The sequence below is a fragment of the Coffea eugenioides genome, chromosome 2 (assembly GCF_003713205.1).
Source record: "Coffea eugenioides isolate CCC68of chromosome 2, Ceug_1.0, whole genome shotgun sequence".
NCBI lineage: Eukaryota > Viridiplantae > Streptophyta > Magnoliopsida > Gentianales > Rubiaceae > Coffea > Coffea eugenioides.
Genome location: NC_040036.1, coordinates 18,172,771 through 18,309,177, shown reverse-complemented (window position 1 = coordinate 18,309,177; position 136,407 = coordinate 18,172,771). Strand labels below are relative to the sequence as shown.

General features: G+C 36.9%; 15 protein-coding genes across 21 annotated transcripts; 2 read left to right on the top strand and 13 right to left on the bottom strand.

The window, feature by feature from the left end:
* Window positions 1-15,735: 15,735 nt before the first annotated feature.
* LOC113754007 (thaumatin-like protein 1b) lies at window positions 15,736-19,128 on the bottom strand. Its single transcript, XM_027298319.1, has 4 exons — window positions 18,853-19,128; window positions 18,030-18,732; window positions 16,519-16,623; window positions 15,736-16,423 (listed from the first exon to the last, which is right to left on the bottom strand). Exons 1-3 carry the CDS (start codon window positions 18,932-18,934, stop codon window positions 16,536-16,538), a joined length of 873 nt encoding a protein of 290 aa, XP_027154120.1. The 5' UTR covers window positions 18,935-19,128; the 3' UTR covers window positions 15,736-16,423; window positions 16,519-16,535.
* Window positions 19,129-28,274: 9,146 nt separating this feature from the next.
* LOC113763252 (auxin transporter-like protein 2) lies at window positions 28,275-32,921 on the top strand. Its single transcript, XM_027307008.1, has 8 exons — window positions 28,275-28,654; window positions 28,929-29,114; window positions 29,235-29,347; window positions 29,465-29,648; window positions 29,964-30,061; window positions 31,437-31,644; window positions 31,831-32,088; window positions 32,375-32,921. Exons 1-8 carry the CDS (start codon window positions 28,499-28,501, stop codon window positions 32,654-32,656), a joined length of 1,485 nt encoding a protein of 494 aa, XP_027162809.1. The 5' UTR covers window positions 28,275-28,498; the 3' UTR covers window positions 32,657-32,921.
* A 4,422-nt stretch (window positions 32,922-37,343) lies between these two features.
* LOC113762712 (glycine-rich protein 2) lies at window positions 37,344-38,418 on the bottom strand. Its single transcript, XM_027306275.1, has one exon. It carries the CDS (start codon window positions 38,302-38,304, stop codon window positions 37,708-37,710), a length of 597 nt encoding a protein of 198 aa, XP_027162076.1. The 5' UTR covers window positions 38,305-38,418; the 3' UTR covers window positions 37,344-37,707.
* A 7,721-nt stretch (window positions 38,419-46,139) lies between these two features.
* Window positions 46,140-52,642, top strand: LOC113763997 (translocase of chloroplast 120, chloroplastic-like). Of its 3 annotated transcripts, none has more exons than XR_003467434.1 (3): window positions 46,140-46,336; window positions 46,626-50,439; window positions 52,275-52,642. XR_003467434.1 is itself a non-coding variant. In XM_027308017.1 (2 exons), exon 2 carries the CDS (start codon window positions 46,656-46,658, stop codon window positions 50,355-50,357), a length of 3,702 nt encoding a protein of 1,233 aa, XP_027163818.1. In that variant the 5' UTR covers window positions 46,140-46,336; window positions 46,626-46,655; the 3' UTR covers window positions 50,358-50,616. The 3 variants fall into 3 exon arrangements, 1 of the variants encoding a protein (XP_027163818.1); XR_003467435.1 differs by having other exon boundaries at window positions 52,266-52,642; XM_027308017.1 differs by lacking the exon at window positions 52,275-52,642 and having other exon boundaries at window positions 46,626-50,616.
* A 1,058-nt stretch (window positions 52,643-53,700) lies between these two features.
* Window positions 53,701-54,300, bottom strand: LOC113758555 (dirigent protein 23-like). The gene has a single exon (XM_027301361.1). The coding sequence runs from the start codon at window positions 54,298-54,300 to the stop codon at window positions 53,701-53,703; it is 600 nt and encodes a 199-aa protein (XP_027157162.1).
* A 2,257-nt stretch (window positions 54,301-56,557) lies between these two features.
* Window positions 56,558-57,157, bottom strand: LOC113758548 (dirigent protein 21-like). The gene has a single exon (XM_027301358.1). It carries the CDS (start codon window positions 57,155-57,157, stop codon window positions 56,558-56,560), a length of 600 nt encoding a protein of 199 aa, XP_027157159.1.
* Window positions 57,158-61,453: 4,296 nt separating this feature from the next.
* Window positions 61,454-64,393, bottom strand: LOC113763889 (probable amidase At4g34880). Its single transcript, XM_027307871.1, has 5 exons — window positions 63,875-64,393; window positions 62,950-63,164; window positions 62,529-62,771; window positions 62,015-62,213; window positions 61,454-61,887 (listed from the first exon to the last, which is right to left on the bottom strand). The coding sequence occupies exons 1-5, from the start codon at window positions 64,391-64,393 to the stop codon at window positions 61,510-61,512; spliced, it is 1,554 nt and encodes a 517-aa protein (XP_027163672.1). The 3' UTR covers window positions 61,454-61,509.
* A 291-nt stretch (window positions 64,394-64,684) lies between these two features.
* On the bottom strand, window positions 64,685-67,728 carry LOC113762304 (probable amidase At4g34880). The gene is made up of 5 exons (XM_027305691.1): window positions 67,125-67,728; window positions 66,339-66,553; window positions 65,774-66,016; window positions 65,491-65,689; window positions 64,685-65,388 (listed from the first exon to the last, which is right to left on the bottom strand). The coding sequence occupies exons 1-5, from the start codon at window positions 67,722-67,724 to the stop codon at window positions 65,017-65,019; spliced, it is 1,629 nt and encodes a 542-aa protein (XP_027161492.1). The 5' UTR covers window positions 67,725-67,728; the 3' UTR covers window positions 64,685-65,016.
* A 1,621-nt stretch (window positions 67,729-69,349) lies between these two features.
* On the bottom strand, window positions 69,350-71,445 carry LOC113760752. The gene is made up of 3 exons (XM_027303458.1): window positions 71,146-71,445; window positions 70,192-70,612; window positions 69,350-69,985 (listed from the first exon to the last, which is right to left on the bottom strand). The coding sequence occupies exons 1-3, from the start codon at window positions 71,294-71,296 to the stop codon at window positions 69,631-69,633; spliced, it is 927 nt and encodes a 308-aa protein (XP_027159259.1). The 5' UTR covers window positions 71,297-71,445; the 3' UTR covers window positions 69,350-69,630.
* A 2,643-nt stretch (window positions 71,446-74,088) lies between these two features.
* On the bottom strand, window positions 74,089-76,956 carry LOC113761432 (eukaryotic translation initiation factor 4B3). Of its 2 annotated transcripts, none has more exons than XM_027304417.1 (2): window positions 75,647-76,956; window positions 74,089-74,475 (listed from the first exon to the last, which is right to left on the bottom strand). In XM_027304417.1, the coding sequence occupies exons 1-2, from the start codon at window positions 76,837-76,839 to the stop codon at window positions 74,415-74,417; spliced, it is 1,254 nt and encodes a 417-aa protein (XP_027160218.1). In that variant the 5' UTR covers window positions 76,840-76,956; the 3' UTR covers window positions 74,089-74,414. The 2 variants fall into 2 exon arrangements, with proteins under 2 accessions (XP_027160218.1, XP_027160217.1); XM_027304416.1 differs by having other exon boundaries at window positions 74,089-74,481; window positions 75,647-76,954.
* A 994-nt stretch (window positions 76,957-77,950) lies between these two features.
* LOC113762134 (probable magnesium transporter NIPA6) lies at window positions 77,951-82,170 on the bottom strand. 3 transcript variants are annotated; one of them, XM_027305426.1, is made up of 10 exons: window positions 81,756-82,170; window positions 80,288-80,344; window positions 80,109-80,199; window positions 79,869-80,029; window positions 79,627-79,754; window positions 79,386-79,523; window positions 79,156-79,248; window positions 78,889-79,006; window positions 78,386-78,523; window positions 77,951-78,290 (listed from the first exon to the last, which is right to left on the bottom strand). In XM_027305426.1, exons 1-9 carry the CDS (start codon window positions 81,883-81,885, stop codon window positions 78,435-78,437), a joined length of 1,005 nt encoding a protein of 334 aa, XP_027161227.1. In that variant the 5' UTR covers window positions 81,886-82,170; the 3' UTR covers window positions 77,951-78,290; window positions 78,386-78,434. The 3 variants fall into 3 exon arrangements, with proteins under 3 accessions (XP_027161227.1, XP_027161226.1, XP_027161228.1); XM_027305425.1 differs by having other exon boundaries at window positions 77,951-78,523; XM_027305427.1 differs by having other exon boundaries at window positions 77,951-78,523; window positions 79,627-79,733.
* A 2,668-nt stretch (window positions 82,171-84,838) lies between these two features.
* LOC113761775 lies at window positions 84,839-105,721 on the bottom strand. 2 transcript variants are annotated; one of them, XM_027304904.1, is made up of 32 exons: window positions 105,523-105,721; window positions 105,256-105,435; window positions 104,736-104,831; window positions 104,477-104,546; window positions 102,753-102,886; window positions 102,462-102,602; window positions 102,237-102,394; window positions 101,751-101,919; window positions 101,565-101,663; window positions 101,351-101,428; window positions 101,211-101,270; window positions 100,949-101,106; window positions 99,862-100,063; window positions 98,733-98,852; window positions 97,609-97,691; window positions 97,388-97,498; window positions 96,692-96,790; window positions 95,441-95,523; window positions 94,661-94,809; window positions 93,882-94,025; window positions 93,672-93,779; window positions 92,068-92,175; window positions 90,923-91,030; window positions 90,716-90,826; window positions 89,982-90,154; window positions 89,400-89,874; window positions 88,743-88,850; window positions 88,530-88,588; window positions 87,835-88,222; window positions 85,822-87,372; window positions 85,343-85,550; window positions 84,839-85,243 (listed from the first exon to the last, which is right to left on the bottom strand). In XM_027304904.1, the coding sequence occupies exons 1-32, from the start codon at window positions 105,664-105,666 to the stop codon at window positions 85,146-85,148; spliced, it is 5,973 nt and encodes a 1,990-aa protein (XP_027160705.1). In that variant the 5' UTR covers window positions 105,667-105,721; the 3' UTR covers window positions 84,839-85,145. The 2 variants fall into 2 exon arrangements, with proteins under 2 accessions (XP_027160705.1, XP_027160706.1); XM_027304905.1 differs by lacking the exon at window positions 104,736-104,831.
* Window positions 105,722-110,981: 5,260 nt separating this feature from the next.
* On the bottom strand, window positions 110,982-112,348 carry LOC113758538 (ATP-dependent DNA helicase pif1-like). The gene is made up of 2 exons (XM_027301351.1): window positions 112,049-112,348; window positions 110,982-111,941 (listed from the first exon to the last, which is right to left on the bottom strand). The coding sequence occupies exons 1-2, from the start codon at window positions 112,346-112,348 to the stop codon at window positions 110,982-110,984; spliced, it is 1,260 nt and encodes a 419-aa protein (XP_027157152.1).
* Window positions 112,349-112,759: 411 nt separating this feature from the next.
* LOC113758531 lies at window positions 112,760-113,986 on the bottom strand. The gene has a single exon (XM_027301345.1). The coding sequence runs from the start codon at window positions 113,984-113,986 to the stop codon at window positions 112,760-112,762; it is 1,227 nt and encodes a 408-aa protein (XP_027157146.1).
* An 18,045-nt stretch (window positions 113,987-132,031) lies between these two features.
* LOC113763382 (proline-rich extensin-like protein EPR1) lies at window positions 132,032-133,929 on the bottom strand. The gene is made up of 2 exons (XM_027307163.1): window positions 133,681-133,929; window positions 132,032-133,250 (listed from the first exon to the last, which is right to left on the bottom strand). Exons 1-2 carry the CDS (start codon window positions 133,847-133,849, stop codon window positions 132,214-132,216), a joined length of 1,206 nt encoding a protein of 401 aa, XP_027162964.1. The 5' UTR covers window positions 133,850-133,929; the 3' UTR covers window positions 132,032-132,213.
* Between the last annotated feature and the right edge of the window lie 2,478 nt (window positions 133,930-136,407).

The following is a 136,407-nucleotide window of genomic DNA, read 5'->3' as shown; positions in this document are numbered from 1 at the left end:
TGCATGACTTGTGTACATAGGACTTAAATTGCTATAGTTAGGAATTGTAAGTATAAAATCTAGTAAGGACAAATACTATATCAAGTGCTTTTAATCATTATCAATTAATTATCAGTTAATTACTAATAGCATAAAACAATAATTATATATATATTGCCAAAATTGGGATGGATTATACAAAAAGGAAGAAATTTATGAGAAATTAGTGCCAAAAATAAAAAAAAAAGGTTTAATTAAAATTCCTAGTATCCATTTAACACAATTTCCTTTTAATTCGCATCTTATTTTATCCGAAAACCCATAATATCACTATTGAAATCTTAAGTGACTAAAATGATTAAAATTTCAAACATTATGGACCAAAAATATGAAGTTTAAAATTGTTGACTAATGGCAATTTGATTTTGACCATTAGTCATTGTTGAATTTCCATCAAATTTGCTTAATATTAGAAATTTTGGAGACCAAATTTGTTTTGGCTAGTATATTAGGGATTAATTTAACATATATTCTAAACATTGGGGACTCAAACTATAATTCTCCTTTATTATTATTGTAGATTGCCAGTAGATTAAGTTTGAACATACCATAACAAAGATAACCCTTTCTTACATATATACATTGTAGACACCAAATTTTTGGTTTCAAATTTTATTTTTTTTAATTAGTTCAATTTTAGATTTATTTGTTTCAATTTTAGGTTTATTTCGGTTGTTTCCTGTTTCGTGTCTCTTATTGTATTTTAATTAGTTTACGAGCATTTATTTTATCTACCAATTTGATTGAAAAAGAGAGAAAAAAGAAAAGAAAAAGATGAAAATGAAAAATGAAAATGAAAAAAAGATTGAAAAATGGCAACTTTGTTGTTTTTAGTTTGTATATTTTGATGTGATGTTACTTAAATTGTGGTTTTTTTATTACTTAGTTTTATTATTATTCTAAAAAAAAGGGGGGGAAAAAGCGAGAAAACCCGCATACGGGTTTTGGGCTGTTTAAGAAATTACAAACATTTTTTGATTGCATTTTATTTTTTATTTCTATTATTGTTATTATTATTATTAATATTTTATCCTGGAAAAAAAAAAAAAAACCACGACATGCAAGCTGCGTATTTTCGCAGCTTGCAAGGAAGGCCTCGGGCAGCCCTTTGGCTGCAATTTTAGAAGAGAAGGCTGTTGGTTCCAGGTGGCCAGACACCTGGCTAAATGGAGGAAGCTTCCATGCAAGGTGGAAGGCTAAAATGGAAAGAAGGAGAAGCAGCAAAGGAGGACCGTGGGATGAAGGGTTTGGCATGAAGGTGGGTTGCATTTGGCAGTAGCCGACAGAGAAAAAAAGAGAGATCTGGAGAGAGCTAGAAAACAGGAGGGAGGAGAGAGGACGGACGGCTAGGAAAAGAAACCAGAGAGGGGCGGCTAAGAAAATTGAGAGAAAAGAAAGGAAGAACAGGAAAGCAAGAACAGTCAAGGGTTGAGGAAGAAACCGGCAACTTAACAAGGAGAGAGGTGATCGAGAATCTGGAGGGCAATCGCAGCAGAAAGGTGGAACTTTTCCCAGCTTCGCTTGGCCTGCGTCAGTGATTCATTGCTCCTCTCTCCAGGCGTTGTTTGTCTACGATTCAAAGGAGTGAAGGTAACCTTTCATTCTCTTTCGGTCATGAATCATCAGGCTTTCATCTGATTGTTAAATCGTTTTGTTGCCAAATTTGCTGTGAGTTTTCTTCCTTCACGTTTTTATTTGTGCATCTGGGGAGATGGTGGATCCGTGTCATGGCTGTCATCTTGGATGTCTGCTGATGAAGCTGTAAACTTTAGTTGGTTTCGGATGATATCACCATAGATTTCATCCGAAACAGAGACCAATTGCTTTTTCCCCGTGCATCCTTCATGCTTTCCCCTTGCTTTGTTTGAAAATGGTCCGTGTATCATTTGTTTTGGCTGTTAGGACCCTTAAGAGTCAGATTTAGAGTCTGCTGCGACAAGCTTCAAGCTTTTGGCTTGTTGCAGCCATTTTTTTTTCTTGGTTGCTGAATTTGCAGCGGATCTGGCATGTTTGACGTGATGTGTTTATATTGCTCTGATGTTCTGGTTTTGTTTATTGGAAGTGTGGATTGAAGTCTTTAGAAGTTTGTTTCGGAGATTAGATTTGTTTGGGTGTTTTGGGTAATGCATACTTGTTTTGTAGTCTATTCCTTCATGACTGTTTTGACACTAAAGCTTCCGAGAAAGAATGGCATTTCTGGGTTTGAAATTTGCATGTTTGGGTGTCGAATGCTATGTTTCCTTGTTTATGATCGAAGCTTGATGTTTGATAGAATGTTAGCTGTGTTGGGATGGAAATTTCCATTGGATTAAACACAGCCATGGTAAAGAACCAAACCATGAAAAATGCAGCAGTCTTGCTTGTCCTGTTGCAGAAAGCCTTCTACGTGATTACATTGATTTTGCATGTAAAGCAACCTTTTGAAAATTACTTTGCTCCCTTTAGTCTCTAGTAATGCTACAAAGACCCAATTACATTCCAATCTCTTGCAATTAAGTCCTAAGTTGATTGCAACTTGAACCATTACTTGACCTTTTCTTGCTCTTGGACCTTCAAAGTTCCTAAAATGTTTCAATTGGCCTTGATTGATTGGTTAATGGTTGTTATTGGGTCCTTAGTCATTTTGCTATTTTAGAAATTTGATCAATGATTCACTTTTGCTTAGAAATTATGCATTATTTGATCATTTTTAAGTTGCAATTGAAGAAAGATTCGATGATTTGGTGAATTCAAATTGCCTTATTTGCATTTTACCATTAAATTGGTGCATTAATCCCTTGCTTTGATGGTTTTAGCCCAAGTTATCCCTTTCTTTGGTGACTCTAGCCCAAGTTAAGTCGTGTTTACTTTACTAACATCATGAATGAGGAGGTATAATTTCTTTTATCCTTTCTTTTGTCTCTCCTATGTGATCCAACGTGCTAAGTGAAGAATTGCATGTCTACTTTGCTTTCCTTGCCTCTCCTTAATTCCTTTCATTTATTCATTTTACTTTTGCTTTTTATTTAAGTTATCCTTTATGGGGTATGTGTACACCTCTTGGCTTGTAATAGATAGGGCTTGGAGAGCATTTTTGTCCATTTTTCCCCTTTCCCTTTTGTTTTAGTTAGCAAATGTAATAGGTTCATTAGATTGATTGCTTGCTTTTGTTGCTACGTGTTAATTTGCTTTATTAGGCTCTTGCATTTAGTCGAGCACGCTAAATGTTATGTGCTACGTGTTTATAGGTGATTGGCATGTCTACTTGCTTTCTATAGTCATAAATGAATGTGATGGACGAATGCACGTCACCACACTAGTCCAACGCTAGTTGTGGCTCATTGTCCCATTTTCCACTAGTCCAACGCTAGCAGGAATTCATAGATATGGGCTAGTCCAACGCTAGACCCTTAGGGATTTTCCCTCGCTAGTTCATACTTGCATGTTTCACTACATTTCATGCATTTTTCTTAGTTTTCTAACATTTGGCATGCTCCTCCAATTCTTTCCCCTTCATTTTAGGCTTTTGCATCCTCATGCTAGTTATAGGGTACATTTGCTTGAGAGTCCCCTTTAGGTAAGGGAAACGAGCGAGTGTGGCTACAAAATAGCCTTAGCACGCTAGTTCTTCCTTCTAATCAAAGGAAAAATTAAAAATCATGAAGCTAGAAGTCATTCCCGCACCCGACTTGATGCACTCCTCTAGGTTCATACACTCTCATTTTATCATATCACTTCCTCACTTTCTTTATCCACATTCTCTCACTACTTATATTTTTCTCAATCCACATGCCATGTTCACACACTTTTCATCTTTCCCTATCACTTATTTATTTTCTACCTCACAAATTGCACCCAATTGCACTTATATGTATTTACTACTATTTATACCATATTTTCATCCACTTGCACACAAACACCTTCATTTTCTCATTTGCACACATTGCATCTTTCTTACATTTGCACACATTGCGCTTTTCTTACATTTGCACACTTGCACTTATATTTGGGTCTTCATTTGCATTATTCGTGACCTTTATGAGGGCTTTCCTTATTGGCCATCACAACTCATGTGATTGGGACCAAAAGACCTCATGCGAGACATTTTAGATTTAGGATTGCATTTTTTTCATATCCATTAGTCATTTCCAACATGCAACACATACTTTGGGTAGAAAAATTGGGAAAAGAAGGGCTAAGTCACGCAACTAATTTTGGCTAGGGTAAGGGAGTGCCTTAGGCTTTGCCTTTGCCTTCTCCCTTATCAAATGTGACCCCCGATCCCTTTCTTTGGTTACGTAGAGCTAAAAGTTCTTTAAAAAGGGTTTGTTTGCTTTTCTTTCCAAAAATCATTTTTGGGTGACTTGGTACACCCTAACTCTATACCAAGTGGCGACTCCATTTTTCATTCAAAAACCCTTTTTGAATTTTGTTTGGTCAAACCGTCGCATTTCACAATCCCACGGCCTTTTATTTTCATTTTCACACACGTTCACATACATATCTCACACACTACTCTCACAACTCAAAAAGTGGGGCGCGACATACATGTCTGAGGAAGTATAAACTTATCAATATTCAATTAGAAATTTGAAATGAAACTTGTTTAACAGACCATAAGAAACAAGATTCTTCCTAACTCTTGGTACATCAAGAACATTAATAAGAGTTATAATATTTTGACAAGTAAAATCCAAATTCAACTTCACTTATTCCTACAATGGGAGCTATGGCTGAATATTTTATATAAAGCAACTATTCCATTTTGAGCTTGTTTCATAGATTTGAAGAATTCTTTATTTTTGCATATATGTTTTATAGCCCTAGTACTATAACCAAGTAAGCAAAGCCATCTTCCATAAGGTTCACCTTGAAGATCATTGCAACCAGCCCTTGCATTATTGAAAGGGGAAAAATCCACTTTTTGTCCAACTTTGAGTTAGGGACACATTTCGTTCTCAAACTTTTAGACTCACCACATTTACTGCATGAATTAACTATTTTGGGCCACATTTCATCCAAAACGGTAAAATGTTCAATTTGGATGGAGAAGATTAACTTGGCCATTAATTTTGACTGAGAAATTATTTTTACTTAACAGTCATGCGCCAAACACGTGACTTTTTCCATCCAAATCAACCAATTTACTGTTTTTGGACTAAATGTGGAAAAAAATAATTAATTCATGTATTAAATGTAATGCATCTAAAAGTTTAGGGACGAAATGTGTCTCTATCTTAAAGTTTATGGACGAAAAGTGGGTTTTTCCCTTATTGAAAGTCTCTTACTTCTCATTTTTAGCCTTCTTAAGAAGTTTATATTTGGACTTGCAGCGTGCAGGTTTGTTGCAATGGCAGCAGTTTCCTCTGTTATTCATTTTCTCGTTATTTTAGTGATTCTTGTATTGATGAAGTTTCTTGCCTCAAGACTTGCTCGAGTGTCCCTCTTCTTTTTTTTTTCAGAAACGATAGGTGATTGTATTGATAAAAAACTTATAGTATTTGAGCAACGGTCCAAAGAATTATACAACGTGTACCTCGACATTTAAGGAGTAGCAAAAGTTCTCTCCTCATCTCTTAAAATGCCTATAGCATAGAGGCTAAGACTTGTATTTTGGTAGAAGAATCTTGGTTCTCATCTTGTGTTTGAGAATCTTTCCTCCTTTGCATGCGAAATTTCCCCTCAACTCTTTATGGACTTTGCCACACTTTCAAGACAGATGTCTTCTCTCTTTATATCTCAAACTGCTCTTGAAATCTTTTCATGTTGGAAACTCACAGCAATGATTTCATCCATATGCATATTTTATTAAGTAAAACGGTTCAAAAATTTCTCAAATTTTCTGCAAATTGTACCATAAAAGGTCTTCTATCTACCATTTTATAATTGTTAAAAAGGAGAAACAAAGAACTGATCTTAATTATAGTATGGGGAAAAAAAGTCCCAGTGGCCCTCAAACTATTACCCGGATGAAGTTTTGGCCCCCAAACAATTAAAAGTAAAGTTTTGGCCCTCTATCTATCTAAAGTACAAATTGTTAAACCTTCTGTCAAATTCATCAGTTATTATCGATGGAATCTACGACCACGTGAGAAGCACGCCGAAATACGAAGGGCATTTTTGTCCATAAAGAGCTGTCATCCACTTGGTGAAATGGAGCGAAAAATGATTTTGACCAAACTGTTTACTTTCTCCACTATCTCTCCCTCTGTCTGCCATTAACGGTTCTTGCTGCAACTTTCCGACTACGAGCACTACTACCAGCACCGTGGAAGTAGACATTGAAGCGAAATGGAGTGGAAAATAAGGAAGCCAGACGTGTACTTTGATCCATTTCTTGTTTACGGTAAGTGGTCTGACCCTATTTTTGTTCCATTTTCGTCTGAGCAGTGATGGTTTGTATATAATAGAGGAACAAAGCGTGTCAATAACGTTTAAAAAGATGGTATTAGTCAAATTTTCAGTTTGTCGGGAAGATTGGTGGTCCTATATGTTGGTATCTTTTACTGTAGAAATTAATATTCGCTTCAGTGGTCCTACATTATTTTTTTATTTTACCCATTAACCATGTCCGACAAAAAGGGGCCACTGAAATAGTAGTTTATTGGCCTAATACAACTGTTTTGACTCATAATTTGTGAGATAATTTATTCTTCCTATTTTAAATATTGTATTGACCTGAGGCTAAAATTGTTGCAGAGGCTGATTCTGAATGGTTTACTATACGTTTGCATCATGGGGGGAGAATTAATTGGGGACAATATGTGGGGTATGTTGATGGAGATGTAGATGATGTAGATCTTTGCAGCGCCGAGAAAATGTCCATTCTTGAACTGAATAAGATGGTGGAAAAATTAGGACATCGTAGAGCTGCTATACTGTATTACTATGTTGAACCAAATAAAGATCTATCCAATGGTTTAAGAGAGTTATGCACTGATGAGGATGTTAACAAATTTTCAGAATGGGCTTACAAGTTTAAGGTGATGGAGGTATTTTGTAACCACCTGACACCTGAAGAAATTGAAAAATTTAGGTCTCCTTTGATTGTTAAACCAGTAGAAAAAAAACGTTGTGGTGTTGTGATTGAGGAGTTGGATGAGCAGGGAAGAATAATAGGGGAACCATGTTCTGAAAAAGGTTCATTTGAATGAATGGTCTGTTATTTGAGGAACATACTGGTACAAAAGACAATCGAGATGTGTTACAGAACTCAGGTTTACAGCAGAAACAAATTGGGTCATCAGAACAGCCTCATAGTGCTGGACATGGACAGAGCATCCAGCAGCTTGCTAGTGCACTAGATCTAGAAGGGAGAGCTACTACCTCTGCTTCAACAGACCAGCATCAAGGCACATTCGAACGAGGTGCTGCCTCTGCTTCTACTATCCAGCATGAGCAAGCTAGTGAACTAGATCCAGAAAGAGGTATTGCCTCTGCTTCAACAGACCAGCAAGAAGGCACATTCGAAACTTCTACTATCCAGCATCCTGTTGACCATCATAGCAGTGAACAACCTATTGCAGAGGAAGGAGTCATAGAAGATGTTGAAGAATCAGAATCAGAGCATGACTCTGACAGATTTAGCACTGGTGACTACTGTGGCGATGAGGCACTACTGGATGGTTTGATACCAGAGACAACAGGGGGTGGAACTTCAGAGCAGCAGTTTGATGAGCCACTAACACATGAGGTGCAGCCTGATTCACAGCAAAATAATGAAGCAACAGGCACATTCTCTTCACAACAGCATGATGCACAGCAGCCACAACAGAAAAAAAAATAGGTTAGGAGAAGGAAAAATGTACAAGCACAGCAGCAACAAGCTCGAAATGAACCAGAAGCTTCTGATACATTGGCTGAAGATGTAATCCCAGACCACCTTAGCAGTGATGGTGGCTCATCAGAAGAAGAAGAAGATGGTGACCAATTCCAAAGAAGGTACAAAGATTTTTGTATGGAGAAGTTCAAGATTGATACCAGATTTGAGTTGGGTATGAAATTTGGTTCAAGAGCCCAGTTTAAGGCAGCTGTTCAAGAATATGGTATCAAGATGGGGAGGCCAGTATACACCAAGAGGAATGAGAGTAAAAGGGTGAGAGCCAAGTGCAAGGCCCCATGCCAATGGTTTGTGTTTGCCTCAATTGAAAAAGCACTTGGGAGTACTGATTTGGTAGTTAAAAGCATGAATGACAAGCATGAAAATTGCAATCACGCCTGGAAAAATAAAAACCTGAAGTCTAAGTGGTTGTCTGACAGGTACATGGAGAGGATTAAGTCGAACTCTCGAATCCCAGTTAGGGAGATCCGACAAACTGTGAATGAGGAGTATCAAGCTCAAATTTCCAGATGGATAGCAGCCAAAGCAAGGAAACTGGCACTTGAAATGATAAAGGGATCAGCTGAACAACAGTATAAAAGAATTTGGGAATATTGTGCTGAGATAAAAAAGACACATGAGGGCAGCACAATGGAGGTGATGTTTACTCCATTTAGAGGGCCTGGGGGCAACCCAAAATTTATGAGACTCTACTGCTGTTTAGGGCCATTGAAAAAAGGATTTAAGGATGATTTGAGGCCATTGATAGCATTGGATGGGTGCCATTTGAAGGGGACTTATAGAGGGCAGTTATTGACTGCCATTGCAGCTGACCCTAATAATGGGTGGTGGCCCATTGCCTGGGCAGTTGTAGAGAGAGAAGCTACGGAGCAGTGGACGTGGTTCTTGAAATACCTCAGTGATGATTTGGAAATTGAAAATCAATTTCATTATACCTTTATTTCTGACCAACAAAAGGTATACACATATACACTTTGCAATAATGTGAACATGTGTATGTATGTGTATGTATATACATAGTAACCTTCCTTGATATTTTGTTTCTTCCTTTACAGGGGTTGGATAGAGCATTAGCTGAAGTTCTTCTAAATTGTGAGCATAGGTATTGTGTCCAACACATGTATCGAAATTTCAAGAAGAAACATCCAGGTTTGCCTCTTAAGGATAGGCTGTGGAATATTGCCAACAGCACAACAGAGGAACTCTACAATAAAGCAATGGCAGAACTCAAAGATTTTGATAACGAGGCATATCAGTGGGTAAAAAATGCTCCAACTCCTTGGCATTGGTGCAAGGCCTTCTTTCCGACTCACACAAAGAGTGACATGCTGGTCAACAACTTGTGTGAGTCTTTTAATGCACATATTCTTGAGGCTAGAGACCAGCCAATTATAACAATGCTGGAAATGATCAGGGAGTACCTTATGGATAGGATCCGGAAGAGAAAATCAGCAATGGAAAGATATGATAGCCCAACTGGACCTCTAATCAACGAAATTATTGAAAATAGGGTAAAAATTGCAAGTCAGTGGATGCCTATTTGGAATGCAATGCATGGCTACCAGGTGAAAGGACCAAGAGGGGCCCAATTTGCTGTAGATATGGAGAAAAAGAACTGCAGTTGCAGGTTATGGGAGGTTAGTGGCATTCCATGTTGTCACGCCATTGCTGCCATTCTTTTGAGGAATGAAGACCCACGACAGTACTTGAATGTTTGTTATAGTAGGGGGTATTCTTGAAGCTTTATGAAAATGTGTTACAACCAATTAGTGGTGAGGATCATTGGCCCCCATCAACAATGCCTGAATTGGAGCCCCCGGTATCAGTAACTCAACCTGGAAGGCCTAGAAAGGCTAGGAGAAGGGACACAACTGAAGGCAAGAATCACGGTAGAAGACTAAGAAGAAGGATCATTATTCATTGTCGAAAATGTGGGGAGGCTGGTCATAATGCAGCAACATGCAAGCAGCCAACCAATGAACAAGGGCAGCAAGATACTTCAACTGAACCTGTGACGCAGCAATCAAATGCAAGAACGAGGAGACAAACAGTAAGTACAACCAACAACATTCACTTTTAATTTTTCCTGTTTAGCAGCTAACATGGTTCATGAAACTTTGGAGGTTATGCAGTCAGAAATACCACAGCAACAGCAGGTTGATGAAGCTGCGCATGAGCAGCCACAACAGCAACCAGGCCAGCAACAACCACATGAAATCCATGATCATGAACCTGGGCACCACCAACCACAACAACAGCAACAAACATCTACCCCAGGCCCGAGTGAAAAGACTTGTCCACCAACCCGTAGCAGGAAAACTTCAACTCGGAAATCACTCACTGATGCAGAAAAAGGAGCCATAAATGCTAACTATGCATATTTGGGTAAGGAGCCACCGTACACAGTTGGTTCTTGGAGAGGAAAGTGGAGTGGAAGAGGTAGAGGGAGAGGAGGACAAACCACAAAAGATAAGGGACGGGGAAGAGCTAATTAAAGAGGAGCAACAGTCAAGAACTGATTGAAGAGGGACCTCTAATCACATTTTTTGCCAACTGTTTTTTGTCTTACAATCTTGAATCTCTTTGGATGTTAGTGGATGAATTCCAATCAACTTTTGTTAGTGCTGATTACGTTTTGTATTCTGGATATATTTTTGTAGACCATTGACATCAGCATTGGTTATGTAGGGTCAGTATAATATGATGGTCTTTATATTTGCTTACTCCACTTTTGCAAATGTTCATGTCTTTGTCTGGTTAGTATATCTAGTTAATGGAATTGTGCTGCGTCTTCACATTGAGGGCCACTGGGACTCAATTGATTTTCACTTTGTCATTCCTTTCAAGCAGAGCAGTTCTTTTACAATTGAAACAACATTACAGAGTATTTCAACAAACAAGTGAAACAATAAAGCCTTACAAATATAGTCTGATTTTTTCCCAGCAAAGCATGCCTGATTTTTCATTCAACAAATCAAAACTTAGATTTCATTGCACATCTACCGATACAGTCATTACAGAGTACAGAAACAATAATGCGCACCCACTTCATCTTCATACTGCTCCTTCTATTTGCCTAAAAACTGTGAGATTTCCATTTTTTTTGCCCCAACTAACTAAGATTATAGTTGTAAGCATCCATGTTAACAAAAACAATCTCACCAGACACTTGTTCACCCACTTTTTGCTACGGATTTCTTTTTCTAGTTCTTTCACTTTGACCTTCAACTTTGCGACTTTCCTTTCTTGTCTTCTTACTTCTTCTTCATACGCATCTCTTTGCTGTTCAGCTACATTAATTCTTTTCAGAAGCCCAGGTATGATCTCCGTTGACCGGCTGCACATCTCCTTGTCAATCCACTGCCAAAATCTGCAACCACCATCCGCGCACACCGCAAATCTCCGTCCAGGATTTCTTGAGGTCCACGAAGTTATGACTCTCGACATTTTCTCACACCTGCACAATGGGAAATCTGGATTGTTGGTTTCTCGCATGCTTCCAGTTCAGCAACTTCTTTGGCTGCAATTGAGTTTTTCTTTGTTCAAGTTTAGGAAGAAGTCTCATTTCACCAAGTGGATGACAGCTCTTTATGGACAAAAATGCCTTTCGTATTTCGGCGTGCTTCTCACGTGGTCGTAGATTCCGTCGGTAATAACTGATGAATTTGACAGAAGGTCTAACAATTTGTACTTTGGATAGATCGAGGGCCAAAACTTTACTTTTAATTATTTGGGGGCCAAAACTTCATCTGGGTAATAATTTGAGAGCCATTGGGACTTTTTGTCCTATTATTTAATAAGAAGTCTCACATGGAGATTGCCTCGGATTCCATGTCCCGTCTTTTTATGTTTCTGCGACACCGTGCTGTAAAATTTGACCTCCTGGCCTGCCCGCTGGCCAATGCCTTCCGGATCAAAGGACCATAAATTATTACTGTATTTACTACTAGTAAGATTCTGCTAAAACAATATAGTAATGTAGCTTACAGACTACTAAATATTTTACTCCTGGTCAGTAAAGGTAAAATAGTACCCTTTTTTTTTAAAAAAATGTTCATTTTGAAGCAAAAGGGAAGACTTTCACAGCTAGATAAGTAGGTTTTGTGCAAATAATAGCAATCCAGAATGGAAAGGAAGATAATTTTTTAGTCTAGAGTTTTAAGCCGAAGGAAAGGAAGACAAATGGAATGATGATAAATTAATGAAAACTTTCTTTCCAAATGTGAGAAGAAATGAAAAGAAAATATTGATAGTGGGCATTAAGGACCACATACGTTTAGTTCTTTTCTTTTTCAAATTATCTCACAGACATTCTATCCCAAAAAAAAAAAAAAAAACTCACAGACATTCCGCCGAAAAGAAAAAAAAAAAAGGGTATTCCGCAGGCATTGTATGAAACACCCGACACAACAAAATCCAAAATGCAAAGGCATAAAACAGCTATTTTGACGATTTATGAAGGCATCCTTATTAGGTCGGGTTGAAGATGAGAAACCACACTTTCACCCTCTCTTATCACCCAAAGGACTCAGTAAAAGACTTGTAAGAGCAGCAACAATTATGAATTATCACAAGTGGTACTTCAAATTTCACGATGGGATACCACTTCCATCATACTCGGCACATTTCGGTTGCATCAAAAGATGATCTTGGTCTTCCTGTCAACGTAAATATAAGGGTTGATTTCTATTCTGAGAATGTAATTATCAGAAGGCCCCATGTCACAAGACTCACAACTGGAGAGACCACCCAATGTTTACCTGTCTTTCCTAAGCTTGGGCATGGTTCAGAATCAGAATCAGAGTAGGAAGGGGAAAGCAGAGAACTAATTTGGACAACTATGTATATGCGTATGAATGTATGTATGTGTATATCTATATATATATGTGTGTGACTATATATACATATATATATATATGGTAAATTCTAGTAATTTGGATATATGCTCCTGCGCAATTCCCTTCCGGACGTTCCAAATATTACTCAGCTGCATTTTCCATAATTCATCCACAATAGTTAAGCAGTGAAATCAGAAATGAGGCTCCCTCACTGGTGTCCCCGAGACGGCTGAGTTCTTTTCCCTGTTTAAAGGAACTTTTCTAGTAAATCACAATTGCCAAAATTTCCAATTAGGGACAGAGTGCCAAAAATGCCGAAGCGGCAGAGTTCTTTACCGGTTAGCGGGCCCAAAAATGCCAATTTGGGAGAAGAGAGACGAAACAGATGAGCAAATTGCCTTGGAAGAATGATAGAGGATTCCGCTCTCGTGCTTCGTGACATCCGAGAGTGTAATGCATCTTTTCCTCCCCCCAAACAAAAAAAAAAAAACTCTTCTTCGTCGGATATGGTATTATTCGTAGGGAGAAATGCAACCATGGTGCCCAGTATTTGGTACTTGTGTAATTTTAGTTCCTAAAGTTTTGATAAAAACAACTTTAATTCTCAATCTTTGGTACCTGTATTGTTTGTCTCTAATATATTGGCGAAAACAAATCTGGTCCACCAAGTTTCCAATTTGAATCAAATTTAGAACAATTAATTAATTTTCTCAATTATTGATGGAATCTAGTCATGTTTAGTTACGTGTTTGTTAAATTAATTTTATGAAAAAAGAAGTAAAATAGGAACTAACTTTAAACAACAAAAATAATTCACCTGATGTCACGTGACTAACTAAATAATCAAAGATCAATGGGTGAAAAGAATGAGTTGGGTGGTTCCAAAGAAAAGAGGGTAAGTGAGAGATTTCACGTTTAAACTCTCCCGCTTACATTTGAAAAAAAAAAATCAAGATCATAGAAAAAAATTTATTAAAATATACTCAAAAACCAAGTATTAGGGTTTCTTTGCTTAGGTTCAGTTGGGATAAAAAGAGAAAATAAGTTCTGGATCAATAAACTAAAAGTGCTACAACTAGTTTCAATTTTGTTATTTAACAATTTTATTTATTTTTTTACTAATTAATTAGTTACTCACATGCTGGTACATGAGTTATTTGTCTGTAACTTTGTTGTTGTTTAAGGTTAGCCGTTATTTTCCTTATTTATTTCTAATTTAATTCAACAGAGCACGATTGCAGAATTCTGTTAATGATTGGGGAAAAATTTTTTCAATTGTCCTAAATCTACTTTAAATTGGATACGTTGAGGACAAGATTTGTTCTTGTCCAATTTTAGGGACTAGAACTGTAAATGTGCTAAGTATTAGGGACCACATTTACTACATTTATCAAAATGTTAGGGACTAAAACTGCACAAATACTAAACATTAAGGAATAAAACTATAATTTTCCCCTTATTTGTAATAAATGTTTTAGCTGCATCATAAATATGTTTTTAATTACGTTTTAAAATTTTAAAAAATAATCTCCAATCCAAACACGTGCGTAAGAGAGTTTTGTTTATTTGCCCGTTGCCTCACACTTTTTTCTTTTTTTTTTTTGGGTGGTGGATTGCAAAGGTGAGAGACAGGCAGACAGCCATTTTACATCGGACGTCCTTTTAGCAACTCATTTAATCAAAAGCCCACGCACTGTTGGGCAAGGCCTAACCATTCATTTAATCTCCTCAAAATTCAACTCAATTAATGGAAGCGGTCGGATGTTTTACGTCCCGCTCCCCCGGTCAATCACACTTGACGTGCCTACTTTACGAATTTGTTCATCAGTGTAGTGGACTTCTTTTTAATCCTACTTTATTGATATCGGGTAACGAACGAATGATTACGCCTCGTTCGAAGAATTATCCCTTTACAGTCCAATCGTGTGCGCCTCCTCCGTTCAATTGCCGAAACTTCTTTTGATTTCTTTTCTTTATGAGAATGTGTTGTTGCCTTCCTCTTTGTCTCTTCGCCAACGCGTTCAATAAAGCAAAATCACCAGGATTGAGGATCTCTATTGTCAAGTCCAGGATTCAAATCTTAAATTTGACAGTGAGAATGAAAAGCGTGTAGAAAGGATTGGGAGGATTAAAAAAAATATGAGAAAAAAAATTCAATAAAGCAAAGCCACATGTTTCCACTACTAATTTCGTTTTGCAATACTTAACAGTTTAGTAGTTCAGTGCAGTGATCTTCCCAAATTGCAATAGACATAAATCCCTGTACGGGAGCCGAAAAATGATAACGGTGTCTGCACATTCCCCGCCTAGGATGGTAGCCGGAAATGGAAATGTAGAAATTTGACATCAAAAGCGTTCATGCCGGTTCGGGACAGCCACGATTTAATTTAATACCCTTTTTGACGGTTTTCTACCCAAACACGCCCAATTCTGCGCCCCATTTAAACTCGTTGCTAAACTACTGCCATCAGCTCCTATAAAATCTACAAAATGCGTTGCTCGTAGGCTTTGCAATTTGGTAGCGCACCCCTAAACGATGCATTCCTTATAGACAGCGTACATTATTTCTTCGAACGTTTTCAGCGAACGTATGTTGTTTTCATAACATTTAGATCTAAACATCAGTGAGCCCTATTATAAGACATTGGTTGAATCAGGACAATATATAGTGCTGGCATCATGTTTCAGTGCTTGTTATCGATTTATCATGAAATCTTGGTCGGATTTTAAGCAAACTACAGCTAAAGGAGAAAACGTAAAATGTTTTTAGACAGGTTATTCTACATACTCAAGTCGTGCTTCGATCGTCTAACTCATCAAACCTTAAATTTGATATATCGACTCAGCTAAAACTGCAGAATCCAAACATTAGCAACCTAGAAAAATGACAGCAATTCAAGTCCACGAAAGGTGCCAAAATACAGGATTGAACGCGACTCAGGGGTGTGCAAGCGCGAGCCACACTTGAAATTTTTAGTATAGGACCAAAGCCCTGTGTTGCAAAAACACGTTATATAGGGAGAATAGTAGAAGAGCTCATGAGACAAGGTCAGCATGTACAACATTCCCATAAGTGATTGCAATTTCTAGCCTTACATTTGGCAGAGAATTCAAAACATTTTATCCCTGGAGAACAGCAAAAAGAAGGATAACAGAACAGGCAAATGCCAGAAACAAAAATATTGGTACCGTCCCACATTGCCAAATGGTCTAATTGTATTTCTTTTGCAGATGAAATGCATTAAATAGTTAAGCCTAGTTGAGCATTTGCTAAAAAGTCAGATGATGGCCTTCGTGTGTTGCTGCGTGAAGGCAAAACAAAAATCCACTTCGTTTAGAGCCCAGAAGAAGCCAGCAATTATCCTGGTGTCCATCACCCTTTACAATATCAGTTCTTCAAAAACTAACAGGTTTGACAAACTGCTTTACCAAGTTGATATTGCATTATACGTTGACTTGTAAACTGCACATGACTCATTGTTACATGATAACAGCATCCCACCAACTGAGCAATCTAATCATAACACAACTCAATCATAAGAGCAGGAAAAAAATTCACCGCAAAGGATGCAAGGAACTATATACAATACTTTGCATTCATTGTCATCTGCAAAATGCAGATCCTCCAATTGAACCCAGGTTGGATAAATCAGGGAGGTAGTGCAGCAATAGGGGCTCATGAAGAAAATTGTATTCTCCAACTGCCTGCAGCTATCTTTGAATCAGCCTGAAAGGGTCCACTAGTGTTAGCAACAAGATTCATACCAGTTGCAGGAAAAGCAAAACTGCTTGCAGAAGCCACAGTTTGCATTGAAGTCAAACCTGGAGATGATACACCACTAAGCATGGTGTCTTCCGATGTACATTGTTGTTTTGTTAACCAGGGGCAATTGTGCAGCCTCTCTTCGAGCTCCCAGCAATTTCATGCTGCAGAATTTCTACCAAGTTCAATGTTGGATGCCTATGTAATATTCATTTTGCTTCATACCAAGCTGATATGCACATTATTCACATTCTAATAGCTCTTATCACTAGTGACAGAATAGCCAAATTCTAAAGGCATATATAAAAGGCCATAGCCAGAATCTTCCCTCACCAATAATGTGCTCTTGGACCTAATTAGGGGTGAACGTACTGTTCAAAAGCTTTGGCACAGAGCATAGAGTAAAGATTACTAGTAAAAAAGAAAAATACAACATGATTACTGGGCCAATCCGGAGATGTTCTCAATACTAGATTTACAAACCCACAAGCTGGAATATCCAAAGTCACTAAGAAGGTCTGTCGAAATAGCTCTACACCAGGGTTTAAAGATAGATAAATGAGTAGAATTCTACTCTCAGTTGAAACTTGCTAGGAGATCTATATCCTACCATTTTCAAGTCTTGTATTACCTCATACCATTTGAGCTTTACTATTTAATTTTTACTTTCTAGAGCTGCCTCATATAAGAACAGGTTTGTGATAGTTAATTTTTGTCTATCACAGTACTAAATTAACAGTCTCATGTTCCCATTTCCAAAATTTATACCTCCATCATAAGCACATCATGCTTAACAAATATCTCTTGTCATTTATTAATAAAAACATCTATGGTATAAAACGCATGAAGCTGTTTTGCACTGTAGAACACAAACAAGTCATTATTGTTTAGCTTTGTGCATTTCAAGATCAGGAAAGGAAATAGTCATCCTGGCCATGAATATGGTTCAGAAACTTGGATGAACCATGAGAGAAGCATGGTGCGGACCTCGTGGCCCACTGTCTCCACGAGTGCATGAATTATGCATTTGTCATATTTATGATCATAGGGTGTAACATTCCCTTTCAGCACAAAGCAATGCCAGATCACATGAAATCAAATCCCAACAAAATCAATGATGAAATGGGAATTAGACCTACAGTCCTTAAGGATGAAGCAATGCAAAGTTTGATCAAATCAAAGAAGAAGTGAATAGTTAAAACAATAGTACAATATTGAGTAAGAATGACCTGAAAAGGACTGAATTATTTCAAACACGGGAATCTTTAGTTGGTATTATCCAACCTTTGACTAACCTCTTTTTGTTTGTTTTCCCTTTTTTTTTTTTGGGTTCAACTTATTGATCAAATATTACAGTTTGATAACATAGACCATTGGCAGCAAGAATTGAATGGCAAAGTGCTCAAGTCAATAAGTAGCATTAAACTAGAGAAGAAATTAGCTCCACATGTCACAACACGCATCATAAACATTCAACACCACCCCACCCCCAAATCAAAGTCATATCTCGTAATCAGCATTTTAAGGTAAGGCCTCTATCTCTAAGGCAATGGCACTAAATAAATTTTACCTGGTGTAAGGCAACGGGCAGAAGATGATGAGGTAGTCCGCGGACGCACAAGTGAAGGTGCTGGTCTTATCGTCGTAGGCATAGCTATAAGCACGGGGGCAGGCGTGCTTGAAGAACAAAGAGTACTCCGACGGCTGACACGTGTCCGGCGTATTATGCCCCTCGCTACAACAATAAGCCGGATCACCGAACGCCTCACACGCGCTCTTACACGCCACGCTCCGGATCTCACTCCCGTTCCCAGCCGCAACCCTCAGCGCCGGAGGACACGCCCCATTCAAGTCCACTAGACACCCCGTCGAGCTGCATCCCCCTCTTGTCCCTCCCTTGGCCACCACCAGCATGGGCAGGTTGTACCCGTCCACCAAGCTCACGTCATAAAAATCCAAACCCTGGTCCCCGTTTAAAGTGAATTCGGCGAGGGTGGCCGGGGGAACCGCGCCGCTGCCAGCGCATTCTACCCTGCCGGAGCCGCAGTCGGCCGTGAGGCAAGAGAATTTCCCGGTGGATGGGTCGGTGGAGCAGTCGGTGCGGCCCCAAATCCGACCCGACCATGAGCTTGGTACGGAGAGAGTGATGGATTTGCCGCTCTTGAGAATGAAGCCGGTGGGATTGAGCGGTCTCCTGTTGGCGCCGGTCAGTATACCTGGCCATATGGTGTGCCGGCACTTGTTTACTATCTTGAATTTCGTTGACTGCACGACTAAGAAAATCAGGAAACAAAACAATCAAAGCTGGCTTCAAAAAATAAAAAAAGAAAAAGAAAAGGAAAGAATAAACAGAGAGAAGTCGTAAGTGAGGGGTGGTGAATTGTAAGGATTACCGGAGAAGAGAGAGGAGGTGAAGAGAAGAAAAGAGAGAAAGGTGGCGGAGATTGAAAAGAGCAGATGAGGATTCATCTTCATTTCCTTTTTATTGGGTGGGTGGGGAGTAGGGAGTAAGGTGTAGTAGTATTTATTTTGGAAATATGTTGGGCGGTTGATTCTGGGCTCTGCACGTCTCCATCTTCATCGTTGCGAGAGGAGTAAAAGCTCGATGGAGCCAATACGCCGGTTTCACTTTCTTGAACGTCGAATCTTGGTTGAGGGTTTTGGCATCCTTTTTTTTTTTCCAAAGGAGTATCGATAGTGGAGTACTCTTTTTCATACTCACAGCTAGATACTGAGCTGCTATCAGCATCACTTACACATAAACAACAACCAACACCCCCCCCCCCCCCCCCAACACATCAAAAACAACAACAAAAACAAAACAAAACAAAAAAAGAAGATACACTTTATAAACTTATTGCAGGCAGTGACGGAGTCAGGAATTTTTTTGGGGGGGGGGGCCAAAATTTTTTCCTAATAAAATTATCTTAATATATTATGTTCAAAATAATTTTTTTCTATTTAAATATATGACATCTAAAAATATCAAATATTAAATTTAATTATAAAGGTACGTCTATTCATAAATATACGGTACAGTCATAACAAAAATTAACAAAAAAGATAATCTTTGATTAAATATCTTATAACATTACAAACCATCCAATTGCACATTATGAGAAGATGCTCTCCAATATGTCACCTATGCAATATATATATATATATATATATATATATAACCATGTAATATAAATATAACCATTTTCAATTGAAAAAAGATAAAAGTTATGTTAACATATTTTGAAATTTCAACATCTTTTCTTAGAAGTAAATTGAGCTCTACGCTCTTTCATAGAACTAAATTCATCTATGATTGAATCACTGCTAAATTTTTCAGTAACTTCCTTTTCTATATACACAATTAGATAATCATTTAAGAAATTATCTTCCATCTTGTTTTGGAACTTTGTCTTGATTATTTTCATAATTGAAAATGCCCACTCTGTAATTGCAATCGATACAGGAAGAGTAAGAACAAGTCTAATCAATCTATCAATAAGAGAATATATCACTGATTTTTTTGTCTTCACCAAGCCTTGACATAACTCTAGAACATTATCTCACGAAACAGCTCTAGAATACACATGGGTTTTTACGACATGCAAGGCAAGTGCGTTTGCTCGTGTACTTCTTGATGTTTGTTGCTTGATACAATCAGTTTGGATAACTAGATACTAACATTTTTGTAGTGCTCTTTCTTTTTTAGGAGGTATACAGTTTTTTTTTTTTGAAAAATAATTTGATTCCCTTGAGAATCATAGGCTGTTTCTTTGTTGAACACTTACTGATTTCTTCCTTCCCCTCTTTGGTGCCGGAACATTTACTTGGATAATTATAGTAGTCTGTGGTATATCTGTTCTCAAGTTAGTACGTTTCATCTCTTTGACATGGCATAAGGTAAACATCAGTTGCTTTCTATCACTGGCCGCCGGAATCCCCTATATATAGGGGGTTTTCCGGCGGCTTGGGGGGGGGGGGCTTAAGCCCCCACCAGCCCCCCCTTAAAGCCGTGGCTGATTGCAGGATGAAGGCCCACAGGAATTAATACACTACTATCCAAAAGGACGGGAAATTTAGGAGAAGAAAATTGTGAATTAAGTAGAGTACTAGTGTATGAATTAGAAGAAGACTTGGCATGGTGAAATAAAGGTTGTGTATGAAAATACTACGACAGCAAATATATATATGTATTTGTTTGACATATCTCTGTTTGAATCCCCTATTTTTGGAGTGTTTTTCAAAAATTTAGTTTTTCAAATACCACTAAATTTTTTAAAAAATACTCTAAAAAGTAATCTAAAAATTAGTTTAAATTTTTTTAAAATTTTAAAAAATATCTCAAAATATATTTTAGAAACTCTTTTACTCTTAAATATCCTAAAATATTTTCTAAAAATATTCCAAAATATAAAAACTCTGCTACAGTAAAATTTTTTAAAAACACTTCAAAAAATAGCTAATCTAAACGGATAGAAGTTTTGTTTTAAACAGCTGAGCTGCACGGTTGGTACAACGTATCACTCAGTCTTGTCTTCATCAATAATAGGAATACATGGTCAATCAGTCAATGCATCAATACCATTTTTATCACTAAGTGGTGAGAGTGTGTTTGAATTGTAAATTATTTGAAATAATTTTTTGTAATAAAATAAATATAATATTTTTTTGATGTTATGTATATGAGATAAAAAAAATAAAAAAGATAATGATTGAAAAATATGTTAACAAAATAAAAATAAAGTAAATATATTTTTGCGAAAAAAAACCCCATACTCACACAAACACTTATTTCTCCTAGTGGTCAATTAGTCAATTCATGACTACAAGGCATTTTATTGGATTTGGACTACTCATTCGTTGATCATCCAATTCATGATTATAGTATAGTAGATCATTTAGTTGGATTTTGGCTGCTACTTCCTGAATTTGACCTGCGCTCCCTCCAAAGTGCTAATTTGCAAACCTAACAACGGAGGAGTTAGTCAGTGACCTTTAGTGCAGTCTTGAAGGAAAGGCGAGTGTACTGGTATTACTTTCAGGGATGAGCGCGCCGGACCTTAAATAAACTATAGACATGTTATGCAACTGAAAGATTGCTATCTGAATCGGAAAATGTTGTAAGCTGCATAATTAATTGAAAACATTTACTTCAACGAGAATTTTGGATTACTTCATTCATTTATATAAAAAAAAAATCTTAACACTGACTCATTTCATTATTTTGTCCCAAGTAATTGAATCATTGGATTATAGTACAAGACTGGCTGGTGCTGAAAGCGTTAAATTCAGAGCAAAAATATCGAAAGTAACCAGCCCTATGAAAGACACATTCATTATGTCACAAAAAGAAGACATATTCTGCAATAATATATAAAATTTACTCTAAAAAGTAATCAAAGAAGATAACCATACTCTGAGTTTTATAGGCCTGTGGAGCAGTTTGTTCTGGAGTTGGGCAACAAATATGTAGGCCCAATTCTGTAGAACTAGTCCTTGCTACCGAAGAAATGATCTGCAGTTTTGCAGTCTGCAAATACAGGAACTTGTTGTGATGCCTGAAAGTAAACAAAAAAAACCATTATTAGGAGTATTTGCCATGTGTTCCGAGTGAAGTAGCAATGAAAGGGAAAGGGCAAAGCAATTCTAATCAGAACGTTATTATTGTTTTCCCTTGCGAGAACATGAATAACACACACACACACACACAATTAAAGCAGATGTGGTACGTGATTTCAATGTCCCAGAGGACAGAAATAAGTAGCTTGGAGTGATGCTGTTCCCCAGCAATGAAAACAATGAATTATGGCCGCCCCCAGTCTTTTGGGGTGCCTAATTTTCAGTATGGCCTGCGACCGGAAAGAGAATTCACGCTGATGTCTCGCGTTACAACAAACCTACATATGACTTCCACCACTTCCACTCCACTATACTGCAGTATATAATAATGACACAGATTCTTTAGGAGGAGGTAGCAGCAGCAAAGCAAAGGCAGAGCAAAAGGATCTTGGTGGAGGATTTGACCTTGCTGCTTCGTGTTACTTTGTACCATACAATCAGAAATCTAATGCATGTTTGCTTGCCTACGTGGTGGACACTCAGTTGAGAAGGAAAATTTGATGAGACCACTCCCCTCCACCTCCCCCTGAGGGACATGGATATTATGAATTGAACGTCAAAGTGGTCTTTAATTCAGAAGAAGAAGAAAAGGGCAGCGAATCAACGAAAAAGGAGATAGTCAGGATGCAGACGGACCCCCGAAAAGCTTTAATCATTTCCAACATTAGTAAACTACTGCTGTCCTCCGGTACTCCTCTCACCAAATCTATCACTGAAGTTTTATTTGTCTTAGAGCATCCTATGAAAAGCTAAATTTAGCGGCGGGAGAGGAGTTATCTACTACTATAATATACTTATCATGTTATCCTATCACATTATATAGTGTTAACGTTAAACTTAACAAATGAGGGCATTGTTATTTTTTTTTTTTGTTGAACTCGGGCATTGTCATTCAACGAGTGCATGAGATGTGGATTGGGTAAGTATGCAGGGATGTGGATTTAGCCTCTTCCTAAATCTAATTTCTGTCGTTAAGAGCCCGGATTTTATTACAAAGCTACAAAGCCAGCCGTCAATGGTGGTAACATTTTCGCCCCAACCCCCACCTTTAGTTACTTAATTAGCACTAATTTGGGTGAATCATTATAGATCATCATGGATCACCACCAGCCAGCATCCGTAGTTCCCAATCCTTTTGAAGGCACACGCTAGCTGGATTATTTGGTCGGTCGTTTGGCTGTTTAATTTTGGCGATTGCCACTCAACATTCTCATAGCGCTACCCCTTTTTATCGGAATGTTTAAGGAAGACATTGTGCCTTTAACTGCACCAAATCTAGCATCAGGAATCAACATTCCGGACCGAGTTTAGCTTTTCTGTCTCGTAATCCCCGAATTAGCTCTTCTTGGAGACACTACTTATAAATCTCACCGATCCCCCATTAATTGATCTCACTGTGCTGGCCGTAGCAGTTAGCTGTAAACACAAAATCCTAAAGCTAATTTTTATACAAAGGCGTTAGTTCGTTTTTCTGGTTTCCGATACGTAAAAATCTTTCAATTCGATCTCTACCCTGAAAACTACTACTAATTAGCTTGCATGCATGAAACTCCGTTTCAACTTGAGACGAGGGTGTCATCACAGCCATTTGTCGAGAGAGAGAGAGAGTGTGTGTGTGGTACTCAGTTATTCATAGAGGCAGACCAATCGATCTCTTAGACCAATTGGTCACATATTCACGCAGGTATTAGGACGTGCTAAAGTATTTAATCTGTTGAAAATAAATTCAAGAGACTCAACAAGTAATTATACTAGAGATCAGTTGTACTGAATTCTACATGCACAAATGCCAAAATCAATATCGTGTCCAGACATCTAAACCATCATCCGGTACGTAAATTGCAGATAACCATTCATCGGAATTGCTCCAAACTTCAAACATGCCTGACAGGTTCTGCCTAAAGAATTACTATTGTTTAGAAACTTCAGCCACCAATGGGAGGTTTTTTTTTTTTTTTTTTTTTTGTGTCCGGCAATGAATGGCATCCAGTCGATCATCTAATTAATAATTTCACATAGCTAGTCTACTGCAATCAAAATCTTTTTTTCTCTTTTTGGCCTCAATCTCAATTTAAGGGGGGAGCATGCACGGATCATGGATGCATAGCAATTGCAGCACGAGAGCTTCTGAAAATGAACAAATATAAAGTAGTAGAGTCGTTTTTTGAGAATCCAATTTTTTATGGAGACATGATAATTATTATGTTCAGATGAGGTGACATTGATGAATTTACATATGTATCCTTTGAATTTAAAATATTATCTTGATTGATGTATATTGGGATTTTAAAAACTTACTTTTTCAAATAATAATATTGAAAAATATGTATTAATTTTGAAACAATTATTTTTATTTTAGGACATCGATCAGATAAATTAAAAACATACATGAATGACAGGAATGGAGCAAGAAATATGTTGTGCTGGTTGTGGACTGCATCATAAGGGGAGGTAGTCAAAGGGGACAAGGTTCTCAGGGAATGTTGCGGTCCCAGTCACAGGAAAGCATGACAGGACAAGGGAGCGGACGTCTTCTCCAACGACATTTGCCATGAATGTGTTGCACCGCACCAGAGCAATGCTTAAGCTTTTTAAGGGGGTTTGCCCGGCGGGCTTCACCTTATTCGCGAAAATGATTTCCATGCTGCTTCTCTGTAGTCTATCCTCCATCCTGATATTTATTGAAAACAAAACTCATCATGTTTTCTCATCATTACGTTAAGCATGATCAATGATCACTCTCGGTCTAGGCTGCTGCTTATTGAAATTCAAGTGGATGGAAAACTGCCAATTCAAAATAAAATAGCTTTATGGAATGAGGGGTGGGAAAGAGACTTTGATGAGATCGAAAACATGTACTATATAATACAGCCATTGGATTTTCGACTTTTGTCTTTCTTGCGCGAAATAGTTAGTGAAGTGGCTTTAGCTTTTTGTTTTAGCCATTGAATGAGTGACCTTCATCACAATTGTCCAACCTAGCTAATGAAAAACATTTGGGATGCTCTCAGCTGCTGACTCGTGCCAAATTCAGTGCGAATCCCACTTATCACGTGAGGGTAAAAGAAAATTAAATAAATAACACATGACAAGTTCCATAAATATATAAAACACTTGGTATAAATATAGATGTGATACTGAGTTGCCACTGAAAAGTGACACTGAGGATTCCATGTAAATGAAAAAATAATTAAGTGCCAAAATTTTTACGACTTCTTAATGAACAATTTCGAGCAATATAGCTAATGCAAGGGTTAGCATATTTTATTAGTAATCAATCTCCTTATATATCTACGGAACAAATTAATTCAATTGTCTCTCATATTTGCTTCCTTCCTTTTTTTTTTTTTTGTTTGGTAAATGCTTCCTGATTTCAATAATGCTAAGTGTACACATAGGTGAAACTGTTGGCTAAGAATGATAAAGAGACTTTTTCTTTTTCGTTTTTGCAAGACCACAAATTGAAATAAATAACAACAACGTAGAGATTTTGGATTCTGAACTGCCTATCGACTCCCTACTTCTTAAATTCCATCCTTCCTTAATTAAAAAAAATTAAACAAAAAGAAGAAGAAGAAGAAGATGACAGGGTGTCTGGAGGAGGTGCAGTTTAAGGAAAGGGAGTCTCGACGATGAAGTACAACTGCCAAAGAGGGAAATGTACTAACTGAAAAAAAAAAATATATGTATATAAATGCAAGCAGGTAAAGTAGCTGGAAGAACATATCAGAAATGATTATCAAGGAAAAAATGTGATGCCTGCCAAGCATAAAGGCACATGCTTTATCGTATGACTCTCAGACTTGTACACTAAATAATTAATTGTCTTAGAGAAGGGGAGCTCTCAAATCAAAACGTCCATATATCCACGAAATGCAAGTCCATGTGAGCCGAAGAGTTTTTTTTTTTTGGTTCTCCTTTGGGCTCCGGATGGATTCTCGAGTCCACAGCCACAGGGAAATTCTCCTTTGCCATGTGATAAAAGCAGCTTTCTTTCACTTGTAAAAGCGACCACGCCCGTTTGGCTGCAATGATGCGGTCTACTTCGTTATAATTCCTGCCTCTCACTCCTTACCATATATATATTTTTCCCTTTTTATGGGTTTGCCCCCCCTGTCAACTCCCAAGTCTATTTCAGCACCGTTGCTTTCTCGATCTCTTTCTTTAACCTTTTTTCTCGGTCATAAAACCAAGACTCATCACACTTCTGTCAACAACAAATCAAAGTTGGGTTTTTTGTCAACAAAATCAAAATTGGGAAAAAATATATTAAATGATCGAGGGACCAGCTAAATGGACACTGTACATGATAAATAAAAAATGTAAACGATGGTTTATGCAATTGTAATTAGTAATTATCTTGCCCTACTAACCAAAAAAAAAAAAAAAAATTTAGCCGATAAGATACCGTGCAGTTTATATTTTGGATGGATAAACAGATGCATATGAAGCTTGCAATGCTTTATCTTGCACGTGGTAATGACACTACGAACTTGGCTCCATCCCGTTGAATTGTCTCTCCATTTTCTATAATGTACATTTGGATGCATGACACGCCCATTCATATATTAATAAGGATTAAAATTAATCAAAATTTAAATGATCATGTCTCTATTTAATAAATGAAAACACGTATCACGCATCCAATATATATTATAAAAAATAAAAAGAGAATCCACTGATTTCAACGAACCAAATTCATGAGACTACATTCTTACAATAATGTCTCGAGCAGTTATCCACAAAAGGTTTAGATAAATATACTTTTTCGTTCTCCTTTTTCAGTCATCCCAGCAAATATGAATTCCACGCATGAACTTGAGGGTGGAAAACAGCACCTACCACATTATTCATGTGTCAAATTTGATACATTCATTTAAAATTTAGAAAAACTATTGTTGCTCTTCATAAATTTGTAAAACTGAAACAAAAGTGTATTCCTTTTTAAAAAAAAAAAAAATTTACTACTTAATTAGCTTGTTCTGAACTTTGTTACTACTCGTCTCCAGCAAACCACCTAACATCTATGCAGCAGTCAAACAGCAAAGTTGGAGGGGATACGCATACACAGCATATCTCGTCTCTTGAGGGAATTATTCACAAACCTCTTCTAGTGGGGCTATCAGTCACGTCCGGGTTTGAGATAAATAATCATCTGTATACCGAAATTAGGTAGCTGGTGGGATTTAAATTTCTATTATTTTCGATGCTGTGACTGTCAATCTGAATCGGTGGTCAAACCGTCAAAGTCCAGAGGTATTGCGAGGGGAAAATGTTTTTTGCAGTCCAACTTTCGATATCACAACTCTCACTACCCTTTTTTATTATACTATCTAATAAATAAAAATTATATAATAAAAGCATCATTATAAAAATGTGGAATGCGAATATATTAATATTTGTCATTGAAAATTTTAGCAATACTAGTAGAGTGACAGTACTGTATTTTGTTATAATTTGTCGCGGAAGTCGAGAGAGCGCACTCGTGCGGACAAGCCACTCACGCTCCTATAATTATTTGTTTTTAAAAAAAATCAATGATGTTTAATTAAATTATTAGGTTATACTCGCTAAAGAATGGCTGGCTCTTAAAATTCTAGGAGTTTCGCCTTGGAGCTTAGAGTTCAAATCTTGAATTTGATAGTTGGAAGCGAAAAAAACCGTGAAGAAGAGGGATGAGGTTATTTAGAAGACAATATAAAAAAATTATTAGTTTACATAGTACTAGCAAGAAATAAAAGGTTTAATCAAAGAGCCCCCGGAGCTAGAGCTGGTGGTAGTACCTCAGTTGGGGGAGTACCTTCGCGAAGGTTCGAATTCCGGGTAAAGCGATCGGTGAAAAAATTGGGCAGCCTCTCCCAACCCGCAGAGGATTAGTTGGATCATTAGGTATTACCAGTCCGAAGATCCAGATACCTCTGTGTTGCAAAAAAAAAAAAAAATCAAAGAAACAAGGGATTTGAGCTCGAAAACCGGTGGTTGTTCGTCAAAACCCCACAAACAAACGGGAAGCTCTAAAAAAGCGGATTTAAGCTATGCACTTCCCGAAATCGCTCTCTCTATTATACCTTTCAGCCAGAGTCTTTCCCACCCTCCAAGGCCCCAACCCTCTCTCTCCCCTCCCTCCCAGTCCCAGTCCCAGGCACCAAGCCCTTCTTTGTCCGGCCTGCCCGTCTTTGGCCCCTTACTAAATACTCTTTTCTACTTATAAATATACCGCATAGATTGTTACGACTCTATCCATGTCCGGAAAACAATAGCGTGCCCTTTTAATTATCCCTACCCATTCTCTGGATTCTAGCCAGCTGCTTCATTTATTGACTCATGCTAGCATTACTTCTGCATCACGAGATATAACTAGCCAAAGTACGTACTGTTAGTACTTCTGCAAGAGCGAGCACAAGATCAGCTTGATATTGCAGAATGGCGACGGACAAGGCGGTGGAGACCGTAATTGTAGGAAATTATGTAGAGATGGAGACGGAAGGCAAGCCCGCGGACGTCAAGGCCAAGATTTCCAAGCTGTTCTGGCACGGTGGCTCAGTTTATGATGCTTGGTTCAGCTGTGCTTCCAATCAGGTATTATGCGCTTCACCTTGTCTTTCATTATTTGTTTTGATCTAGAATATGTGATGTTATGATTCCATTTTTTGGAGCTGAAAGTAAAAAAGTCGAGCCTCATTAATTTACGATCGATCAGACTACTCAAATAACATTTGAATGATTTTCCAGCAGAGACGTTCTTTTGATACCATATACTACTATAATGCACCTGCAGGAGTTTCTTCCAATGCCTGCTAGTGCCTTGATTGCTAATTACGAATCTTGTTTATTTTGTTTGTGAATTCAATAGGTGGCCCAGGTACTACTGACGTTGCCATACTCATTTTCCCAGCTGGGAATGATGTCTGGGATCCTCTTCCAGCTCTTCTACGGTCTGATGGGAAGTTGGACGGCTTATCTCATCAGCATTCTGTATATTGAGTACCGAACCAGAAAGGAAAGAGAGAAAGTTGATTTCAGAAATCACGTCATTCAGGTAGTATATAGTACTTACTACTAATTGCGCGATTTCACATGACTTTTCTGGGCTTCCCGGATTGTACATGTACATGTATAAACAGGAAAGGGAGTGCCTAATTACGTACATTGATTGCAGTGGTTCGAAGTTCTTGATGGGTTGCTGGGGAAACATTGGAGGAACGTGGGTTTGGCGTTTAACTGCACGTTTCTTCTGTTTGGATCCGTGATTCAGCTCATCGCTTGTGCAAGGTTTTAATTGTTTGTTTGTTTGTACCTATCTATCTAATAATGCAAAATTTAAGTGTCGAGGATTTAAATACTCAGCCAGCTAATCACTCTCACTATCTGATCTGACCCTCCCTGCAGCAATATATACTACATTAATGACAATCTGGACAAGAGAACTTGGACTTACATCTTTGGAGCTTGCTGCGCCACTACCGTCTTCATACCTTCTTTCCACAACTACCGAATCTGGTCTTTCCTGGGACTGTTAATGACCACTTATACAGCTTGGTACCTCGCCGTTGCTTCACTACTCCACGGCCAGGTACGTGCATTGTTAATTGTGTCTCTCTTCATTTTCATGGCACGATAGAGGAAGTAGAAAAATGAAATAAAGAATTATTAATATTCGCACTCACATTTTAGCCTCTTACTCTTACGTTTCAGTATGGTATAAATAGGGAATTGATATTTGGTGTCACACAATACCGAAGCCTAGACTTCATATCTAAAACTTTGGTGGAAAATTTTATTTTATTTTTTTAAAAAATCTTAATAGTTTATTTAAAAACAGAATCTGTGTGGTATTGTTAAGTGAAAGAGTAATGAGTTGAATGTGGGCTTGCGTAATTAATTACAGGTAGAGGGGGTGAAACATTCGGGCCCAAGCAAGCTGGTGCTGTACTTCACAGGGGCCACAAACATTCTCTATACATTCGGAGGACATGCAGTTACTGTGTAAGACAAAGTTCTATTACAATTGTATATTCCGTCTTTTACGTTATTACCCGCCTTTCTTTCGGAATCAAATCTTCGGTCACACTTGAAATCAAAAGATGAAGGAGTCGTTAAGTGGTGCCGAATTAAAATTAATTGGACACTTGAAATTAGAAGCCGAGGTACGAAGATTTGATTTTGAAAGAACTAAAACTAAATATCATATAATAATTTAAATTAATTAAATACTTGACGTAATTTTAAAAGTGTCATTGAAAAGATGGCGTCGAACTTTTTTTCCCCTATTAATATTATTAAGATCCCCTCCTCCTAAGAGAGAGGAATAAATTGTCAACGGATCTTCTGTCTCACACTCTATGCCATTTTCTGTTTCACTTTTTATTATATTGCTATTTCTCCTACATAAATATCATGTTTTAGTTCTTTTTTGTTTCGTTAAGATCCAATAACTATTAACTGAGTAATATAAAAAAATTTTAAAAAGTCAAAATTCATATTAATATATTATTAAGATCTGCTCCTCCTAAGAGAGACGAATAAATTACCACTCCACTTGCTAGTTGCTAGAAAATAAAGACTAGCAGCAGCAGCAGCAGTAGTGGTACTGGACCTACTGGTAAAACGTCATCTCGAAAATGACCCATCCTTGCGGACTTCGACGTCATCTGACCTTGTTATCTTATGACAAAGACTTTTTTTTTGGGGAAGCTTATGACAAAGACTTCGAATTCGCTTCCCTAAAGAAGACCAACGCCACCTGCTGCATAAATTACATACAAGGGACAATGATCCATCGTTTTCGAAAACCCTTTTCTTTTCATTTTATCTTTTTTTTTTTTTGGGTTTATGGTGGGAATTTTTTGTTTTTCTTTTTACAGCCAATAACATCGACATCGTGGATGAATCATATGATTCATAAGATTCTATATGACAGCAGAGGAGGGTCTTTTTTCAGAATTGTGAAATTGCCTTGTCAAGCATGCGAGCTCAGAAAAGAATCGTATGCCTCCTCAGCCTTGGGAACTCTTTTGGCACCTTTTCAAGTTTAAAAAGAAAAGCCAAACCCTTTTTCAGTTTCTCCGATCCTTTTACTTTGTTTAGTACTCATTTCAGTATCTAGGATATGCTCCCTTTCCAAAAAACAACAACCATTTTCGTTTCCAGACTCGTGCAAATTGCTGCTGCTGCAATTTCGACGAGGGGCCTTCATGTGTGTTGCCAAGTTTAATTGATAACGTCCCGGATATAACGTATTTAGCCGTCGTCTAACTAATACTACAACATAATCCAAAAGCTTGAGCGACTTAACAATTTAACTTATGGAATAAATTTCAGAGTTTAATAGATTTACTTTGGATTTGATAATTGTGAACAGAGAAATCATGCACGCCATGTGGAAGCCACAGAAATTCAAAGCCATATACTTGCTGGCAACCCTGTACGTATTGACACTGACGCTTCCATCCGCGGCAGCAGTGTATTGGGCATTTGGTGATATGCTTCTGAATCACTCTAATGCATTCGCCCTCCTCCCCAGATCGCCCTTTAGGGACATGGCTGTAATCCTCATGCTCATTCATCAGGCAGGCCACCACTACTTTACTGTTCCAGATTAATGACTACTACTAATATTTTATTCAACATTTAAAAAAAAATAAAAAACTTTGATCGCAAATTGGCTTTTCATGAGTTCGCCATAAAAAAAGAGAGAGAGAGAGAGATCCATGAGTTTATGTTTCTGATGATTTCTGTGATGCATTTTCGTGCAGTTCATAACATTTGGATTTGCATGCACGCCCTTGTATTTCGTGTGGGAAAAGGCAATCGGCATGCACGAATGCAAGAGCCTGTGCAAGCGTGCCGCAGCAAGATTGCCGGTGGTCATCCCCATTTGGTTCTTGGCCATCGTCTTCCCTTTCTTTGGTCCTATCAACTCCACTGTTGGATCTCTTCTCGTTAGCTTCACCGTCTACATTATCCCTGCCCTCGCTCACATTTTCACCTTCAAATCTGCAGCTGCCCGCGAGGTACCCTCCTCATCATCATCATCGTTATTGTTTGCTCCTACTTTCCTTTCCGCCTCCCCTTAATCCTCGTGAACATTATATTTTACCATGCACGACTAAAAGATAGTTGTAGAGTTCCTCTGTCCTGGTAGCAAGACATATAAAATTTGTTGAGCAAAATTCATGGGATCGATCCATTGGACGATGTCTTTGGATGTCCTAATTGATAATTGTGTAAAGCGGTTGACCAACTTAAACAATGCGGCTCATGAATTGAATTTGAAATATAATAATGTTTGTGACACAGAATGCAGTAGAGCAACCACCGAAATTTGTGGGAAGATGGATCGGGGCATATGTGATTAACATCTTCGTGGTTGTGTGGGTCCTCATCGTCGGGTTCGGATTCGGTGGGTGGGCAAGCATGGTTAACTTCATCCACCAAATTGACACCTTTGGACTCTTCACCAAGTGCTACCAGTGTCCCCCTCAACAGTTTCCACCACCGCCTGTCATGAACGCCACCGCTCCTCTACCTCCTCCCCCCGGAAATCTAACTCTCCCACACCACATCATTCGCAAGCCTTGAGCAGCTGTGAAATTCAAGAGCCTGGGACTAGCAAAATTGTCGTGTCAAAGGAGTTGAGACGGTGTCACTCAATTGTCGTGCTAAGATGTTAGCTAGCTTTAGTTGCACTCCATTAATCTGGCAACCTTGCAGCAGACCATATACAGATATGGGGCTGGCAAGAGAATTTAGCATCCTACACCCTCAACCTCTGGGATCCAGTCAATTTTCCTTTTCCAAAATGGTCGTTAGATTAGTTGATGCTTGATTTGTTTGTACCTGAAATATGTAGTAGTGTAAGAAAAATGGTATGCTAGTTAATGCTCAAAGTTTTGCAGATTTTAAATCATTCTTAGCAATTTCCACCTTCGTTGTAGTCATTTTGATGCTTTGATCGAATAGTTTCGCGTCACAGCTGAATTGATTAGGTCCTTCAACAGGAAAACAAGGCAGATTAGAACAAAGAAAATTGAAGCAATATTTGGTTGTTCTATGATGTTAGCCCGGATGCAGTTAATGGTAGGTAGACTAATTAAACGGTTAAGACGTCCAATAAGTTTATCTTTCATAACGAAGAAGTAAAGATTTCTCGGTGCTTGAATCAACAATCAGACTTGTGGTAGACATTACATTACATCCCATTGGATCAAAGGCTTCCTTCAACTTAATAGTCTTGGCATGAAAGAGGTAGTGTCCGAAACAACAAAAAGGCAAGAAATTGGTTAGCCTTTTCTTTTAGCTAAAAATTGTTATGCGGTGATAAAATTTGGTTGTTACTTCTCCATATATATTTTTACAAAATCTGAAAATCTATATCTATATAAATTTGAGAAGGGATTTTTAGCAACAAGCTTTTACAATCCTTCCCACTCTCAACTCTATTTTTATAGCATTTTACATTTAATTTATTTTGTAAAAAACATCATGGGCACATTACATCCCCACGTTTTGCTCAAACAAGAAGTTAACTCCAACTAAACACTCCCACGTTCCCTCATTCAAGAAGTTAATTCCAACTAACTCTCCTCACACATCTTCCCACTACAATTAAACCTCTTCCAATCCAATTCCATGATAAGATTGAGCAAGATCTCTTTCCACTTGCTGTTGGTATCCTTATTAGCCCACGCGTGTCAGATGGTCGTCATGCCACTACTGATTCCCATAAAGGTAATTCAATTTATTTTCAATTTATTTTATTTAATTTTTATAGTTTATCAATAAATATAGCACATTGTGCAGGACCGTCACTTTATACTATTCGAGCAATCAAATTGTATGTTAATTACTACTTGGATTTTGCTCAATACCTACACAGTTGGTTAGTTTTACAAATACCAAAATATTAAATTATTAATAATATTTCATACTCTTGCGAATATATATTTGAAAAATTTGCAGGTTTGAGAATGATAAATGTGCTCAGAAATTAGTGACGTGGTTGCGGTCATGCAGTTTTATAATGTCCCAAGCATTATTGATATCAAATGCTAAGAGAATATGGATATCCGAATATGCAGTTATACCTATGGTACAATTCCTCTTAATTAATTAAGTAATGAACAAGTATCTACATGTAGTTTCGAATTAATATTGTAATCTATACATTCTTTGGATTGTTTTAGATTAAATATTTTCAGATACTTGCTTACATTCAAAGTATCAACATAGACAATATGTTCCATGAATTATGCAAAAATTGTGGACAATTATGTCAATCTCATTATGCAAAAATGGTGTGTATCTATTGTAATGATGTAGTCGACACTATTGTCAGGTAATTATTTTCATATATTTTGAATTTTAATATAATTTTTTACATCATACATCACAATTCTTCTTAACAGATACAATGTTAACATAGAAGTTAGAAATTTCAGTGGTAATCTATACCTCGGTCTTCAAGATAGGCATGCACGATTCATGTTTCGTTATGATGCTTTTTATCTTAGAGATTTAAAAACAAAGGTATACATTATTTATATGTATATATTTTTATACAATATTATTTACAAACTGTCTAAAACAAAAGATAATTTTGAATTATGTATGCTTTTAATTGTCAGGAAAATGGAGGTGCATTGTTCGACCAACACATTAATTCATGCAAAAATCGTGCATTCTCATTTATAGTACGAACTCCACAAAAATCAACAGAATTAATTAAACCCCCAATACTGGCGTTCGTACTCAGAGTTGATTAGTGTGAAGAATGTTCACGCATTCGTAGAAGATTATCAAATCGAAGGCAAAATGTTTGTAAGTATTTCATTTATTTATCAAATTAAATATTCAATTATATTTAATTGGACCCTTATGTCGCTCAATTTATGATATAGATTTCTATTTTTTTTTCAGGATCCAACCTTCATCAAAGTGATAGTTTATAAATAATGGAGATGTTTTTATCATATATTGAATTATTGTTACAAAGTTTCATTTTTTTAAATATACTTTCATGTGCCCGTAATTATAACGTTTTACTATTTTTAAATTCCTCTATAAATTGTAATTTTTTTCAAAAATGTAATCTACTGTGCGTAGCACGGGTATTTATACTAGTGATTATAAACTTTTGACGCAATTTTCCAAGACCAACCGTCTTTTATCAGCTTTAGGCAAGTCACATGAATTTCTACTTTGTTGGCTGGCTCTGCATGCTAAGGTAAAGACTGAATTCCTCTTTTGCTAAACAGCAAAACTCACTAAGTAATGCACGCGGAACTCAGGCGACAAAAAAATGCCGGACGCAATTGAATTGTGAGAAGAAAAAATTATTAAACATTGACAAACATATTCTCCAACACACTTTTTTTAATGTGTTTAAAAGATAGAAGGGCAAAATTGTACAATTTAGCTTATTAAGCATTAAGTTATGAATATTTATCAAACAATATAAATAGATTCAGTATTAAGATTCAGACATTCATATATCTCTTTTCAGTGCTTAAAATTCAACAAATTAATTATTTCAGTATTTAGAATTCAGATTCAGTGTTATCAAACGGAGCCTAAGTAATGCACGCGGAACCCAGGCGACAAAAAAATGCCGGACGCAATTGAATTGTGAGAAGAAAAAAATATTAAACATTGACAAACATATTCTCCAACACACTTTTTTGAATGTGTTTAGATAGCAATTATTTGTAACAAAATTATGTACTTATATTATAAACATTTTTTTCAACATTTTTTATATTTTTTATTATTTTTTTATTTCATATATATCACATAACATTACATCAATATTCCTCTTACCCATCTCATCCCATTCTACTATTTGCCTATTTGGACTTCTCTTGACCGGTCCACATTAGACGGTCTGGATCTTTCACTTTTGTTTTCGGCCCCTTTTTATTGATAACTCAGGTCCTTCCAAGTTAATTTTTGGAAAAATGGCAAAGTTGGTCCCTAAATGTTTTTCTAATATTGATTTAGTCTCTAACTTTTATTTCTAACTAATTTAATACTTGAATTTATTTTACAGTTCCAATTAAGGAACTCTGCGACGACATCACTACCTGAAATCGATTTGACTTCTAATTGACTAACTAAACGAAAATATTATGGAAACATTACTTACGGAACTGTAATAAAACAAATAAATCATGTAAAAAACCATTAGATAGAACTTTTAAATTATGTAAAAAATAGTCAGATAAAACTTTTGTAAAGTTTAATCTTGTAATTTTTTTTACACAATTTACTTGATTTTATTACAACTCTATAGATAACGTTCCTAAAATACCTTTATTTCATTGGTCGATTAGAAACCAAATTAGTTTTAAATAGTGGCGCAGTCGCGAAAGTCCTTAATTAGAGCCGACTGGAAATAAAAGTTAATAACTAAGTCAACACGAGTGAAAATATATGGGGACGAAATTTGCTATGTACTCTTAATTTTTCAATTCGATATGCTTTGATAGTAAGATGGTAATACACTACACGTACCCCACCTTTAAAAAAAAAAAAAAAGAGTTACCCCAGTGTCTGAACTGGGCTGATCTATGGTGTCTTCTTCAGATTTGCTCTCATTAATGTCCGCAAACCTCTTCGTGTAAGTCCGCTCTCATCAGCAAAACAGCAAGTAATACTCTCCATTATTTAACTTGGAAGGTTTAAGTTGAACATACCCAGAATTGGAAGGCAAGAAGAACATGCAGAGAACTAACAAATCGCGGTCTTATAATGTCAAGAACTCCCAAAATGCCTTGTGGTGTGGGTCATTTTAGAAATTATTCATCGAAAACACACAGTTCTACCGTTGTTTATACTCCCCAATTTTCCTGAGCTTCTTCTCCACTGAAACCCAACAGTAGTATTAATTTGATTAAAGAGCAAGCAAAGACCGGGCCCTGTTGAAGAGATTTCGTCATTTCGACCTCCAAGAGTAGAGATCCGTGTGTTATCCATACAAATCACAGAGGATGTATAGTACAGTAATTTCGAATCTTGCGGGGCAAACAGTCAAATCTACGAATCGTTTTCAGAGGTAAGAAAACAAACAGCACTGAGCTAGAGCCGAAACGAAACAAACATCAGGCGTAAGTGGCAAAACAACCAAATTGCAAAACAGAGCTAGTAGTATATATCATATTCATTCATCAAGAGTTGAAAGACTAACTATCCGGAGCCGCTGCATCTAATGCATTTTGCAACAAAGTTTAAATCACCAGGGATTCAATCACTTGTAAAGGTAATGAAAATATTCCGCCCGAAAGCAGCAGCTGCTGCAGTGCTAAGAGCATAGATTTGATTTAACATTTTTTTTCCTTGAAAACCTAACAAACTGGTAGAGAGAAACTAGTACTGCGTCTTCTACTGCTACTACTTGATGCAGGTGACCACTTAATCACAAAAATAACCCACCACAAAATAACATTCGCATTTAGTACCGTGTGGTTCACCAGATCAAAGCCTTTAAAAACCTTAAGCCAACCCCCAAATAAAACAAAAAGTACAATAGAAAACAGAGACAGTGAAATCAAAGAACCCAAAAGCAGAAGAGGGATTTCAAATGCGAATAAACACTTTCTGAAAATAAAACCCTCCAGGTTGAGGTTGAAGCCAGCTCAACGATTACTGTTAGGGCATTCTCGGGCAAAATGTCCATCTTCCCCGCATTTGAAGCAGCCGCTTCCCCCACCGCCATACCTACCCCCACCGCCGCCACCCTGGTAGCAGTCCCTAGCAAGATGCCCAGACTCACCGCACTTGAAACACCCACCTCCTCCGCTTCCTCCGTAACCTCCACCGCCGCCGTACCCCCCTCCACCGCCGCCGTACCCACCACCACCGCCGCCGTACCCGCCTCCGCCGCCGCCGTATCCCCCTCCACCGCGGCTCCTGCCACCACCGCCTCCGTTGTAGCCACCTCCTCCGCCGCCGCCGCGGCTTCCTCCCTGAACAGGTCCCCCATCTGGGCCAGTGACATCGACGGCCTTGGTACGGCCATCACCACCTTGCTCCACCTCAAACTCGACGGCTTCACCCTCGCCCAGACTGCGAAACCCGCCACCGCCGGCCTTAATCCCAGAGTGATGGACGAACAAATCTTCGCCGCCGTCAGTAGGAGTGATGAATCCAAAACCTTTCTGGTCATTGAACCACTTGACATGGCCCTTTGCCCTCTCGGTTTGCCTCTGCTCACCACCCTCTTCAGCAGCCATTTTCTTCCTTCAAACCCACCACCAACCGATCAAAGGAAACCCTACACTCACACACACAGACAAAAACTCTCTCTCTCTCTCTCTCTCTCTCTCTCTGGATCTTTTCAGCTCCCTCTCATTCACTCTCTCTCTCAGTCGTCGGATGGGCTTTTTCTCGTGGGCTCGTTATTTATGCTTTAAAGAATTCGATAAGCATGAAAGGTAGTGCCACGTCATCCTAAAATTAGTATCGGAAATCGACGAGTATTATTTTGTGGGGACGCTCAAAGCGACGGCTTGCAAGTTTCGAGGAAATCCGACGGTTGGGGTGTAACGTGTGACTTTTCTTTGACCGCATGATCTGGGGCTCTCAGTAAGTCAAGGACAGAAAGACCGAGACTGAGGGACCGGACGGGGGTGTCGATGAAGTTTGATGGATTTCTTTGGGGGTAATTTGGTCACGTAAAAATGTGAATTGACATTACTGTGTTTGTCCTGTGCGGCTTTTAGTTAGTAGTATTAGATGAGGATGAGAATGAGAATGGTAAAGGAGGGTGGGAGTTGGATATTTCGTTTGGAGGGTAGATTTGGTCATCAGATCAGTTAGTTTGTCTTTTTCATACGGCTACGGGCATTAGTCATTACTACTACTGTCTCTTCACCATTCACCAGTACAGTACAGGGCGCGCGGGCCTGCGTGGGCACTGTGACTCTAGCTGTCAAAGCGTAAAAGCAAAGTCATGAATTTTGCGCGTCCTTTTCCTGTTTCTAATTTTGGACCTCTTTTTCTGATCCAAAGTTTTACTACCAATTTATACAGACATTTCTTTTGCCTTGTACACCTGTGTTAATTATTGTTCATATCTTCAGTGTGAAATTGACGTGCGATTGTTTGGATTGCGAATTATTATTTTTTTTAAAAATCATAAATATATTTTTTGACTATCTTATTATCTTGAATAAATTTTTAATCACTCTTCTATAATTTAGGTACTTTACTACATAAGTCTCTTATAATTTAAAAATTTATATATAACTATAATAGCAAGTTGGTTACACTTACAATCGAAATGGAAACCAAGTGTTGCATGGTTCAAATATGCCAAATCTCATCTGAATAACTATTTGTCAGGACTCTTCAGCGTAAGTTCCTTGGCTTGGATAGAGCATTTAGTACATGTCGCTGTTCCTAGATCCAGACTCAGAGATGAATATGTTTGATGGAATTTCTTAGATGTATTACCACATCTTCAAGGATTATTTGGGAACTCCAAAGGAGCAGGAATTGCTATTCTAATGCTTCTCGAGGGATTTCATCTGCAAACACAACGTTTATGGCTGACTGATATTGTCCATCATCATTTAGCTATTACATTTATTTTTTGTTTGTTATTGGTCATATGTATAAAACTAATTTCGGGATTGGGCATAGTATAAAATACCTTTTAGATGCACATATTCCTCCTGGGGGACGATTAGAACATGAGCATAAGGGTATTTATGATACAATCAATAATTTGCTTCATTTTCAATTAAGCCTTACTCTAGTTTCTTTAGGTGTTATTACTTCTTTGGTAACTCAACATATGTATTTTTTATCTGCTTATGTATTCATAACTTAACCCCCTTATGGTTTGGGTTAGATTGTCACTGTTAGTTTTTTTTTTCAATTAAAATTAATGTTCAATAGTAAAAAATCAAAATGAAACTAATAAATTGATATATTTTCCGTTTCACTACTTTTTTTTCTTTTTTTCTTTTCTTTCTCTCTTTCTCTTTTTTTTAGGAAGAGAATAGGTGGTCTTGAGAACTTTTGCCTGCAAAATCTTAATTTTCTCCAAACACAAAAGAGATAGAAAGGAAATAAAAAATAAATAAATAAGAAACAAAAAAGATGGAATGGACGTATAAAACAAATAAATAAGAAACAAAAAATACCAAATCCTTTTAATTACAAATATCATTATAGGTTTTTTAAACCAAAATTTTAATGGTATTTTCTAGTTCTTATTTATATATTTTTTATTTCAATTTCTTCTTTTTTATGTTTGGTGGAAAAACAAAAATAATGAAAGGGTAAATTTGTTAATTTATTAGTTTGATTTTAATTTTTTACTATTGATCATTAGTTTTAACGGAAAAACTAAGGGTGATGCATTAACCCAAATTATGAGGGAATTATATATATATATATATATTTTTTAAATCGTAGGGGGCTTATGTGGAAATACACCAAACTATAGGGGGATGAAAGATAATTTATCCTATTATATTTGTAAATATTTTTGGATAAAGTGAGCTAGATGTCATCAAATTTTTAAAAAGTTTTCATTTCACCCACTAAATTTTTTTTTTTTTTTCCATTAACTGGCCCACCCAAGTCTTAAAATGAATCATATAGCCATTTTGTTAATGCCGTGAAAACGGACAGAACTTGTGCACATGAAAGTCACGCCACTTCTTGAATGGACATTACCCAAATCCTTTTGCTCTAGTCGATTATCCATTCCAGCCAGTTAAAGAATCCATCACTCAATCCTACAATTCTACTATTATAATTAGAGTTTTGTACAAATTACAAAATGTCAAGACACCTTTGAAATCTTTCCAATTGCTGATGTGATGTGAGTAGTACTTTCAAGTATTTTTACCTTACATGTATCATATTAAAAAAAACATTACAATATTTATTTCAAAAAATCAACTATCCAAATACATTAATATTAGTTTGAAATTCATTTTGTTTTTTCGTAAAATTGCAAAATGAAGGATGCAAATATGGAAGATTGATTGATGAGGAAATGTGTGAATGAGTTGGAAGAAAATATTGCCGGGCTAGTAAGAAAAATAAATAAATCAGGGATTTTTTTTTACAGTAACAATAACATTTCTCTAACCTAATATAACCTATTTTAGGGGGAGGAGAAATCTAAAGAAACTGTGTAAAGAGTTATAAATCGGGAAATTATTATTATTATTATTATTTTTTGCTGTAATATTTCTATAACCTAAGCTAACTTATTCTATAGGGAGGAGGAATCTAAAGAAACTATGTAAGGAGTTAGCAGGTATACAAAATTGACTAGACCAAATGGATACTCTATTATCTCCTTTGGATTTTCTTCATTGCAGGTGGGATTTGAACCTCCAATTTACAGAGTTCAAAGAGGGTATACAAATCCCCAACATATTGTTCAAAGAGGGTATATGAACCCCCGACTTACAGGTGGAGTTCAAATCCCCCGGCTTACAGCCTAAAGAGGATACACGAATCCTCGATTTATAATTCAAAAAGGATATACAGACATCATTAGACTAAAGAGGTGTTTTGATATTTCATTTAAATTTTTTTTGCTACAAATGGGATGCAAACTCCCGAACTAATTAGTCCCCTTTTGGTAGCCAAAGCTCACTGGTTAAATAAACTGGGAAATGTTAAAAGACAAAATTGAGAAACATGGCCGAAATGTTGACAGATTTCAGAGGAAAGCCCAAAAGCTCGCTGAAAAAGTTCTGACCTATTAAAACATAGGAAAGAATAATAATGTTGTGGATTATAATTGTAGGAACTGGGAACACGAGTGTTCCTTGTGTCCAGTTTGTTTTTGAGGAGTCAATTGGTCGGGGGCTAACGTGGTGGTTCTGTCCTCATCGATCCCTCGTAGGTTCAGTTAAGCTTTTTTTAATTAGATTAAGATAGAGTAGGAGTAGGAATGACGATTGAAAAAAAAAAAAATTGGTTACGGGCTATCTTTCTCTTTCACAGCTTGATGAAATTTAATAGTTTTGGTTAGATAAGACCGTGGCCTTTTCGATGGTATATAGGACAGCTAGATGAAATGGGAAATGTTGCCTTGAAGGCATTCGACGAAATGAATCCAGTAGTTTTATTATATTTTGTGGCAGACAAATTGTTCGATGAAATAAAAGTCCGTCTGATTTAGAGCATATATTTGTGGTTTTTGATCAAAACTTTATTGCCGCTTCGGAGAATGTCTGTTAGCAAATGAGCTATTTCTGCTTTGCATCATCTTTTAACAAATGAAGCAATCCTGTCTTGTATAGATCGACTATCAAACCCAACACTAACAATATATGGAGTACAAAATACCGCAACAGGCAAATGACAGAAATGTCCATTCAGGTGCATAAGTTCCGTTAGTTTTCGCAGCTTGCCCTAACAGAATGGATGATATGAATCAGATTAAGAATTCGATGGACTATTTGATGAAAAAAAAAATGTTTGAATGGGCGAAACAAGACTTTTATAAACTTTGATGACTTCCATGCAGTTTACCCAATATTTTTTATTATCTCACATGCATCATAATACAAAAAAGTGCTAACAATATTAGTTTGTAAACATAAACCCTCCAATTCTAGTCTAATTAGGGTTGTTCAAATTTCATAAAAAAATCCATAATTTTGGTAAAAAAATTATTTCAAAAATTCAGTGCAGATTTATAAAAAGACAGTAAAATAGGAAATAACTCATTTTTCAATTTTGATAAAATAGTTTATAATTTTTTTTTGAATTTTGATAAAACAATTTACTAATGGTTTTAAAATTGGATTCTCAATTTCTCAATTCTCGATTGAATTATCAGAGTTTTTATAACAGCAAATGGTAACATTACCAGTGAAATATAGCCCATATTATTCTATTAGTTTTTCTTTTGCTTAGAGTTGTTGTACTACAACACTTAGGCACTGTTAGTTTTGAGGGAATGAGTGGGAAAGGAAATGGAGAAACAAGATTTTTGATGTTTAGATTGGTTTTCGAGGAAGGAAAGAAAAGGATTGGGAGGTAAAGGGAGGGATAAAATTTCGTTATCTTTTGTTAATATGTTTTTCCGTCCAAAAGTGGATGGAAATAGAGGGAAAGGACACCAAGATCAATCAAAATTTTAAAATTTCTTGAAAAACGTATTATGTAATACAAATTAGACTTGCAAATTATGGATAAAAATGTAACTTACGTGCGATAATTTCCTTTCCTTTCTTTCTATAATCTAAACATAATGGATACATCCGGGTCTCCTCTACTCTCCTTTCTTTTCTTTATCATTAGAGTCCTCTCCTTTCCTTCCCTTTTCCTTCGATCCAAACGGTGCCTTGGACTAGCCAAATGCCAAATCAGTCGGTCCAATATGAAAAATTGTTGATGACCAGCAAACTTTTTCTCACAAATTAGTCAGGAGGAGTAGTGTGATGGGCTCAACGTGCTCCGTCGTGGTCTGCATACTTCCATTTCACTTAATTCATGCCGTTAATCTATACGCATGGATAGTTGTCATTAAAGGCATCCTTTAAATAAGGTACTAGTGTATCAAAATGTGATATTAAAATTCAAAAGTTACTAGTCTTGTGTTTTTCTTAAAATTGTAATAATCATATTACACACTCTATCTTAATATGGTAGTAAAAGATTTAAGACACAATCGTTATTGGCACAAAATAAAAATTAAAAAAAAAAACAACGACGCAATTGGTAAATCCCCTCGCCACTGGCCATTTGGTCCAGTGGTCATCACCATTAAAGGTGATGCTGGAGGTCAGGGGTTCAATCCCTGCCTCCCACAAATTTGCCACAATTTGTGGCGGTCTTAATTGACCTTCATCGATGGAGTCTGTACTCACATCGAACCCCCTCCCCTTCCCCTTAGACTAGGCTAGATTAGGTTATATGACATCTATCGTTTCGACCAAAAAAAAAAAAAAAAAAAAAGTAAATCCCCTCCTCTTTGCCCCTTTCGTGGTACCAAATCAACCCCTTAGGTAAGCCATCTTCATGCACCAAATAGTAGGTTTGCAACATTTTGATAGATTTGAAATAGACCGAGGTGTTTGGATACCCATTACTTGGGAAAAAAATATAGCACTTTTTTTTTTAATTATGTGATGTATTTGAAATAAATAAATAATTTAAAAATAAATTTGTGATGTATGTTTTTTTTTTATGAATTGCGTGTCTTTCTTATCAACCAACATAATTTTGCACAAGAAAAAGAAAATCAAAACCGGAAGATTTGTCTCCTAACTTTTATTTTTTTGTCATATACTCTAATTCGAATTCAACTCACGGGAAAACCCCCATATGAAAATGCCACAACAAATCATCCGGAGACATTGGGCCTTTCTGATGATCATTGATTTGGGAGAGAAAAGAGATGACGAGGGAGGGAGAAAAGGCACGACACTTTTTTTTTCCCTTTTTTTTTTAAAAATTTCTTTTATAGTAATAGGGATTGCATGGGTTAACAACCCAAGAGTCAAACTAATGTAATCCTAAATTCACTTTAAAAGAATTACAGGATATATTCGTATTTAGGCTTGCTTACCTTAAACAGAAAAAACCAAATCTAATGTCATCCTAAATTTACCATATTAATTTGTTCATGAAAATGCCAAAAAAAAAAAAAATGATGCGGTTAGATGTGTTATATGCTGCTCATATATATTTTTTTTAAAGAAAACTTTCGGCTCATGAATCATGATGGAAACAATTATAAGCATGTTGGCCAAGTTGCTAATTGATTTTGCAAATATGCACTTAAATTCTGCTACCATGTTCATTTTATGAAAGAAAAATTATAAAACAAAAGTCGTAGATGAAAAAAAAATTGTAATTTGAGATGTTACACGACTAATACTATCAGTATTCCCTTCTTCCTCCAATTAAGACGAGACTTAAGTTTATAAATGGAGAGAAAAGAAGAGAAAATAATAAAAACTTAATTTTTTTTTTTGCGTTTGAGTTTTAAGTGTGAAGAAAACAAAAGAAAAAATGGAAAGAAATGGAATAAGAGATTAGGTTAAAAAATTTCTCTCCAAAAAAGTTGAGTGAAATGGAAGAAAGCTTCGACTCAAACTTCGTAACTTTCTAAAAGTAGCAACTTTATGCGGAAACTATTAAACAAAAGAATCATGATAACCAATGAGCACAGAACCATTCTCTTTTCTTGGTTATTGTTGCATGACTAACTGTACAAAACCGTAGCATTCTTTTCAAACGAGTTTGGTAGATACATGCAGCATGAGAGGGCTAACTAAGTAAGACCCGCATCTCTCGAGGTTTGGTATTGTAATTAAGAAGATGTTAATAATATTACATTGATTTTCCTTGTAATGTTTCATTAAGTCAAATTTATTGTTCGTTCTCATCATTCGCGTTCGATGACTAATTTTTTCCTCTCTCCATATGGAACCATAGTCTTTGAGTAGTACTATTTTCCTCCTTAAGGATCCTTAGTCGTTAATATTTCAAAATATGACCCCTAACGAAATTGAGCGGAATCTCGATTGATATATGGATCCCATGCGTAGTTATGAGTCTCATGACAATCATAATTTACATTTTCCTTAACCACGATAAAATTCATTAGATTCTCTTAAGAATTAATCTTTTATATACTGATAATATATACATCATTATTATTGGATGCATGATAATTCATCTGAATTTAAATTTAAAATTTAAATTTTTGTTCATGTGTCATGCATTCAACCGTGATAGTGCATACACTGTTAGTGTATATAAAATTTACTCATCTCTTAATACATTTTTTTGTTTTATTTTTCTAATTTTTCTTAATCATCTTTGGTATTAGAATCAAGATAATCAACGGCCGGTAAGCAAGCACGGGTGATCCATCTAACGCACGTGATCAGTTAGATGGATTCATCAATTTCTCCTCGTAAACCCACTGCACGTTTTCCACCTTTACGTCGACGTCACCATGATTGAGGGCAAAATTTCCCGATAAGGCCGAGGCACACCTAATCACCGTCCGATTTCTCACCCAAGTTCCCTCATCCGTCGATCTTCTCTTATCCTCAATTTCACCCCCGGCAACCCTTGTCCATCGTCTCCTTCCCTTCAATCACCTTTCTCTGCTGCCTGCTACTATTACTACTACTACTGAACCCAGAACTGAGAAGAAGATCCCTTCTTCGAATTATTCATATTTTTCTTTCTTTCCCGAATTTTCTACTGCATCAAAACCCCTCCGCCCGTCCCCTCTCTCTCTCCCCACTTGGTCCAAGTAGTCTGGTAAGTGTTTCTCTCTCTCACCTCTTTACTCTATCATCTGTGTCTTTTCTAATTGTTTTAGTCATTTCGTCAAGTCCCTTATTATCCTGCGCAAAACCCTAGTAGAAAAATTTCTAAGCAAATTTAGATCTAATCGAGTAATTGCTTGTTCCAGAATGATATATTTGTTGCACAATTGAAAATGTTTGTGTATGTTTAGATTAGCTTTTTTGTTCTGTTCTTTGATTTTCGCAAGACTTAGGTTTTGCCTTTTCCTCCCCCTGATTATGGATTTGAATATTTGTTTCAGTGAAACTAGGGTTTCTGAGATAGGGTAGGCATGGAGAATGGGGTTGGTGTTGTTGATGGGGCTCCGTTGGGAGAGAGGAAGGGTGTGGAAGAGGAGGTTAGGGGTTCTACAGTAGAGGAAATGCCTATGATGGAGTCAAATGAATTGAAGGAATCCGAGGGGGATGATGAAGTGTATGAGGAGGCTATTGCTGGAGATACACCGAGAGTTGGTTTTGAGAAGAGAGTGGTCAGCGATGGTGGGAATGATAAGAAGCTTGAGGATTTGGATGCAGGAAGTGAGGCTGAGAAGTTTGAGGAGGCAATTGGGCTTCCAAGTGAGGATCGGAAGAATGAACCGGGTGAAGAAGGTTTGCTGAGCGAGCAGAGAACTAGTCCTGATGGAAATTTGGAGGAAAAATCAAATGGGAGGAGGGACAATGAAAAGTCGGGTCCTGTTCCTGTAGAGCTTCAGAACGGTGATCATTTGCACTTTGATGAAACATTGGCTCATGATACTGTGGCTGATGTTGCAACTGAACAGCAAGGGGACCAGGGCCATGAACCATTGGGAACTCAAAATGCTAATGAAGTCAAAGGAGGTAATACTGGTTCGTTGTCAGAGGTTGAAACCAATGGGGACATTTTGCATCAAAATAATGAGGGTTCAGAAGAGAATGAAACTGATGGTGTTATGATAGCCGAACATGAACATGACAAGTTTAAACAGCTCGAAAATGCTTCAGCAAGCGTGTCCTCTGAGCCTATGAATCATTCGGCTGAAGAGCAGGATGGCATTCCAACCAGTATGGCAAAAGGGAATCAGGATTCTGATGACAAACTGCATGAGGTCGTTCTAACTCATAGTGTTTCAGCTATTGAACATCAAGAAATAAGTCTGAGACAGCAAAATGATTTACAGCCATCTTTGGAGGAAAAGGCAGAAAATACTGAGCTTGAAAGGTCATTACCTACAGAAGATTCCATGGTAGAAAAATCTGAAAAGCTTGGTGTTAGGTCAGCTGGTTTGTTAGCAGAAAGTTTGGAGGGACCTAAGTCACAGCTTCCAGAGAAAACTGTTGATGATTATGAAGCTATGCTTGATGAACCTGAAAATAAAGATGAGCATAAGGCAACTAATCGAGTCATTCTGCAGAAGAGTGCTGATTTTGTGGCAGAAAGTTCTGGTGGTTCTCAGCATGAACTTGTGGATCCAAATGCTAGTGTCTCTGAATCCGTGCTTAAAGAACCTGAGAAGAAACATAAAGATGAGGAATACAAGGAAATGAAACAATCTATTCTGCGAAATGAAGGTGAGGATGTAAGACCAGCGAATGCTTCAGCTACAGCTAGATCCTCGAAGGCTTCTCATCCTGCTGGACTCGGACATTCTCCCTTGGGGACCAGAGAACAGCAAGTCAAACCAACACCTGATATTCCATCATCCTCTTTGGGGTCTGCAACTTCTGCTCCTGTGCCACCTCGTCCTGCTGGGCTTGGGCGTGCTGCTTCACTTTTGGAACCTGCTCCCCGTGTTGCGCAGCAGCCTCGCGTCAATGGAACAGTTTCCCCAGTACAGAACCAGCTAGTTGAAGAGCCAACGAATGGGGAAGCTGACGAAACTGATGAGACTCGTGAAAAACTTCAGATGATACGAGTAAAATTTCTGCGTCTTGCTCATAGACTTGGGCAGACTCCACATAATGTTGTTGTGGCCCAGGTCTTGTACAGACTAGGATTGGCTGAACAGCTACGGGGTAGAAATGGGGGTCGGGTTGCTGCCTTTAGCTTTGATCGTGCAAGTGCTATGGCTGAGCAGCTTGAGGCTGCTGGTCAGGAACCTTTGGATTTCTCCTGCACAATAATGGTTCTTGGAAAAACAGGGGTTGGCAAGAGTGCAACCATCAATTCCATATTTGATGAAATTAAGTTTGGCACTGATGCTTTTCAGTTGGGAACGAAGAAGGTTCAAGATGTTGTAGGCACTGTACAGGGGATCAAGGTGCGGGTTGTTGACACTCCAGGTCTGCTGCCTTCATGGTCAGACCAACGCAAGAACGAGAAAGTCCTCCAGTCAGTCAAACAGTATATTAAGAGAACACCCCCAGATATCATTTTGTATCTTGATAGATTGGATATGCCAAGCAGGGAATTTGGTGACATGCCGCTGCTGCGGACAATTACGGAAATTTTTGGACCATCAATATGGTTTAATGCTATAGTTGTTTTGACTCACGCTGCATCTGCTCCTCCTGAAGGGCCCAATGGTACTACCACAAGTTATGATATGTTTGTAACTCAGCGTTCTCATGTTGTCCAGCAAGCAATTCGCCAGGCTGCTGGAGATATGCGCCTTATGAATCCTGTTTCTTTGGTGGAGAACCACTCAGCATGCAGGACTAACCGAGCTGGGCAAAGAGTGTTACCAAACGGCCAGGTTTGGAAACCTCACTTGTTACTGTTGTCCTTCGCATCAAAAATTTTGGCTGAAGCAAATACACTATTGAAGTTACAAGATAGTCCACCTGGACAGCCTTTTGCTCCTAGAACAAGATCACCACCTCTACCTTTCTTGCTTTCTTCCCTTCTTCAATCAAGACCACCTGTAAAGCTGCCAGTGGAGCAGTTTGGTGATGATAATGACAGTTTAGAGGATGACTTGGATGAGTCATCAGACTCTGAAGATGAATCAGAATATGATGAGTTGCCACCATTCAAAGCGCTGACCAAGGCCCAGTTGGCAAAGCTTACGAGAACTCAGAGGAAGGCATATTATGATGAACTTGAATACCGGGAAAGGCTTTTCATGAAAAAGCAGTTGAAGGAAGAGAAGAAGCGTCGAAAGATGATGAAGAAAATGCAAGCTGCAGCAAATGATATTCCAACTGAATACAGAGAAAATGTAGAAGAAGAGAGTGGTGGTGCAGCATCTGTTCCAGTGCCTATGCCCGACTTGGCATTACCTGCTTCTTTTGATTCAGATAATCCAACTCATCGGTACCGTTATCTTGATTCGACCAACCAGTGGCTTGTGAGGCCTGTCCTAGAACCTAATGGTTGGGACCATGATGTTGGTTATGAGGGGATAAATGCGGAGAGACTTTTTGTGGTTAAGGAGAAGATACCAATATCTTTCTCTGGGCAAATTTCAAAGGATAAAAAGGACACCAGTCTCCAAATGGAGGTAGCCAGTACAATCAAGCATTGGGAAGGGAAAGCAACTTCTGTAGGGTTTGACTTGCAGTCGGTGGGGAAGGATATTGCTTATACACTACGAAGTGAGACAAGGTTTAGCAATTGGAGGAAGAATAAGGCAGTAGCTGGTTTGTCGGTAACGCTCCTAGGTGATATTTTGACTGGTGGACTTAAAGTTGAGGACAAATTGATCGTTAATAAGCAAGGTCAGTTGGTTGTCTCTGCTGGTGCCATAATGGGTCGTGGTGATGTTGCTTACGGTGGAAGTTTGGAAGCAACACTGAGGGACAAGGATCATCCGCTTGGGCGTTTCCTAACAACACTTGGCCTCTCTGTCATGGATTGGCATGGGGATCTTGCTATTGGATGCAATTTGCAGAGCCAGATCCCTGTTGGGCGAACTTCAAACTTTATCGGTCGGGTTAATGTTAATAACAGGGGATCTGGACAAGTTAGTATCCGTGTGAACAGCTCAGAACATCTTCAGATAGTTTTGATTAGTTTTGTTCCTCTCGTCAGAAAGCTGCTTTCTTATTATCAGCCTGTGCAGTATGGATAACTATGAAAGTCAATGCTTTATTTCCAAATCAGCCATCGGTTGTGGTGGATAACTCTAAATGGCATTGTGATGAGCATAGAATGTGAGTTATTTTTGTTTCTTGTAAGGTTTTTATACGTGGTGAGCATCTTGTTTTCTCATATATTGAACTGCAGTATGGACCAATTGCTCTCATAATTAATTGCAGAAGTACTTTACTCTGGAAATTGACACTTGCATTTGCTGTTTTGATTGAATTAATGTCATTGTATTTTGTAAATGCTGGTTTCCTGGCTTTTATTAAAGCTTGTGATTTGTGGTCATGGAGGTCTTTCTCTCTTGCTTCAATTCTTATAGATATACAGTGAAAGCAATCTGATATTTTTGGGATGAACTAATGCTGTCACGCATTATCATGTCTTGTATTCCTCGGCATTGGAACTGTCCCTATTTGGTCTAGTCTGGTGTGCAATGTACTTCATGTAGGATGGTTCGCCCGTTATTGCACTTCTCTGAAACTTTCTTTGGTAGTTCTGAGATGGTTTGGGCAGACTGTTCTATTAATTAATATTGGTTCATGAACTTGTTAGTTCTTGCTTCTATTTATTGGTGGATGTCTTTGGGTTCTCTTTGGGGATAGGAGGACGTACAAGGCAGGACATCTCTCATTCTGCTTCAACCTGCACAACCCCCAATACAATACTCAGTCAGTCCTAACAAAAGTTAGCTAATTGCTTGAAGTGATGTGTATATTTGTCTTTGTGATGTAGAAGGCCTCTCTGTTTAAGATATCTTTGATGTATGTAGGTTGCTAGATTGTGCTACTCTTATTTTAAGTATCTTTGTTCATTTCAGTTTTGTGTATAGTATGTTAAACACCCAGTCAACATTGCAGTCATTGATAATATATCTCATCTTGCTACTAAATTAAACTGACCTACCGAAACATTTTGAACAATGTACAACCAATGTCAATGTGAAGTTCCATTAGCAAAACCTGTTAAAAACTGTGAATTTTAGGAAAAATTTTTACCCCAAAAGTTAAGCTTTACAGAAGTTTTACTCTTAATAGAATACAGACCCAAATTTGTACATAGCGTTAGTGTCAAGAGTGCTCAAGTATAAACAAGCTACAAAATTGAAAAGCTTCCAGGCTTCTTGTTTATGTCAACCACATATCTGGATTAGTTGAAAGATTGTGGAAGTTGAAACTTAAAGGCTAAGGAGAACTTAAAGAAGAATTTCATACTGAAACTGTTGTTTTAACCTAGTTTCAGAACAGAAGATTGTCTCTTATTGAAGTTGGGTCCTGGGGTGTAGGGTATGAAATGAGACAAAATTGTAACTGGTTATATTTCTAAAAGACTCAGGCTAGACCGGCTCTATACACCCAGGAAGCTGTTGGCCTGGTTTTAAGAGCAGTGAACACTGTTGGAGCTGTTCCCACTGACTTGGACATGTTGCAGTTTGCAGTGTCTGAATGTTGCTGATTTCCATTGATATTTTTCTGCTTGCTTCCTTCATCTAGACTTCTAGCAGATTGATGACATAGCTTCCTATTTCTACAGTTTGTGCCAATATTTTACTCTTTGTGGTGGGACATCTAATGTGTAATTAGCTAGTCCTGCAATTTGTATAAGATTAGCCTACCTCTATTTTGCAGTCCAAAAGTGGCATGGGATCTAAAGAATCTGTCGTTCATTTGCTTTCTATGAATAGTAGAAGACTTTGCTGTTTGCTTGGGTTTTTACTCCATATTTGTGTATGTCTATGAAATTCAAGTGGAGGTTTTTCCTTGTGCCTTTTGTGGGGAAATTATTCTTATATTTTGCTCTTTTCACTTTTTTGCTTTTCCTGTACTTTTTTGAGCACTTCTCCACAGTAAGGTTAGTTAGCTTTTAGTTGAAATTATTCTCTGACAATACCTAGATGCTGCAGATTCATATTTTGTCCACAAGATAACCAAGAACTTAGGACTCGTATGACGAGCAACACCAACATTAATTCCGTAAGATTTGGCCGTTGCATGATGAAGACGTGAGCATGACCACTGTGATGGCCTGTTAGACAGTCTTTTCATTATCCTAAACTCCTTCGAGCATGTAAATTAGTCCCCAGAATGTCTTTCGGTAGTTTACTATTCTTAGTTTTGTTTTTCAAATCATTTTGGGGGTGTAATAAGACAACTTTATACCAGATTGTGGGTTTACCATATATAATAGGGTCAAGTTCTCCTTCGGGTTTAGATTGCTGTATCATGGTCATTGAGTTTTTCCAAGAATGTGGCTTCTGGACTGTGTTTTGTAGTTTTGTTGCATTTAAGTTTCTTGGGAGAAGACAGAATCCAATTCATCTATAAGCAAAAACGATTGCATGGGATCCATTGAGAACATGTTACTCGTATTTGACGGCTCATAATTTCGGTATGGATCTGCTGTGGTCACGTTCCAGATGGTGTCAAGGGCTGTTTTTACTCCTGCACCTTAGTAAATGAGCCACAGATGCGTTGGAGATTCGGGCCTATCCAGTTGATGTTATTCTTCTACCAGTCGATGTGACTTCGTATATATAATTTTGATATAATCGTGAAATTTATCCATTTATATATTAGAGCATATTCGCGATTATAGAAAATAGTATGAGTTTACACTAGATATTGGAGTAGCATAAAGATTACTTCGATCAGATGGAAGTAGACAGAATTTAGCTGAAGAGGCCCGTTTCTGATTTGCGGTTGTTTTTTTAACATGCGCCATATGAAGTTGCATTAGGCGGGCACAGGACTCAGACTGCAAGAGAGATAGATGACTTGTCGGGCTCTATGACGGGATGTCTGAACCCAACTAACGAACCTAACGATGATGTTGTCTAAATGACAAAATGTCCTCCTTGCAATGTGTGGGACCAAAAAAAAAAACACAATAACAAATATTTTTATGCCAATAGTATAAAAGTAATACAAATAGAAAATAGAAAAGGAAAGGTTAAGGAAAATAAATCATAACAAACAATGAAGGCAGAAAAAGGAATGAAAATGGGTGGAAAAGCTCTCACTATTATCTGAACATCAGTATTATTAAGAAAGAGACCAAACAGATAGGAGCGGGGAAAAAAAAAGAAAGAAAGAAAACCTTTTCATACTTGCGCCCTTATTTCAGCCATTACATTCTTGTGCTATTATGTCAGCATTACATTGTTCAAGAATTAAATCCTTAACATGAAAAGAAGGCCATGAAAATATGTAATATTATCTGACAAACAAAGCAGAGAACAGTCCAGAATAAAAGAAAGGAAAAAAAGTAGTAGTAGTAGTAGTAGTACAAGGAAGATAGGAGGAACGAATGAATGCCATTTTCCATCAGGGTCAATAATGTATAACGAGAACGTGGTACTCAACGATAGCATTAAGGGTCGTAGCATTGAAAGTATAGGTTTGTGCAGTGGCTATTCCGCGGGCCAGTCGGAAAACCCCAGTACCACCCAGTATTGGCAGCTCCCTGTACTGGTGCAATATGGGATCGATGCCTAGAAGGCTGAGGGTGCTACCTTCGAACTTGCCATGGGTGAATACCAAGTTCAGGATCAGAATGAGTGAAGTTTCCTCTTTCGATACCGAACTATATATACCCTGGGCATGACCTATGATCTTGGAACTGGGGTCCGGTCCCAAGGTCAACGGGTCCTCGAGGACGAAAGTTGCGCCAAACATTGTTGGTGATTTGCTAGTGATGTTGGCTTGAGCCACTTGAATAGCGGTGGGGTTTTGGGCAGTTATGTTGTCGTGAAGGTAGAAGTGAAGCTTTGTCAGCTTCTCCTTTGCATGAGGAAGCTCTTCGAACCATTTCTCCACCGCCTGGGGACTTTGATCAATGCTGCTGCCACGAGCCAATGGCATTGCCACGCCGCCCAACATTACCGCCCACCAGAGCATTGCAACCACTGCTGTCATCTTCTTCGTCTTCATGCTTATAAACTTGTCCGTCCCTCTACAATGGCCAACTGATGATTTCTCTCCTCCTGCTCAGCTCAGTCCTGCTACCTTTATCAATTTTACTACTACTAAGATAAGAAGAAGGGCGGCCATCTGGTACTATTAAATATTAATACAGTATGTGCCCAGAAATTAGAGATGTAAGCAAGCGATAGTTGACCAAAACGAAAATGGCGGGTACAACTAATCTCTTGTGATGTATTATTGTATGGAATGGAAACATGTACTACTAACTTTAAAATATGAAAAAGAAAGATTTGTACGCAAGGTTGTCTCCCTCCTATGGTTTGAATTTCTAAAGCTCATAATTGATGTCTCAATAATTTAAATAAGTCCATACAAGTATAATCTTTTTTAAAACATATACAATTCCAAGTTCCCATTAAACCGATCAAACCTCATCAATCATCCCTCTGGTACCCAACTGCAAATGAAGTGCTATTCAAATGTTTTCCGTTACTCCTTAGAGCAAGCCAACTATTTTGAACTTTTCAAATGTGTTAAAATTTTTTTTTTTGCACGTCATGGGTTGTTGACATCGTTTCCAACAACTGTTTAGAAGACATCATAGGCATCCGTTGGACTATTTCATTCACCCCAGCAGCCGCCTATTATATAAAGTTGCATGGCTTAAAAAACCCCACTTGACAGTTTTGTTTTTCTTTTTCATCCGTCTTAAATTATAATTTATTTTTCAATTGAAAAATATAATTAATTTTTAATTTCTTTAAAATATTCTTATTTAATGTACTTTGTTATCAGTGATATAACCTACATTGTTCATTCATTACCTTAAATAGTGCACATTTCGTCAATATTGTTATTGCAATTAATGTAAAGAGATAATGTAAAAGTATTTTAGAAAAACAGTAGACTAAATGTACATTTCCAACAAACTATTCAAGTGGAATGGAGGGTGAGGATGGTCATTCCAGCTCGGCTTAGTCAGGCTGAGCCCCATTTCCCGTCTGACCACCTGACGACGGTCACCTCGGATCCGTCTAACCGAGTCGAGGTGCTCACCTGATCTGTCATTACAGCTCGGCTTGAGGATGTCTACCTGTCCTGATCACCTCAAATATACCCCGCCCACGGATGGCTGAGGTGATCACCATACCCACTATCTCGAAGTGATGCTGTGTCTGACATTACAACTTAGGTCCTGTCCAGTGTTCTGACGTCTGCAGAGTGGACAAGACCTCTGGATCGCTCTGCAGATTGTCCAGAGTTGTCTAGTCAGACTAATACGCTGTCTCAATCATATTTCTAGGGACTCGGACCCCACTGTTCTTCCCTCCACATTGTCCCATATAAATATCAACATGTCCCACTAAGAAAAGGGGGTTTGGTAAGAGGAAACCTATTATTGTCCAGTAATATTACTCCACTTCCTATTACCTAAATTAACTAGATTGTTGGAAAAAAACCGGGGAATTTAGCCTCGCCTCTGATAAATTGAGCAGGTGACATCCAAGCGACTGCATCTTACCTAGGAAGGTATCCTAGTTGCCCGGTGCAGCTCTCCAAGCCAGGAATCACCTCTTCAGAGGGCGTAAGTGAACGTTATAGCATTAAACATAAGAGCCAGCTAGCTTTGAGTCTGAGAAATGATATGCCAACTAGAATGCCCCGATTTTCCTTCTTTGAACTAAATTAAGTTGTAAATCTATATTTTGCGTGAAAAAATTTTATTGAGAAGAAAAAAAAAAGCAAAGACATAGAGGAGTTATACTGTCCGGATATTTCGTTAATTTTGGCCCTTTCATCTAATAATTGCATCTTCAAGACCCTATCGTGAAAGGGTCATTTTTAATTCTAGTATTCCTCATATATAGCCAAAAATTTTAACAGAGGGTCCGGGTTAAAGTAGTTGTAAAGCCCCGTTCGGCAGAGGCTTCTATTCTGGGTTTGGGCTTGGGCCGGTACACAGCAATTTTTGCGCAATTTGACGTTCATCTAGCTGTGTTGTTGTTCGAGTAAATTTTAGTCGGGCATACTAATTTAATTTATGAACAGAACTGTAAATGTAAGTGCAGTCGTAACCAAAAAACAAATTGAAATTTCTTGCTTTTTTTCATTACTAGCGAAGAGTATAATGAATTAAAAAAGAAAAGATGGAAGAAAACTCGGCAAACATCAGCAAGTATCTCCACAAATTTTACCTCCATAGTTTAGAGGAAACAAAATGTCAGAAACCAAATACATAAAACCACGTACGTACGTATCGGGATCAATAATGCATAACAATGACATGGTACTCAACAATGGCATCTCCTGTTGTAGCGTTAAATGTATGCGTCTTTGCAGTGGCGATCCCTCGTGCCAGCCGGAAAACGCCAGAACCACCGAGTATCGGCAGTTCTCGGTACTTGTGAAACACAGGATTGCGTCCCAGAATACTGAGAGTGCTACCATTATACTTGCCATCGGTGAAAACAAAATTAAGGGTCATGAGCAACCCCACGTCCTCCTGCGAGGCTGAAGCATACAACCCTTGAGCAAAACCGATGATTCTCGAATCGGGTTCTGGTCCCACCGTCAATGGATCATCCATTACATTGACAATGCCGAACAACGTGGGTGATTTAGAAGTAATGTTGGCCTGAGCCACCTGCACAGCTGTGGGCTTATTCCCAGAAAGAATGTCGTGGAAATAGAAATGGAGCTTAGTTAACTTTTCTTGTTTTGCATGCCCAAGCTTCTTGAACCAACGTTCCACGGCTTTGGGACTTTGATCATCAGGGTTTATCTGCCCATGAACCGGTGGGGCCATGGCCGTCATGACGATTGCGAAAACCACCAGTAGGAAGCTTAACGTCGTCTTCCTCATTCTTGGCCTCCCTCTCTCCTCTTACCTCTTTCTTTCTTGACCTGTCTGAAAACTGGAAAGATTTTGGATTGGATTAGCGAGATCGACGATGTATAGAATATATATAATAAATGCTCCATACGCAACAGATTTGGTTAACCGAAAAATAAGGGATAGGGAATTAATTACAGATGATATGATACATCTTAGGATGTACAAGGAAATGAAGAGTTAGCATAAACGTAACTTCAATTTGTTGTTATTGGTGCAAATACAAGCAGGTGGCGGAGTTGGGACCCTGAACCGAGGCCCAAAGTTTGCGGAGTAATTTTTTGTTTTAAAAATGTTCTATCATTAAGTGCAATATTTATTTAATTCTAATATAAAATAATAAAATTATTTCCACATAAATACATAACATTCATAATTGTTCTCGAGATGAGTACTCATGTTTACTAACCCGTATGACGTCGTGGAAAAAACTTTTCAGGAAAAAATACATACTTGTGGCCCATTCTTCTTCTAGAGACGTGATCGAAGATGTTTTAACAAATTGTGATTTATGTATTTCTTAACACTTTAACTAAAGTCAATTGTTTTAAAATTTTGAGATACGTTTCGATAGGTTTAAAATCAATTTCGTTGCTTTTTAATTTTTTTCCTATAAATTAGAAAGGAATTCATGATTCTTTTGTTTCCTATTTCCATTATTTAGTTATTTCTTAATTTTTTCCTAAAAACCAAAAAGGAATTCATGCATCATAGGTACTTATTGTTTAATTGTTTTATAATTTTTTCTCTAAAAATTAGGAACAAATTCATCTGAAGAGATACATATATGGTTCCTACATTGTCTTTCCGGCTTTCCCTTAATAAGCGCTAGTGGGCTATCATAGTTTAGCTTTACGTATCTGTACCCCATTCCTTTTATTTTAAGGAGCAAGTAGTGAAACCTAATGAAATTTTACACTACTAGTATAAATACCCGTGCTACGCACAGTAGATTATATTTTTGAAAAAAATTACAATCTATGGAGGAATTTAAAAATAGTAAAATATTATAATCACGGGCACATGAAAGTATATTTAAAAAAATGAAACTTTGTAACAATAGTTCAATATATGATAAAACATCTCCATTATTTATAAACTATCACTTTGATGAATGTTGGATCCTGAAAAAAAATAGAAGTCTATATCATAAATTGAGCGACATAAGGGTCCAATTAAATATAATTGAATATTTAATTTGATAAGTAAATGAAATACTTACAAACATTTTGCCTTTGATTTGATAATCTTCTACAAAGGTGTGAACATTCTTCACACCAATCACCTCTAAGTACGAACGCCAGTATTGGCGGTTTAATTAATTCTGTTGATTTTTGTGAAGTTTGTACTATAAATGAGAATGCACGATTTTTTCATGAATTAATGTGTTAGTCGAACAATGCACCTCTATTTTCCTAACAATTAAAAGCATACATAATTTAAAATTATATTTTGTTTTAGACAGTTTGTAAATAATATTATATAAAAATATATACATATAAATAATGTATACCTTTGTTTTTAAATTTCTAAGATAAGAAGCATTACAACGAAACATGAATCGTGCATGCTTGTCTTGAAGAGTGAGGTATAGGTTACCACTGGAATCTCTAACTTCTATGTTAACATTGTATCTGTTAAAAAGAAATTGTGATGTATCATGCAAAAAATTATATTAAAATTCAAAATATATAAAAATAATTGCCTAACAATAATGTCGACTACATCATTACAATGGATACACACCATTTTTGCAAAATGAGATTGACATGGTTGTCCACAATTTTTGCATAACTCATGGAACATATTATCTATGTTGATACTTTGAATGTAAGGAAGTATCCGAAAATATTTAACCTATAACCATCCAAAGAATGTATAAATTACAATTATTAATTCGAAACTACATGTAGATACTTGTTCATTACTTAATTAATTGAGAGGAATTGTACCGTAGGTAGAACTGCATATTCGGATATCGATATTCTCTTAGCATTTGATATCAACAATGCTTGGGACATTGTAAAATTGCATGACCGCAACCACGTCACTAATTTCTGAGCACATTTATCATTCTCAAACCTGCACATTTTTCAAATACATATTCGTAAGGGTATGAAATATTATTAATAATTTAATATTTTGGTATTTGTAAAACTTACCAACTATGTAGGTATTGAGCTAAATCCAAGTAGTAATTGACATACAATTTGCTTGCTCGAATAGTATAAAGTGATGGTCCTGCACAATGTGCATATTATTGATAAACTATAAAAATTAAATAAAATAAAGTGAAAATAAATTGAATTACCTTTATAATTTCTCACACAAATACCATAGGCTAGCAAAACATTGTTTTTTGTAACAGTTTGAGGCAAGTGTTCACTATCATCAGTTGCAAATTTATCACATAAAGTCAACCGAACTACTGTCAAACTTCATTTAGAGAATTTTGGTAAGTATAAATCAAAATTTGCAGAATATAAAATATTTTAAAGATATTGAATCTATTAACTAACCTTTTGTCAAGTAAAAGTATGTCACACTTAGTTTTATCATTGATAGATGTTTGATAGTGTTGAACCAACAGATACAACTAAACCAATTACATCGGCAAAAGATCAAAAAGTATAAGTAATACCAGTTCAAATATACAACTTAAATATAAGTATGGTTAATTAAGAATGAAATACCTATCAATTGCAAATCATTGTCCATGTGTTGTTCTGTATCTCTTAGTTTGACCAGATTAAACTTGAAACGGGGTATGGTTCCACAATCATCTAAAATATTCACTATATTTGTATCGTTTCCAAATGATAATTGGTACAGATGTGGTGCAAGCCGATATTTAAAATCTGCCAGAATTACATATATATTTTGAAACCAGTATACCTTGACTTCATGGAGATGATCTGCGAAAATGTTTATTGTAGTGGGAAGGTGGGTGAGGAGTGTTAGTTGGAGTAAGGTGTGTAAGGAGTGTTAGTGGGAGTTAACTTCTTGTTTGAAGGAAACGTGGGAGTGTTAGTTGGAGTTGGGAAGGTTTGTGAAGGTTTGTTGCTAAAAATCCCTTCTCAAATTTATATAGATATAGATATCAAGGCATCTTTCAAAAGTGGGAAACGTTAGTTGCCGACCCTCAACTCTACACAGCTCCACCCTGGATAGCGGTTACAAAGTATCTTGATGGATGTATCTTGGTGATACATAAAAGAATTGCACGTTTTAAGCTATTAAGTTGACCTTGATTCCTAACAACAGCCAATACATCATATAGTTGATAATTAGCAGCTTAAATAATTTGTTATAAGATGGATTTAAACACAACTGGCGAAAGTAGTGATGTTTTAAGCTATTAAGGTATTTTAAAAGAGGAACCAAATTCTCCTTTCAAAAGAAACCTACAAAAAAAAAAAAAAAAATCTACACTTGCCTTCTCTTCCTTCTTTTTGGCAATGTTTTTGAACCAGGACCGTAGAGCGATTCACAGTTCAATCTCGGTTCAAAAGTTTAATAATTTTTTTTTACTCATTAAAGTTTTTGAATAAAACAGAAATATTGTTTCAAAAAATAAAAAAATAGTGAAATTCAGTTCAACCTCCGGATTTTTACCTGTTCAACCGGTTCTTGATTGGGTTTGACCAATTCAACTTAAATATTTAGGTTAATCATTGAACCGGACGGAAGAATGACTCCACCTATTTTTTCCTGTAGATATATAGAATCTTTCGGCACAAGATATATCTAAAGCTGAGACAGAGGCGCAAGATTATGGACCTGGCTGGAGAGCCTAACAACAGATAATGTTCACCAAAATGAGCCAAGAGGTAAATTGTGCATTACAAGTAACAGCAGGGCTTTGATTTACAAGCCCATTTATTCATTGATTTACAAGCAACAGTTCGTTTGGTAGTTGATGCGTATTACATCTAAGCATGTAATTTTGGTATATTATGGTAGAAGTAAACCGTGTCTAAACTGCTAATCAATTTGCGCTGTCGGGATTTGGGACTCCTAGCCTCTAATGCAGCTGAATAGTCCACAAATTTTTATCACAGTTATGTTATTTGCATGGCTTCAGATTTAGCTATAGCTACGCATAGTTTTAATCTTGAAATGTAGTCCTTTTCTTTGGGTTCTCCATCGTCTCTATTGGGTTGTTATGCTAGTGTCTATAGTCCATAGACAATATTTGAATATCACCCCTCCTGTATGAATAATACGGAGGAAATATCAAATTTTATTTAGAGTGGCACAAGCAAAGATTCCACAAATTTACAAGTTGTACTGCAGTTGAAGACGTTAATCTCCAATGCAGCTCAGTTGTACGTCTTAATGTGATTTCTTAAAAGTGGAGGTGGCTTCCTGATCTTTGTGGCTTGTTCGAAGTCGTATGCAATCTCTATCAGCTTTGCTTCCGATCCTTTTAGCCCTCCGAATGAAATGCCGTATGGGGTGCCATCAGTGTCATAACCTGCCGGAACATTTATTCCAGGGTATCCTCCAGCGGAAATAGCATAAACGATATTGGGAGCAGGTGTCACCAAGGCATCCAATTTATAGTCCTTCATCAACTTCTCGAACCCAATTTTGGACGCCCTAGTTAAATTAAGCAGTAGTTCCCTTTCCACTCTGCCAATACCGTTGGTTTTCTCTGCTTCCTCAAAGTTGTCTTGCCCGTACTCTTCAATCTTTTCCTAAAGCAGAATCCAGCAGTCCGAGAGCAATGCGTCTCTTTGTTAAAGGCTGTGGAGTGTGGATACACTTGAGCCGGCCATTGCATTCTGGCCGAGTATATATAATTGAAAAGGTTATGTTGCTTACCAATTTTGTGTGCTTCTTGTTGAAGACTATTACATCAGCTAGGGATCGCACAGGAGAGGTGATCAACTGCTGTAGATAAGCATTCAGTGCCAGCTTGAATTCCACCCTCATGGCGGTGAATTGGTCATTGAACATTGAACTTACAATAGAGTCAAATCTGGCTGTTTCTGTGATGTCTACTAATACTGCACCTCGTTGCCTTGTTTTAGTCAAAATTTGAGAATAATATGTCAGAACTTTAATTGTATTGAAATGGGCTCCCCATATCTAACCAAAACAAGATTTTCTATATATTCCCTGAATCATCCAAACCTCATGCTGGACGGTTAGTAATTATCAAGACTCTGCTCAAACAACAAACTAAGAAATTTGTGATAGCCAGTAATTTAGCTACTTCGTTAGTGTACAGATATGTTCACATGCCAGAGAAATTTCAATCATCTTTCCCTGGCCACCCACGGTAAGCTATCAATTAGGCATATTAGAGTTTCAAAGTTTATGTGAGTGAACATACCTCAGAATGTGGAAGTGAGGTTCAAAAGCATTCAATGCTTCAGAGGAGTTGCTGAATCCCACAAAGGAGCACCGTAGAATCCCCAATCTCTTTCCCTTAAGTCCATCAGACTTGAGAAATTGCAAATAACCTCCACGAGGAATATACTTTGAAGCTTTTTTGGTTGCTACTGCATCATCAGGATCAAAACCAACAATGGCATCAAGAACATACACTGCATCCGACACAGTCCTGCATATCGGCCTGCTCACCCCCATAAAGGTATTGTTATGATTTTGCGACTACGTACTTTCATTGTCATTTTCACGAAACAAAATTAAAGTTCATAGCTACGTACAGATAGTAATTTGAAGTTTATACTACATGGTAATAAGAGATCGTTGAAATAAAAGCAACTTAAGCATCTCTCATTAGTCATTACCCAACACTGTCCTGTCGAGGTGAAATAGGGACAACACCAGCTCGACTTGTGAGCCCTACAGTTGGTTTGATTCCCACCACCGAATTAACACTGGAAGGGCATAAAATGGATCCAGATGTTTCTGTACCCAGTGTAACTGCAACCATGTTTGCTGCTACTGATGTTGCAGAACTGGTGCTTGATCCACATGAAGTAGCATATTTATGATACGGATTCTACATGGAATCAGAACCGTAATATGGGGTTATATATTGAAAAATTGGATATATGTCCAATGGATTACAACTAGCAAAAAAAAAAAAAAAAAACTCAATTTGTTTTGGTTCATCCTATAATCACATATGAGAAAAGAGGTAGTCTAAATTTTGCAACATCCTTTCCCCAATCACTAATGAGTACTGGCATTTTTTAATTGACCTGGAAAGCATGCGTAAGGACTCAACTTTTGTCTCCTGAACCATATAATTGTTGAAAACGCAAAACAAAGAAAAAGAAAACTTCTGACCATGCACTCATGAAGGCCAAACAGGAAGGTTTGATGAGGATTATGGTTCAATCAGATTGTAAAAAGGTTGTGGATAAGATCAAGGAGCGTGGTGCATTGGGTCCAGTAATAGGAACAATAGTGGAGGATATTTGGAAGCTTAAGCAGAGTTTTAGTAAATGTCATCTTTCCTTTATTAAGAGAGGGAAGGTAGCTATGTTAGTCTCCATTTAGCAAAATTTGCTTTAAACTTTGATTAGTGAAGCGAGATTCCTTTCTTCTATGGTTAACTCGTTTAGTCAGAAATGATGATGGAGCAGTTGCTCCAACTTTGTGACCATTCTTCTGATGAAATAGAATCTGTGATATCGTGTGGTAAAAAGAAAAAAACTGTACTTTTTTGGGATAATTGTAAAACAAATGAACATATCAGCAACTCACCACACCTTGGCCACGTCTAGCATTCCAGCCATTAGGCACACCGGGTGACCTGTAAGCAGCCCACTCTGTCATGCTAGCCTTTCCTAATATGATTGCACCAGCCCTCCTTAGCTTCTTGACCACCCCTGCATCCTGAGGTACAACTGATCTTAGAAGTGCACAAGATCCAGCTGTTGTGTTAAGCTTGTCCTTGGTTGCAATGTTGTCCTTGAGCAGAATTGGGATACCAGCCAGTCCTGTTACGGAGCCTGGTTTCTTAGCTCTTCGATCCCGGTCTGCCTTGTCGGCCAAACAAAGAGCATCCGGATTCACTTCTATGACTGCATTAAGAACTGGATTTAGTCCTCGAATCTGTTTGAGGTAGAATTCGGCCAATTCCCGAGAAGTGAGTCTGTTATGGTCCAAGGCAACCCTAATATCACGCACAGCAGCTTCTCTGAAAGAGAATGGACTCCCTTCAGCGTTATGACTGAGGCCAAAAATAGTAGCACTCACAAAAAGTAGTAGCGCGATATCCATGTCAATTGCTACACTCTGATATCAAAGAAAGAAACTATTTGTCTCGCTTTTTATTTCTGGATATTTCGAGCTTAGCTACCAATTATATAATAACCAAACCACGTACTGTTTCTCCATGTTGCAGTTCACTCGTATATCCAACCTCCAGTATTGTTTGCTTGACCATGCTTCCCATGATAAAGACATTTCGTTCGACGACTTCTAAATTTCGTACATTACTGTTGGAGTAAAAAGAGAAGAAAAAGCAAAGGCCGCCAATAAGTGAAGGGCTTCATTTACGACGAGACAAAATTGAAGAAATGGTGGATGCTAGTGGATATCTTCCACAAAGAACATGCTCCACTTGCTTTCGAATGGAAAAGCAAGATTAATGGGCTCGTGGCACTGTGTTTTTACCTGTTATCCAGAACAATACTCCGCTCACAGGATTCAATCTTCTAGCAGAGAAGGGCAGCAATAGTATTTAACGAACTCCGAATACACCACTCTCTCTTGCTTTTGCAATTGGTAATATTCCCGTCTATGTGAACATTAAGTTTTAGAAAAATTGAAATTCCATTTACTAGTACACTATTGAACCTCATAATCGCATGCCTAAGATCAAAGACGCAGTGGAAAGCATTTCAAATAAATTCAACCGATTCGTAGATGGGAGGCCTGCGGATCATGGTAGCTTCTTCAAAAGCAAAAGCTATCTCAATTAGCTTCGGCTCCATCCCCTTCAAACCAGCAAAAAGCATCCCAAACGGCATCCCATCTCTATCATAGCCGGCAGGCACAGTGATTCCAGGATACCCTCCAATTGCCAAAACTCTTGCTGCTGATGAACCTAATGTCACCACCGCATCTAAATCATTCTCCAAAATCAATTTCTCGAAGCCGTCTCCTGACAACTTTTCCATCAACTCTATTGCCTTCCTTTCTTGCTCACCAATCCCATTTGTGAAGTCCGCTACAATGAAAAAATCTTGACCATCAAAGTCACCAAAACTCTCCTGCAAAACCATGAGTTAATGAGAAATGTGTTAGTCTTCATTTGAGATGTTGCTGACCATTTAATCGTGTAATATGATGTCAATTTTAGACAACCAAAATACCAAATCCGGATTGTTTTTGTTGAATGCTATAATGTCACCCAACGACCGCACAGGGGATTCAGTCAGGCCTTGCAGATAATCGTTGAGGGAGAGCTTAAATTCAGCCAGCATTGCTACAGTCTCACCACTTTGAAATGGGTCTAAAATGACATCAGTATTGGATATCTCCAAATCATCAATAATAGTTGCACCTTGCTGGCTTCAATTTTTTCAGGTAGAAGAAAAGAACATGTTAACTAAGTAAAAGCACTGGCCTATAACTAGTAGAATATCACTTTTGTACCTTAATGTGCGCAAATGACTCTCAAGAATTGGAACAGCATTGGACCTATTCGAAAGGTTGACAAAGGGATTTCTTAGCACACCCAATTTCTTCCCTTTGAGCCCATCTTTGTTGAGGAATTGCTTATAGCCAGCAACAGGAATGAACTTGGTAGCTGCTTTTGTCGCTTCATGGTCTCTTGGATCAAACCCCACAATTGCATCAAGTACGTAAACAGCATCAGAAACTGTTCTGCATATTGGGCTGCAATTGAGTACAAGAAGTAAGCATCAGCCTCAAAGCCAAAAGAGTCGGTACAAAAACATGCAGGCAGAAGTTTGCCGGAGCATTTATTCTGTATTTTCTCCAAATGCTATCTTTCAGTCTAAACATAAAAAATATTGCAAATCTTATGGTTATTCAGAAGCTATTTAACATAACCTCTCATGATCTTGTTTTTGTTCAGAAAACTTGATATCAATATTACATTTGACGACTGCCAACTATTAACTTGTTCCTTTCGAACAGTTACAAATGGTAAAGTGTTATATCATGCAATAACACATGAAAACGAGAAAGTAAATACCCAATTGTGTCCTGCCGGGGTGAAACAGGTATGACTCCAGCGCGGCTAGTTAGTCCAACAGTGGGTTTAAAGCCTACAACAGAGTTGGAATCAGCAGGGCAGAGGATAGACCCATCTGTTTCAGTGCCCAGTGAAACGGCCACCATATTTGCCGCTACTGATATTGCAGATCCACTGCTGGATCCACAAGGATCTCCCCCTTGCACATAAGGATTCTGCACATCCCACAACACCACCAATTGATTTCGCACATAGAATGTTCAGGCACAGCTAGTAAGAATTTTTAGTTTTGTCTCTTTTCTTTTAGAAATGTGCTGATTTGTTTCTGACTTACAATAACAGTCATGCATGCAAGATATTACACCTGTGATCACAAGACGGAGGCTTCAATTGGCATTGAGGGCAGTGCAAGCAAAGTATGAGAGCGTTTAAATAGAGAAGTCTGTAAAATGCAACTGGAAATATATTGGTCAAAAATGAAATCCAATAAATTTTCAAACCTTTCTTTAATGTTCATAAGTACTCCAGACCATTCTTTTCTTTAGAGAAACTAAAAGACTGTAGACTGTATGGCCTCAAATTTCTTTAGTTGCATTTAAATGTATAGAGCTGAATCAGACATTAAAATTTAAACATACTGAACATTGGAATTAAATCACGAAACTGTTTGGTCTCACAACTATTACTAGTGTTAGAACTTAAGAAGCAAGTCAAACAATGAAGTCAGAAAACAAACAGGAGCCAAAAAAAAAAAACCACAAAACACAAAACAAAATACTCGCTCACCAGACCCTGGCCACTTCTAGCACACCAGCCACTGGGGAGCCTCGGGTCCCTAAGTTGGTACCACTCGCTCATGCTGGACTTGCCCAAAATGACTGCCCCGGCTTTCCTGAGGCGTTCCACCACCCCGGCATCTCGAGCCACCTTTGACCCCAACAGGGCATACGACCCAGCACTAGTATTGAGTTTATCATAAGTGTTGATGCTATCCTTGAGGAGCACAGGAATTCCATGCATATCACTCAACAAGGACGTCGAGTATGATGCATTGCAATTGATGCTGTCTCGAATACGATCAGCCTCGTCTGCTTGATCTCGAGCTTCCGGGTTCACTTCAATTACCCCGCGAAGCACCGGATTAAGGGTGTGGATCTGGTTTAAGTAGAAGTCAACCAGTTGTCTTGAAGTGAGCTTTTTTGAGGCGAAGGCCCGCTGGATATCTGGGATGCTGGCTTCTTCAATCTTGAAATCCTCATCCTCCACAAACTGGGCTTGCCGGTTGATGATATTGGTGCTGCTCAGACTAACGCAAATTCCTGTTGTTCCTAAAATACAGAATAAGATTAGCTTTAATGGCAGAGAAAATTGGCGTTTGGCGTCCATTTGTTCTGTGAAGTGGCTAAATTGTTGATGCTTTCTAAGCTATAAAAGTCCACTCTTTGCCAATGGCCAATGCTTCGATACTATTTCACTAATGAGGAAATGACCAAATTCATCCCTAAACTTTTTTACTAATGTTAATTTAGTCGCTAACTTTTACTTCTGATCAATTTGATATGTAAACTATAATTTCTGAATCCATATAAGATCTTATGCAGCAACGCCACCATATAAAAGTAATTTGACTCCTAATTTAACAATTAAATAGAAACATTTTGGAAACTTTAGTCAATCTCCTTTGCCCACCATCAATCTCCATGTCGCCTCCTATCTCCTCCTCCTTTCAAAACCAAGGAAGAAGAAGAAGGGGATGAATGGCTGTGTAATAGAGATTGATGGTGGAGAGAGGAGACAATTTAATGTTCTTAAAATGCTCTCGTTGAATTGTTAAATTAGGAGCAAATTGCTTCTAGATGGTGGTACCATCATAAAAGGTTTTAATTGGATCCGAGGCTTTGTTTGGACACCAAAGAAAACTTGCTACAATTTTCGTGAACATATTTTTCAATCACCTTTTTATCTCACATATATTAAATCGATACAATAATTTTTCTACAAAAACTGCAATTCAAAGAATGCCTTAGTTCACGTATTAAATTGGTTAGAAATAAAAGTTAGGGACTGTATCGATATTAGTGAAAAGGTTTAGGGATTGAATTGGTCATTTTTCCTTTTATTAATTCTGGCAAATGGACTCGTGTCTGAATCTTGAGGAGATGTGGGTCTTATTTTATTTTTTTAATTAAACTACTTGATGTCATTGGAAAATTGACTCCAATCAAGGACGACTGAAGTTGACGGTAACTGAGCGCAGAAGTTGTTTACTTTGACCTTCATAGGGAAAAAAAATTTCCGGGAAATTAAAGAAACAAATCTTCCTGTACACAACTTTTTGTTTGTACAAAGAAACTGTACAGGCCCGTTTGACAAGCGAATTTTTTAGATGTTTGTCTAAAATTTTACTGTAGCTTATTGTAAAAATTTTTAAAAAAATTTTTGAAGTATATTTTTTTTAAAAAATATTTTGAAGTGTATAGTTTAAAAATTTTGAGAAGTGTTTTGAGGTTACTGTAGCTAAAATTTTTAAAAAACTTGCTTGACAAAAAACTTGTTAACCAAACAAGGTCGTGGCCAAGATAATTACGTCGTTGAAGCGACAAACAATCGTGCGCCCGAAAGACATTCGCAAACTTACCAGATAGTTGTGGTTAAATGGTCCCCTTATTATTATTATTAAAAGAATAGAGAAGAAATCTTCAATCGTAATATTATTTTGTGCTTCGGAGGCCCTACATCAATGCAATTAGTTAGTATATGTATCAATGCTGTTAGATTCATAAATAAGGATTATGTCCCACGTTAATTCAAGAGATGAAAAAATAGAACTTTATATATATATATATAAGGATTCAAGACTTAACAACTCAAATTTTTGAATCAGAATTGGATTTCTAACTTACATAGTGAGCTTTTTCAAAATGTTTTCCCCCTAACACATGCAACTGTAAGAGTTAAGATATAAAAGAATGAACCCATCTCATCTCAACTCTATCTCATGTAGGGAGGCATTTAAGAAGAATGTAGCTTTAAGTCTGCAATACGAAGCTGGCATATATCCAATACAAAGCTGGCATAAATCACCAGCCTTTAAAAGCTCAACTCATATTTGTAACTTTTAAAATAAAACCTGGAATTCATGATAAATACAAGCTGGAGCTTGCTACTACGGTGTAAAAAAGTGCTACAAAATACGAGGAGGTGTAGAAATATAAGAAGAGGATCCAAAGTCCAACATTGAAAAATGGATACAGCAAAAGGAATGACTATTGATTGGAGTGGTAGTGATAAATCATGACTTGCAAGGAGAAAGCGTACAGGAAAGATGAGCGTTGCCCGAATTGGCCCTCATGAATTTGAGAGCAGTGCCTAAAACTTGCTCCGAAGAACCCGTCAACGCCCAATTCATATGTTCAATTACGGCCAGAGGATGGTAAGCAAACTGAATGCTGTTGTAGGAATTCAGAAGCGCAGCCGTCCCTTCTCTCAGCAGGGTCCTATAAGCTTCCCCTTTCCCCTGCAACCCTCTCGACAGCGTCAAGTCCGTCCCATATCTCTGCGCAGCTATCAATCCGAACGCAACCGCCACCTTTGTGTCTGGTGTCACCACCTTCCAGTGGCATCTGTATTCTGGCATTATCCACTTTCTGCACAGGAGCTCTTGTAAATATGTGCTACAATAAGCATTATAATTCTACTAATCTTTATTGAAGACAATTAACAAAAATAACCCCCCCCCGCCCAAAAAAAAATCAATCCCCCGTTTCTTTAAAAGAAAGAAAAAAAAAAGTTGGTATGGTCCTACATCCAAAACTCCCATGGCTACATTTTTAGCCATCGGGTATGAACTTACTGATACGGGCAAGCTGAAGCTTCCACAAATGGAATTGGCGGCAATGGAGTTGATCGTGCCACAGGCGGTGGTTGGGGAAATGAGGTTGCCGGAGGAGGTAATGCAGGGTTTACGGGTGCTGGTACGGGGGAGGTGGACCTGGGGCAGAAGGACATGGGTTGTGCAGGCTGAGAAATCAGGGGATCAACAACGTACATTTCCATATCGAACATGTTGAACATTAATCTGAGAGACTTGGGCGGACCAGCTGCTGCCCCGCAGCCTGATGAACCTTGCCCACCTGAAACTTGAGCATAGCAACCTCTCAAATCTGGTGTGCCATCGAACCTCATCGCGTAACCTCCTACCCAGTTCGTTGTTTCTTCTCTCCATGCTACCAGTTGTCCGTTACTGTCAGGGCAGGCCATCGTTACCTTTATTCCTGCATTAAAAGGGAAAAAATGGGTGGTAAAATTAATACTCGTAGAGAGCATATTATCACTTCTCAGGCTTTGAATTGTCTTGATCAATTTTGAGCAAAGACATGTACAGAATTTCACGGTGAACCTCTACTGAGATCTCCAAGTTGCATGAGCAAAAATTTTCAGCACCAAACTGAGATTTCAATCATGCTTCAGAAGTGTTTGATTTGTTTATGTTTTCAGAAATATACGGTGAGCGTGACAATTAGTAGTCTGTGGACCATTGGGAGATTATTGGAGCACAAAATTAATACGCCCCTGTTAAAGTGCATATACAGCAACAAAGTAAAGACTTGCGGCTGGACTATCAACCAGATAGAGAAATTTAAAGCATCAGACATCATCAAAAGAGTAACTGTTTCTTCCGTCAGCACAGATTTAATGTGATCAAAATGTTAAAGCGAGGATTTAAAGTTGGCATTTTTACTGAACACCAGTCAATTTTGATGGAGGATTCTAACAAGAAAATGTACCGATAATTTACTCATCTTACCGTAAAGGGGATAATCGAAGAGGGATATTTGACCGTCTTTGCATTGGTCACAGAAGACGGTGCCAGTAACCGTGGTATCTCCACTGGTGCCATGTATGACAGCAGCAGCAATCAGTAAAGCTGCAAAGCAGAGCTTGTCTGACCAATCCATGGAACTTGAGAACCTATTATTGTCTTTGGAGAGCTGTGGTAGCTACAAAGCGTAAAACTTGAGTATATATACTACTCTGTGTGTGTGTGTGTGCTGGTAAGGCTGGGAATGTAAACATTTGAGGGTTTGTGGAAATGTGAATGTGAACGAGTGCTAGCTGACTCTTAAAAGTTAAAAAGAAAAAGGACCAGAATTTAATAGAAGGTGGGGTGGCTTTACCTCAACACTCAACTGTCTCCATTTATGGGGGGGTGTTGAGCCACATTCGCTGTAATATACTAGATGGTATGGTACGGAGACCTTCATTTAAGGCTGGTGAAATTATTAGGATCCAGCGAAAAAATGCAGTTATAGCAATAAATTTTCTAACCCGTTGCCTTCAGTTGCGGCATCGTATTTGCATGCTTTGCAGCTCGGGACAACACTTCTTTCTAAGTAGTGTTCTTTTCCTTGTTAGGAGCTGGATTCGCATAATCTGCGGTATTATGCATTCTGCTCATAGTCATGTATGCCTACTTCCATCTGCATTGCTGCTAAAAGAGAGAGGAAACGAAATATGGTATGGAATCCTTTTCAATTCATTGTCAAGTCCTTGGTGACTTGAATTTGAAGGATTTGCACCGACAAGTGAAAGAACACCCAATATTTGCTTTGCGATACTGAGTAGGTTAGGAATACTTCATGATCATGTGTGCCCTTAAAATCCATTTTCAGCATTGAAACTCCTCGTATATGAGTTATGCTCCGACAAGGAATAGGATTAAGAGACTTGTTACGGTTTGTTTCCCTGAGAGCTGTATTTACTGGTAGCGGCACGTGTAGGCCGGTCTCTTTCTCTTTCCAATGAAAAGAAAAGAATTGCGTGGAATGCATTTTTACCACTACATGTGTCCGAAGCTTCTTGTAGTTGGCTGGCGGTTATTAAATTTGTAAGGAACCTGCATTACTGCGATCGAGGACAATTGGCTCCCCTGGGGAATATTTCTCCGTCCATTTAATCTGATTCATACATGCTTTTCTTTTTGGCCCTGTGGGGTTTTCTATCCCACATCGGTATTGGGGGTTGGGATTTGGGTAGATAAATCCCTCACAGGACTTCAAAAGTTGCCAGCTTTTGAAGTTATTGTGGGGATTAGGTTTATTTGCGTAAATTCTTACTTCTGTAAGAAAATGTCAGAAAGAAAACTCATTCTCAGGGGTTTGGGGGACCTTTATTTCTTAGCAGCGGAGCACCCTGTGGGGTTTTCTCTCCCACATCGGTATTGGGGGGGTTGGGGTTTGGATAGATAAGTCCCTCACAGGACTCCAAAAGTTGCCGGCTTTTGAAATTATTGTGGGGATTAGGTTTATTTGCATAAATTCTAACTTCTGTAAGAAAATGTCAGAAAAAAAATACATGCTTTTCTTTTTGGATATATATATATATTCATCCATATATATATTTTTTATTTTTCCCCTTTTTGGATGGAGAGAAAATTGATTGATTTCACACGAGCACTACTAGACTTCAGAATTGATTGATTATTCAGCATTGTAAATTGGACAAAATTCAGCTGATGAGATATTATTGGTATTGTAATGGTAACACTCGGAAGTAGAGATCCTGCTCTCTCACAAGTCACAACCGTGTTTTAGTGATTAGTTAATGGGATAATTTCAGAAACCTCCCCTGAATGACATTTACACTCACCTCCCCTGTGGTTTGAACAATTACACTAACCTCCTCTGAGGTTACTAATCCTTTACAAATTCAGTCCAAATGATTAAAATATTGTTTTAGAGAGTGAAATTAGAATTTTGTACCTGATTTGCCCTTTGTGCTACATGTCCAATGAATGACAAAGTATTACAAATTAATTAATAATTAATAAATTTTAAGGAGCGTAGTTTATAGGCAAATACGTATTACTTATTTAAAGTACCAGCTCTTTACGGATATTTTACTTTCAAATAATTACTTTATTACAAATATTTATTCTCAAATACAGATTTGTATTTACTCTCAAATATTTAATTTTTGTTAAATAAAAAACCTACCAGTTTTTCTTTCGTAGAAATATTAATATAACACTTTTTCAATTTTAGTTATAAATATTTATGTATTTAGCATAAATTAAATGATTCAGGATAAAATACTCATAAAGAGCTAATACTTTACTCATGTAATGGATGAAAACCATAAAAAATTAATACTTTATGGGCCATTTCTTTTTTTAAAAAATATCTGTAAAGGACGGGTACTTTAAATAATATAAGGAGCACCCGCCCTTTACAGATATTTTATTTTCAATTATCCCTCTTCGATTATCCCTTAGTTAATACTACTGGTAGTAATAGTAGAGATGCTTGCTGGGTTTTTGAAGTGAGGTTTTGTGTCTTGATTACGTGTTAGTTTTGTGCGTCGTCTATTGCAATAACCCTACTATAGACGCAAAACAATTTGCAACTCAGCCCAATAAAATCTTGGAAGGAATGAATATCATCAGCAGAGAACCAACTCACGAATTCAGGACCTCCACTCATTGCGGGTCGTTGTAACAGTTTTTCCGGTTTGCTGTTACACATTAATGTTCAGCAATTCCAAGTTTTACTAAATAACTGAAGATTCCACACAAAGCAATGTAACCATTTTTTTAAAAAAAAAAAAAAAAAAAAAAAAAAAAAAATCCAAAACATGCGTCCATAACAAATTCCTAATCCCACATTGCTGAGAAAGGAGACCATAAAAATCTTCTCAGCAGAATAGAATAGAATAGAATAGATATTCACACATCAAATAATGCGAAAACATGGAAAGATTTGAATCTGTTATGTAGTAGTAGTTGACAACATAAAATACTCCAGTTTTGTAACAACAAAATTGAGCGGACCAGATTCAAAGAATAATAATAATGACATCCAGTAACAACAAAACTTGTTTTTACTAGTAATAAATACCACGCCCACTACAAACCAGCCATTAGGCCTCAAAACAATGAATAGTCTACTCAGTTTCCTACCAAAACTGCCTCAATTATGTCCCTCAAAATGAGCTCCAGTCAGCACAAAGCACAAAACAAAGACACAGAAACCTGCATATTTCATCACTCCAAAACTTTCCCAAATCTCAAATTCAGCTTCATATTTGTGAGCTTTTATCCTCAGCTTCTTCCACTGGCACATCTTCAGTCTTTTCAGCACTGGAACTTGACAAAAAAGCCAGGGAATAAAACGTTTATCAGAAAATCCAACTAGAAAAATGAAATAAAATGCAACATTTAAATTATGCAGACCAACTAACAAACCGACTTCTTATGTCGCTCTCACTTTTAAAGGCAAGCCAGAGCGCACCTATACACACTGATAGTCAGTAGAGCTTAAAAACCCTTGAATCCTCTGGTCAATATAATCAGAAAGATATCAAAACCAAACAATAGAAATACAACTGAACCACCCCAAAAAAAAAAAAGAACAGGAAAAGAAAAACCAAAATAAAAAACATGTATCACGAGTTGGGCAAAACAAAATCAAGCTTGGCAGCTGTATCGAGCTCTTTAAAGATGATGGAACCTATGATTACTCCAAATCCATCAAGCACAAAAATAAAAAATGAAAAAGACATCTAGGTACAGAAAAAGATTCACTCACTCAAGTATGTACCATACTACAGTTGTCTGTCACATGATGTACAATTTACAACTAATGAAACCAGGACCATAACAATCCTAGGGGAACTGATAAGCGACTGCTGTCAAATTAAAAAAAAAAGAAAAAAAGGAACAGTACAGAGAAGAAAAGGCAAATCAAACCAAGACAAAGACTACCTAAGGAACCATATAGAGAAGAAAAGGCAAATTAAATGAAGACACAGACTCCTAAGAAATTCGTAAAAAGTAGACAGGATTCTGCATGAATGTGTCCTAAGTAATGATGACTATCACGCAAATACAAGTAAACAACCATTTTTATGAATGTAAAACCACGTCGAGATGAAAAATGATACACCACACGTTAAGCTGCAGATACAAATTGCAAAATTGCAAAATGTGAACTAGCCAATTTGACGATAGCCCCCCATTATACAAAAGTTTCTATCAAAAGCTTCCATTACCTTAAACCCCCCCCCCAAAAAGGTACTAAATTGGTTGGAATGTCCATAGTAAAACTTGCCCCATTCAAGATTGTCTCCAATCACTTATTTAACTTCTTATACAAACTCATGACATCAAGTCTTTTAACATAGCCTAAACAATTCAAGCAGGACACCTATCAATTTAGTCAGACCAACAAAACGAAACTAAACTCAAACAGTAATCAGGAAAACCAAGCAGTTAGAGCAACTAAATTCAATCCAAAGCCAACTTCACTGACCTCAGAGGGCGAGCATCCTCGGGCTGTGGCTCTGGTTTCCTCCAAGCTCTCTCATTTTTTTCCTCCTGCTGGAAGCCACCCCTCCAATTACCACTACCAAAACCTCTCTTCCCAAAAGTTGGCTTTTCTTCCACTGCGGCTACTGCCTCTTTAATCTTGACAGACTCAAGCTTTTCATCGATCTCTTTCCAGTCCTGCCCCTTCTGCTTCAAAACCTCTTCCCTTGGCCTTGCGCTGCCAAATGGGCTTGACCCCTTAGGCTTCACTCCACTCTCATTCTGCTCACCTACGGGTAGTGTCCTAGGCTGCAAATTCAACCTCGGCCTCCCACCTGCAGTGGCAACCTCCTCTTTCTTCCGTCCCCAGCTGTCTGAATCTGGCCCACCGCCATTAGCCGAATCAAAACCCCCACCTCTTCTCTCTCTCAAACTATCAAAAGCCCCACCACCGGAAGACCCAAATTTCCTCCCCTCTTCTTCCTTCCTCTTCACCCAGTTTGCCGAGTCAGCGCCGCCATTCGATTCAAAACCTCCTCTTCTATCATTCCTCCGACTCTCAGAGGGCACAAACGTCTTATTCGAAGCCCAGTTATCAACTTCATCCGCACGAGACTGCGAATCCGAGAAGAACCCTCCTCTCTCCCCTCTTTCCCTCCGCTCAAACAAGTTACCGTTGCCAGCGGTAGATTTCTTCAGGGCACCCCAGTCGTCAATTTCATCGGCACGGGAAGGCGCTAAGTCCCTGCTGGAATCCCTCGGACGGCGAGGCTGCTCGTCGGAGGAGCCCCTTCCCGGCCTATCGTAGTTATTGCCATAGGATCTGAAGCCTTTGTTGCGGTCGAGCTCTTCAGCGGAGCGCTGGCGGGGGCCAGTTGGGAGAGCCAAGAGTTCATCGTGGGTAAGACCCCTGGAGGGTTGAGACGAGGACGAAGAAGACGGCTTAGGGGTGGTGCCGAAAGTGGAGAACTCCTGAAGGGAAAGGGTTTGGCCCTTTTTCTTCTTGGGCTTGGTGGCGGCGGCGGTGGCAAGGGATGGGAAGTCGGCAGTGGGAGCAGAGTTGGCGGCGGCGCCGTTGGAGAGATGGACGCCGGTGAGGGAGTCTTGATTGTGTTGCTGGAGAAGGTCGGCTTCGTTTTCTTCGGAGTCGAGTGCCCACGCGCCTGGTTTAGCCCACGCGCTGACAGTTGCCGCCATGATTGTTTGCGGGTTTCTTTCTATTCTTACTGCGTACGTCGAAGGCTGAGAGGTTTCTTCTGTGAGTTTTTTTTGTTTCTGCGTTGCGTTGGTTGGAAGCGAATGGCTGTGCTGCTTTTTATAATACTATTGAATAAATAAATAATAAACAAAAGAGTGGGCGTCGGAATTTGATCCGACGCTCACTATTCAATGTCCTGAATTTAATTGGGATTTCTTTTGGGAATTGGTTTCGATTGGACGGTGCAGATGGAGTGGTTCGGCTTTTCTTTTCTTCTTCTTCTGTTGATTCGGATTACGCAGGCCGAAAGGATCGATCGGAGTCCTTTTTTGTTTTTTTTTTTTTGGGTGAAAGAAGTGGTATTTCCTTTTCTTTTTTTTTTTTTCCGGTTAAGGAATATTTTCCAATGGCTCGGAAACTAAGGAGAACTTATCTTTGGCCTTTGATTGCTATCATTAAAAAAAAAAAAAAAAAAATCAGACACGTAAACAAACTGATATGCCAACTGGATGATCCTGGCACAAATAATCTCCGAATTGATGCCCAGCAAGATTCTCCCAATTCTAAAACATTAAAAACAAATGTATCCGGATTAAGCTGCTCGCAAGCAAATAGTAAGCTGCTCAATTAAAGCAAGCTAATAGTAGGCTGAGATAAAAAATACTCAACTCATTAGTTAGCGAGCCAAACTAATTATATTTATATATTTTAAAATTTTTTATTTTAATAATAAAATTATATATATATCTAATATTTTATTATTTATTAAAAAAATTACTGCTTTTTCCATTTTTTAAAATTGAAGTAATTATCTTTTATTTTTTTTAAACTCAAGCTCAATTCAACTCGAATTTGAGATCGAGTTCAAGTTCGAACTTTACATTAAGAACTCGTCAAGTTCGAACTTGGTAAATTTTAAAATTTGACTCGACTAATCTCGTTTGAAACCCTAATCAAGATGCCCGAACCACAATCACCCATAACTACTTGTATAAAGAAAACTATTGCATTGTTGATGTATAAAAAGTTAATCCTATATCTTTTTCGTGATAATATCTTTCGCGCATCAAAAATTGGACCCAAACAGAAAAATAAAAAAGTCGATCGCACTTTGTCAAATGATCCATAAATGCCCAGTAAATAGAAGTTATACAATCAATACGACTCTGCAAAATTGTTTTGCTCAATAAGCACCAACAGGAAAGGAGGGCGTTACAAGCATGAACCAATAGTGAATCAGCAAACAAAATTTGGAAACCAATTCACAATCGCAACTCACGAAGTGAAAAAAAAAAATGAAAAAAATTATACCTCACGTATGTACAAACCGCAATCTCAATTACAAGATGTGCCGTGAGCAAAAGCTCTGCTCCAGTTAGGGAATGTCTAGGAGCTTTGGGACTCTGTAATACCATTTTATCACCCTTGGGATGAGGAGCACCAGGAATATCTGGCATTTGCAACGATTCAAGCAGCTGTTTGATGAGACTATGCAGGAATGATATTCGCCCGGTAAGTAAAACAAAAATCCAGCTGCTGATGTACCTTCATTGCAAAAGAATCATGTTGTTGCAGCTAAGGTATGAAAATTTACTCATTCATGGTAATCTGCATCGTGCAACAAAATAAAATGCGCATCCTCCACGCTCTTGATTGGATCTCCATTGAACCATGTTATGCTTCCTGCATTTTACGTAAAGTGCAACTGCTCAGTAAAACATACCAATATGAAAGCAAGTGAATAACTTGTCATTGCACAAGAAAAAGCATTTCACAACATCCAGTTTCGGCTGAATCCCACCTTTCTGGGGGATTGATCTATCTCAACTTCAAAGCCTAAAATACAGGTTCAGTTGATGCCTCTATATTTCATATGAATAAATGGATACTTCAAAGAAGTGTTTTTTTTAAAATGCACTAGAAGCTTGCTTGCAGGTTCAGTCAAAGGAGTGATCTCATGATGACACCCACATATGACAAGCAACAACCACAATATGCTCATAGCTCATTTATGAATTTTTCCATGAAAGTCCAGTTTAGTCTTATACCTGCCATACTTGCTGTTTCCTGCTCTCGTGTTGCATGAAGTATGATTGTCCCAGAAAGCACAGTGATGAATCCACAAATCTCGGAAGCAATGCTACTTGCGTCCTGTCCTGACCAATCCTGCAAAGAATTTAACATATAGAGATTGAGTGCATATTCCCATGTAACAGTGGGAACGCTTTGAAGAAGTTCCAAATCCAAAAAAGCTGCCATATGGATAGGTGCAAGTCCACAAAAAGAGGGGGGAAAAAAAAAGATTTGGTGTATACCTTGAACATTATAGCGCTAGCAATGATTGTCAGAGTTGTGAACATCACATAATATATTGGAGAAACCAGGGCTGCATTGAATGTATCCAGTGCCTAAACAAGAATTTGCAGAAATAACAAATGCTCTCTTAATTAAGTGAAGGGGAGAACATGTATGTGAACAGGAAAATGAATATTAGCTTCTAATTTCTAAAGAACCAGCACCATATCATAAAATCATCACCACCCACCTTGTTAAGGTAATTTAACTGTGTGATGACACATACTATAGCAACTGTAAGAAAAACCCATGTCTCCGGATATGCAACTTGACTAATGCCCTCTAGAGTAAGCTTTATTGCAATTCCAATAGCCTTTATGCTGACAACCTAAAAATGCCAAGGAAGATGTTCATTTCAGTAAATATGAGAAAAACAATGATTGAGATGTGCAAGGTACAAACAGAATCCAAGAATAGAGTGATTAATATACCGTAAGGGCACCCATTAAGGAACAAATTCCCAAGTAAATTAGTATGTTTGACTGCCCATAGCGAGGCTCAAAGTACAAAACGAGTGCCAGCACTATTGACATCGTAGCTGCAACATAAATTAGAAATGCTGCAGCAAAGATGCAGTAAGGTGTAAATGATGTATGCTATCAAGAAACCACGAAAATCTCTAAGAAGAGTAAACATAGTATAGGTTTTTAAGGACTTGTGCAACAATCAAAACCTGGTTGAATAGCCAAATTCCAGATCTGTTGTACAGAACTTGGAGTCTGCTCCTGAGGTGCATGGATTACGATGACCACAGATCCGACAACGCATGACACACATCCCACTACACCCATTCTTCTCAATCGTTCCTTCAAGATAAAGTGTGCCAAAACAGCACTATTCATATTCATTAAGGTTAGTGTGGCTATCATCCTTCAGAGTGTATCAGATCTACAAGAGTACAAGAACTATATACCTGACAATTATACTAAGCGCACCAAGAGGGGTCACCATAACAGCTGGAGCATAAATATAAGCCACAAAATTTGCCACTTCTCCAACAATCACTGCATATATCAGATATGTTCTACAATTAGTTATGTAGCATGGCTTCCATGCTTGGAGAAGAGGGAACATGAATGATTTATTACTCACTTATAATCATGCCAGTCCACCAAAGCGGCTCAAGCAAGTAAGTATACCCTCCAACACCTGTAGTAAAGACAAATCGCACTACTGAAAACTCTTGAATTGGGTAAAGAATAATGAATAGAAATAGTCTGTTCCAATAAATCTTGCATCATTACACAACTATGCACTCATTTCCATATGATCCAAAAAGCTAGCCACTTAATTTTTCTGGTTATTAATACTTTTCAAGAAAAGAAAAAGGTGAATCTAGATATGTTTAATCTTGAGCAAGGCACTCCCTTTCTCATTTCTCTATGGCATAGTTTCAATCATGGGATGTCAAAATTTTTTACATTTTTCTCAAAAAGATAATGTGTTACTTTTATTTTCTATCCAGTACCAACAACTGACTACAAGAAAGCAATCTTAACTATTTCCAACATTTTACTAGACATTCATTCAAATATTATATTATAGCTATGAGGACTTCCTTAAAGGGGCATTTTTCATAGTTCACCAAAACATGCTCTCCTGAATTAGATAGTGTCCTTAATGCGTCAAATAAAGAGATTATAAAGGTGTACAGCTTTTAGTTCTGACATAATAGCTGAATCAATGCCAACAACCAATGACCTGTCTCGGCAAAATCATGATAAAACCAACAGCCCTAAGACACCATCTATTTTCAATTTGACAACTGAATAGGGCTACTCAAAATGGAAAGAGATAAAAACCCTGGCATCCACTTAATATCAGACGCCCCTCAAGAAAACCAATCTTTAAGCCACTCAGCCTGTCAGCCATACCTCAGAATTGTTGATCCAATGGAATAAAATGTACCACTAAAATTTAATGATAAAGGTAACTTTTTTACTTCCTTAAAACAAATGTTCATTTATTACATCATTTCGGAAACTTTAGAAGATTTAAAGGCTGCAGCAGATGAGAACATGCCCAGATATCCATGCAGAGTTAAGGGCTTTGATATGAATTTAGAAATAGGACGTGTAATACAAGCATAAAGTTGGCTTTTTTTTGGCAGGAAACACAGCTTATACCAAACTACACAAGCACAAGCATATAAAATTCCAAGAGAAGTACGTTTAGATCAATGTGTCAGCTAAAACTGTATCTCACCACCGTAAAACTTGCTAACCCCATGAAAAAAACCTGATAACCCCATGGATTGCAAGATTTATGTACTACACTACAGAATCAGAAGTTAAGCAATACACAAACACTTCTACTAAATTTTCTGAGAATTATTCGAATTACTGATCTCTCTCTCTTTCTTTTTTCATTTTTTCTTCTTCTTATTTTCTTTGAGTGCTGAAAATTGAAGGGTGGCTGTGATCAATCAAAAAACAAAGGCAAGTTCAAATTTTACTGAATCAGAAGGGTATTATCCACTAAAAAATCAAATTAGACAAAAGAAATGAGGAAAGATCTAACAGAGTTACGAAAAAATCGGATGAATAATAGAAAAAAAGACCTGCACGAGTAGCAGAAGAAGCAGCAGCAGCACGCTTGAGACCCTTCTTCTTCAAAATGAAGCTGGTCCCAATAAACAAGCTCGACAGCATAGCCAAAATCAACCCCCTTGAATTATCCGACACCCCCATCTTGCGTCCCTTTTACTACTACTTCTTTATATTAACAAATCAACAAAAAAGAAAAAAGGAACTAAAATCAAGACAATCAAGTTTGATTTCCCGCCAAGAGAATGCTCCAACACACAAGCCTTATCTTACAACCTTCTTCTGCCCACTTGAAAAGAAAAATAAAATTGAAAAATAAAGCTGGAAAAAGGGGAAATGAGCTCTCCGAGCAATAAACGTGGGGAATGGTAAGGGAGAAGGTGACGAAGGGAAAGATCTGAAAAAAATACTACGAGTACTAAAACTGAAGTTAATGACAACAATTAGGAAGTGGCGTAGTGGGTAGCGTTATTGCAGTGTATTTTGTTTCAATAGGCTCTGCTCCTCAGAGTCAATGAAGTCAAAGTTCCCTCTCAAACACCAAATTAAAGTCGAGCCGTCTTTTTGTTGGAAGCTTCGTCTGTACTTCATTTTTTCCTTTATTTTTCTTTTTGGATAAATGGACATAATTAGTAAAAATTCCTACAATTTTTAAATGCTCTAAAAATACTCTTTCTTTTTTTTAAGTGTCATGCATCTAAATCCGATAGTGTATTAATTGTAAGTGCATGAAATATTAATCTTAAGATTTTCTTCAGTATTATATTTCAAGAATAATACTTCAATTTTTTATATAATTTCAAATTACCTAAGATAAATATATATTTTATGAGTTACGCTAAAAAAAATACATGTCCTACTCTTTTGGTGTATAATGCATCATAACTAATCTAATATCTCATACACAAAAATATAATTCAAAACTAATGTTAATGTAGCATAACATCTAAAAGTAATAGTGTATGTAAACTTGTACTTTATGGTTCATAACTTTCAAACATATTCCTATTTTTCATAGACATCTTTTTATACCTAAAGTTGTTTTTCTTCAATTGAACTCTCCTGAAGTTAAAGATTTACCAGCTAGTTTTATAACTTCTATAGTATATGAAAAATTATTTTGTAGATTGGTATTTTGACTTGATAATATACCTATCTAGAAATTCGATAGCTTTGCTTCCTCCATCTCCCTTCCACTACCACCACCACCACCACCTCCCCCCCCCCCCCCCCCCCCAAAAAAAAAAAAAAGAATATCGAACACTCACAATACGTAGATTTTCACAAAAAAAAAAGGAAAGTAAATTCTTCATAAAAAATTAGTCACAAAAAGGAATTGCATAACCCTCTAAACAAATGCAAAAATTCACCGCTTGCCTTTTCATAAGATTATTTGCACGCAATACCATTCCCAATAGAAAGGAAGGCTTGTAAATCAAACTGAAACATGAAATTATGTCATGCAGGAAAGAAGGAAGAGGACAAGCAATAAAATCTAAAATAAAGGGGCATTTCCTTCCAAGGAGATGATCAAGTAATGTGAAAAATTTTATATGGAATGCTGAGTGCTGTCAGTAAAGGTATTAAATTTAATCATTGGAGTTGATCCAGTGATCAAGAAGAACTCTTAGAGTACTCCCTACTATTAGGTTTATGATTCGAATCCTTGAAATCAGATAGATTTCGAATTCTCAACCTCACAGTTGGAAGTAAGAAGAGTGTAGGAAACGGTGAGAGAGAAAAAAGGGGGGTGTTGAATTGGCAGTAAAATTCATAGGCGAATCCGAAATAGAAAGACAACAAATATCACTGACCGGAAGGAAGGAAGGAAGGAAGCTTTGGATAAAGATAAAAAGGAATTTTGGACGGACATAAAAGATGCAAATTCTTTTCACTGTTGTGAATAGCTTTCAAGGACAAAGAAACATTCAAGCAACATTAAACAACCTGCCCACTTATGTTGTCAAGCATAGGGCTGAGACACTTTGTTTACATGCAATCACATTCCTATAACATCCCTACATGCTATAATTCCTCAATTACACATAAGAAAGGACCAAACTTCCATCTTTTCCCATTCAGTAAGCAAGCTAAGTTAAATAATTGAGAACAAAGCGCCAAGTTGCTTTACGCAACCACGGCATAGAAATAAAAATTTAACATACCCTCGTGGTTTGGTTGGTCGGTCATAAAAAGCTATTGGTGATATAAGCTCCGAACCTCGCATACAATGATACAAGAAGCGACAAGAGAGCTGGCCAGAGATTGCCTACAATCTAAATACAACCGCTTACTAACCCCGCGTGAATGATCCAGCAGTAGCACCTCCCACTGGTGACCACTTGATCCCAAGATTGAGTCTCTGCTCTGCTGGATTCCTCCGCGCACTTATCGTGCTTGGATCGGATTGAGGCGCCGGGCCCGGACCGCAGGGGATTAGTCGGGCCCCGTAAAAATTGACCCGAACACCTTGTGTCGACAAAAAAAAAAAAAAAAAGACAACCGCTTACTACATGTCGTAGAACTAAAAGAGACGCACTATGACAACAATTTAAGTCGAAATTTCCGGTTGCAAAATTACAGTAAACAGAACTTTTAGCAATCATTCTGGCTTTGGCATGTAGAGGAATGGAGCACCTCCTCGGCTGAAAATATGCATTCCTGGAGAAAGATGTTAATCCAACGACCATTGCCAACCCAATCAATTTATAAACTGAACTATGAAATATAGAGAGACATCCTTTTATTATTATTATGAAATATACAGAGAGCTCCCCACAATTTTTAAATATTACACCTACATCCCATGCTTTTACTGTTCACGCAAGAGTATGGACCCACCCAATCAGCTATATTTTCCCTAAAATATCCTAACTACCCTTTTTGCACAAAAACAAAAAGAAACAAAACCTTACACCCTTCCGCCAAACAAAGAATACTATCAAGCAAAGACTCCAAATTCCAAATCTCAAACCCCAGTAATTCCATCATCCCAGCCTCAAATACTTGCCAAAAACCAACATTCCATTACCAACCAATCAAACTTCAGTGTAAATTTCAAAACCTTAAGAGACGTTTCTGAAATTATCCAGACATATTTCAGAAGCAGGAAATGCCATTTTTCTCTTGAAAGCGGAAAGTAGAACGCATGTTACAAAATAGATTATCATCATAACCTATATGCACATTTAGATTTCACATTTTACATTGTGTATCAACATTCCTTCACCTTACCCCAAAACAAAAATCTACACATTCACAGCCGAAGCTTCACATTTCTTACATTTCTTATACATGGATGACACATCCTCTAATAAAAGTAAAAAATAATAACTGATACCCATTTTACAACTTGTTCTCAAGGATATCGCTTTTCTGAACTTCCACCACCATAAGCAAGCATGTCAACTGAAGGCTTGAGCTTGCAATTCAGGATATACAAATGATACAATTTGTTTCAAGGACTTCACTGTCTGTTTCAAAAATGCCTGTCCCTCCGACACTGAAAATTTAACGAAGAAAGAAGTATAATGTCTAATAAAACCATGGTCAGGAAGAGTGAAATTGAACGTACAACAGGAGGCTGTAAAAGGACCAGTACCTCTTATGAACAATCTAAAATTTTTCAAGAAATCCTCAGCACGTCCAAGCACAGGACGAATCCCACAAATTTGTATTACGCAGTGTTCAAGATGTAATGCCATTACTGTTATTTGTAAGAGCAGTAGACAGATGTCCTGCATCGCAGGAGTAACCAGCTTTGACTTGTTGGCTTCACACAATTCAGTGAGGATAATAATTCCTTGATCCTGCCATCCAACATTCGCTAGTCAAACATGTGCAACAAAAACTATCACAAAACATAGACATCCCAGAAAATAAGCCATAGGGAATATTTATACTCCACTTTGATGTCTGTCAACCGTTTTACCTTTAATGAAGTATTCTACATCGATCTCAATAAATAAAAGCACTCAATCGAAAGGTATAATATGCGAAGTACAACTTTTTTCAAGCGTGGCTCAGTCCAACTGTCAAAAGACAATGAGAGGAAGAAGGAAATGAACACTAAAACCGTACCTGTAAACCATGCAATATATCAGGCATTGGGAGCTCTGGAAAATGTGAAAGGTCCACAAAACCAACCTCCTCAGCCCTTTTAGCTGCTCCTTCAGCTTGTATGCACAAAAATTTTAAAAGAAGAAAGGTGACTTTATATATCTGAATTGCTGTAATGTCAGAGAAGTAAGTTTGAGAAGCTGGAAATTCAATGTCATCTAATTGATCTTTGCTAACAACGGAAGTAGTTCTCAAGGACATTGAAGAAAATTTAGGATCTAAACCGCAACCAAGAGGTGTAAGGACAAACCAACCATTTCTGCTATTAACAAATGATGGTTTCTTATACCACTCAAACTCCTCCTTCAGAACAGGATGACATATAAGTGGTGCAACTCTTCTAGGTAATTCTCCAAGCTGTTGATTTCCCCTACTGATGAATGCCAATAAATGGATACACTTTTCTCTTAACTGTGAATCCATCTCTTTCATAGCTTTATTCCATGAATTCCTATATCTTGCTAGGACACAAATCAGCATAAGCGTTTGTTCTGTTTCTTTAAGAGTACTTAAAGTAGTATGCCTATTAAGAGATCGAGCTCGTTTCTTATCATGATCTTCTGATGGGAAATCTGGTACACTAAGGTAATAAGAAATTAAGAAAGCTTTCTCTACTAACAAGTGAGCCATAACATAATCCACAATCCCAGTCGAAGAAGAAGCATCCCCCAGAAAGTGAACAATAGCTGTAACAACAGCCAAGCTAAGTCCCCATATATGCTTTGCCTTTTCACTTCTGTCAAATGCATTTGAGAGGCTCCTCTCACCACAAATGACAGAGGAATGCTGATCATCAGATAACTTGGCTAATAGCCCTCTTAGGGATACAAAGAAACCAGCATTAACAAGCATCATAGCACCTTCTCTCACACGGCTAAGGGTCAAGAGGAACTGCAAAATCACTGGAATTGTTCCAACTGAAGTTTCATCTTCAAGTTTCTGAACAACAGAATGCAACTGTAAATGTTTTTCTACAATAGGAATCCAAGTAGCTGATGTTGAAAAACCTCTCAGTATGACATCTATCGTAGTGAGGGAGAGCTTATAATGATCAGCGGATTGAGTACAGTGGCAAATAACGGGTAATAACCCTAAAATTAGAGTAGATGCCTCAGCAGCATCAACCACAGAGTCTGTTGCACTCCCAGCAGCCAAATGTGTTTTCAGCCAGCTCAAGTTGACTGAAAAGAGAACCAACATAAGTAAAAGCTTCATTGCTTCTCCCAGACTAGTATCTAATGGCTTAAAGCTACTCAACACTTTAAGGCCCAGCCCTGAGGCTTTTAAGACAAGAATACATGAGTGAAGAGATAGGTTTTCGCCTATGGATTTGATCAGATGCAGCAGTAATTCCGCTTGAGCCAGAAGGATATCAAGCACATCTTGAATGACATCTAGATCTGGAGATAATGATTCTATAGTGGCATGCAGACACTGACATGCATGGTTGATGCATGACAAGGTTAGTTGCTCAGGGATTGTTCCAGCTAGTGCGCCTCCATTCTCACCTGACTGCATGAGCAGGTAAAACATGTCAAATACACATAAACATTGTATAAAACATGAAAAAATGGATATTCATATAAAACATTCAGAAATCTATTCTGAAAACTCTGGCTCGAAAATTATGACCACTAAACAACTAAAATGTAAAGGCAGAAAAAGGTTTATGCATGGTATCTTAATCTAAATAAAAAGCCAGAAACTTCTGGTGTTTTACTTGCATAATCAAGAAATAAAATATGTCAAAAGTACAGACAATTATTATCCACTTTTTGCTCATAACAGAATTTCTGGATCATGAAAATGTGAGAACACAGAAGCATTAAACAGCAATTGATTCTTCTGCAAGTAGATGCTATGTCTTAATACAAGAGCAAAACACAGAATTCAATGAAATAGCTATTCTTCAGGCTTATGTGACAATTGGCAGGATTGAGAAGTCCAGGAATAGAAATATAATTGGAAACTCACGTCATCACCATACAAGGACAACATGGTTACTAATGCTTTGAGAGCAGAAAGCTTGGAATTTTTGAGCAACACCATCTTATTAACATTATCCAAGCAGTTCAACATTTTTTCTGCAACTGATTTAGATGCTTTCCACTCTGGAAGAAGGTCCCACAGCTCCAATCCCATGTCAGATTGCAGACGAGACAAGTCATATAGGTTAACATCCTTTACATGCAATTGAAGGTCCTCATTGCACTTGCATAGATATGTTTGCAAAAATGTTGACTGTAACAGATACTGCAACATTTCTTTGAAGGACCTGTCATTAATTGGTCGACCTTCAAGCTCTCCTTGCAGATGGTAGAAGAGATCACTAAGTATCAAACGTTGCAAGTCTTTTCCTAGACTGGCAACCAACAAAAAAAAAGCAAATATCAGTTGCATCAGTAAACCCCCAAAAAAAAAAAGGCCTTTCTGAAACAAGGACAAACAATTCTACATTCTCATGCAAGCATAGAATAAACCCACCATGAAGAGAAAAAAATCAGATTAGACTGCTGACTTGATTGACAAGAAGTGCATGCATAAATATCTATATATGTCACTGGTATAACCAAAATGATAGTGGTTACCAGCAACAGATTCAAACCTGGCAGTTGCATCAATCAAAAGTCTCTACAAGATTAAATAATGACAGATACTAATAATTTTACCTGTAACCATGTTGTGTATATCGAGTCAATAATTCGGAGAAGGCTGGCAAATTTACCAACTGCAGATAATACCGACAAGTAAATCATAAATGATGTCACAAGTTCAGCCACAGCACTAAATGACAAAAGGAAAAAGAGACAGCATAATTGATGTAACCTCAAGAAGCAAACACCTCAAAATTCTATTGTATATGGTCTATTAAGGGATCATACCTTTCTGGACAAAACAAGAAGTTTTTCAATGAGAGACACTGACAAACTTCCCATCTCACCATCTTTGAGTTTCAGCATGGAATGTACAGAAAACAGGCTAGCAGAAACCTGTAAAGCCATTTATCAGTTAACATGCAACTTCTTATAAGGAGTACAACAAAGGAAGCAACTCATCAGAACATGCATCTATCATATGCTGAAAACATCACGAAACAAATGAATTCCAGGATTCAGAAACATATTGACTTAGTCAATTTAAACACCAAAGCAAGTTTATAATAACATGTATATCCAGACGCACAGCAGAAAAAGTTCCTGCCATATCCAAGCACGATTCGTACTTTCCCCTTTTCAATATCCATCCACCTAGACCCCAACAAGTTGCCTAATTGGCACCAAGAAAGAAGCCTGCTAGCAGTCTTTGGCCACATTAAATAAAGAAACAAGAAAAAGGTCTTAGGGCCTACAGTTGAGCAACCGATAAAGTTACCAACAAAAAAGGCCCTTGGAACGCTAAAACATTCTGTAGATACTGCCGATTTATCTTGTCTGTTTAACGGTTAACCACCTCCCATGAATAACTTGGGAAAAAATATATGATCCTAGTTGGCTATGTCAAGAAAAAGAACAACTTGCCACTCAAAAGCAGGGTCTCACCTTTGCATGCAAGTGCATTTGAAAGTCATAGGTACACGAGGCATATGACTTTATCAGGTCACCCAACAGCGAGCTTTTGAACCAGGTTGAAAGCAAATTCTTCAAACCACATATACTTCCATCTTTGGCTAATCTGGAACCATCTACCTTGTCCACTTGATCTTTTGATAGTTCAGAAGTTGTTTTCAAAGCTAACTCGCTGTGTAAAAGCTTCTTATGCAGGAAAATTTCATAAGCAATTATTTCTAATAAATCAGATTGACAGTAATAACTGTACACTAAGTTTTGAAGCTCCTTGTCTGTGAGGTTTTCCGATGGATTGTCTGGCTTATGAGGGATGAGCATGACAGAATCAGAAAGTTGTTTCCAGAAGTTTTCTGAGTTCTTCAGCTGCTCTAAGAAATTTGTGAACTGCGGAGCGCCTTGCCACAATGCCTTCAGGAAGTTCAGAACATTTGACAGCATATTGGGTTTACTGAAAGTAGAAATTATCAGGTCATTTTTTTGTTGCATTTCTTAGATAACCTAAAATGGTCATTCAAGATGAATATTTCTTACAGTAGACTACCAAGATAGACATACCCCTTCATAAGGTCATCAGATTTCCTGACATACTGAAGAATTGCATCTAAAAAATTTTTGCCATTTGACTCCAGCCTATGATTAGCTTCATTCGGATGCTTCTCACTAAGGACATCACTTAACTGGGCATTTGAATTTTCCTTCGAAGTAATAACAGCAGCAAGAAATGCAGGCTGGACATTGAAAGCCACTGACTCAGAACCCAGAAGGAAAACCAATAGAAAGCAGAGTAAGATGACTTGTTGAAGTCAATAAATAGCACCAGACTGGTCCTTTAATTATAACTTCGGGTTGGAATTAATGAATAACATCACACTTCTCATTTCATTAATAATTCAGGTTGAAACAACAAAAATCAGCTAAACTTGAGGAAATTTGGCAATATCACGAACTCTCAGATCAGTTTAAAAGTTTTTCTAACCAATGAGGTCTGAGGCATAAATCACAACAGAAACCTTTAATAAAAATTATCAGTTATCTCCACACACACACACACACACACAAAAAGGGCAGCGAAACCATACTAACCAATTTAAACTAATAAGATAATAGGAAAGACAAAAAAAATTCCCAAGATACTAATATATCCCAAGAACAAGAGCTAAAATTAAAAATGCACTCTTCAAATAACGACGATCAATTGCATGATGGAAATGTTACTCCAAAACCAGTGGCTGAAAGAGTGCAGTTGCAACCATGTTTTGTTATCAAAAGAATAAGCCCAGTGTAATGACCTGATAACATGCAGCCGAAGTAAGCAATCTAAAAGTAGCAATGACGAGGTCCTCATTCCATGGTGACTGCCCACTCAAGATGTGACAAATAGAACTCCTGAACTCGCATATCTGCCCGATTATATTAGCGGATTAGAATGCAATAGATAACCCAACTAGCTATCAATGAGATAACATAAGAGTCCACTATTAAGCATAACTGGAAACCTGTTTATCATCCAGACCAAGACATGCATTGCCAAATGCAGATGACCTTGAAGAATCCCCTGTGATAAATAACAAGGAAAGCAGCCTTGCAGCACTAACCTGTATGTTCTGCATGAACAGTGAATTTCATCAATAACATCTATACACAAACTTGCTAATCCAATAACAGCAAAGCAGGTGAATCACACTACTTAATTTGAGTACCAATTCAATTACTCTACACCAAAAAATGAATTTAAATAACTCCAAGAACAAGTAATTTTACAGAAGGCAACCTAATGCTTCACAAGAACAAAAGTCATGAATTTATGTGCCTATTAGTTCAAGAGAAGGCTATATGCAAATACTTCGCGTAACATAGATTTTGACCTTTTATTTTCTATTTCTGATTTTTTAATCCTTACTAAATACAATGGGTTAATAGCCCATAACGATATTATTGCCAAAACTGTTGTTTTACCCATGTCAAAACAAATTAATTAAAACATATGCCATGCCCAAGCTTAAAATCAGGTTAACGAGTAGTAAAGTTGTATTCAGCATGATTATTGCAAATGACAACATCCAACTTGTCTTTAGCACCTGATATTGGAAGCATAAAATGTGACACCACCAGCAATGCACTGATGCATGCCAGCATAAACCTGTTTTTTCCAAACGCACCACACGAAATTGCATTATAGCATTTAGAAAAGGCACCGGTGACGACTTCAAAATGCCCCACAAAAGTAAAAAAATGCAACGAGGTCAAGACGATGTGATGCCTAAGGCATTAGGTTGAGTTTAATCTGCAAATAGGCTAACTCTGATGTTCAACAAGGTTCTGGAAGTACCCTCTATAGAGAATAGCCTAAGTTGAGCTACTGCACATAAATTATAAATCGAAACTTATATATCTTCTTTGTATCAAAATTTATCCATAGAGATGCTTCTTGAAGTTTATGCCATTTTTAGATCTAATTTCAGCCCATGCCAATGTAGAATAGATCTCTAGGGTCAAGTTATAAAAGTGCAATAATCTGCATGTCCAAAACAAAAAATTACATGGAAAGAAAATTCTGTCCATAATGCAAAAAGTGTGAATCCCGGGAGATTAGAAGAGAAATCATAAATTAGATATATTCAACATAAACATAAAATCATACAGAAGTTTGGAAGGATGACATCAAAGATACTGCTGCAGTTACGACAGGAACTGGTTTTGTCAATGGCGATAAAATTGCTTGATGAAATAGTGAAAGATTGGTGACATCCTGTAAAAACAGCAAAGCAAGTCACAACTTTGTAACTAGAAAAGTCTTACACATACATGTACAAAGAAATAAAAAAAAAATCCAATATTTAAATTTGCACTATATCAAAAATATTATACAGTCAATAAGAGTATGGATTGCTGAACAGGCCTGAAGAAAGATGATTGGAAAACGGAAAAGAAAAAAATGAATGGATTCACAACAGGATGCAAGCCCAGGTTGCCTATGTGTCTTACAAAGAAAAGGAGTTGGGGGGGGGGGGGGAGTCAAAGAGAGATGCTATCATATCATAAATCGTAAGCCAAAATCTCTCATCCCTAACATCAGTACAGGAAGCAATGAACCAAAACAAGATAGTATGTGAGGGTGACAAGCAAGCCCAATCCATTTTGTTTTCCTTCCCTCTGTACTTTAACCACTTCTACACCTTGGGTCACCCTAAAGACCCAGCTGTCCCTATTAATAATTGTCTCAGTTTTGATCTATAACTTTCACTTCCCCCATCAAGAAATCAAGGATAAAAACACATCAGATCACATCACATCATTCAAAAACAACTTGACTCGTATCAAAATCTCTCTCCATGTGCACACGCATCTGTGTTTCACACTCTCTCACTGATACAACCAAAAAATCAGGTCTAAGAATACATCACAACACTCTCACAACAATGGACAATACATCACAACGAAGAACAGGGTACCTTATTTTCCTAGCTAAACTACTGCATTCCATGTGACTACTAATCACTAGATAACTTTTGCAATAAAGCAATTCATGACATAAATAGATAGTCACCATAGTTATTTAAATTACAATTACTTGGAGTATTTTATAGCCACTATACATTCTAAAAGAAAACAACATATCACAAGGAAATTGCTGCCTCATTTTGCCTTGTACTGAAATCCAAAAGCTAACATCATATTTAGTAAACACTTTTCCACTTAGCAAGTCTTTCCTGTTTCAATACCCCTGGGAAAACCTTCAAAACAAGGGCAGATTGAAGAAAAATCAATGAATCCTCACTTCACTCCTTGTTTGCTAAACAATTTTTCCATATTAACAGGGTAATATATAATGGAAAACATCCCTAGACATGCCAGTCAAACTAATGCAAGCAAATTGTGTGTAAACTATGTTCCAGTCTAATCAGTCTAATATCATAAGTTCCTATTCACATAAATCGTTTCAAACTCTCAACATCTAAGTCATAATCCTCTCTATCATCTCTCTAGCTCCCTCCCTTCTTCCCCCCAGAGAAGCAAAGCTACCATTCGGTTCACCTTTTTTAGAATTCAAGGGCCCATTTAAGCTGCAAACCCAATCAGATTGTTTAGTAAAAAGTCTACAGACACAAAGTTTGATTACCAAGGAAACAAAGACATTATTGAAAAATCACCAAGTCCAAGCAACAAAAGAACCAGGGTATGCAACTACTACAATTCCTTAACGATATGCAAATGGTGGTTGAATGTTGTCATTCCCAAGCACACCTCAGACAGAAGAGAGAGCATGTTAAAAAGAATATCCAATCCAGCGGATATGGCCAGCTTTAATCCTTCAACATCAATAAGATCATAAAGGCGGCTGATATAAAGTTTCTGCAGGTGAAATAATCAAAAGTTTATAATGGAAACAGTAAGTAAAAGATCAAAGACATAACACCTCTCTCTGAAGCAAGGAAGAAAGGCAGCAAGGCTTACCTCTAAACCCTGCGTAGTTGTACAAACTATTTGGAAGAGTGCATTGTGAATGGAAGAATCAGAAAGTAAAATATTGTGGATAACCACACCAAGTTGCTTGCTGGATGAAATGGATAAAAGGCATTTTTTAACAACTTCAAGCACCTAAACAAACAACATTGTATAATAACTCATCTTAGAATTCTTAACCATTATACCAATTTGAAAATGACAAAGAAACAAAAACATATGTACATAAGTATCTGTACAAGGAGAGGCAAAGATAACAAAAAAGGATACTCCAGGGAAGACAAGGTAGAAATTAAGCTCAACATGAATTCAACAAGCAATGAAAATTGTAATATGTATATTTTGCCAAAAAATAGATGGCAGTTGATCAGGTGTGAGATTCAGTTTTCCTGATGCAATACTTTCCTTATCAAGATTAACAAATAAAATGAGACTGCAGCTTAAACTGTTATTTGCATATGAAGTGCCAAAGACGCAACGACACCATTGAAACTAACAAGTCAATGTAAACTAAAGTATACTTGTATGACTGATTTGTGCATTCTCCTGAATAAGACATAAATTCTTGATCTCATCCTAAGAACAGGACGCAATCAAGATATGAATTGGCATTCCCAAAAAAAAAAATGAAACCAAACCAAAGTTGCCAAACCTAGGAGTTACAATTAAATTTGACTCCAAAAAGAATCTCCATTAGCAGTCCTATAAGATCTTGTCAGTCTCAATTTAGTTCCATAAGTAATTATTTCTTATAAAAGCAAAAGCAATACCTTCAGTGTCACCTTCCAGCGAGTATGCTTCATCTTATAGGTCCAAATATCATGATTGATAAGAACATACTGAAGGGAGAAAACAACAAGTGCAAGCACAACATCATTTTCAAACCCTGTTTCGACCAGCTGAATGGTGAAATCCAGCACTGGAAAGTAACCAACCATGTCAAAGAATGCAAGAGATAAGTACTACAAATCAAACATTATGAGATAATCAGCAAAAATACATGTTAACAAGTACATTGAGTCCGAAATACAGAACAAACTACAACTATAATTTTGGAAGCCCCAAGGCAATGCAGAAGATAAATGAAGGCTTTTTTTGAAAAAAATTTGTTATTGCTATATTTTGACACTTAAATGCAGTTGAAGAGCCTCTAGGACAAGAAGGAAGTATAGTAAGCTGCAATAGCAACAATGACACGCATGGAGCAAAACCGATAGGATTCTGTGGCCCCATTTTAAGATAACTTCACATTTGCAGTTTCAAATAGCCTTCCCCATAAAAAATCCAAGATGAAATTTCAGTACAAATGGTTCGCAAATGGTGACATCAGAAAAGTCATAACGTGTCATTATATTATAAATCCTCCCAGATAGAACATCTTTAGAAGAAAAAGAGCGATAATTGAAAATATACAAGTCAGGAGCGTAAATAATGCATTAAAGCGCAAAATCAATAAAGACAAGGTATCAGCTCAAGACATACTAAAAGCACATGGACCAAATTATACAACATAGCATGAAAACTTGGAAGAAGTTTAGAATATGACTAGCCTGAAAGGGTCAATGAACAATCATTCTGCTCACAGTCAATCAAAAGCATTTTGGCAAGCTTTCCAGAAAGCAACCATGGTTCACTGGAACATCAAAAAGAAAGGTAAATCAAAGTAATATGTTTACAGTCAATCACGAATCACGATCACACTGATCATTCATGAAAATTGGAGCTACAAGATTTGCTCAACAGAACCACCTTCTTTTTCCCCAGCCACCCATCCACATCAAGGTAAAAGGAACATGCCAGCATATGACACAAAAAAGTGCAGAGGAGGACAAAACTCCTCCGAATGATCAACAGAGAAAAATCCAAGCAAGCTTGAATCAAAATAACTGGTTCACATCCAACAAAATATATTTAAATCAAGACCTTCAACTAAGCAAAAAAAACATTTACAAACAAAAATGACATGGTAGTCAAAAATAGCTTAATAGAATGTTGCTAGCAGAGAATATAGCTGTTCACACTTGATTCACTATAGTCACACACCAAAACAATTTATTAGACTTTTTGTGGTAAATCAATTTCAGTTAGGCCTTCAGTCTATTTGATTGTGCAGAAATAAGCAAAATCAACAATTCGAGTTTTCATTTTTCAGCCTCTCAAAGAGTACTTTCTAATTTTAAGGTCAAACTTCTTCTCTAATAGAAAACTTAAACTTCATAGCAAGAGCATAGCATTTTGGGGCAAAGAAAGCTTGATGGTGGTGTTCCCCCTAAAAAAGGAATACAAATGGTGTCTAGCCACCTAAGAAGTGCAGCCATTGTTTCATCATAGTTAAGGAGTCAATAAGGCATCCAGAACCAGTACTTTTACTTTAAAACAAGCCGAAATGGAAACTGGCACTCTCCCTGGGGGAAAGTAGCATTGAACATAAGGTGTCGCGGAAGAAATAAGATGAAAAAGAAATAGGAAAGAGGACAGAAGTAGAGTGATGTAAAGAAAACATTTAATCCCACATGACTCTTTAAGGATGCATATGGAACCTGGAATTTTATTTAGAAAGAGGTACATCTCAACCAAAATGAATTCATCACATTTTCTCTCAATGTTATAATATTTGAACACAAAATTATTTCAAATGTAGCACCAAATTAAATGATTTCTAGAGTCAAATTCAAAAGGTGACCTGCTTTAAATGTTATTGTCTTTTATACAGATTAATTCACGTTTCAGATACAAATGAGAAAGAGGCTTTTTTTTTCATATTTACTTTTGGAACTAATGAATTATTATGCAAAATTCACCTATATAACCCACTGGATATAGTATGAAAAGGATTCATCCTCGAGGCAACATCAAAAATATTTGCCTTGGCTGTCATTGTGGCAACACAATATGGAGAGCTGCAAGAAAACATTGGAGGAGAAGCATTAAAACAAGAAGTTGACAAAATAGAGAAATCAACAGCATCTTTGAAAGACTCAACTACACTTGTTACCCTTTACCTTCCATTACTATTTTACATATATTCAAGGTGCATTGCAAATCCAAAGAATGGTGGTTGACTAAACATTCAACAAAGCTACTGTGGTATTGAAAACTAAAGGGAAAGCCTATGAATTTGAGTAAACCAGAAAGGCATGTGCCAAAAATACTAGAGAGAATGACATCTTGTAACTGCTGATCTCATAATCGAATTCAAGAATTTTGCAATGACGAGAAGACCAGGATCCTCCCCCATTTCAAAGAACAATCCTCTCGGAATTAACAAAATTCAAGGGAGACTTTCTGAAAATATAAATGTACTTTTGTTTCCAAAAGAATTAAATCCAAGCCCATTGACAAGAAAATAAAAAACACAAGTACAATTTTACAGCAATTAACTGGTAAAAGAACATCAATAAGAAAAAGACCACAGGAAAAAAAATTTTCTTATGAGCAATTCCATTGGCATGACATTTATTAATGAAAAAGAAGCCAAAGGGAGTAAGTATCATCACCATTTTAACATCTTTGCCAAGATATTAATACTCATTGACATAAGTGCTGCTCCATAGCAAGTTGGAGGTAGCTTCTTTACCAAAGTACATAGCATCTCAACCACATTAAGACTGCATTAAGAGCAAAGGAATCCTTATCAAAGACAAACAAGGAGTGCTACTAAGAAACAGATCACAGTTAACAAACTAGCATAGAGAAACATTGAAGTGCAGTTGAATACCACTCATAATGCTCTTGCTGCTCTTCCAATGGCGTTGGTTCACACGAGGACTTGCCACTAAGCACAAGAGCATTGCATACAGACTACATATCCAGACATTTATAGTAAGAGTCAAATAGGAAAAGTAGATTAAACAACTTATACTAATCAGATACGTGCACTAAACCATTTACAGCGCAAGTTGATGTATCACAGTGTCCCAAATCACAGATGGAAAAGCGAATAACAAAGGCACCTAAAAGGAAGGCAGGTCGATAAAGTGCTTACAGCATTTTTTGCTGATGAAAAAAAGGACTAAGAAAACAGGAGAAGGCAACAAGAAGATACCAAGATCTGGAAATAACTGCAAGAAAATCATAGTTGAACTAACCTCTGATTTAAAAGCTTAAATTGTTAGAGAGGAAATAAATTATTTTTGAAATCTTGCTACCTCCTATTTGCAAGCTAAATTTTCACTGGCCAAGCACATGAAAGCATTAGATTAAAGGATGGGAAGGAATGAACTGAAAAACACCAGGCCATCAAAATTTATAAGTCACCTCGTCTAAGAAAGCATTCTTGCATGCCCAAGACTGAAGACAGAGAGACTGCAAACAATAAGGATTGCCCCAGAACCAATTTATACAGTTTCTTACATTGTGACCTTACAAAGGAATTAACACTGTATCGGGACTCCCAACATTGACAATCTTTCAAGTTCATGACCAAAACGCCACAAGGTACCAAAAAGCTTTGTATTCATCTAAAAGGTGTATGCAAGACAAGAATTTTTTCAGAGGCAACAGAGTAATCCACATAACTTTTCTTCATTTAATGCTCAAATAGTTACTATTTTAAAACAGGTACATCTACAGATTAATAATTCAGTTGTTTGATGTTAGATAACAATAAGGTATTTACATGGCTAAACTCTAATGCAGTAAACCTAAAATGGATGATTTTGCACAATGAATATTGACCATCAGAACTACATATTCGTATTGAAGAGCGTATGAGCTAGAATAAGTTCAGTAGTTCATGCAAGCAGCATGAAAAGATGCTACCAATCCAAATAATGTATATAAGCCTAAAAAGAAAAGAGTCTGGTGATGAATTCATGAATAAATATCCTACAGAATCATTACCAAGCTAAATGTCACCAGTCGACTAAGCAAGTCAAGAATAACCAGAACTTCCTCGCTGTTTTGAATAAACAGTTCTTGGGCCATATGATAAAGTAGAACTACCACCCCCGATTGCGCATACTGCAGAAAACAAGCCATCTGTGAGGAATACACAGAGAATATATAGGGATATGAAGGCACTAGCACTAGCACTAGACGCCCGGGGGGGAAAGGGGGGGGAGGAAGAGAGCAACCCAACTACCATTAACAGGGCACAATATTCAGGTTCTGTGGTTCTTTTCTACATCCTATTTAAGTTCTAGCATCATCTGACTTTTGTTCCTAATAATGTCTGCCAACTGTAGTACACAGAAAAAGTAACTATTTAATTATGTGACGATGGGCCACCATCCTAGAAAAATAATTAGAAACAGGAAAATGGTGACCTTAAAGCTTGTTGGGTGATTTTGCAGTAAATTTTTATATGAAAATAAGGCAATACACAATTTTCAGTTCCTGAAGGAAAAAGGAGCAGGATGCTTTTGTTCTGTTTCCTGTTTTTGCTAACTTCAAATTCCTAGGGATAAAAGCATTAGTCTATAGGCTACCATGTTGCAGAAGATAATAAAAAGTAATCTCTAGACTACTATATTACAAACTTACTACACAGTGAAACAATGCTAGTTGGTCATGATGCATGGTTATTTGGCAAAAAGCTTGAAACATACTGGACATCTATGGTACCTAAAATAAATTTAAGAAAATGAACAGGTGGGGACATTTATAGTGTATAAAGTGCTGAGAAAGTATTACTTTACATTCAGAACTTTAAACTTGAGGACATGAACATACTTTTGTCTCATCTAAAAAGAGAAAAGTAGGACATCCATTTCCAAACAAAGAGAGCAATAAAAACTTTCCACCAAAACCTACAGTGCAGTAAATTCAAAATAGCAAGAAGATATGTGAGAAATTTGAGATTAACATGGAGAATGTGCATACAATCACCGAAAATCAATCAAAATCAAATTGCAGACTAATTTAGACAAATTTCAAGATTAGAGGAAAAAAACACAAAGGGTTGCAATAGAACAGAAGAATGCCGTAAAAAGAGGAAGTGGAGGGGAGAAAACAACAATTCAAAATTTACCTCCCATCGCACCAGAGCAACATTCCTGTCAATCATTCTTATAACCTGACCTCGGGTACCATTAGGAATGATCAAACCTTCAACACCAGGAACACGCAAAGGTAGATGAGTTTCTACAGTCTTAGAGGCGCCATCCACCAGAGAATCACTACTTATCTCAAATAGAGATGACAACCCAACAGACTTTTCAAGAAAATTATATCTGTCATGAGGTGGCAAAAGATACACAATTAGCAAGCAAAATAATAGAAACATTAACCCACATGCACGTGCTATGAGGTTATCGCATGCCATTAACTTGCTCATGAACATGGACTGATGAGCCCATTATATCAGGATAATTGGACATGTGTACTGATGAAGAAATGCTTTGCCAGAAGCTGAAAGAAGAACAACCCTGTTAACTTTCTCCACATAAAAAGACTGAAACGGGGTATTCTAACTGTGAGCCCATTATATCAGGATAATTGGACTTGTATACTGATGAAGAAATGCTTTGCCAGAAGCTGGAAGAAGACAACCCTGTTAACTTTCTCCACATAAAAAGATAAACATCTTTCTTGACAAACTCCTAGCGATAGTTGTTCAGTGGCAGTTACCAAAATTAAGAGTAGATATAATAAAATCCCCATTGCCACTTGTTTGCTTTTTGAAGTTAAGTTGTCTCAAATCTCATGCTTCAACCAGAAGCAAGTAAAAATATCAACAAATTTTTTTGGATTTAATGCTTTCAGGGAATAAACACAAAATGTGTCTTCACTCTCAACTGGCATTGTATAACCTAAAAGCAGCGAATACTGATAATTGTTGTGACACTTCCTCTAGGCACACTTCCTCTACCTATAGCGTTTCCCATCCAAAAGTAAAGAGAATATCATTGCAATTATCAAATCACACTGAATGTCCACTAAGTCTAAATACAATACAAAAATTCCAAAGTCCAGATGTTGCTCTCACAAAAAGCAAATACTTGACAAAATATTCTAACCAACATCAATAAGCTACTAGTCAAAACATAAAAACATGAGTCATGCGAGCAACTTCAAACATATATGCTTTTAAGTTAAACACTGGAAATTCCACTCACACACACTCAGCTGGCCAAGCTCCTTCACTGAGGGCCGATAACAGTCGCAAGAATTCCACAGTCCTGACTGGAAATTCACCCTCCAAGTTGCACAGGAGACACCGTATGGGTCCATCAACAAAACTATCCCTGTCCCAAAACTGATTACACAGTGATTCCTGCATCATCAGATGAATAGCTTCCAATAAATCATCCACAAGCAGAACCAATAATCAAGTAACAAATAAATGATTCATTGCTCACAATGATGGCACATACAAACCTCTCCTCGATAGATTTTGCAAAGGATGTCCAGTATTAATCTCAGGTTATTATCCTCCAACTGTATCAAAGAAAAAGTAGGATTATAAAGAAGACATATGCTACTACAATAGGCTAGACCAAGATCTGCACAACCAACACCTGAAGATTTATCTCATATGATGCAACAAAAGCAGATATAAATGTCCTCAAAACACTTCGATAACCAGCAACAGGACCCTGACAAAGGAACATTTGCACAATCAAAGTACAGCACATGAATAAGCAAAAAGTTACCATTAAATCAACAAACAAGTGCACCACAAACATCTGTGCACCGCAAAGAATTTAATTACAGCATAAAGAAGAAACTCACATCTAACTCCTTCCATATATCGCTCTCCAAAATTTGAACAAAATAACTCAAAGAAGCAGCCTCAATTGCTTGACGGACATAATTAACATGGTCCATCTCCTGAAATATCATTCCTAATATCAACTTGCAGTACTTATATTGATATTCAAATATGAAAACCTTACAAATTCAAGCTATCAAATGTACCATCGACTCATTGTTGTCTTCCTTTGGTGGAAGAGATGAAATGAGACAAAGAAACACTGCCCATGCTAGAATTAAAGGGCCAGCTTCTCTTGTTTGAGAAACATCTATACCAGAAACTATTGCATCAATTTCTTGAATATCATCCAAGGAAAAATCTACTGAATCCTGCCTGAGAAACAATAGTAAAATTCAAAATTATTATTATTGTATTCAAAATATATCAATTCTAAGTGCATAATGAGAGGTCCCCAAGACAAATATATCTCAGCAAAGAAAAACAGATCAAGCAAGAAGAAATGAAGTACATAACATGAAGAGGGACAACCAAATTCTATGTTTCACGAGGCAATATACATTTTTCTCTCACGATCTTGCCTAGTGTCAGAAGTTTAGCATGTTTGGAAGATAAATTCCACAACTAAAAAGGAAACCTTGCTGTTTATTCTTATACGTGTACAATAAGGGAAATAAGCAGATACTACAAACCTAAATGGAATTTCATCATGGATCATTTGGAGAAGATTTTCCAAGTCCAGAGTTTCTATCAGAATAAGCAGAAGCTGCACTTTGGCATAATAAATCAAGCGAGCTGCCTCTGCTGATATAGCCAGTTTTGCAAAATTGAAAGAACCAGAAATGGCACCCTGCAGTATGGCAACCAACATGAAAGCTGAACTCAAGAAAAGTATAGTTAGAAACATACTGGCATACCTCATACAGCAAGAGTAACTTTTTCCACTGCCTGCCATTGCAAGCAGAAAAGCACTCATAGTAAGCAAGGAATAATATGTCCAAAACCAGATTGTCTTCAATCAGAGTCTCCTCAGCCCATAATGTGTAAAGGTCAACATCCTGCAAAACAGTCCCCACATGCATGATCAAGTCAAAACACCAACGTGAAATATAAAGGAAAAAATAAACAAGATGAATCAATAACAGTGAAATGTGTGCATAATGAAATAAAAACAGAAGTTAGATAATCAAACTTGAAATTAATCTCACCACATGTTCAGGATAATTGGAACACAAATGGTCCTCTAGAATAGAAAGTGATCTGTCTTCCAATCCATCAGATACCAACTTTTGAGCCTCTGTCCATACAGCATGAGCTTCCTTCGATCTGGATCCAACAAACACTGCATAACAGGCAGCATTAGCAGGTGTGAACAAACTCCACTTAGTCCCAAACCACACCCACCCCAAAGAGCAAAAATGATAGACAGCCAGAATTACCTAGTCAAGAACTAAGTTTCCAATCAAAACCAAAAGAAAAATCATTCTTCTATAGGTACTCTGAAGATTTTTTTTTTTTTTGTTTGGGGGGGGGGGGGCACCAGGTATAATCAATTACTGCACAATAGCATTGCATGCTGCAAAGTACATCACAGTACATCATCAACAGAAACAGATGAAATGGACCAATAATCAGTTGGCCAACGGACAAGAATTTCATTACAACCTACAGATTTCTCCTTCAAGCTTAAAGGTAAGCAGCAGCATGGATGTTAGGCTCATTTTAAGGCCTTTTTTGGGTTAATACTTAAGGAAAGCCAGAGCCAAAAAGACAAAACGGAACATGTCAGGCCATAGAAGTCAACTGATTGAGAAAATGTCATTCAGGCTATTTCTGTATTCCAGTTCAATTTACAAATCATTGTAAAAGCCATCTAGCAATCTCATTCGGTGCAAATTCCCAGTATCAGAGGTTCCACAGGGTTCCAACTCAATTTTATCATACTAATTCAATACTGACTTTGTTATTAAAAACGCTTACGTACAAATATCCTGACCAGCACTCCAAATATCAACCATCCTATGCAATTTATCCAAGAACACATTCTAACAACCTATATCCACAACGAATCAATATCTTGTAAGCAACAGAAAGAGGGGTTCTAACCATTCAAACACGGATATATCATCTCTAGCACCAAGTTGCTCTTTTGGCATAACTTTTTCCTAACACTTTACAACATCAAGAATATAAATGGAAGCTCCTATTAAATTTATTACTACAGATTCCAGGAAACTGCTAGCTCCATGAGACATAACCTCAATGGTTTCTCCTCCAGAACAATGCTTCTAGTTCTTTAATTAATTAAAGGGAGGTTGCCAAGTTGAAAAGACCATTTTAGAGTGCACAAAGAAACTTGGTTGCTTTCTTTATTTATAATTCATCTAGACTAATATTGAAACATTCAATAACATAGTTATTGTGGTTCACAATTCAGTGTAGTAATATGATAGGGGTTCATGGAACTTAAAAAGAAAGAAAGTAAACTATACAAATATATATTTCACATATGATGAGTCACTTTACTCTAGAGAAAGCAAGTTGCTTGGGTGTTAATTGCACCAAAGCTTTCATAAAATAAGAAACCGACTCTCAGCCAGAGAAATACAATTCCCATCGCTATGATTCTCAAAGGATTTCTCAAAGTATCAGAATGATAAACTCTAAGAAGGTAAAATTGCAGGCAAAAAAATTAACTTCTTTGGATACCAAGTGAATTGATCCTTTTCGTATAAAATGGTACTGCATGCAATAACAATTGGTTTCATTTCCAAACTAATCAACCAGACTATGGAAGGCTGGAAGCACAAAGTAAATTCCTGATTACCCAAAAGATAACCACAATACACACCATATATAAACTATTCGTCAGTAGAGAAGAGAAGGGATTGCCAAAAGCATTATGAATCCATATAGCACATGATAGACTTACAAGCATGCATAAGTATCTGCCTTGTACACTTCAATAAACATTGTCGCTCAATGTAATACTGAACCATTACCTTCATGAAAACAATTAACACTGTAATGAGTACTAATCTTATGTAATTTTTGGTATTCAAATTTATCAAGCTTCGAATGCAGCACTCAGCACAAGCGCAGTGAGCTAGAGAACTGCAGTCTAAAGCAAGATTATTTAAACAAGAAATGGAAAGACAGCCCGGATAGCACCACAGGATACAGCTACCAACCAAGTGAAGGAGGTCGCCAATCATGGAATCAATTGATAGGGAATTATGCTCAACTGATCTTTCAACAAGAATGTACGACTGCACCTCGTTTAAGCACTGAAACAAAAACAGAAACAAAATTCCGGGTCTGATAAAGTTAACATGTATTAGGAAGGTTTTCTCCAGTTGAATCAGGTAAGCATTGTTGACTCTAGCACATTTTACTCTCCATTCTCTTTTTTCCAACCTTGCACAATAGCTAGGCTGAACTTTTCTAGCCACAAACAGAAGTACTGATAAGAAAGAACGTGTTTACAAGAATGTAATTCTGACAAAATTTCACCCCATTGGAGGTTGTGACTCTCCTATAACAAATGCACGTAATGCGCCCGTCAGGAAATCATTCTAGGCCTAAAGTGTTCCCTTTATCACTTTTCTCTGATAATAATAATCATAAGCATAATACGGAAAATGTCGTCCAGAACCAACAAAAATTGCCCGAAAAGCTGCGGCAAAAGAAAAAAGAAAACGGAAAATTTACCAGTAGAGAGCTAATTTTGAGGGCGGCATCTCTGAGAGCAGGTTGAATGGTCAATTGATGCGAACCTAGCTTTAATTGTTTGGAATCCAGTGCTAACGCTTCCCTTGATTTCTGGTCCGGTGGCTTAAACATTCTTACAGTTTCCAAAAACCACGCATGATTGTCCTTCAATTTCTTCTCCTGAGAATTGGAAAAGTAATTAAAATCGGTCAACATTAGAGAAAAACGATATGGAAGAAAAACACAGGTGCAGTAGGTGAAGTTTACCAGAGAAGGAGGGAGGTCGGAGGAAAGGGAAACGTCTTCGAGCTCCGTGAGTAGGTGACTGAAGGAATCCCACCAGAGCGAGGCATCTAGGGCTCTAACGGCGTTGGGAGCTTCACGCTCACTCGCATTTGCAGTTGCTGCCATTGTTGAATTCGGATTTTGAAACCCTACGGAGGTTTATGGAAAAGAAAAAGAAAAAGGAAGGGAGCCCGCGCACTTTTGCTCGATGACTGATGAGGGAGTGAAGAAAGAAGTAAAGTGAACTAGCGAAGTAAAGTGGACTAGCAAAACAGAAAATTCAGTTGCTGTGAGGACCATCTATACGACATCGTTTGAAGATTACGCTCCCTTAAGCACATCTTATGAAAGCGCAAGAGTTTCAACCCGGGTCTGAGAGGAGTAACTGCGCCTTTACGTGCCTTCTTAAAAAAACGCGAGCTTGAGACAGCATTAACAACCACGCCCATGCCCTGCTCTCACCGCTCCTATGCGTGAAACTGATCAGTTGCAAGACCAAACTCTTCTGCTTTACGTAGTATTTGCTAGTTCGAGTGCCAAAGAGTCCTCAAGTCAAGACAATAGTGAGAGACTGGAATAGCAAAACAAATGTAGATTCTAAAATCCAGCAATGACGGACTGGGGATTTAATGAATAACCAATGAAGAACAAGAAAACGATGAATGGGTAATCTGTTTTGATGTGTAATACTAATACTAGGCATTGTGACCCGCGAGTTTCACGGGGTGCCCATTATGTATGCTAATGATATATGATTTTGATTGATCTGTATTGATATAAAACACTATAATCGATTTATATATATTGATATATATTGATTAGATGGATATAGAATTTTTATTCATTTGTATGTATTAGATGTACATAGGATTTTTAGCGACTTGTATATTTTTTTGATATTTAATAAGCGAATAAACATGAAAAGAGTTTGTATTTTTTTCGTATTTAATATTTTTGGTATTATATATATTTTGGAGAAAATTAATAAATAAGTGAATAAATATAAAGAAGGAGGGAAAATTATATACATAGAAATAGCATCAAAGTTATAATTATTTCATATAAATAACATATATTATATGTTAATACAAAGCGGTATTATTGCGGTGGAGATGCTTGATTATGATTCTTGAATAAAGTTTCTGCTGAAGAGGTGCAGATGATAATTGTTTTCATTGAGGAGCGTGAATAGGATGACATTTCCTTCATGTAGGAAGTGTTTTTGCGCGAATGTTGGCTAACCTTCTGTTATTTCTATTCCTTCTAGTTGAAAGATCCATCGGATTTTAGCATAATTGCAATTGATCATTCCTGCGTCATTTGTTTGTATATGTGATGGTATATCACCGATGAGTACCTGAGATAGAAAAGGGGAAAAAAATGTGGTTGTATTATGAAAGGAGAATAGGAATGTATTGTATGAATTATACTGATTTGAATGTAATTTGTATGAAACTGACCAAAGATTCGAGATCGTCTGCTCTTAGCATTATATAAAATAAGAAGTGGGTCATTAGTCTTTCTTCTTCTATGAAGAGCGCTTTGGTTACAAGAAAAGGAATGGGTTAATTTATTTTATAATAGAGAGATAAGATTGTTTTATAGAGAAAGAGTTGCTTACTGCATCCAATTGATGATTGTGAATGATTGAGGAGGATGTTCCATTCATGACAAGCTAAACAGTTATTTGGATTATATATGGCAACTCTAAAGACCATACATCCGATGTGCAAAAAACGAAGAATGGAGCCATTCTGTATGTTGTGGTCTTGTATGAATTTGTTCCATCCAGATAGCTGAAAACTGGTATCGAGTTTGATGAACCATGTGCGATTTCCATTTCGTATAATCATTGTGTTTGTCCAGTAGTTTCTCAAATGTGGATAAAATGATGGATTAATTCTCTGGAAAGAAAAGGATGAGGTATAGCATAAAGTACGTGAAAATGAAGATATGTAAGCATGAGGTTTATTGGTTTACCAATCCTTCTGGGTATGCTTGTCTATATTCGACGAGAAATGAGCTTGGCGATGAAGCTGAGATTTTGATAGATGCATAATTTATAGGTGATGAGTGGAAAATAAATAAGCTATATTTTAGTGAAGAGAGTGTAAAATGTATAATATGCGAATATAAGAGGAGAAAACTTGCTGGATATTAGTTCTGGTGGTGGATAGTCGGATATGAATGATGTGAGCCAATTTGATGCATCAAAGTGTGATGACCAATGTTGAAGATGGGGTTCAATAAATCTGGAACCTATAGCTCTTATGAAGTTGGTGCTGATTTCATATGCAAAGCTGTTATTGGATAGTGGGGTTGCTTGGATTACTTGAAGTGCTTGTCCATTAATAGTATGAAGATAAAACAGGCAAGCTATCAGGTGGTCGTTTTCTTCTATTGTTTCTATTGTCCAATCTATGAAAGTTGGTATTGCCATGAGTTTTCTGGGTTGTTTGATTTTAGTTATATTTACTTATACTTATGGTATTTATAGTGGTTGTTGTTGGTGCATAACATGTGATATGAGTGGGTGAATTTTTGTATTATTGTCATATTTTTTTATGTATTACTTTGGTGGACATGTGAATATACAGTAATGGATTGGAAAAAGACAAGAAGTTATTATTTTGTTTTGTTAGTATTTTGATGAAACTGTTGTCATGTGAATATATAATTCTGTTGAGATGTGTCAGATGGATTAGAGCAAAGAGAGCTAATAAACTAACATAAGTAGCGTGGCATATTAATGATGTAGTTTTACATATGCTTCGTAGGAAACCAAACAAAAATACATCCTGCTTTTTTCATGTTTACTTTGTACATAAGCAGATGACAACAAAATGTGATAGATAGTGGCAGGGAATCAAAAGTATGAAGACAGATGCATAGCTGGTTACAGGTGATTTTTTGAAAAGTGTGTCATGTTGAGACAATGGATTTCATGTGAGCTTCTGATGCTTAGATTCCTTGTCAAATTCTTTGTCTAAGCTTCGCTTGGCGGATGGTGCTGCTATTGGAGTAGGAGAATGAGGGATATCTGTTGTGTGAGATGTGGAAGATCCAGCTGAAGCAATATTTTTGTAGATTGAGCTTGGAGTGGCAAGAGGTGCAGATTCGTCAGCTGGCTTGATGAGGTCTTCAGATGTGGTTATTGTGTGAATTAACTCTTCTGCTTCTGATTCTGGTGTTTTTTGGTCGTTGTGTGCTCTAGAAGAGGATGGGTTGATGATTGATCAGGGAGAAAAGCAGTGAGGAAATACATGGGTGTAAATTGTCTGTGAGATGGTAGATATGATCTTATCTCACAGAGCAAAGTTTGTTTTTGAATTCTTTCATTGATTACATCAATAGGAATTGGGAGTTGCTGCATTATTGTAAAAAAATGTAAATTAAGTAATGAAAATAGTGAAGTGTGTTGAATGGTTTATTTATAGATAAGAATAATGTAATATATATCTTGGTATATCTGTCATAGATTTCAGCAACAGTCATATCAAGCAGAGTTTCAGCATATTTTTCTTCAACAGCAGCAGTTAGGTAGCCAGTGTCATCATGTATGTTGAGCTGGAGCTTTGCTTTGTAAAAGTGATAAGATCAAAGTTAGATGATGCATACTATTAGCAGTGTAAAAAAGGAATTATGTAATTCATTGAACTGAAATAGATACTTTGGTTTTGGCTTTGTGTCTTTTGTTTCACAGAAGTTGCAGTCAAATTCGATATCCATCATTGCTCCAGTTGATTTACCGCATATAGCACAGCTGGCAATAAAGAACTTCTGGTCAATGTTAACTATTGATGGAGTTCCTTTGATCCAGAAGTTTTTGATCTATTGGAAAGAAGAGAGTTAGAAATGATGATCAATGAAAAGAAATTATTTATGTAAATTTCTTCTGGTAGAGCATGTAAGAAGAAAAATGTATGTTACCAGTTCTGAAGAGGCAATGATCTGTGAGATTGGCCTTATTTGAGTATGTGGAGGAGCAAGGATTTTTTGATTGATTTTTTCATAGAGTTTCTGGTTGATGACCTTTTGAATATATGCTCTATTTTCATCACACCTACAATATTTGTTTAAATTTTTGTTATATTTATTTGTTAATGTGAAAGTGTTTGTGATTGAGAATAGGAAAGAAAGAGATATATACCAAGTTTGCAGTGAAGCTGTTTCTTGTAACGGTGGGTCAAGGATGATTGTACTATTAGGGCGAGTAGCAATGTCAATTCCTTCAATTGTTATTTGTGAAAAGAGAAAAAGAAGACAGAACAGAGTATTTGATTAGAGATATTAATTTGCATGAGTTAATTGAATTATGATTTTAAAGATAAGTAGCATATTAACCATAGTATGTTGTGATCTTTGGGCGTACAAGCAGAACTATTGGGCATGTGTGAATAATGTTCATGAGCTGAACTCCTTCAATATAAATATATATATGGTTCCCACATGGTGAACATCATTGGTCTGCATCTGAAAAATATATAGATATTAATGTATAAAAAAGATAATTTATGATATGGATATTTGATTGAATGAAAAGATGGACTGTATGGAAGAGTGTTTAGTAAGATAGTGAGTTGAAGGTTTACTCAGGATTAACAGTGATGAATCTGCGAATTGTGCGTGGTCCTCTAGCTGTTGATATTATAGATTCTGGGAATCCTTGAATTAAAGCACAAAGGAGATCTGCAAAGATAAGGTCATTCAATAAATATAATCTGTTAGCATTAATAAAGTTAAGGTATATATGCTTGTATTAGAAAAATGATAAAAGTAAAGATAGGCTTACTAAATCTGATGGAATCATTGTTTTTATATTTGTCAAGATTCCAGAAGGAAGTTAATGGGAATCGATTGTGCAGGGTCAGCTCATTTTGTTTCTGTGCTTGCTTGATGAAAGTTGTTTTCGTTATGGTTAGTTGCCATGGCACAGAACCAGCTTGGTTTCTTTCATCAGTGATGGCTGAAATAGCAGCATTGCCAATGTAGTAAGTACGGTAGAGATGAAGCTTGTTGTCTGCATAATTTACATCTCTAGTGAAAGCAATTCCCTGGATGGATTCATTCTGTAGAGGAAATGGTTATCAATTGGTTGAAAATACGATGATAAATAAATTTGAGGATGGAAAATATTTATTTCTATACTTGAAACTTTTTTAATGCAACAAATTTGTAATGTTGAATTTACCTGTTCATCGGCAAACATGAAACGCTGGAATGTGTTATGATCTTTTCCTGGGAAGATGTTTGTTTTTTCAATCAGGATGACTTTTATGATCCACTCGCTTGATTTGTCTGTCAAGGTACTCACAGTGGTGCATCTATCTTCCATATCTGAAGTATAAAATATGAAAAATATATTGTTAGTGACAGAGATATGTAAATATATAGAGTAAGAAGTAAAGGTATTTGTAATTAAAGATATTCAGGCTAAGTACTTAATCATGAGTTGCAGCTGCCAGAATTTCCTGATAAACTACATTGCGTGTAGAATTATGGGATAAAGAATCAGATGCAACAGGTCTAAGTAGAATTTTAACATTATCAGCTGTTTTGGCTCTTGATAGTGCAACATACAATTGACCATGTGAAAATACTGGTTCTTTCAAATATAATCCTACAAAATCAAGTGTATGTCCTTGTGCTTTGTTAATTGTCATAGCAAAATAGAGAGAGATTGGAAATTGAGTGTGTTTGAAAGGGATTGGATATGATTCATCATTAGAGCTATGCAATGGAATGCGAGGAATGAAAACTTGTTTACCAGAATGAATTCCAACTGAAATTTGTGCATGAATAACATTTTTGTTGAAATTTAAACAAATCAAACGTGTTCCATTGCATAATCCTTGTGCAGGATTGAGATTTCTTAGAAGTATAACTGGGCAATTTTGCTTCAAAATCAGTTCATGTGTGGGTAATCCTGGAGGGTGAACAATATTTAAGAAGTCACCGTGATCAGCTTGCTTGGTTGGATCTATGGTTTGATCAAAGCTGATGTATTTGATTTCTTCACCTGGGAATTTCTGGATCAAAATTTGGTTGACCTCGTGGACAATATCATTTGTTGTACTGAGAATAACTCTATTAATCATAGCAGAATTGTCGGGCAGAAAGTCAGACAGTGATGGATAAACAATGTTGATGATGGAGTTTACTGATACTTCATCATTAATAAAAGGAATGATCATAGGAGAAGGCAACTGGATTTTGTCATCTGCAATGGTTGGCTGTGTTCCATCTCCAATGTTTAGCAAAAGATTTAAAAATGATGGGTCCAAAGATTCTCTCATGTTCTCAGTCAGCCGTATCTTTTGAAGTTGTGGCCAGACATATGAATTGATAAGTGATGCAGAGATGTAATCTTCCTTTTGCCTTTTCCTCACTACTGGAAGAGTCTGCCGAAAATCGCCACCAAAAACAATGATTTTACCACCAAAGATGTGATCACAACTTAACAAGTCTCTAAGAAATCTGTCAAGGGACTCAATTGCATTTTTTTTGCCATTGCTGCTTCATCCCATATTATGAGCTTTGCACTCTTGATTAACTGAGACATTGCACTTTGTTTAGAAAGATTACATGTGCTGCTGGCTTCATGATGGAGAGGGATTTTGAAGCGTGAATGAGCAGTACGACCTCCTGGAAGTATTGATGCAGCTGCTCCTGATGTTGCAGTTGCTAATGCAATGTCTCCTTTTGATCTAATTGTTGCAAGGAGTGCTTTATAGAGAAAAGATTTTTCCGTACCATCAGGACCGTCAATGAAGAATGCAGCTGGAGTGTTTGTATTAACTTTTTCCATTATTTTGTCAAATGCAAATTGCTATCCAGGATTGAACATAGAGACTGCTGCTAAATCTTCTTTGGAGACAGGTATGTCAGCTTCAGCTTGTATTTCTTTTGTAAGACTGACAGAGCGAGAATCTGGAATGAAGTCTGAGAAACCATAATCCTTTATACTTTTTCCCATTATCTGTAAATATTAATCAATCAAAGCAAGGACTTTCATGATAATTTCATTTTCTGATAAAGAAGAATCTGCTGCAATGTCTTCTGATAAGAATGGTTGAAATCTTGACCAAAGTTGTTGTGGATCGACTAGTGAACAATGGACCAAGATGACTGCAAATAGCTGTCTTAAACATTGTGGCATTCCGTAGACAATAGCTTCTGATAAGCACTCTTCGGCTCCGTTGTCTATTTGAAGAAATCCTCACAATTCTGCAGCTTCTTTAAATGAAGAAGCTAGATAACCGTTAACTGTTTTCAGGTCATCAAAAGATGTGGGTTTTCGAACATGCATGAGCAATATTCTGAGATAATACCTCTCTCCTTCAATCGGATGTGCTGTTATAACACGCCCAATGACCTGTCCTTTCTTTCTAGTGTACCATATTCTATCATCTGCATCCCAGACAAAATGCTGAGGGAACTCTTTGTACAGAAGATTAAGGCTTTCTGCATGTTCATTTGTCCGATTCATTGCAAAGAATTCTGTTAGCATTGTTCGTGAAAGCCTGTCGTCTGTAATTATATCTGTCAATGGACGATTCTCGTCAAAGTACATTGATTGGTAGTTTTCAAGATGTAAATGAAGCAAAATAACCGATGGATTGATAACACTGAGATCAAAAGCATATATCCTCCAGATAGGTTCAGGTGCACATACCCATCTTGTGGATTGAAAATTTTTTATCTCATCAATGATTTGATTTGCTTGCTCAGCTGTCAACTGGTACATCACCCTATCATGGCCCTTGTATATATATTTGTAGATGTACTTTACAGCTTCGATGGCAGAATATATTTCAACATTGATGTGACAGTCATATTTTGCAAGAAGATATGGATTGTAAGGGACAATCCATCGATTATCTAACTCATGTTCTTTGATATAGATCTTGCTGCCATCATCCCGTCTTCTGTATATAGGATATGAATTTTTTTCATGCTTTGTGTACTCTGAAAAATCTTTCGGATAGTTATTTTTGCACTTGTGATTCTGTTTCATACAAGGATTACTTGGATTCATTGATCCACATGGTCCATGAAGCATGTGCTTTATAACCAAAGAATATAAGTATGGTGCCTTGTGTCTATCAGGAAGCTCTGCACAAACAATTTTGTCGTATTCTTCTGGCGAGAACATCTTTGATTGTTCCTTTAAGATGATCAGAAAATGAGCATGTAGGAAACCTCTTTTTTGGAATTCGATAACATAAGTGTAAGCAGCAACATGACCAAAAAGATGTTTCTTGAAAAGATCTTCTTTCAATTGCTCTATTTTTGCACGAAATATCCGTGTTATCAAATCAGGCCGATTCTGAGCTTCATCTGTGTCAAGCAAATGGTTCTTTATTTCAGGCCAAGATGGATTGCAGGTCATTGTAAGGAAGATATCTAGCTTTCCATAATGTTGTACAAGGGTCATAGCATCCATATATCGTCATCGCATATCTCTTGACCCTCCTATAAAACTTGCAGGCAGGATGATGCGTTTTCCCACATCTGATGCATTTGTGTTCCCTTTTGCTATGATATCGAGCAATCCTTGATAAGTCTCTGTTCTCAATTTGTTCTGTTTGTTGCTGTGAAATTCAAGGCGTGATGTCTCTAATTTCACATAGCTATCAACAGAATATTGCTGGAATAAACGGCCGATATGCAGCAAGTTTGACTGATCTCCATCTCGCATTTGGAATTTGTAAGCATAATATTCTCTGCATGAGACAGTTGGTCTTTGTCTTTTTTTCTTTTTGGCAGCTGTTAACATTAGAAAAATGTAAGAAGGAGGTCACTTGTATATGAGAGTAAATAAGAACCAGAGAATATAAATATTTGTAATTGGAGTTATACCTGTTTGTTCTGCAGAAAATAGCTGTTCTATATCATTGCATTCATTGATAGAAACCAAGTTTTCCTTTTCACAAGTCTGATGGGGTTGTTGAAGAATCTGAGTTTTTGTTTTTCTAAGAATTCCGGATGCCATCCGGTTTCTCCACGAGCAAATATCAGTGGATACTGTAATGTGTCACAACAACCATAATATTGCTTGACTATTTTTCTATCTCCTGTCTTTGTACAGATTTCAATTTCTCTTGACCTGTCTCCATTAACACTGTCATTCTCTGACCAAATTGCTGCAACTTGAGACATTGAAGGAACATTGAAAACACGTTGATCTAATCCAGGATTGGATTTCAAGAAAATTTTGTATTTATCAATGTCTGCCAATTTTCGGATAAAGATAGAATAAGGATTGTCATCAAGGACAGATTTTAGTTGCTGAACAATCGATTCCTTGAATTTGCTTGACAGAGCCATTCTATTCTGCATCTCATGTTCTGTATCATAAAAATAAAGCTGAAGATTCGATGCTTTTTCACCAGTAGAAGGTTTGAGTGGATTGACAAAATGATAAATCTGTCCTTGAACTCGAAATGTATAGATGCCTCTGTTTCTTTTGCTCAGCTCTTTGTCATAATGAACTCCCAATGATGTGAAAGCAAACATATTGTTGTAACTCCTGATACATTGTCTGAATTCAATACTTTCAGGAGTGTTTCCTTTATAGAGTTGCAGCAACTTATCCAGCATTTTTGTTTCTGCTAGACAAACTTCTCCTGATGCACAACAAAATCTTGGTGGTTCCATATAAAACCGTTTAGCATGACAATGTGGACAATCTGGAACAGATGGGAGGATGGTTGGTTCTAATGGTATTTGTTGGAGCAATGGTGTATTTTTTCTGCGGCGTATAGGAGCTAGAAGAATTGAATAGGAATTTTGATAAGCTATAATAGGAAGATAGAAAAGCTTTCTATTATGTATAAAGAGATAAAAGTAAGGAAAAATGTATTAAAGACTGTTGTCGCACCAGGTTGATTTTGGATAGTTGAGGATGAATTTGATGGTTCTGTCATTAGCATTGACTATGCTGAAAATTGATTAGTATAATTTCAGCTATAAAAATGAGAGAAAACCAGACTGCAACATTGATATGTATTATAATTATATATTATTCAGTAGTTATGGAGGTTATTAAAATAGGCAGAAAGCGTACATGTAGAAATGGGACAATTGAACCACTGAATACTAATATCAGATGACGGTGAACCAAAGAGGTCTTGTAAGACAGGATCATTCACTGCAGGAAGATTGTCTATATATATATATATATATATATATATATATATATGAATGAAAAAATCAGGAATTTGGATATTATTGAGATGATAAGTAAGCAGGGGGAAAAATTATACAAAAGAGTGAAAAATGAAATAGATACATGGATCAATGTGAGATATAGCTGATGTAGATAAGCTGTCCAATACGTGAGGAAATTGTGGAGCAGGCAAGGGAAAGCATGAGGAAGGACTTGGAACAAAAGAGGATGATGGCAGAAGAGCATCAAGAGATTGATGATGGAAAGAGCTGGTAGCTTCTGATGCATTAGTGTAAATAGGGACATCAATTAAATGGTTCTCATGCTCTGAAGAAATAGGGACAGGAGAAACATCTGTGACACTAACAACATGTGCTGGATGAAGTGGAATAGATTCTATGTTTTTGCTAGCCATCTGTGTAGCATGCTGCTGGCGTCTGATTATCTCTGCAGCATATCTTTCTTGGCGTCGTCGATTATTTTCGATGCGGTATTCATCTTGGGAGGAAAATTTACGTTTTCGAGGCATACTAAATAAAAGTAATGAACACAGAGAAATATATGGTATAATTAACAACATCAATGATTATATATGATAGTTGATCAATGAACTGAGGAAAAATGAGAAATATAATGGTGCAGAAATGACAATGACTATGGAGGTCGAAAGTAATGTAAAAGATAACATCAGAATAAGAATATAGAAACCTCATATAAGGCAGCAGGATATAGAGTCTCTATAAAATAGCAAAAGGGATATAAAATGATACTGTTACCTTATATCTGATATCAAAAAGCTATGAAGAAACGGAAGAAGGAGGAGATGACAGAAGATCCTGTAACTGAAATATATAAAAATGGTTAGTAAAATGAAATGGAAAATAGAGGGGAAAAAGTATAACAAGAATATGAATAAAAATCAAGAAAGAAGAATTTAGAGTAAAATGGAATGTCGCAGAACATAAAAACATCATGCATGCAATGAATCTAAGAAATAGGGATGGCAAATTAAAGAGCTATTATACACATCGGTTTCTAAGATGGAACATAGGAGAATATTTTTTTTTTGAAAAAGTGGAGGGAAGGGATAGTATAAAAGGCTGCTATCAAAAGAAAGCTAAGAAAATAAGATGCAGATGACATGGAAATTACAATGGTAAAATACAATGGGTAAAAGTATGGACAACGGTGCTAAAAAAAGCACATAACCAAAAAAAGAAGGAATCTTGCATGGCTAGAAAGCAAGGGATCTGTTACGAGAGAAAAGCATGCAAGGGAGGTATAAATGCATCATCATAAATAAGAGTAAAACACATAACGATAGAAGTACATATCCGACGAAGCTATAAGAAGGAAAAATGACAGAGGTTATTAATGGAAGAAAAGCAGTGGTTGATGAGATATATAAACAACATAAGCGAAACAAACTAACTGTACAATAAAAATAGAGATTTATAGAAGAAAACTAACAATAAGAGAGTAATTTACCAGGTAGAAATTGCAGGAAGAAAGATACAGCAAAATAGGCAAAACAGGAACGAGAGGAACTTGCAGTATAGTTGGATGAAGAAGCTTAGCTGTGAAAGATAGTGGGATGGAAAGAATCGGAATAATAAATTGAATAAAAGGGAAACTTGATGACAACAAAGATCGGACGGCTAGAAGAGTGGCAGGAATAAGAATAAGTATATTATGAATGGTGATAGGCAATTGCAAGTACCATACAATCAAGTGGATGCATTTAATGAAGATTAGATAGTGAAAAGGATTGATGTGAAAGGAAAATGAAAAAGCAGTATGAATGCAATTAGACGAATAACACGTGGTTAAACAGTAGTTTGAATAGCAAATGAACACATGGGCACATTAAATATCAATTACACAATGAAAGAGCTGACAATATAAAAGGCAATTCAAGAAAAGAGGAAATCGGCAAGATGGAATTGTATAGAAAAGGGATAAAGTATCAGAATAGTTTATTAATTAATGAGTATTGTTAAAATAATTTTTTTGAAACAAACACAAGCTATCTTATATTTTTTGAAGCTAATATCTAACTAATTATTGATTTTATAGAGAATAAGAAGAACTCTGGAACTAAATATAGCGAAAGAAACATTTTTGAAATACATGAAAACGATCTTAGATTTTTTAGAGAAAGAATGTAATTAACAATCATGTTTTTTGGACAAGCATTTTGGGGAAAAAAGATTTTGTATATTTATTTATTTATAGATAGATATATAGCTGATTATTGTTCTGTATTTGCTATATTTGTTTTATGTCACTCAGGCTCAAAATGTAAAAATTATAAGTTGATAATTTAATATATTTTGAAATACAGGAAAATGATTTTACATTTGTAAGAATAAGAATGTAATGAGTAATCCCTTGTTTAGCCTAGGATTTTTTGGAAAACAAAATTGTGCATTTATTTATAAATAGATATGTAACTAATTATCGCTTTATACTTGCTATATTTGTTTTATGATGCTTACGTTTCAAATGTCAAATTGCTTATTTTTAAAATGTCAAATTTATAAGCTAATAATTTAATATATCTAACAAAGATTATTAAAGTAGGATTTTTATATGAATATAAGGCAACACAAAATAGAACAATTGGTTTATAATTTATTGGGTAAATAACAAGTTTTTGTCTTGGTTTATTTTGGTGACGAAATGAATATACAAAGTTTCTACAATTTTTTTTGCATGAAAAAGATAAAAATGCAAGCAATTAATATATATATATAGATTATAAAGCAGGGTGTAAATTCGTAGGAGGAATATAAAAGGCAAAGACCACAAAGTACAAATAAGAGGCAAAGACCACAAAGTACAAAATTGGGATGTTAATTACAAAGGAACCAAGATAGGAGGGCATAATTGGAACGTAAAAGGTCACAAAATCACAAATGCGGACGGCAATCCTCGAAGACAGCTGAGGGCACGGCCTGTGAAAAGACAGAAGAGGCCAAAATGAGCAACAAATTACGGGGAAACCAAGACAATTGACTGTAGCAAAGCCTTCGCGGCTTTATGTAGTTTAGGAAATTCTTGTGTTGCACTGACTAGCACTGTACACCAGGAGCATAAATTGGGACTACTGCCAAACAGGGTCCATCCTCGTACATTGCCAAACAGCCACCCAAGACTCTGATTGTATCATCAGTAACACCCCAGATTGTGTGTTTTTTTCGCTCATGCTCTTTATAGACGTCTTTTCGACGGATTCCTCATCCCTGTTTTGTCTGAGACGTCAGTCTTTGGTTGGAGTCTCAAGTCAGGTGAAGGGAACAGACAAGCATAGCATTTAGGGATAATTTCAGAAAACTCAGCTGAGGACTCTCACAATTTCACTGGCCTCTCCTAAAGTTTGTAAAATTACACAAACTTCCCCTAAAATTAAGATTTTGATAACAAAATTATTCCAATTCGAAAAATAACATTAAAAAAGTACTTTAAGAAGAGAGTTGAAACTTTTATTTCATAAATACACCTTATGCATGTATACAAGTTGTATTAGTAAAAGAACGAAAACAATTAATACACACATTTTATTACTCAAAAAGCTCACGTTTAATGAATTAGATAATATAAATAAGTAACAAGATTACTCTAATGATCATAAGATTCAGCAAAACAAACTATTCATCTCTTTTGACATTATATTTGCTACGATTCTTGTGATATTAAATAGAAAAAATTTTCAAATTTTGCATTTCTTTTCCCCAGTTTCTCATTTACTAATATCTAACGATTAAGTAATTAGAATAATAATTAGCTATTAGTAACTAATTAACTGTTGAAAATTTCTTTAATTATGAACGATGACTTGTAATTACAAGATAACATCAAGTAATATACCTAATGACGCTATTTTGTAATTAGTAGAATTTGACAATGACAATAAATCAGTTGTACACAATATGAGAAGAAGGGTTTGGTTAGAAGAGAAAAATACAAGGCAAAAGAAGGTTATTCATGAGGGCATTTTCTTTGAAACTGTTAAAATTGTGACAGTTGTTAAGTAATTTCGTGAAAGTAAAGGAGAAAGAAGAGAAAAGAAAGACAAATTTGAAATTTTTTTTGTTCAAAATCACAAGAATCATAACAAACATCACATTAAAAGAGATGACTAATTTGTTTTGCTGATTCTTGTAATTATTAGTGTAATTTTGTTGTTTATTTGTGTTGTCTAATTTATTAAATGTGAACTTTTTGAATGGTAAAATGTGTGTATTATTTGTTATTAACTTTCAATTATTTTTATTCTTTTACTAATACAATTTATATACATGCATAATAGGTATATATGAAATACAAGTTTTATATCTCTTTTTAAAGTACTTTTTTAATGTTCATTTTTTTAATTGGATTAATTTTGTTATCAAAATCTTAATTTCAGAAGAGGTTTGTGTAATTTTGCAAACTTTATAGGAGACTAGTAAAATTGTCAAAAATTTTAGAGGAGGTTTCTAAAATTATCCCTAGCATTTATGGCCTCCCAAAACTAGCCATCGGCCCGCTTCTATGGAGTATAGACTAGGGCTGCAAACGAATCAGCGGCTCGAATACGAGCTCGGTCAATATCGAGCTCGAGTCAAGCTCGAACTAATCAAGTCGAGATTGAGTTTAAAAACATTAAGCCCGTTTTATTTTTTTTTTAATAGTAAAATTACATATATATTCCTAATATTTTATTATTTTATTAAGAAAAATTATTATTTTATTTATTTTTTAAAAAATAAAAATAGTATTAATATTTTTTTTAAGGTCTAACTTGAGCTCGTCAGCTCGAGCTCCAGTTTGAGCTTCATAAAATTAACTGGAGGTTCGGTTCGATTAGGCCAAAACTCGACTCAACTCGACTCAACTCGTTTGTACCCCTAGTACAGACCATTGTGTTCCTATACTGCTCAAATCGAATCATTCAATAGGTTTAGTGTTCTCATTCTTTTTACGACTAGAATTTTCTTCCAGTTTTTAAACTTGATCGCTAAATTGGAAGTAGCTAGGTGCAGTGACGGAGTCAGGATTTTTTTTTTAGGGGTCAAAATTTTTTCTAACAAAATTAGCTCAATATGTTATGTTCAAGATAATTTTCATCTATTTAAATATATGATATCTAAAAATATCAAATACTAACTTTAATTATAAAAGTATATCTATTTTATAAATATGCAGCATAGTATAATGAAAATTAAAACAAAAAATAATCTTTGATTAAATATCTTATAACATCACAAACCACTCAAGTTGCACATCATGAGAAAATGGTCCAATATGTCACCTATGAAGAAAAAATATAGCTATTTTCAATTTAAAAAAGATAAAAGTGATGTTAACATATCTTAAAATTTCAACATCTTTTTTTAAAAGTTAATTAAGGATTATATTTTTTCATAGAACTAAATTTATTTATGATTGAATAAGTGCTAAATTTTCTAACAACTTCCTTTTTTATGTACACAGTTAGATAATCATTTAAGAAATTATTTTTTAACTTATTTTGGAACTTTGTTTTAATTATCTTCATAATTGAAAATGCCCAATCTGTAGTTGCAGTTGACACAGAAAGAGTAAGAACAAGTAGAATCAACTGGGTTAAACTGTATATTTGTATATGGGTCAATAAAATAATTATTTTTGTTTTAGCCCATTGACAATTCTGAATTGGGTCTTTTTGTTAGAATATATCATATTGGGTCAATTTACTATAAATTATCAAATTATATATTTAATTTTTTGAAAATTAAATAATTAGCATAATAAAAAATAAATAACTTTTTCTGAAAAAAATTAATTTAAAGGTGGATAATTCATACACACACACAAAACATAAAAACTCTCATAATATAAATTAAAATTATAAAAATTAGGGAAATTAACTTTATTTTACACATATTTACATAGGGGAGCCATGGCCCCTGAGCCCCTTGGCTCCGTCATTGGCTAGGTGATGGAATAATAGAACATGATGGATTCAAATCGGCTAATTTCTTAGATTATACGTTAAAAAAAAAATAATCCGCCAAAAGTACCTCTGACAGGGGACTTTTCTCAAACTATACGGGGCGTGCTGAGTCAGCACGGCCGCATAATAAATTTTTTTTTTTTTTGAAAAAGTCAGCTGGGTCAAAAAGCCTGCTGCAGCCGTGCTGATTGGGCACGGCTGCAGACAGGCTTTTTGAAAAAAAAAAACGTCAGGCGCCTGACAGTCGAAAGGCGTCAGGTGCTTGACAAAGGCCGACAAGGCCATGTGAAAATAGTACGTAAATTATTGAAAGTCTGGAAATTTATTGGGCGATGAGTATCGAGGCCGTGTCCAATCAGCACGGCCACAGTGAGATTTTTCCCAAAAAAAATGCTAGCCGTTCAAATGAACGGCTAGATTTGATTCAATTCGATATAAAATGGTTTGGCACGGAGTTTCCGTCTGCTCACTCTCATTTCTCACTCACTCTCCGAACCGCACTCTCATTTCTCAGTCTCAAATTTGCTCTAAGAGACCAGGTGCTCTTTCTTCTTGCAATCGGAATCTGTGAAGCAGCTGCTCTCTCAAGCAGTATCTCTTGGGTTAGGCAGATTTGCTGGCGACTTGAAAGTATCTTTGCTCTCTCAATTGGTTTCTCGGGTTAGGCAGATTTACTGGCGACTTGAAAATCTGTTGGCCGAAACTTTTTTTGACAGATTGATAGTAGTAGAAAAAGTGTTCGGTTATTTTTTAGAGCTTGCAGAAATTATTGCGTGAACAGGCAGCTTCATTATCAGGTTAATTGGTGCAGCATTGTATAAATTAATTATATTATTATAAATGAAATGTTATTAGTTGGTTTTAAAAAATTGAGGTTGATTGGTGGATAATAATATTTATTTTTACAGAAAAGTAGATTCGCTGCTGAAGTGAAAGCCGAGGGCTAACATCAGGGACCAGCTGTTGGTATCGCCGTGTTACGTAAGGCCGCCGTGCTAATCAATTGCGGTGTTGATAAAGGCGGAATTTTTTCAAATTACGATTCTTTTCGTACAGGTCAGTATTTTAAATTATTATTACTTTAGTTATTAATTACATTAATTATATTATGTTAATTAAACATGTAGCTTATTTATGTATTTACATGTTATATTATACTGTCATCAAATGATATTAATTAAACATGTTTTCTGTATAGTGTGTTGTTTTTATGCTATATTAATTAATAGTTAATGTAAAGTGTATTAAATTTATTTATAATTTTATAATATTGAAGTGCAGCAAAAAGAGTTAACTAGTGGTGATGGTTCTATAGTGTTGTCGACTACGACTTATATAAAATTATAGAATTCATATAGAATTACTATATAATATGATTCATATAGAATTAGTAGAAGAATTAATTAAAATTATTAGTTTTTAGAATCAATAAAAAAATTTGAGGAGATAAGATTGATATAGATGAAGAATTCCTGTACGTAGGACTTTTGTAAGATATCATTTATAATACATTTATAATATATTTATAAATAAATATATTTATATAAAAATATATAAATGTATTATATTATATATAATACATAATATAAATATATTTATAAATGTATAAGTGTATATTATTATAAATGTATAAATTATAAATGAATATTATATAAATGTATAAATTAATATATTATTAATATATATTAATATTATGTATAAATGTATTAATATAATTAATATAAATATATAAATGTATTTATATTATGTATAAATGTAAAATTAATATTATGTAAAATTAATATAAATGTATAAATGTATTATATTATATATAATACATAATATAAATGTATATTATAAATATACATTAATATATATTATGTATAAATGTACATTTATATAAATGTATAATATATATAATGTATAATATATATTATATTATATATAATTTATATAGTATATGATATTTATATAAATATATTATAAATATATAAAAATATTTTTTAAATAAAATAAAATATTTATAATGTGTATAAATAAATATATAAATATTTAATATATATAATATACATTAATATTAATTATAAATATTATAATATTATGAATATGGTGTTTATATAATATTTCAATTTGTAATATTTATTGTATATTTCATTATATAAATATTTATATAATTTATAATTTATAAATATATTTCATTAGATTAATTCCTGCTTATTAGAATACATGAATCTTTCTTTAACTAACAACTATTATGCATTTGATAATGATTTAATAATAATACAAAATTTAAGTAAAAAATCATGTTCTATTTACAATACAAAGGCATCTAGGGACATGAATAATGAGGTTAGGTTAATGTATTTATTTTAAAAGTTAATAAATTGAAGTATATTTAGGATTATGGTTAAAATTTAGTTTAATTAGGTTATTTTGAAAATTAAAGTAATGAAATTTATTTAGGATGGCTGTGAAATTCTAGTTTACTAAGATTATTATAAAAACTATATAAGCGACTATTTTTTTAAGATTATACATAAATGAATAAAGATATAATTAATTTACTCGTTGCTTGTGATAATAATTACCAATTATATTTGGTAATTATATTTAAATATTTACGGTAACCAAGCATGTAAATATATATGTTCATTAAAAAGTTTATAACACCCTGTTACTTATGTGTAAATTAGGCTTAATATGTCGAGCGATAACTGTATGGTACTGCAACTATATTGGGGAGGAAAAATTGTATACGCTACAGGCTCAATTTTTTACGATCCACCTATGCCCAAAAAAGTTCTCTTCTTGACAGAAATGGTGGGATACGATGAATTATTAGACAGAGTATACAATATCATGGGTTTAGATCAAAATAGGCAAAGGATAAATTTGATATTTCGAAATTGCCCCCAACCTGGTATTTTTGGTGCGATGCCTTTGGTTGATGATAATGGAGTGGCTGGTATGTACTACCTAAAATCTGGTAGTCGACAACCCACTGAAATTTATGTTGAAGTTGAAGAGATTTCGAATTATTGTGGTCATGATAGTCAAACTTTTGAAATTGAAAGTGGGATTCAGGCCGAACCACCTTACCATTTATTTGACCCTACGAATCTCCACCATAGTCAGCTTACTCAAGTAGAGACGGTCGATGATCTCCCGTCCCGAACAGGACGACGAAAAGGCAATATGCGCTGCAGAGAAATTGACCGTCCAGCCACCAGTAGTCGGCCAAGTATGCATAAGTCAATAATTATGGCTCATGCTACGGATATCCCGATTTCCTCAATGTTAGACCCTCTTCCGTATACCGACATTGATTTAGTTGATGTCGAAATTGGTTCCGAACCAGAGCCGGATAATGACAATTCTGGTAGTGACGATGACCAAGATGATGTCTATCCGGTTCATTCTATCAAAGCACGGGATCAGACGACATTTGCCGAACCTTTTTTCGGAAGTGAAGGTCCCAGTTTGCGATATGAAGCAGGAGTTGATGCTATACTGCAATTTGACCCGCTCGATACTCGAGAGGCCGAAAAGCTAAAGTTCTGGAGTGAGCGCATGAAAGAATTGGAGTTGGGCCAACTGTTCGAGACGAAAGAGCATATAAAGCAAGCAGTTAAATTGTGGTCCATAAAGGAGAACAGAGAGTTCAAAGTTCGGGCTAGCACACCTACAACTTGGTTTATGCACTGTAGAGCCCGAAACTCCACACCTCCGTGCAATTGGCAACTTCGTGCAACTCTCCGTGCCTCTCACAAAATGTGGATGATCGTGTCACTTGTACCTGGGCATACATGTGTCCGTGTGTGCAATACCAATGACCATCGGGGGTTGAGTGCCGATCTAATTGCCCAACATATTATTCCCCACATTATCAATGGTCCGCTGTACAAAGTGAAGAAAATTCAGACTTCTGTGAAAAAGGAGTTTCACGTCGATGTGACGTACAAAAAGGCTTGGTACGCCAGACATCGGGCAATTGACATTGTTTATGGTGATTGGCCGACATCTATTTCACAACTCCGAACATACGTACAAGAACTACAATTGTCCTACCCTGGGACGGTTGTAGTTTGGGACCATCATCCATTGAGTACAGCATCGCAGACGATTTTTGACTATATATTTTGGGCATTTGCTCCTGCTATCCAAGCATTCCGTCACCTGAAATCGGTCATTTGTGTGGACGGAACATTCTTAAAGGGGCCATATCGGGGGAAATTGCTAGTGGCGGTTGGGTTTGATGCCTGTAACCATATATTCCCTCTAGCATTTGCACTCGTTGATGAGGAGAATAATCGAAGTTGGAGTTGGTTCATGAGATTGTTGCGCATTCACGTATGTCGAGATGTATAAAACGTATGCGTAATTTCAGACCGACACCACGGAATCATCCACGCCATGCGGTGGCTAGAGGAGTGGAAATAGCCATTGGGGGTCCATTGATTCTGTCTGGTTCACATTCGCAGTAATTTCACTCAGAAATTTAGGAATGAAAGGTATTTTTTTTACGAGTCAAATGTAGTTACCCCTAAGAATTATTTTTTACTTTCCTACATATGGCTAGTTTGATCTGATTATTAAGTAATGCGGGAATTGTATTTGTAGGTTAAAGAGTCTCGTGTGGGGTGCTGGAAAGGCAAATCAGACTCGCAAGTACGAGGATTATATGAGTGTCATCTTTAATATTTCACCCGAGGCATATGCCTGGCTAACTGGTGGATCCGTTAGACCAGAGCAGTGGGCCTTATGTAAGGATGGAGGGTATCGTTGGGGTCATGCAACAACAAACATGGCCGAGTGCTTCAATAACTTGCTGTGAGAAAGTCGCTTCCTTCCAATCACTGCCTTGATCCGATACACCTTCAACCAAACAGTGGATTTGTTTGTGAAAAATCACAAGATGGCCTGGGATCAGGTGTATCACTTGCCACTGTATGGATGGGAGAAATATATTGCAAATGAGCGAAAGGGCAGGGCGCACTCGGTGCAGGTGTTCGATCATAGGCGGGAAATTTACTGCATAACCACTGCATATCGCCAAGCTCATGTAGGTGGTCATGCTCAAACCGTTGACATTGGAAATCGCACGTGTACATGTGAAAAATGGAGAGAACTCAGATTTTCATGTTCGCATGCGATTGCAGCATGTTTTAGGTCAGGTCTTAATCCGATGTCACTTGTCGGGCCGAAGTACACATTTGAGGCTTATCAAGCCACATATGAGAGTTCTTTCAACCCGTTAAGAGACCCGAAATATTGGCCTGTAGCAGAGTTGAAACTAAGCCTCCTAACTGATCGTCTGAAGCAAAAAACACCTGGACCATTGAAGACCAGTAGAATCAGAAATAAGATGGATCGAAAATGTCCTGATGCACCGCGTCGCTATACTAATTGCTTACAACCCGGGCACACTGTTCCTAATTGTCCATTTAGTGGTTATTTATAAAAATAACCACTGTATCAAATGTTGTTGTCCGTTCCCTTTGGATTTGTAATTTCTATTATATAAAATGTATGAATTACATATTAATTTTAATTCGTATTTTCGTTTGGATTTTGAAAAGACGTGTACATGTGCCTATGCTTTGTTAACTATATAATGCTAAATTTGCATGTTTATAACCTGGCTTATTTTATTAGCTGTAGATATTTTATTAATTTTTGTTTTTAAAGTAAATATATTTATACAATTATGTAAACATAAATATACATAAATACATGTAAATATATATTTTTTCTTTTTTATTATATAAATATATGTAAATAAATATATTTATATTTACATAAATATATTTTCAAATATATTTATAAAAATATATAAATATCTATATCGAATTCAGATTTTTTTTAACGTATATTTTGAGAAATTAGCCTTATAACCTGACGTTACCAACTCTCTGAAGAATGCCATAGCATATAAATCCGAACCCAAAATATATGAATAATGTTTTACTGAAATTTGTCCGTGCAGGTTAATGGAGAGTTGGCATATCGGATCCAAGGCCCCCGCACAACAGGGACCAATTGACGATAGTGTTCTGTATCTACAGCCCGAGCATAGGTCCGGCGTAGTTTTCAATTGCATAGGTGCAGACCTTTGATGTTAGAAGATGTGACAAAAAATTCTTTCAGCCCCTACGCAATTTGGATCCACGAGTGGCGCACTATATAGATCAAGCAGGATTTCGTGGTGTCCGAGTGGTTGGATATCTTACTGTAGACCATGGACTCATCACAGCTCTTGTCGAGCGCTGGAGACAGGAGACGCATACCTTCCATCTTCCAGTTATGGGCGAGTCGACGATAACTTTGCAAGATGTAGAAGTGCTATGGGGTCTACGCGTGGATGGGCGTCCCGTTACACTGCATCACGTTAGGCGAACTGTACAAGAGCGCAAACATTTGGTGAACGAGGTTTTAGGCTTTTGGCCGGAAGATGCGATGCTAAAAGGTGGCCACCTGAAGATGTCTTCTATGTACAGACAGTTGACTACGCCAGTACCGCCGGATGCTCCTGATGAACTGGTACGACAGTATGTTCGCATGTACATATTGATTTTATTGGGTGGTCTACTATTCGCGGATGCATGCGGGAATGTTGTTAGTCTAAACTGGTTAGACTATGTTCGAGATTTGGAAGCGATGGGGGAGTACAGTTGGGGGTCAGCGACTCTAACTTGTTTATACTCACGTTTGTGTCTCGCTTGCCGTGCTTCTACTACTACCACAGGCGGCCCTTATCTATTACTCCAAATATGGGCATGAGAACGGATTCCCAGCATTCGATCGGAGATGTATCCAGCGCCTGAGACCGGTGAATTTCCGGTAGCTGGTAGATGGGCAGCCGAACGTACAGGGGTTGATCCGCCGGGTAGGCGCAACAGCTACTATCGTGAGCATATTGCATTGCTACGCATGGATGAGGTATTTTACATGTTAAAACTTCAGTTACTATTTGCTAATATGCCCTATTATTTGTGAAAATAAATAAATAATTTTTCGTTATGACAGTTCATATGGATGCCGTACAGTGAGGAAAGATTGGCCGCACTACCACGATACTGCAGACACGGCGAGCGCATTTGGCGTGCCAGAGTTCCCCTCGTATTTTAGCACATTATTGAGTTTCACTGTTCAGATCGGGTCATGCGTCAGTTTGGACTAGTGCAAAACGTTCCCGAACCTATTAACACAAATCCGCAAGGGGTTCATCAACTCGATTTGTCGGGCTATCCTGGAAGGAATTGGGCCCAATTTCATAGCGCGTGGATACAATATTGGAATGCTAGCGCAAATGCGGAGGTCACAGGTCAGCTTGCTGATACATTCAGGCCATCATACGATTATCTCAAATGGTATCACGAGCACACTATTCTATATATTTCGAACCCTAGTGACCAGAATCCGCAGATGGGCCAAATGCTTTAGGGAGTCTTTGGGCAATTTGAATATCTGGTATGCATTTATTTGAGACTTCTGTCATTGGGAACCATTTTTGTAGCATAGGTGCGTTATATAATTATTCCTAACAACTGCGATCATTTTTTTGTTACAGATGGGTGCTATGCAGCGTATTGGTCAGCAGACACAGGATGTTATCAATATTGATGATATAGAAGAAAAAGCACATTCACGTCTCTGGACCATCATGGATGGTGCATATGGTTCGATGCAGTACCTCAGACGGTTTGATCGTATGGTTGTAGGACAGTCCGATCCATTCGATTCTGGGCATCCTTCGATATCAAATGTCCCATTCCAGACACCTGGTCGACGAGTTCCATCTCATACAGGACTTTCGTCTAGTCGTGGTAGACAGAGGAGGCATGATCAGCACGATGGATCGACCGTTGTTGAACCTAGCGTTCAAGTCACGGGAATGGATACTGGTCATCCGCACACGCCTCCGGTTCATCAATTCACCGCATTCGAACCTTCACCAGTGCCGGGAGTAGATCAGGGGATGGCTGCACGACATCATGTATCTGGGGACATGTTTATTCCATAGCCAGCGTCGATGGCAATTGGTGCACAAGCAACACCGTAGCAACAATTTCCTCCATTTGCTGCACCACCGACGCTAGTTGCTGACATGTATGGATTTGATCCACGATTTTCTTCTTCATCACAATTACCTCCGTATGAGCATGTCCCCATGACAGGAGACTTTTCTTCCCATGCGGCATTACATCCTATATTCACTCTTCTCAGTGGAACAGGAGGCACTTCTTCATCGTTGGAGCTTCCGGATTATTACAGTCTCGGACAGCCATCGGTCTTCCCGTCTACCGACCAGCCGAGTTATGCATCCGGTCATGTATCGACAGGAGATTTTGTCACCTATCGTTCCACGAACGATTCTGAGAGCAATGATACTTCCGATGCGTTAGAGACGGATGACGTTGACCCTGATAGTGGTTCCAGGGATGATCCGTCGTCTCGTGATTATTCCAATCATCCTGGTGTCGTTATTGGCGAGCGTCAGAAACGACGACCGAAGAGATTTTGCTGTCCTTCCACAACGCCGCAAAATGTTGGTAAGGGTAAGGGAAAGAGCAAAGACAACATGCGCCTTAAACATTGATCACGTGTAAATAATGACTGTGTTAGGTAGTTATCTAATGAATGTTACTTTCCTTAACTTTAAATTTCATCTAGTTTAATTTTATTTTTCCCTAAATCCTAATTACTTAAACCTTAAACCCTAAATACAAAAGTGTAACCCTAAATACTTGATCGGATGTCATTAAAAAGAAACCCACTAACGTTGCAAAACAAATAATAAATTAAAGTTACAAACATGAATGACGGATTAAAGAGTTTAGGACAATGTTATTGATAAGGGCAACAAAGATCCATGGGGGCTAAACTTAAAAATAAAAAATTGTGGGTAAAAATATAAATTTAAAAATCTAAGGGGCCAAATGCAAATTCTTAAAACATCACTTTTTTTTACTAACCTTTTATTCATAATCTACTCAAATTTAGGCTAATTAGACTACCAAAGTGATTAACAAATCTACAAACAAAAGATTATTCAGTCTAGTTTCTAAAGTTGTTAAATTAAAATCCTAAACTTAATAAATTTACTAAAACCCCTAATTATACCTGAAAAGTCAGAATTAATTCACAAAAATACGCATTAACATCATAAAGAAAGGCCAGAACTCCAAACATGAGAAATTTATCCATTTTTGGCAAATGTTGAGACCCTAGCACAATTATGCAAAAGTTAGGGGACAAATTATAAATATAAATTATGGACTTAGATCAAAATCAGTGAACATAAGAACACATTGTATAATTTTCAGAAAATTATACAATGCCTAAAACATATAAAATATCTAAAGCTACATATTAAAAGAAAAACAAAGGAAAAATAAAAATAAAAGTTTGGTCCACATTGTTTAACCCAACCTTTAACATAACAAATTTGGATATTTGAATGAGGCGTCTGATCCAAACAGAAATTACCTACATCACTCTAATACAATGAATGTAAGCCCAAATGAAATATACGAGTTAGTCTAACTCAAAACTAAAGTAATTAAATTTAAAATCTAAAATTAGTGTTGGCTTTTGTTCTTAATTTGAAATACTAAAATTAGTCATTTTTTATTATAAACTTGCAAAACGAACTTCGTATGTCTTGAAAGAAACATACAAAATTACGTAATTCATAACTTATATCCAATTATATTGCACAGCACAAAACCCTAAAATCTAAAACCCTAATTCTAAAACCTTAACGCAAAAACCCTAATTCTAAAAACCTAAAACCCTAATTCTAAAACATTAACGCAAAAACCCTAACACAAAAATCCCAAAACCTAACTCTAAAAACCAATCTCCGTTAAAACTAATTTTTTTAGCATGTGTCAGACGCGGACGTGCTGACTGGGCACGTCCGTGGCTGACACAACAGACTGCCACTGATTTTGTGTCTCCCGCGGACGTGCTGACTGGGCACGTCCGCGCTGACACCTGCTGCACCACTGAATTTTTTGCAGACAAGATTTCGGTGGAATTTTTAATTATGCGGCCGTGCTAAGTCAGCACGGCAGCTATAGAATGAGAAACACCTCATGTCAGATGTGCATTTGGCGGTTGTTTTTTTTAAATACAAATATTTTAAGAAATTAGCCATTCAAATCGGTAAACGAAATGCCACCTATTTTTTTTTTTTTTTTTTCAAGTTTTGAAAGCCTACTATATTTGCACCAAATGTTGAAGTGCTGGTCTCCTGTTTATGATCTCGCTTTGTTAATTAAGCGTTACTCAAAAATGAGTCGGAGTGTATTATTTTCCAACGATGAAAATTTACACTACTTGCACATTGCTCTGAATTTTGAATGCTCAACAACACCGACAATGACACGACTGTTTCTTAGTGACACAGACGGTACACAGATTTTGATACTTTCTCACCAGTTCTCCTTATTACTATAGGATACACCCAAAAAAAATTAAAAGTACTCAACATGCATGGAATAGAAAGCCTTATATTTAGACTATAAATTCTGGAACATTAGGAATGAGATTTGGTAGGAGGAGTTGGAGATTTGTGCCCGGACTTGGGTAAGTTGAAATACCTCCTCGGAACAGTGGGAATAGGAGGAAGTGCGGGTATTGGGGGAGCTCTTGGAAATGGAGAAAATGAATTGCTGGGCGTAGCTGATGATGGGGAAGGCCGTACATTAGATAAGGGTGATGGTGCCTGCTCATGTGATGGATTTGGTTGAGGAAGTGATGCTGGAGAAATAAAAATAGGAGGGTTAGCTGGATCATTTGGTTTTTCAACTGGTAGAGGCGGTGGAGATGATTTCTTAAATTTTGGAGCTGGTGGAGGATACGGTTTGTGAATGATAGGCATTGGTGAATTTGCAGATGGAGGCAGGGGCTTCTGATATGTTGGAGCCAGTGGAGGATATGGTTTCTGAATGATAGGCTCTGGTGAGTTTGCAGATGGCGGAAGGGGCTTCTGATAGATAGGCTCTGGTGTGGGAAATGGGATTCCAACAAGAGGAGCAAGTGCTGGAAATGGATAATGAATGGCTGGAACAAGAGGAGGAATTATTGGTGGGAAAATTTGAATAGGATGGGTAAGCAGTTTCCTTGACACTGAAACAGGTGGTCGAGCCAAGTTTTGTTTCAGCTGGGGTGTTGGTTGGAGAGGCTTAATATATTCTGTGAAAGTTGGTGGCAATCTTTCAATATTTCCATTTTTTGATTGTCTCGGAGAAGAAGATTCTACTGGGTTGCTCTCGTAGGACATCCTTGAAATCGCTGCAATGCATGAATTGGAAGAAAATTTAAGCCTTGGTGTCGTGGCTGAGGTTTGTTTTGGGTTATCTATAGACTTGAGCATCACGGCCAAGATCCTCTTGGCCAATTGTACCGGACATGGCGCGCCTGATGAACTGTGGAGCTTCAGATAGCATTCCTTTTTCCTCATATCAGCTTCAAGAAAATTAATTTCGAAATTCCCTTTGGCATCAAAATCTCCTTTTCCCAAAGTCCTAAAATTCCCATCAGGAGACTTGCATTCAATTGCCAGGCGTGCCCCTGCACAACAAAAGCCTCAAGCATCAATTTTGACACCAAGTTAGGTCTCACCATCCGCAAACCTGAGCTAGATTCAATCTCTTGAAGGAAACAAATGTACAGTAAATCAGAAGAATGAGTGCATAAACTCAATGCTAATAGTGAGAGAAGATTAAAGATAAGAGAGCTTGTTCAACATCAAGTACCGCCATAGGATTCACGGTTTGTCAGTGTCAACTTATAAGAGCACGAACGCTCATTGCAATCAAATGCATGCATATGGAAGATCAATTTGCATATAGATGACATGCAGAAGAGCTTGTTGCACTTTGACAGACATAGTGCTCGTGCCGGAATGGACGCAACGCCTATAATAGTTTAATTCAAGACAATATAGATTTCATTATGTCGTGCCAAGCAACGTAAAAAAAATAATAATAGTGAACTGCACCTGAAGAAGTTGGATGCCAGGTTTTTACTACATCAGAGGTGCATCGTGCACACTCGGTGGATCCAACTATTTTGACTTGGACATGCTTGCCATGGCACAGGCTCAAAGCCAAAAGTAGGGTCAGATAGAAGCCTAACCAGCCTTCTCGACGGAACTGGGGAATCCCCATTGGGGCGGTATGTTGCAGGATGTTAGAAGCACTGAGCAGAGATGAAACGGAGCAACGCAATAGGCATCCGGTCTGGCTCAAAGTTGAGCTCTCTTCTTTGGCTAGAGATTAATTTTCGGAATCTACAGGACCACTTATATGACGAATTCGTGATCCCCGAGGGCTATTCTTCAATGCTGCACTAATGGTAGTAATGCCACCGGCAAAGCTGATAGAAACACGGAACAAGCATTCAAATGAACAGCGCATCTCTGTGCTCAAAACCGTACCTACCAACCAGCTATCTTGAATATCTATCAATTTTCCAACACGAATTAAGTGCACATTCGTTTAGGTGGAGCACATGATAGTTGAATTTCGCATTCTCAACTAGACTAAGTAACATGCGAGTATAGCAAGACCATGGAGAGTTTCAAAATAAGTTTGCACTGATCTGGAATTATGCTGATTGACACCTGTCAAAACTTCATTAGATTCAGAATCAGCTCTCGTTTATTAATAGCTTTGATTATTGTATTTCAGTTCCCAACTGCTAGTAATTTGTTTCTTCGACAGAGATGAACTGATTAAGAGTGTAGGGGAACCAATGATTTGTGCAGTGCCTCACGTCAGATGACTTCAAGAACAGACAGTTGTTTTTGGTACTACAGAATATCGTGGCCATTCAGGAAGCAGAACTCGGAAATCGCAAGATGGCTTCAAAGCCCTTTTCTGTTTTATCTTTACCAGAACTTTGCCAGTTTATTACTACATCCATGCATGCGTACGTGAAAGTACAGAAAATTGGCCCACATGAAACGATGAGAAGCACCTAAACTTCGCATTCAAATACCCAAGAAAAATACTCCTACATGATCCCAATTTGCTCCTCTTGTTGTCCTTTCCATATCATCAGTTCGCCCCATGACTATTTACTACTGTGGTACAATCAACCCAAGAAAAACTCAATTGAATATGACCTCTCAGTATTTTAGATACACATATTGCACGAAAGTAACATACTTGTACTTGTCATCAATGAAAGTAATAAGTTGAGGGGTAACGTGTGACCCCTTGTGTAGATAGAGATCGAAAAAGTCAAATCTAGCCTCAAGGAAAACAACTGAATTTTGGCCAGCAATATACCCTTAATGTTTTTTTTTCAATCTTTCCAAATTGACAAATTATTGATTCATTTACTGAAAGGCATACTTTTAACTTCCTTACAACATTTCTACCTGTCACATGACAATGTCAAATTCAATTTATGATTACTGAGTTGGCTGTATTATTTGGGAAAATTGAAAGTTTAGATTGTGAGTAGTCTAAACCTGTTTGATAACTCAATTCATCACTTAAACTTAATGGATTCAGATTTTATCATATTCAGACCGTTTGATAATCAAAATTGAACATTTGAATTAATTAAGTGGAATTAAATTTTCTAGGTAAAATTAGCTCTCAAAATTAAGTGATAAACTATTTACTTATCACTGAATATGATATGTACTCAAATATATTAAATTTAATATTTAACAATTCAATGCCTTAATGGATTTAGATTTCAGATTTCAGATTTCAGACTTCAGTTTTATCAAATGCACCCTAAATAGACAATGAGAGGTGGGGTAAAAAAGATTAAAGTAATCTTTAAAGGGTTATATTGTAACTATCATTTTTAGCCATGATTAATTGCCTCGGGTTTAGAACAAATTGTGCATTCCTCGGGTTTAGAACAAATTGTGCATTAACTTGTTAAACTTCAGTGACAAATGCACTTTTTAATCAATGCATGCCGCATTCGCTTGTAGTATTACGTACACATGTTGTTTTTCCCTTTCTGAATGTTTAAGAAATAATTTCCGTCATTTTCTGGTCGCTGATTATGATTTAGGATTGATCACGCAAAACACCTGCTTGTCAAGTGATCACTGTGAAATTGCGAAGATTTGAAGTTGATGTCCATGAATGCGACTTTAGTACCACAATTCTTTTCTTCTCATAATGAATCTAAAAGAAACTTTGTTTTGAAGATATATAAAAGAAACTTTTTAGAAGAAAGTGTAAACCTTAACGTTAATGAAAATGCCATTGTTCAAAAAAAAAAAAAAATTTACAGAATTAATTGTTGTCACAGCGTTTGCCTAATTGACCTAACAGTCAAATACTACCAACCAGCTGGTGCCCTTTTAGAAATATGTTTCTGTCGAAGTTCGGAAATATCAGAGGGTTAATATGTTATTTCGTAACTTCAAAGTATATATGAGTCTTACCGTGGACTTCCAATTTCTGAATATTAGTACCAAAATTTCACCCTTTTTTTTTTGCCACTTTGACCCGATTGATATTTAGATGCTAAGTTTTTTTTCCCCTAAATAGTGCTATTTAACCATTGTTCTGCTTCATATAATAGTCTCAGTAAATATCCAGCCAAGAAATTTGAAGTTTAACTACAGAAATTTACTTCGGTAATTATCATTTCACTCCTAGTTGGACCAAAATGGCAGAAAAATAGGGTTTTCGGCGCTAGATGGCCAAAACTAGAAAGTTCAAGATGCAATAGGCAAAAAGGTGAACAT

Coding starts and splice junctions, on each gene's coding strand:
- LOC113762712 (XM_027306275.1), bottom strand. CDS start 38,304: ATGGCTGCTGAAGAGGGTGGTGAGCAGAGGCAAACCGAGAGGGCAAAG.
- LOC113762304 (XM_027305691.1), bottom strand. CDS start 67,724: ATGGACGCCAAACGCCAATTTTCTCTGCCATTAAAGCTAATCTTATTC. Junction 66,554..67,124: donor CTAGAAGTGGCCAGGGTCTG/GTGAGCGAGTAT, acceptor TGGGATGTGCAG/AATCCTTATGTGCAAGGGGG. Junction 66,017..66,338: donor CCCCGGCAGGACACAATTGG/GTATTTACTTTC, acceptor ACTCAATTGCAG/CCCAATATGCAGAACAGTTT.
- LOC113763252 (XM_027307008.1), top strand. CDS start 28,499: ATGGCGACGGACAAGGCGGTGGAGACCGTAATTGTAGGAAATTATGTA. Junction 29,115..29,234: donor TCAGAAATCACGTCATTCAG/GTAGTATATAGT, acceptor CATTGATTGCAG/TGGTTCGAAGTTCTTGATGG. Junction 32,089..32,374: donor AATCTGCAGCTGCCCGCGAG/GTACCCTCCTCA, acceptor TTTGTGACACAG/AATGCAGTAGAGCAACCACC.
- LOC113758555 (XM_027301361.1), bottom strand. CDS start 54,300: ATGAAGACGAAGAAGATGACAGCAGTGGTTGCAATGCTCTGGTGGGCG.
- LOC113763997 (XM_027308017.1), top strand. CDS start 46,656: ATGGAGAATGGGGTTGGTGTTGTTGATGGGGCTCCGTTGGGAGAGAGG.
- LOC113758531 (XM_027301345.1), bottom strand. CDS start 113,986: ATGGATGCTATGACCCTTGTACAACATTATGGAAAGCTAGATATCTTC.
- LOC113761775 (XM_027304904.1), bottom strand. CDS start 105,666: ATGGCAGCAACTGCAAATGCGAGTGAGCGTGAAGCTCCCAACGCCGTT. Junction 102,395..102,461: donor AGTTACTCTTGCTGTATGAG/GTATGCCAGTAT, acceptor GCCATACTGCAG/GGTGCCATTTCTGGTTCTTT. Junction 89,875..89,981: donor TCTGATGACCTTATGAAGGG/GTATGTCTATCT, acceptor TTCTACTTTCAG/TAAACCCAATATGCTGTCAA.
- LOC113760752 (XM_027303458.1), bottom strand. CDS start 71,296: ATGGATTGGTCAGACAAGCTCTGCTTTGCAGCTTTACTGATTGCTGCT. Junction 70,613..71,145: donor CTTCGATTATCCCCTTTACG/GTAAGATGAGTA, acceptor CTTTTAATGCAG/GAATAAAGGTAACGATGGCC. Junction 69,986..70,191: donor GCTTCAGCTTGCCCGTATCA/GTAAGTTCATAC, acceptor GCTCCTGTGCAG/AAAGTGGATAATGCCAGAAT.
- LOC113763889 (XM_027307871.1), bottom strand. CDS start 64,393: ATGGATATCGCGCTACTACTTTTTGTGAGTGCTACTATTTTTGGCCTC. Junction 62,214..62,528: donor CCTCACTTCCACATTCTGAG/GTATGTTCACTC, acceptor GACTAAAACAAG/GCAACGAGGTGCAGTATTAG. Junction 61,888..62,014: donor ACAAGAAGCACACAAAATTG/GTAAGCAACATA, acceptor ATTCTGCTTTAG/GAAAAGATTGAAGAGTACGG.
- LOC113758538 (XM_027301351.1), bottom strand. CDS start 112,348: ATGGAAAAAGTTAATACAAACACTCCAGCTGCATTCTTCATTGACGGT. Junction 111,942..112,048: donor TATGGGATGAAGCAGCAATG/GCAAAAAAAATG, acceptor GATTTTCGGCAG/ACTCTTCCAGTAGTGAGGAA.
- LOC113758548 (XM_027301358.1), bottom strand. CDS start 57,157: ATGAGGAAGACGACGTTAAGCTTCCTACTGGTGGTTTTCGCAATCGTC.
- LOC113763382 (XM_027307163.1), bottom strand. CDS start 133,849: ATGGGGATTCCCCAGTTCCGTCGAGAAGGCTGGTTAGGCTTCTATCTG. Junction 133,251..133,680: donor CTGGCATCCAACTTCTTCAG/GTGCAGTTCACT, acceptor TTTGTTGTGCAG/GGGCACGCCTGGCAATTGAA.
- LOC113761432 (XM_027304416.1), bottom strand. CDS start 76,839: ATGGCGGCAACTGTCAGCGCGTGGGCTAAACCAGGCGCGTGGGCACTC. Junction 74,482..75,646: donor GAGGATGCTCGCCCTCTGAG/GTCAGTGAAGTT, acceptor TTTTTTGTCAAG/TTCCAGTGCTGAAAAGACTG.
- LOC113762134 (XM_027305425.1), bottom strand. CDS start 81,885: ATGGGGGTGTCGGATAATTCAAGGGGGTTGATTTTGGCTATGCTGTCG. Junction 80,200..80,287: donor GTGGACTGGCATGATTATAA/GTGAGTAATAAA, acceptor TGATATATGCAG/TGATTGTTGGAGAAGTGGCA. Junction 79,755..79,868: donor GAATTTGGCTATTCAACCAG/GTTTTGATTGTT, acceptor TCTTTGCTGCAG/CATTTCTAATTTATGTTGCA.
- LOC113754007 (XM_027298319.1), bottom strand. CDS start 18,934: ATGAAGATGAATCCTCATCTGCTCTTTTCAATCTCCGCCACCTTTCTC. Junction 18,733..18,852: donor CACCTCCTCTCTCTTCTCCG/GTAATCCTTACA, acceptor TGATTTTCTTAG/TCGTGCAGTCAACGAAATTC. Junction 16,624..18,029: donor TGCCCGTTGCCTTACACCAG/GTAAAATTTATT, acceptor GAAATTCTGCAG/CATGAAATTGCTGGGAGCTC.